General features: G+C 32.7%; 15 protein-coding genes across 16 annotated transcripts in view; 8 read left to right on the top strand and 7 right to left on the bottom strand.

Annotated features, from left to right (window-relative positions):
* Positions 1-19118: 19118 nt before the first annotated feature.
* LOC125872394 (probable polygalacturonase) lies at positions 19119-23377 on the top strand. Its single transcript, XM_049553110.1, has 6 exons — positions 19119-19259; positions 20625-20942; positions 21561-21681; positions 21772-21946; positions 22025-22095; positions 22561-23377. The coding sequence occupies exons 1-6, from the start codon at positions 19248-19250 to the stop codon at positions 23235-23237; spliced, it is 1374 nt and encodes a 457-aa protein (XP_049409067.1). The 5' UTR covers positions 19119-19247; the 3' UTR covers positions 23238-23377.
* Positions 23378-25417: 2040 nt separating this feature from the next.
* LOC125872392 (kinesin-like protein KIN-14I) lies at positions 25418-32539 on the bottom strand. Its single transcript, XM_049553109.1, has 19 exons — positions 31611-32539; positions 31081-31247; positions 30729-30872; positions 30257-30493; positions 30101-30169; positions 29761-29829; positions 29431-29511; positions 29198-29314; positions 29025-29106; positions 28823-28918; positions 28558-28731; positions 28321-28427; positions 28058-28236; positions 27696-27854; positions 27348-27601; positions 27088-27251; positions 26803-26985; positions 25994-26487; positions 25418-25872 (listed from the first exon to the last, which is right to left on the bottom strand). The coding sequence occupies exons 1-19, from the start codon at positions 31726-31728 to the stop codon at positions 25749-25751; spliced, it is 3018 nt and encodes a 1005-aa protein (XP_049409066.1). The 5' UTR covers positions 31729-32539; the 3' UTR covers positions 25418-25748.
* A 14087-nt stretch (positions 32540-46626) lies between these two features.
* Positions 46627-47386, bottom strand: LOC125874113 (uncharacterized). Its single transcript, XM_049554935.1, has one exon. It carries the CDS (start codon positions 47223-47225, stop codon positions 46764-46766), a length of 462 nt encoding a protein of 153 aa, XP_049410892.1. The 5' UTR covers positions 47226-47386; the 3' UTR covers positions 46627-46763.
* Positions 47387-56183: 8797 nt separating this feature from the next.
* Positions 56184-56657, top strand: LOC125873988 (leucine-rich repeat extensin-like protein 6). Its single transcript, XM_049554797.1, has 2 exons — positions 56184-56408; positions 56583-56657. Exons 1-2 carry the CDS (start codon positions 56184-56186, stop codon positions 56655-56657), a joined length of 300 nt encoding a protein of 99 aa, XP_049410754.1.
* Positions 56658-57425: 768 nt separating this feature from the next.
* On the bottom strand, positions 57426-63677 carry LOC125873004 (importin subunit alpha). The gene is made up of 11 exons (XM_049553842.1): positions 63313-63677; positions 60998-61094; positions 60781-60872; positions 60558-60689; positions 60080-60265; positions 59829-59992; positions 59654-59732; positions 58597-58725; positions 58334-58461; positions 57886-58253; positions 57426-57663 (listed from the first exon to the last, which is right to left on the bottom strand). Exons 1-10 carry the CDS (start codon positions 63523-63525, stop codon positions 57890-57892), a joined length of 1584 nt encoding a protein of 527 aa, XP_049409799.1. The 5' UTR covers positions 63526-63677; the 3' UTR covers positions 57426-57663; positions 57886-57889.
* A 3727-nt stretch (positions 63678-67404) lies between these two features.
* LOC125874229 (transcription repressor MYB6-like) lies at positions 67405-69461 on the top strand. Its single transcript, XM_049555072.1, has 3 exons — positions 67405-67543; positions 68123-68252; positions 68787-69461. Exons 1-3 carry the CDS (start codon positions 67411-67413, stop codon positions 69433-69435), a joined length of 912 nt encoding a protein of 303 aa, XP_049411029.1. The 5' UTR covers positions 67405-67410; the 3' UTR covers positions 69436-69461.
* Positions 69462-77641: 8180 nt separating this feature from the next.
* On the bottom strand, positions 77642-78700 carry LOC125873987 (uncharacterized). The gene has a single exon (XM_049554796.1). It carries the CDS (start codon positions 78698-78700, stop codon positions 77642-77644), a length of 1059 nt encoding a protein of 352 aa, XP_049410753.1.
* Positions 78701-88991: 10291 nt separating this feature from the next.
* Positions 88992-96213, top strand: LOC125874696 (uncharacterized protein At2g39910). Of its 2 annotated transcripts, none has more exons than XM_049555691.1 (10): positions 88992-89093; positions 91240-91317; positions 91401-91899; positions 92018-92104; positions 92817-93007; positions 93654-93849; positions 94118-94182; positions 94450-94551; positions 94679-94778; positions 95819-96213. In XM_049555691.1, the coding sequence occupies exons 2-10, from the start codon at positions 91286-91288 to the stop codon at positions 95867-95869; spliced, it is 1323 nt and encodes a 440-aa protein (XP_049411648.1). In that variant the 5' UTR covers positions 88992-89093; positions 91240-91285; the 3' UTR covers positions 95870-96213. The 2 variants fall into 2 exon arrangements, with proteins under 2 accessions (XP_049411648.1, XP_049411649.1); XM_049555692.1 differs by lacking the exon at positions 88992-89093 and adding an exon at positions 89878-89980.
* Positions 96214-96847: 634 nt separating this feature from the next.
* LOC125872699 (BRCT domain-containing protein At4g02110-like) lies at positions 96848-106715 on the top strand. Its single transcript, XM_049553459.1, has 10 exons — positions 96848-96975; positions 97482-97571; positions 97727-97831; positions 98371-98472; positions 98589-98673; positions 101937-102006; positions 102091-102135; positions 102801-104963; positions 105078-105294; positions 105909-106715. The coding sequence occupies exons 1-10, from the start codon at positions 96883-96885 to the stop codon at positions 106476-106478; spliced, it is 3540 nt and encodes a 1179-aa protein (XP_049409416.1). The 5' UTR covers positions 96848-96882; the 3' UTR covers positions 106479-106715.
* Positions 106716-113716: 7001 nt separating this feature from the next.
* LOC125872700 (uncharacterized) lies at positions 113717-116723 on the top strand. Its single transcript, XM_049553460.1, has 3 exons — positions 113717-113966; positions 114498-114886; positions 115088-116723. The coding sequence occupies exons 1-3, from the start codon at positions 113901-113903 to the stop codon at positions 116349-116351; spliced, it is 1719 nt and encodes a 572-aa protein (XP_049409417.1). The 5' UTR covers positions 113717-113900; the 3' UTR covers positions 116352-116723.
* A 401-nt stretch (positions 116724-117124) lies between these two features.
* On the bottom strand, positions 117125-121486 carry LOC125874646 (GTP-binding protein SAR1A-like). The gene is made up of 3 exons (XM_049555621.1): positions 121182-121486; positions 120193-120324; positions 117125-117671 (listed from the first exon to the last, which is right to left on the bottom strand). Exons 1-3 carry the CDS (start codon positions 121308-121310, stop codon positions 117351-117353), a joined length of 582 nt encoding a protein of 193 aa, XP_049411578.1. The 5' UTR covers positions 121311-121486; the 3' UTR covers positions 117125-117350.
* Positions 121487-125611: 4125 nt separating this feature from the next.
* On the bottom strand, positions 125612-138492 carry LOC125872614 (vacuolar protein sorting-associated protein 51 homolog). The gene is made up of 20 exons (XM_049553364.1): positions 138117-138492; positions 135434-135573; positions 135083-135137; positions 134803-134910; positions 133933-134031; positions 133755-133832; positions 133070-133147; positions 131655-131792; positions 130688-130788; positions 130512-130579; positions 130096-130169; positions 129951-130017; positions 129221-129336; positions 128242-128508; positions 128038-128154; positions 126935-127006; positions 126790-126840; positions 126416-126646; positions 126159-126335; positions 125612-125948 (listed from the first exon to the last, which is right to left on the bottom strand). Exons 1-20 carry the CDS (start codon positions 138297-138299, stop codon positions 125832-125834), a joined length of 2337 nt encoding a protein of 778 aa, XP_049409321.1. The 5' UTR covers positions 138300-138492; the 3' UTR covers positions 125612-125831.
* A 750-nt stretch (positions 138493-139242) lies between these two features.
* On the top strand, positions 139243-141329 carry LOC125874684 (bZIP transcription factor 53-like). The gene is made up of 2 exons (XM_049555680.1): positions 139243-139372; positions 140421-141329. The coding sequence occupies exon 2, from the start codon at positions 140780-140782 to the stop codon at positions 141212-141214; it is 435 nt and encodes a 144-aa protein (XP_049411637.1). The 5' UTR covers positions 139243-139372; positions 140421-140779; the 3' UTR covers positions 141215-141329.
* Positions 141330-141964: 635 nt separating this feature from the next.
* On the bottom strand, positions 141965-142453 carry LOC125874853 (calvin cycle protein CP12-1, chloroplastic-like). The gene has a single exon (XM_049555889.1). The coding sequence runs from the start codon at positions 142403-142405 to the stop codon at positions 142016-142018; it is 390 nt and encodes a 129-aa protein (XP_049411846.1). The 5' UTR covers positions 142406-142453; the 3' UTR covers positions 141965-142015.
* Positions 142454-143274: 821 nt separating this feature from the next.
* LOC125875179 (pentatricopeptide repeat-containing protein At1g09220, mitochondrial) overlaps positions 143275-144179 on the top strand; it is a 1662-nt gene continuing 757 nt past the window's right edge. The window contains exon 1 of the mRNA XM_049556274.1: positions 143275-144179. This exon is cut by the window's right edge and continues 757 nt beyond it. Within this exon, the coding sequence (XP_049412231.1) occupies positions 143433-144179 (747 nt within the window). The 5' untranslated portion in view covers positions 143275-143432.

Here is a 144179-nt window from a genome sequence, read left to right as displayed (position 1 = left end):
GTGATCCGGAATTCCGACGTCAGTTTTGCCAAAATTATACCTAGACGTCCGTTAAGACCTTACCTATGGGCGACTTTCCTCTCACGTCCAAAACGGCCCATTTTCAATATCAAATGAGCCTTAGAGCAAGTAAACTCCCCATTTTACCGATTTTTGTGTGCTATAGTCCACAGATTTTTGGGTGATCCAGATTTCCGATCTCATTATTGCAAAAATTAAACCTGGACGTCCGTTAAGACCTTTTCTATGGAGCCAGTTGACCCTCACGGCCAAAATGACCCATTTTCAAGGTCAAACGAGCACTAGAGTAGGTAAACCCCCAATTTTACTGATTTTTGTGTTCTATAGTCCACGGATTTTTTGGTGAGCTGAAATTTCGACCTCATTATTACCAAAATTATACATGTACGTCCGTTAAGACCTTATCTATGGAGCCAGTTGGACCTCACGGTCAAAATGGCCCATTTTCAAGGTCAAACGAGCCCTAGAGTAGGTAAACCCCCCATTTTACCAATTTTCTTGTGCTATAGTCCTCGAATTTTTTGATGATCTAGAATTCTGACCTCATTTTTGCAAAAATTATACCTGGACGTCCGTTAAGACCTTATCTATGGTGTCATTTGGCCTTCACGTCCAAAACGGCCCATTTTCAAGGTCAAATGAGCCCTAGAGCAGGTAAACCCCCCATTTTACCGATTTTTGTGTGCTATAGTCTACTGATTTTTTGGTGATCTGAAATTCCAACCTTATTATTACCAAAATTATACCTGGACGTCCGTTAAGACCTTATCTATGGAGCCAGTTGGCCCACACGGCTAAAATGGCCCATTTCCAAGGTCAAAGGAGCCCTACAGCAAGTAAACCCCCTATTTTACCGATTTTCGTGTGCTATTGTTAAAGGATTTTTTGGTGATCCGGAATTTCGACGTCATTTTTGCAAAAATTATACATAGACGTCGGTCAAAACCTTATCTATGGGGCCAGTTTGCCTTCACGTCCAAAACGGCCCATTTTCAAGGTCAAATGAGCCTTAGAGCAAGTAAACCCCCCATTTTACCTATTTTTGTGTGCTATATAGTCAACAGATTTTTTGGTGATCCGGAATTTCGATCTCATTTTTGCAAAAATTATACCTGCACGTCCGTTAAGACCTTATCTATGGAGCAAGTTGGACCTCACGGCCAAAATGGCCCATTTTCAAGGTCAAAAGAGCCCTAGAGCAGGTAAACACCTCATTTTACCGATTTTCGTGTGCTATAGTCCACGGATTTTTTGGTGATCCGGAATTCCGACATCATTATTTCCAAAATTAAACCTGGACGTCCGTTAAGACCTTATCTATGGAGCCAGTTGGCCCTCACGGCCAAATTGGCCCATTTTCAAGGTCAAACTAGCCCTAGGGTAGGTAAACCTCCTATTTTAATGATTTTTGTGTTCTATAGGTCACCATCTTTTTTGCTGATCCAAAATTCCGACCTCATTTTTTCCAAAACTTAATCTGGACGTCCGTTAGGACCTTACCTATGGATCCAGTTGGCCCTCACGGCCAGAATGACCCATTTTCAAGGTCAAACGAGCCCTAGAGTAGGTAAACCCCCATTTTACCAATTCTTGTGTGCTACAGTCTATGGATTTTTGGGTGTTTCAGAATTCCGACCTCATTTTTGTCAAAATTTTACCTGGACATCCGTTAGGACCTTATCTGTGGAGCCAGTTGGCCTTCACGGCCAAAATGGCCCATTTTCAAGGTCAAACAAGCCCTAGAGCAGGTAAACCATCCATTTTAGTAATTTTCGTGTGGTATAGTCCACAGATTTTTTGGTGATCCAAAATTTCGACCTCATGTTTGCCAAACTTTTACTTGGACGTCCGTTAAGACCTTATCTATGGGGCCAGTTTGCCCTCACGTCCAAAATGGCCCATTTTCAAGGCCAAATGAGCCCTAGAGCAGGTAAACCCCCCATTTTACCGATTTTTTGTGTGCTATAGTCCACGAATTTTTTGGTGATCCAGAATTTCGATCTTATTTTTGCCAAAATTATACCTGGACGTCCGATAAGACCTTACCTATGGAGCCAGAATGGCCCATTTTCAAGGTCAAACGAGACCTAGAGAAAGTAAACCCCCCATTTTACCAATTTTTATGTGCTATAGTCCAATGATTTTTGGTGATCCAGAATTCCGACCTCATTTTTACCAAAATTTTTACCTAGACATCCGTTAAGACCTTATCTATGGAGCCAATTGTCCCTCCCGGCAAAAATGGCCCATTTTCAAGGTCAAACGAGCCCTAGAACAGGTAAACCCCCCATTTTGCCGATTTTCGTGTGCTATAGGTCACCATCTTTTTTCGTGATAAAGAATTTCGACCTCATTTTTTCCAAAATGATACTTGGACGTCCGTTAAGACCTTAACTATAGAGACGGTTGGCCAGAATGGCCCATTTTCAAGGTCAAACAAGCCCTAGAGCAGGTAAACCCCTTATTTTATCGATTTTCGTTTGCTATAGTCCACGGATTTTTGGTGATCCAGAATTTCGAGCTCATTATAGCCAAAATTTTATCTGGACATTTGTTACGACCCTATCTATGGAGCCAGTTTGCCCTCACGGCTAAAATGGCCTATTTTCAAGGTCAAACGAGCTATAGAGCAGATAAACCCCCATTTGGCCGATTTTCGTGTGTTATAGTTCACCATCTTTTCTGGTGATCCAGAATTTCGACCTCATTTTTGCCAAAATTTTACCTGGACACCCGTAAATACTTTACCTATGGAGCCAGTTGACCCTCACGGCCAGAATGCCCCATTTTCAAGGTCAAACGAGCCCTAGAGTAGGTAAACCCCTATTTTACCGATTTTTGTGTGTTATAGTCCACGGATTTTTTTGGTGATCTTGAATTTTGACCTCATTTTTGCCAAAATTTAACCTGGACGTCCGTTAAGACCTTATCTATGGAGCCAGTTGGCTCTAACGGCCAAAATGGCCCATTTTCAAGGTCAAACGATCCCTAGAGCAGGTAAAACCTCCATTTTACCGATTTTCGTGCGCTATAGTCCAAAGATTTTTTGGTGACCCAGAATTTCGATGTTATTTTTGCCAAAAATTTACATGGAGCTCCGTTTAGACCTTAGCTATGGAGCCAGTTGGTCACCACGGCCAAAACATCCCATTTTCAAGGTCAAACGAGCCCTAGAGCAGGTAAACCTCCCATTTTGCCGATTTTCGTGTGCTATAGGTCACCATCTTTTTTGGTGATAAAGAATTCCGGCCTCATTTTTGCTAAAAATTTACATGGACCGTCATTAAGACCTTAGTTATGGAGCCAGTTGGTCACCACGGCAAAAATGGCCCATTTACAAGGTCAAACAATCCTCGGACCAGGTAAACCCCCCATTTTGCTGATTTTCGTGTGCTATAGTCCACGGTATTTCATGGTGACCTAGAATTCTGATGTCATTTTTGCCGAAAATTTACATGGACCTCTGTTAAGACCTTAGTTATGGATCCAGTTGAACACCACGGCCAAAACGACCCATTTACAAGGTCAAACGAGCCCCCGGGCCAGTAAAGCCCCTATTTTAGCAATTTTCGTGTGCTATAGTCCACAAGATTTTATGATGACCCAAAATTCCACCGTCATTTTTGCCAAAAATTTACATGGACCTCCATTAAGACCTTATCCATGGAGCCAGTTGGTCACCACGGCCAAAACAGCCCATTTACAAGGTTAAACGAGCCCGGAGCAGTAAACCCCCCTTCTCCAATGCAAACAAAAATGGGCTAAGAGCGGATCTCCATTCAAGGAAAGGTGCCATAATGCATGTTATTTGCAGATGGCATAATACTGATTGACGAGTTGTGAAGCGGAGTTAACGCGAGGTTGGAAGTTGGGAGACAGATTTTAGAGCCAAAAGGTTTCAAGTTGAGCAAGACCAAAAATAAATGTTTAGAATGCAAGTTCAATGACCTATCTCATGAAGCGTACATGGATGTGAGGCTTGACACACAGTTCATCCCCAATAGAGGAGGTTTCATGTACTTGGGTCAATAATCCAAGGTAATGGGAGATTGGCAAAGAAGTCACTCGTCGTATTGAGGCAGGGTGGATGAAATGGAGGCTCACATCTAGTATATTGTATGATAAAAATGTGTCACCTAGACTAAAAGGTAAGTTCTACAAAGTGGTGGTTAGATCACTTATATCGACTATGTTATATTGAGATGAGGATCACTTAGTTCTATAAAGTTAGTTCTCATGTCCAAAAGATGAAAGCACCAGCGACGAGGATGTTAAAGTGGATGTGTGGAGAAAAGTCATTCAGGACAAGGTTGGAGTGGTCCATGTGGAGGATAAGATGCGAGAAAAAAGATGAAATGGTTCGAGTATGTGAAAATGAGAGGTGCAAATGCTCTGATTAGGAGGTGTGGGAGGTTGTACGTAGTGGGCTTGAGGAGAAGTATTGAGATGAGGTGATTAGACACGATATGACATCATATCACCAACGAAGGTTTGGTGGTGGAGGATTAGGTAGAAAGGCTAGTTGGAAGTCGGCCATGTTTCTTTCCCGTTCTTAGAGTGTTAGTATTAGTTTTCTTCTCCTCCTTATATTTAGATTGCTATTACTACATGTTATTTCTTTATCCTCGATATCTTATGTTCTTGTTGTTTTTGCTTGTTACTGCTACCTCTTTTTCATAGTTTGTTCAATCTAATGTCTATCGAAAATAGTATTTCTACCTTCTCAAGACATGAATAAGGTTTGCTTACCCACTAATGTCCACAAATCCCACACATGAGATTACATCGTGTTTGCTATTGTTGTTTTACTATAAGATGGTTCCAAAAAGCGTAAACACACTAAGAACATGTTTGGCTTAACTTTACAAAAAATAGTTTTTTAAAAGTAGTTTTTAAATAGTCAAATTTTAGCAACTATTAAGTTAAAAAATAGGGGAGTACCTACTTTAAACTTGTAACTTTCATTTTGAATTTATTTTAAGTCTTTGTCAAACACTTGCAAAGACTTTAAAATAGGCTTTACCAACTTCAATCCAAACAGGCTCAACTCAACTATAAGGTGGATTTTGAAGAAATACATTCCAGCGAACTACTAAAAAGTTAAAAGGAGACAATCAACAAAGGAAAGGAAAACATTCAAATCAACAAAGAGAGAGAAAAAGTACGAACTTATCGTCGAGAACGAGAATGGGACTGAAAGTATCACTGGCCATGAAGAGTACTTACTCCCAGATTGACTAAATGGTTGGAAACCATCAGTACATAATCCCAATCTTATATTTCTTGGTTCAACAGCAAAAAAACGATGAGTTTCATTGAAGTGCTTCCAAGCCTCAGAATCTGATGGATGACGCATTACACCATCCTCTTTTGTATGCTCATGATGCCATCTCATGTCGGCAGCTGTAGCATGGGATGCATATAATCTTTGCAATCTAGGTATCAAAGGAAAATAATACATTTTCTTATAAGGGGCCAATTTCCTCTTGCGAGAGCAAACACAACGCTTGTATCTCTCATGGCCACAGAATGTAAAAGATGTAAGGCGTTCATCAGTGGCGTAGCTAGGATTTTTATGAAGGGTGTCCAAATAATACATAAGTAATTTTTTTTTTATGAATGGATGCATTGAAAAAATTAAAATTGAACTACATAACATTAATATTACCTTCATTTTTTACGAATAAATGTTCCAAAATTTTAAAAATCAAACTGCATGATATTTAACTTTAATGTTTGTGTTTAATTCAACATAAAGTGAACGAACAAAGCAAAAAAAAAAGGGGGGGGGAGGCATTCAACCTTTCACTAATCTATAGAGATGACAACAATAACAATACATAAATAATGGAAGCAGAATCAAATGAGGTGTTCTTTTGTTCGCTTTTAGCAGCTTTATAGAAAAAGTTTAGAATTTGTTTATTAACTTTAAATTAAATAAGTACATTTTAAATTTTAATGAAAAGTAATAAAAAGTCAAATTCATTGAAAATTCAATTAGCTACTAAACCTAGATTTCTAATTAATAATGTAATTTAATTAGCTTAGACAATTAAAGAAATAAGTTAATGAATAATAAAATAAGTGTTCTTTTTAAAATAGATTATAAAATGCACTTGTGGAGATTCGAACCCGTGCCTTCAAAGTAAGGAGGAGAGCCTCACACCGTTGGACCATAGCATCTTGATATGTTCAGGATGTCCAATCTATTAACTTTAACCATTACCAGTAGCATTTTACTTATATATATGGTATAATTTTCCAACGGAGGGTGTCCAATTGGACACCCTCGGGACACTGTAGCTCCGCCCCTGGCATTCATCATCACCCCAATATAACATACATCCTGATTCACAACAATCAATCTTTTCAACCGACAAACCCAAGCTACGCACTAGCTTCTTGGTCTGATAATAACTATTAAGAACTATGTTATCTTGAGGTAAAGCCTCTATCAACAATTGCATCATTTGGTTATAACCTCTCTGTGAAATGTTGTTCTCCATTTTAATATTTAACATCCGAGAGGCAATCGCAAGTTGAGAGAGAAAAGCACCGGGATATAATTTTTTATCAGCTGCTTGTAGCAAATCATATAATTTTTGAGACTTAGAATTAGGATCTTCCTCCATTGAAGGTTCACAAGGATGAGATGACTCAGGTTCACTATTGTTGAAAGATTGCCAACTTGATCTCTAGAGAAAAATGGGACCAGAAGCATCTAAAACCATTTGCCGGTATGAGTTATCATATCCCAATTCAGGTTGAGCACTACCATGAAAATCTTGACCCGAACAAATCTCATTGATCACTTCTTTTTCCCCTTGATGCTTCCAAACAAAATTGTTATCAACGAATCCAGACTTATAAAGGTTATGTTTAATAATTTCAACTTCCATGTATCTAAAGTTGTGACACTTTTTACATGGACATCTAACTTTGTCACCACTCATGCGATTCATTTGAGAACATGCATATTGGATAAATTTATCTATGACATCTATGAAACTAGAGTTTATAGCCCCTCGACCATCCAACCTCTCATACATCCAATTAGGCTCTAGATTATTCATGCTCGTATTCATGTTTAAATAAACGAAACAATTAGTAACAAGCACAAGTTGATTGAGGACTACTTCCAATAACAAACACATTTTTTGAGAACATGCATACTGGAAAGTCACTGATTCTCATTTATATTCAAAATTTGGTCAAAACATACAGATTGGCATAAAAAAATCAGTTGCTGAAATTGCTCACTAGGAAAGCTGGAAAAAAAGACTATTAGACAGTTGCAGAAACATCCCCACCAAAATTAGTTCTCCTTGGGATTTATAAAAAGTAATTCGAGAATCTAAGAAATGAAGAGAAGCACATCAAGGATAGGTATGAACACAATTAAATCTTCAATAAGATGAACTCATCAACCTCATGGTAGAATGAAATTTCAGTATTCACACTGAAGACCAAACACAAAATAAGCTCGAGAGAGAGCGAGAGACAACAGTGGGTAGAATCAATGACTCACACATCAGCCAAAGGAAAATATCAGCCCAGCTAGCAAAGATCAGACATTGGAATGACTGCAATGACTGCAAATACATACGGAACCCTTGGTATCATCTACCAAGTGTTTTGTTCACTATATTCAGATGTTTCAGAGTGTATTATTTTGATCCCAATTTGTTTCCTTTTACTATTGGGTTGGCCACTTCTGGGCCAGTACTTTTGATATTTTTATTATATCTTGTTGAACTTATCTTCATGATATAAAATGGCCTTTTTAGGCCACAAAAAAATATTTAAGAAAAACAAATGACAACAATCTTCTTCCTAATTACAATCAGTAAAGTAAATACCTTGAGAGTATATATTTAGCTAAATCAAGGGGAAAAATAAAGAGCAAGGCTTACTTCGAGTGAATGACAACCAGATACTAAGTATAATGTTATAGCAGTAGATACCTGCAATATTTAAACATCAGATGTCTTGGTTATTAACAAGAACAATAGAACAAATAACAACTAAACACTTAATATGAATTAGTTGTTGTCTTGAGTTGCATTTTCAAAGTGCTATTCTACAAGATCCTCTCTGCTTGTTCAATTGGTTGATTATATAAATATGTCTAATATTTTTCAAAATCACAGTCATGCTTGCTTAAAATTGCTTCTTTGTTTTCATGTCATATGCTTGTATCTTATCCGCCCAAATGCAAGAGACTGTTTTCATAGATTCTCAGCTAAACAACATCAGAATATCAATTACAAAATAAAAAAGAAATCATAAATCATACAAGTCAAAAGGTCCTTAAATTGTAAAACCAAAATCACCACAGAAGTAGCTTCTAAGCTAGATTCAATATTACAGTAACATTATTTATCATAAAAATAAACTCAACACAATTTTTATCAAGTTCCTAACTCTATTGATAGAACTCATTTGCAATCTAATGCAAATGAGCATAGTAGTATTGTTGTGTCGTAATTTTACTGTATTCAGAAAAATCACCTTTTGAAATGTTCTAAGTATAAAACAATTTTAGAAAAATACTTAGAAAAGAGTCGCCACTTAATTTTTTAAAGAAATTAAGAAAACTTATAATTTTCAAAGATTTAAACAGAAAAAATCATTTGAAAATACCAAAGAAGGTTCGGGGTTCAATTTACACTTCGAGAAGGGTTTAAGCATTCGAAGTGCCCGCTAACATGCGGTTGACCTGCGACTTGACTAAAATGTATTTGACGATTTTTAGAAAAAAATAATTCAACATAAACAATATATAATAATTTACACTATTTGGTTAACTTTGAGAGAAATAGTTAAACAAAATGACACATTTTATATTATTTCATTTTTAGAGAAATGGACCTAAAATGAAACATTTGAATTAAGGTGCAAGTAATTAGAAAATTAATAAAACTAGACTAATTAGAATTTATTTAGTTCATTTTAAAATAAATTAAACCAATTTAATAAATTAAAGTATGAAAAATCATTTTTTTGAATTAATTGACTAACCTTTTTGAGAAAATAACTAAGTAAGTATTTATTTATTTACACTATTAGATTAACTTTCAGAAAGTAGTTAAACAAAGAGCGATTTTTATTTTTTAAGAAAAATGGGACCTTAATTGAAATATTTGAATTAGAGACAAGTAATAAGAATTTTAACGAAACTTAAATTAGTTGGTTTTTTATTTGAGTCATTTTTTGGTTTATGAAAAAAACTATTTTAAACTAATAAATTTTTTTTTTTTTTACTAAAGATTATAAATGAAAATACAAGAATTGATAAAATAAGTTTTGTTAGAAACAAAACAACTCAGATGAATAGTTCGTCTTTTGGGGAATTCAACTAAGTTAATTAAAAATTCTAAAGTTAGAGTTAAACAACAAATAATAAGTAATCGCAATTAAATAATTAAAGCGTAAGGGAAAAATTGAATTTGGGCCTTTCTTGGGCCAAATTCGCTACTCTTTTTGGGGTTTAAACGAAACCCGTTTTTGGTATACAGCTCATGTATATCAGTGTATATGAGCATGTATATCAGCTCTTTTCGTGTATCTCTTGCTTCCGAAAACCTGTATTTCGTCTCAGCCATGTATTCCTGCGTTTTTGACCTGTATATCGATATTTTTTCCATTTTATACAGTGTATACACTTGTAGACATCATGTATACCGCCCTCTTTTGGGTTTGTTGAGATCTGAAAATTCAGTTTTCAGCCCCCTTTTATTGTATTCAACCTGTTCATCAGCTCCACAGCCTGCTACGGAGGCTAACTCGAAAGGAAAGAAAGATTTGGGGCCTTTATGGCCCATCCGAAATGCAAATAGAGAGGAAGAGTGTCCACAATGGACTCGGAAGGCATCCTTTCTCTGGGCAGCGAACAGAGGCGAACAAGCCGGGAGTCAGCGACTTCAACACCGACGTAAACTTCGGGAGCTCCTATGGGTCCTAGCAACACGAATGGACAAGGAAAACAGAGAAATGGATGATGGGTGCGGCTTAAGCTTTTGAGTTCTTTCCGCTGCCAAGTCTTACTAATTTTCTTTCAAATTTTTCTTTTTTTTAAGCAGTGATCAAAGAGATGATTATATAGCTGAAAAATCCGAGGAAATCGGGTGAATTTTTCAATTTTAAATTCGGACTCCTCTGCCTCTTTTCAATCCAACAGTGGTAAGCTTTGAAAAAATCCCTAAAAATGGGGGAAAAGGGACGTGAGGGTAATGGGGGGTCTGCAGGGTATGGGTTTTGCAGAGCAGTTGGACGAGATTTTTGAATTTGGCTGGATTTCTCTGGGTTGCGTCTGGAGGAAGAAGAAGAGTATGGGCGGTGGGGTACTGTATGGCGTATTTGGTCTTGTTGTATAGATAATGTTGTATATGTATTGTAGTTATGGGCTGGGTCATAGATGGGTTGCTGGAATTTTATATTGGCATACCTATTGGGTCTTGGGTTTGTTTATTGGAGTTAAAAAGAATGGGTTTGGGCTGGGAATGTGAGGAAATGGAAAATAATGGGCTGCTGAAACATATTTTATGAAGGCCCAAATTTTTATTCCTTTAATATAGCCAAATGAATTAAGAAAATAGCCAAATTGAGTTGATTTACCAAATTCGAATAGAATTGAAATACGATGAATCAATACAATTGATTTACGAGCTTCTTAGTCTCAATGACATAAAATAATTAATTCTATTGTAAAATAATTAATTTAATTACAAACTAATTAACTCGAAATTATGATTATAACTTAGACTAAACCAAATGAATAAGATATTTAACTAGGATGTAAAATCTTTTATGATGATTTTTGAATATTTATAAAATAACATGATTGCAAAAATATACATATTTATTATTAAAAAATGATAAAATTACTTTAAAAAATAACTTGAAAGTATTTTGAATTCATAAAACTCATTAATTCAAAATTACAACCATTCCTAATATTAAAAATATAAAATCTTTTTTGAGACGATTTTTGAATAATCATAAAATATACTAATTATATACGTATATATCATCTAAAAATTATGAAAAGTGACAAAACTATTTAAAAATCTTGCAAACTATATTATTATTTTTTGGAAATTTTATAAAACTAATTATTTTAAATCATTTGGAATTGAAGAAGCTTGAAATGATTAATTTATATTGTGGAGGGTCAAAATTGGGTGTCAACAACTGTCCCTCGTTTGATTTGGATTGATGAAAGAAATTCGAGGCAAACGAAATTGACAAATCCAGTTTTGACCGAACACATCTTCATTCTTTTGGAAAGGTATTTTGGTACGGAATTTAGGAATTATGACCTAACCTCGGAAGTGGGTTTCCTACATATATCAGGCTCTATGAGAATTCGAGCCACTTGTGGTTCGATATGCTTGATTTAGCGCACGATTTTGAAGAACTCAAAAGTTATTCCGATATCGAATTATGAAGGGACCAGAATGCTTGGGAATAAAATTTAAGGAAGGATGTTGGAATACAATCGAGTTTGCAACAAGTATTGTTGCAATTCATGTGAAGCAGAGCACACATCAAGAACCCAAAAGGAATAATGAGGAAATTATTCACAATAAACAACATGAAAGCAATTTCAACAATCCCCATGCACAATGACATAAATATGTATGCCACTCAATCTTATTTCCCGAAAGTTTAGAATGACTTTAAGAAATGCACCCCATCATCCAAAAAATAGAAATGTCCTGTAAAATCCCAACCCTCCCAATGACCACATTCAACCTCCCCAAACCATCAAAACAACTCCCAAAAAGGCCAAATACCAGCTCCTACACTTTACTGTTATTCAATCTTTTGCAGCAAAATTTTCTTATTGCAATTGGAAAACTACAAGCAACTATTAGGTCGCTGTGGGAGGGGGAGAAAGATAGATACCTTTAAGCGGAGAGAGTAAACTGATAGTTAGTAGTCACAAACAATGAAATCTAGCTGCAATAAGAAAACCAAATTAAGCAAATCAGTGTGCAATTTACTTTCACAAAAGCAAATAAAAGTAAATCACTGTAATGCTTGAACCCTAATCCCAATTTTTTAGAAAATCTTACTTCAAAAAAACCCTATTTTCAGAATACCCAAGCTACTAAAATCACTATTTTCATAACACCTCAAACTTACTTCGAGCCAAAGGAAATGGAAAGAGTTGAAAGTTATAAAACCCTATTTTCAGAATATAGACACTAATAAAACCTCTATTTTCAACACATCTCAATATTACTTCAAACTAAATGAAATGAAAAGAGTTGAGAGCTAAAAACTCTAATTTTCACAAACCCATCAGAGATAGAGAGATGATAGTTTGAGAGCTCACTTTTTAGACCGAAATGGAAGATTGAAGGAGATGATAAGAGTTACAGCGCTTACTTTGAGATGAAGATTGAAGGAGATGAGAGTTTCAGCCATCGGAGAGCTTACAACGTCATTACTTTGAGAGATGAGAGTTTCTGGTGAAAATGGAAAGTGTGGGGTGAAAATTGAGAGTGAAGTGATTTAGCTTAGACAAAAACATAATTTTGCAACAGCCTTAGTGACGGATTTTAATATCTGTTGCTAGTAAAAATTATATTTATTTAGATTTAATTCTAGCGACAGATTTTTCCATCACTATATAAATTAAATTTTATAAAATATATATTTTTAAGTTTAGTGATGTTTTTCCCTCACTATTTCCGTCGCGGAATATTAATTAAATTGGTCACACTTACTTGGTTGCCAAATTGGTAGCGAAAACTGGGGCGCCAAAATTCCGCGCTCATTTTTAGCGACCAAACAAATATTTCAGTTGCGAATCCGTCGTTATATAGTGACGGAATAAAATTCGTTGCTAATATCCGTCGCTAAACAGTATTTTTTTAGTAGTGTTCCTCCCTGAAAGACATTGAGAAAAACCTCCAGGAAGACGAATAATGTAAGGAATCTGATAGTACGGTAATCGTTGATAATTGACGGGATGCTAGGAGCATCGCCATAGCTCTTTACGCGATTAGATCAATGGAGATTTTGAAGTAAACTGATTAGATGAATGGAGATGCAAAGAATTAGTTTTTCAGCTTTTAAGCACAAATACCTAGTTTTATTACTCCTATTTAACTCCACTTGAAACTAATAATTATTGACTCTCTCTTTATTTCCAGATATATTGTATATCATTTTCTTAAGTATTAAATTAAATAAAACCTCCCATTATCTTAATATCTTTGCTTCCATTACAAATATTCAAGTGCAATTTGATTTATGTGCGGAATTGAATACAAGTTTTTTTTTTAAAATTTGGGAGTTCTTTTAATTTTTTTTTAAAAAAATGTAGCTTCATGACCCATAAAAGCTTTTTTAGAATTTTTCTTTAAATTTTTTATTTTCTTCATAATTTATTCAAGTCAAAATAATATCCTGAAATATGTTTTTGAAAAAGCTACAGCAAATACAAAAACTTACTTGATTTTTTAAAAAAAAATTAAGATTTTGAAGAGGTATTTATTTTCGCTCGAATAAATTATGAAAAGAAATTTAGTAAATTTAATCTAAATATCCATTATATATTAATCAAGGCACACATTTCAAATACTAACGTGTCAGAGACTTGTTTTCTTAAAAAAAAAATTGATAGATACAAAATTATATTAAACAAACACTTCTTGTAGTTTATCAACCATTTTGACTTTTTTTTTCTTTTTTCTTTTTTCTTTTTTCTTTTTTCTTTTTTATTTTTTATTTTTTCTTCTCTTTCTTAAAAAAAAGAGAGAGAGAGAGAACAAGTTAAATAAGGGGTACATTTTCTAGCTATATGAATCTAAATAAGGGGTAAAAAAGAGAAGGCGTAGTGGTAGCAAGGAATATGATGAGATGGATGAATTTTTTTATTTTATACTTGATCAAATTTATTTAATTCATTTTATGCGAATAAATAAATCATTACTTTATACATCATAAATATAAATTAATAGATCAATAAATATATTGAATACCATATAATTATAAAATAAAAAAGTAAACAATTGTCTAGTCATTGACTTTGAAGACTATTGGTGAGCATAAATAAATAAAATACTATGGAGTTAGAAATCATATGAGGATATACAAGTAAAAGAATAATCACAAAGTTACTTATCTTTTTACTTTCTTTTTAACTATGTGTTTTCAAAATTTACTAATCTAACTAATTTAAATAAGTTTTCTATCAAATTATTTTTCTATATTTTTACAACACAAAGTCAATATGTTTAATTATGGATAAAGTTTTTATCCACCCCAATTATAACGATAAGCACAAGTAGAAGTTTTTATGCTTGATGCTTGCATCATAATTGAATTCTTAAAAAAATGTATTATTTTTAATAAAACTGATACATGTTTAAATATATTTTTGAAAAGTTTAATTAACCAAAAAAAAAAAGGATCACATAAAAACTCTGATTGGTAGGGGAATTAAATCATGTACTTACCATAAAAATGTTAACTATTTTTGTAAGAAAAAGTTCACTCATTAAATAGTTTAATGTGTCTGTATGCATTTGGGAAAATTGTGGAATTAGCATAGAAATCGAATAACTTCAAATAGGCAAATAATCTTATAGTATAAAGACAAAATAGATTCATATGAATTGTGATAAATGATTAAAAAAAATCCATACTTAATAAGAGATATTGAATTTAATGAAAAAAAAATCTATTGGATGCGGGCGGCCTCTTAAGCCTTACTATATGCAAATTTAAATTTAGTCGAGCCTTAATATAATTATTGGACTCTGAATAATCTCTAATTAATCAAACCTCAATATAATTATCACTAATCATGAAATTGATTTTATCAAACTTTATATAAATATCGGACGCGAATAAAAGACCACGCTATTGGTGTGCAGCAACTAGCAAGGAAAGGCTGAATGATAATCACGATTAATTAGTGACTATTATGACTTTAAGACATGCTTATTAGTTCCTTATTATGATTTTAACTTAAATTTACTGTTAGCTTAATGACAATTTTATACTATCATAACAATTGAACTTGTTAAAGAAAAGTTACAATTGCTTTATTTTTCATGTTATGAAAAAATATTTTTTTACAAGTAATATTTGTAATTACCTTTTAAATAAAGTAAATTTTAATCTCAGTCCTCTGATATATATTAACCAATTCTAGCAATTTTATTGTTTTTAGTATATGTCATTAAATAAATTTATATTTTAATTAAAATATCAATTTATGTTATTCTATTTACGGATCTTCATAAAATTAAGGCATAATACATAAATGTGTCATTTAACTTGGTCTCATTCTACATTTATGTCCTCCAACTTTGGATATGCACGAGTAGACACTTAAACTTGTATAAAGTAGAACAAGTAAGCACACGAGTTCTACATGGCACAATACATGTAGGATGTCATGTAGGACATGTGTCTATATGTTCAACTTTATACAAGTTTAAGTGTCTACTTGAGCACACCCAAAGTTGAAGAGCATAAATGTGATTTGAAGCCAAATTAAAGGACATATTTATGTATTTTGCCGTAAAATTAAACATGTTAAATATCGTCTCATTATTTGACTATCATAAAATTAATTTATGTTTGATTAATTAGAATGTAAATTTACGCTATTCTACTTATAAATCATCATAAAATTAAACATGTTATATATCATTTCATTATTTGATGATGTTAAATTACTATTATTATTCCATATATGAAGACTATACAATTTTAAAGATGGTCTATGTCATATATATAGTTCTTCCTATATAAAAAAGAAAAAAACAAATATTTTCACAAATTTAAAGATTAAATTGTTGAGTCATATTTCACAAAGTCAAAATTAAAATTTCTCTAATAGCTAAGAGTTCAAAAAACAGTTTTTTCCCCTCTTTTTTCCTCTTTATAATTTCACTTTTCGAAATTTTTATATTTGAAAAATTCTAACAATTATTTTATGTAAAATTGTCTACACATTTTTTAAACACTTAATTATAAAATAAATATTTGTACTTTTTATATAGTAAGCTAATTTTAAATATTAAATTTAGTAGCTAAAGTATTTTAAAAGTATTTGGTATATAAAATTTTTAGAGTGTTTTTCTGTCCAATAACATATCAATACATCTAGTAGAATAATAATATATATACTCTGTATTTTCACAATGATAATACAAATTCAATTTACTTTACTTGAAACAAATTCATGATCAAATTATGGTAATTTACTATTATGAGATGATAACTTAGAAGTAAAATACATATTCACTTAATGATACTACATTTTTAATTCATATGAGCAACAAAAAACAAATTTTCTAATCCACAAAATAAAAAATAAAAGTAAGATTTTAATTTAATTTTTAGATTTTATTTATGAAATTACACCTAGTGTTATTGCACCATAATAGGTTTGGTACTTTGGTTCATATATTGAACCATATCCACTAAATAATGGAGTCCCAAGAATATTTCCTAAAATTCTGCCCTTCATATAGTTTTATTTATTTACTCTTAAATTTTTATTTTTATCACCAAAAAAAATTAAAAATGATTAGTGGCCATTAAAGAGTAAATAAAATATATTTTACTTATTATTATTTATTACTATATATTAGAAGAGTCTAGGATTACTACCATTGTACCAATAAAATCATTACAAATGTCCAATACTTACTATATAAAATATATAAGTGGGCCCCACCTCCTTCCACTTAAATAATATTTTTCAACCTTATCATGGTAAAAGTTGAATTTATTATCCTTTTCATTTAATTTTATATGATATTATTTTTTCTATAAAATCATTATATATGTTTTAATAATTTAAATTTCAAAAACATTATAATTTAACTTTAAAGATTTTATTTTATCAAAATCTTGTACATTGAAATATATAGTTATGAATTTAAAATATTTTTAAAATCATATAAAAATTTCAATAACTTCTCAAATTCCATAATATAACACTTAAATACTACATATTATATATTAATTACTATACTATAAATGACTTAAATACTCCATATTATCTATTACAATAATTAACAATTATTTGACACTTTAAATTCTATCAATGCCATATAAATTAGGATAAAAAACCTAACATATAATATTTAAATATATTTAAAAATAATATAAGTAATACTATACATTACAATAATTAACAGCTTAATTATTTAAAACTTATATAAAAAATTTAATTGACTCTCTAAATTCTATTGGTACCACATAAAATAGATTATATAATAAACATATATTGTTTGAAATTGACGAAAAAGAAACAATAAATTACAATAATTAATAAAAAAAAAAGTCCACTCCAAAAAATCTATCAATTAACAACATATATTGTTTGAAATTGACGAAAAAGAAACTATAAATTACAATAATTAACAAAATAAATCTCTCGACTCCAACAAATCTATCAATTAATGCCACATAAATTGGGACATGGCAAATAACATATATTATTAAAAAATTAGGTTCAAAATGTACTATAAAATACAATAATTAACAACTTAATATATTAAAGAGACATATAAAAAAGGGTTAATATTTGAAATTCTGCATCTGCCACATAAATTAGAACAAATAGAGTAATAAATATTATTTTCAAAATTATGTTAAAAAAAAGTACTACAAATCACAATAGCTAACAATTTAAAATATTTTTAAAATCATATAAAAATTTCAATAACTTCTCAAATTCCATAATATGACATAAATTTAAAAAAAAAGTGTTATAAATCATAATAAATAGTACAATATTTAAACTACTTTAAAAGCATTATAAATTGTAATAAATAATACAACAATTTAAATTACTTAAAATTTAACGACTTAAAAATATTTTTTTAAATGTATTAAAATTTTGGTTAATTGTCAAAACTTTACATGTGCCACATAAATTGGGACATGGACAGTCACACATATTTTTTTAAAAAAATTACATTAAAAGTATTCTATCAATTAACAACATATATTGTTTGAAATTGACGAAAAAGAAACTATAAATTACAATAATTAACAAAATAAATCTCTCGACTCCAACAAATCTATCAATTAATGCCACATAAATTGGGACATGGCAAATAACATATATTATTAAAAAATTAGGTTCAAAATGTACTATAAAATACAATAATTAACAACTTAATATATTAAAGAGACATATAAAAAAGGGTTAATATTTGAAATTCTGCATCTGCCACATAAATTAGAACAAATAGAGTAATAAATATTATTTTCAAAATTATGTTAAAAAAAAGTACTACAAATCACAATAGCTAACAATTTAAAATATTTTTAAAATCATATAAAAATTTCAATAACTTCTCAAATTCCATAATATGACATAAATTTTAAAAAAAAGTGTTATAAATCATAATAAATAGTACAATATTTAAACTACTTTAAAAGCATTATAAATTGTAATAAATAATACAACAATTTAAATTACTTAAAATTTAACGACTTAAAAATATTTTTTTAAATGTATTAAAATTTTGGTTAATTGTCAAAACTTTACATGTGCCACATAAATTGGGACATGGACAGTCACACATATTTTTTTAAAAAAATTACATTAAAAGTATTCTATCAATTAACAACATATATTGTTTGAAATTGACGAAAAAGAAACTATAAATTACAATAATTAACAAAATAAATCTCTCGACTCCAACAAATCTATCAATTAATGCCACATAAATTGGGACATGGCAAATAACATATATTATTAAAAAATTAGGTTCAAAATGTACTATAAAATACAATAATTAACAACTTAATATATTAAAGAGACATATAAAAAAGCTTAATATTTGAAATTCTGCGTGTGCCACATAAATTAGAACAAACAGAGCAATAAATATTTTTTTCAAAATTATGTTAAAAAAAAGTACTACAAATCACAATAACTAAAAATTTAAAATATTTTTAAAATCATATAAAAATTTCAATAACTTTTCAAATTTCATAATATGACATAAATTAAAATAATAAAAAATATATATATTGGGCCCCATGCTGGCACGGGGTCCTATATCTAGTAAGTATATAAAATGCATGTTTTTTCACTAATCATTAGCATTATTCAATTACACCTCCTCTCTCTCTCTCTCTCTCTCTTCTTTCTCTCTTCACTCTACAGTGTAAAATCTCATAAGAAGAAGAGGATTGATTGTCTACATTTCTGAATAAAAGAGAACAGATTCATGAAGGGTCTAGTAAGTACGTTTTTTTTAAAGGATTTTTACAAGTTTAATTTTTTCAATTTTAATTACGTGAGCAGCATCTGCTATTGCCAAGAAACAGAGTATTAATCTTTATTTGTTGTTGCTAATCGAGTTTTTGGTGTGATTTTAGTAATGGGTATTCAATTTTATTGCAAAATTTGTGCTAAAAATTGAGTCTTGGAGCTACTTTTTGTACTGTATGTACTTTCAATGGACTTCTCTTCATCTTTGTGGAATTTGCTTAAATTGATTGTTATGACTACTTCTTTAGAAATTTTCTCGATCTGGAAACTGGGATCTTATGATTTGATCTACATTGTCTTTTTTCAGGAGAATAAGTAGGACAGGTTTCTAGATTTTAGGATTTTTTTTTTGCAATTCCAAGATTTTGATTTTTTTTGTTTCCTAGAATGAACTTGTTTTGTAAGTGGGGATGCTTATATTTTTGTGTATTTTTTGCTCATAAATATTGAGACAAAAACACCAGTTGAAGGTAACAGGTATCCCGTAAATTAGTTGAGGTGTGCGGCAAGTCAACTGGTTATATAAAAAAGAAAAAAAAGAAGAGGGATCTGATATGAAGCTGCAGCTGATATACAATTGGTTAATCTCAGTGCTTTGAATTACTAAAAGCTTGTGAATTTATGTACATACACCTGATTTGTGCTCTTCTTTCTTTTTTCCTTTTTCTGTTCTCATTATTATCTTTATCATTTGTACTCCCTTTTTTTAACTTACATTCATGAGGACTTGCCATAGTTTTGTGTTTTTGCTTCAGTTAAAAGCTCAGTTACTTATTGCTACAAGGTTTCTTTTTTCTGAAAATGAAGAAAAAAAAAAAGTTATCTAGTTGAGCTCTTTCTACTGGTTTTGTCTAAATCCTTTTCTGAAATTTTCAATTATTGGAGCTCTTTTGTATCTCACTTGGTTTTTTTTCGAATCTACTCGTTATAGAATGTCGACAAAGTACTGTTTCAACTATAACTTTGGCCTAAGTATGCAATGCCGTGGTTTAACTTTTTTAGACTTTTGTCTTCCTTGAGCATCCGCATCCAACCAAAACAGTGTCATAGGTAAAAAAGCCAAAAAGACCCGGAGTCTCTTTTTTCTTATTCTTTAATAGTGGAGAAATGCTAGATTTGAAGAACTTTTATATAATGTTGGAGGACATGGGACCACTGATATTGTATTGGTAGCTTTTTAAATGACCACGCTATGCATCTCTCTTCATGTGAGTCTCTTGCTTGCATATGATTATTGATGGGATTGATATTACAAGATATGAATGGTTAAGCAGTAGTAAGTGCATGGTACTGAAAGACTTACCATTTCCTTTTTTGCATTTATCTTTTCCAGGCAGTGCTAATTTTGCTGTTGGCGTTAAGTCGTAGTATTGAACATACTGAAGCTCAATTTGACGGAGAATGCAAATTCCACAAGCCTCTGGAACCCAGACCTCACAGTGCATCAGTGTTGGACTTTGGGGCTGTGGGTGATGGGGAGACTCTAAATACTCTGGCCTTCCAGAATGCCATTTTCTATCTCAAATCCTTTGCTGACAAAGGTGGAGCACAGCTCTATGTTCCAGCTGGAAGGTGGCTGACCGGAAGCATAAAGCTTACCAGTCACCTCACACTCTTCCTTGAAAAAGAAGCCATTATTCTGGGATCAAAGGTTAGCCCCTGGACTGGTTCTGAAGTTCCAGCTTGTTTAGATATTTTTTGTGCTCATGGAAATATAAAGGCTGTTGCTGTATTTACAATAGCCGAATTAATTCTTGGAAAAGAAATGATTAGCTTGAGGCACTCAAGGGTGTGGCCTAGTGGTTAATGAGGTGAGTCGAAAACCATAAGGTCTCAAGTTCAAATCCTAGCGGAGGCAAAAATATTAAGTGATTTCTTTCCAAGCCTTGGTGCATGTGTTGGTTGGAGGTAGCCAGTACCCCGTGGAATAGTTGAGGCGCGTGCTAGCTGGCCCGGACACCACAATCATCAAAATAGGAAGAAGGAAGAAATGATTAGCATGAGAACTTGTAGCACTTAATGATGAGGTGTTATGGTTTAGTTGCTGTAAATTATACTGAAATCTACATTCAGGCAACTCCAACAGAGAAGATGATAGATGTTCTGCCGCGGAAGGGTAGATCACAAGTTGTCATAACCTCCTAATAATCAAATTTTAATGTTTGTATATGCATTATGATGGTGGGGAGTAACTTCAGGTCTCAATGTATTTACATATGCATTGGATATATACATTTGTTATTTATAAGTATACGTTTTTGCAATGTAGGATTATGCTCATTGGGATATAGTTGAAGCCTTACCCTCTTATGGTGGAGGTATTGAGGCACAAGGTGGAAGATATCGCAGCTTGATTTTTGGAGATAATTTAACTGATGTTGTGATAACAGGCAGGAATTCCTTCATTGCATTGATCTACTAATTTAATATTTCTGTTGTTATCCCTGAATGCAGCCACCTCATGCCTATTGCTTGTGCAGGTAATAATGGAACTGTTGATGGTCAGGGTTCTATATGGTGGGAGCAGTTCACTGCCCATTCTTTAAATTATACTCGACCGCACCTAGTAGAATTTGTTAGCTCCAAAGATGTTGTCGTCTCAAACTTGACCTTCCTGAATGCTCCTGCCTGGAATATTCACCCGGTGTATTGCAGGTAAGTTCATTATCTCTGTGAGAAAAGCTTTTCAATATAAGGTTCGGCGGTAAGATCTGAAATTTTTATATTTTGCAGTAATGTTGTGGTTCAGAACATATCGGTTCACTCTCCAGCTAACTCCCCATATACCTATGGTGTAGTACCAGGTTGATTTAAATATAATTATTTCTCTTACCTTTTTTACTTTGTATACAACATTTGTGCATCTGAAACCTGTTTTAAGTGGTACATAAAGTAGCCAACACTTTTGTTTGTCCAAGAACCTCAGATTGATTTTCTAAGACAATTTTCAGCCAAAAATTGGATAATTTTCTTTACACTCAAGGGGAAGAACCGGATAGTTTCCTGTTACTGCTTAGTTCATCAAACAATGCCAGTTTTGTGCAGCAAAACAGAAGCAAGTTTATAATAAATTAAATGTATATACACACACACACACCAACAACAACACCATTAGTATAAATTTGAAGGTACACATAGCCTTCACTCTGTTTTTACTTTGATGAGACTAAGTACTCCAGATTTTACTGAAACAATATGTAGTTGTTTGTTCTGTTTTAGAAATTTAGAGGTACTTTCCAAGTAATGTGAGACCTTATATGCAACTTCAGATTCTTCCGAGCATGTGTGCATTGAGAACAGCAACATTAGCATGGGCCATGATGCTGTTGTTCTCAAAAGCGGTTGGGACAAGTACGGGATTTCCTATGGCAAACCTACTTCGAATGTCCATGTTCGAGGGGTTAGGCTGCAGTCTTTTGCAGGTGCTGGAATGGCTTTTGGCAGTGAGATGTCTGGTGGTATCTCCAATGTGCTAGTAGAGCATGTTTACTTGCATGACTCCCTTTTGGGGATTGAGCTGAAGACAGCAAGAGGAAGAGGTGGTTATATCAAAGATATTCTAGTTACAGATGTGGTTATGGCAAATGTGCAAGTGGGAATTGAGGCCATCGGTCATTGTGATTCTCATCCGGACAAGAAATTTGATCCGTCTGCACTTCCAGTTGTTAGTGGTATCACCTTTGAGGACATTGTTGGCACAAATGTTTCTATAGCAGGCAATTTCACTGGATTATCTGAATCTCCCTTTACTTCAATATGTCTATCAAACATCACCTTTTCCATTTCTTCCAACCCTTTTACACCATGGCTATGCTCTGATATATCCGGTTCTTCTCAAAATGTGTCTCCTGAACCATGTCCTGAGCTCGAGAGCTCATTTTCTAGTACTACTTCAACTTGCTTTGCCCTCTTACACCACCCTTACAGTCAAGTTGCAGTTTTGTAAGTGAAACAATTCATTTCATTGAAACTATACAATGAGACACATTTCAACTTCCAATGCTGGTGTATATTCTCCAATAAGATGCAATGCAGAATCTACGGTGTCGTGCTTATGCAAGTATCAAGAATCCAATGATACAAACATTTTCATTCACATATAGGAAAAGTTTTGGTAGTGCAGCAAATTCAGATGAGTTGTTCCTTTCTTGTCCCTTTGTTCATTTGAGTTTTTTTGTCATTTGTCTTACATTTGTAAATTAGGCCGCAAAGAAGGGGTGTTATAGTTGATTGTCATTGTTGAAATAATCTTTTTTTGTCATTTGATTGAATTGAAAAGAGTTGTTAGTACAGAGTCTTGAGTTGAAGGCATCAAATTGCAAATTTTCTTTTAAGGTTACCTCTACTTGCACACCCTGCCTTTTGAGGTGACTTTAATGTTGTCATATCAACATTACTAGGTATTGTCTTGAGTTGAAGGCATCAAATTGCAAATTTTCTTTTAAGGTTACCTCTACTTGCACACCCTGTCTTTTGAGGTGACTTTAATGTTGTCTTATCAACATTACTAGGTATTGTCTTGAGTTGAAGGCATCAAATTGCAAATTTTCTTTTAAGGTTACCTCTACTTGCACACCCTGCCTTTTGAGGTGACTTTAATGTTGTCTTATCAACATTACTAGGTATTCATATGTAGATCAAGAATTATTATGGAGATAAGTTATTTTTCCATTTGATTGAATTGAAAAGAAATCATAGCCCACAAAGTCTTGTGTTCAAGGTATGCAATTTTCCGTAGGCAACATTATCAAAAGCAGCAGCAACAACATATCCAGTGGAATCCTACAAGTGGGGTCTGGGGAGGGTAGAATGTATGTAGACCTTACCACTATCTCGTGGAGGTAGAGGTTGTTTCCGAACGCTCAAAGGTCCGTTGGTATTTAATGAAAAAAGGCGCAAACAGATATATATATATATATATATAGTCCAGGAATAATAATTATAAGCATGAATAGAAAATAAATGAACAAAGAAATTGAAAAAAGTTAAAATAAAGTGATGTATCTATTGTTTAGTGTCTCTTCTAAAGAGGCTCATTATTGGCAAGAAAAAGTAAGTCATAGAACCTTAATGATGAGATTGAAGTGCTCATTAAGCAAGGTGAAATGTTCTACATGTTTTGAGCCTCGCTTTAGGGTTTAAGCGCTCCTTTGACAATATTGTGTATTAGTTATACACTATATTGAGTATTAAGATGTGTATCACTATTTACTAATATCATGGATTTCTAGGTATTAGCAATGTAATGGTTTTAATGCATGCATTAACACGATTAAAGACTCATTTACCCTTCAAAACCTTTTTTACATTTTTTCCACCATAAATCATAATAGTGGAGGTATCTTTGTAAATAATTTTTTTATGCAATCCATGCTATTTTAAATACATCAAACTAAACAATGCACAAAAAAAATCTATGTATAATTAATGTAAGCATAACTAATACATGCATTGTTAATGCAAACATTACAACTACACTCTAATTAATATTATTTTTATACACTCTACCGAACTTCCAAACTTCATGTTGTCATGTCAACATTAGAAAACATTATGGCAAGATTTGTAATGGAGACAGGTCTTTAACTGACAGTACCTTAGTTTGTTTTGTCATTTCATTTTTCTTTTGGCCCAGTTAACAATAAGCAATTGCTATCGATTTGTTAAGTAAAAGGTGTTCGGGCAGACACTATGGTATAAAATATGAAATATGCCATAAGGAGCACAATCTTGTAAACAATACTAAGATGAATTACGTAGAAATAGTTTTCTAGCCCTTTACAATTATTATTTTTAGTTTTATGGTCTTCTTAAAAATACGAAATGACCGTTATATAATATTCAAACTGGAAGAGATCTCATTTCGTGGATGAATTATGTGGAAGGACATCAACTGATGAAAGTTGTCCTGGTCCCTGCCTGTATTCCACTGAGTTCCATTATCCTTGCTATAATAGTATGTTGTATGAAGGCAGTAAAAGTCACTTTGTTGATCGGAGTCTTCAAAAATGTCAGATCCAAACGGGTGTTTTGGAAAGTCAACATAGGAACTAAAAGGAGAAAAAGATGCAGCAATTAAATCCAGGGAAGGGGACAAGTAAAACAAATAGATGTAGACTGAAGAAACATATTTTCAGTTCTCACTCTTTAAATTGTATATATATGTGCAAAATTTACAAAGTCGAATCCCACAGACTATCAAATCAAACAATAACGTTTGAGGATCGTCACACTCTGCTACCTACTACAACGCTATGCAACACGAACTTGAACTCTTACAACTCGAATGATACAAAAATTACAAGCAACTGGAATTATTGCCTCATTTGCACAAGTAATTTGATGGGAAAAATCAAAGAAAGAAACTGTGTAAAAAAAATAAAAAATGCAAAACCACTCTCATTCACTCGCCACAATAATAACCAAAAAATAATAAGAAGAATTGTAAACTCTTGTCCTACTTCCTGCTTCCAGATTTTCGCTTCATTTCAGCAGTCATTGCCTGTCTGCCATTCCGCTGATTGTGGCTAATTCCACTTGTCTGTCGTGATAATGGAGGCCCTACTTTATGAACCACATTCCTAAAATAGGCAGTGAACAAATTATTATTAAAAGATTGCTATTTGACTACTGTTCTGTTACAAGAAGCATGTTACTTTTGAGATACAAACAAACTACAAAGTGAATGGGCTTAAGACTAACCTTGATTCTGCGATCTTTCCCGGTTTTGTATTTGGTTTTTGTATCTTTGAGCCATTCCCACTACTAGGGAAAGTGTTAACTTTTGAATTATTGAATTGCCAAAGCAAATCTGGTTCCGACGAATCACTGGTAGTGGCATCAAACTCATCTAAATCTTCAGTAGCAGTGATGTCAAAGTGATTGCTCATTTGGAAAAGATTACTTGTTTTTTCTTGGTATACTTTAGATGAATCTGAAAGATATTTCTCATAAAGTACATCCGAGCCATTGCCTTTTTCGGATTCCCAACATCCAAACAGGTTTCCAACTCCACGGGCAGCTTCCTGTTTGTTCACCATGACCTTGTCTACCCACTCACCTGAGCTCATGTTATTATCATCTTCTACATAGTTTTCGGAAGGACTGCTAACAGGTGGCCAGGGAGAGGAATTTCCTAATAACTCATCAAGATCAAAGCTTTGCCTCCTTTGTCTGGATGCAGAATTACTAGAGACCTGCAAATTAAAGCAAATTATAATATGTCAAACACGATGATAACTGCATGTATCAAGATGGAAGCTTATAAGAATCATTAGAAGCTATTTTGTTGTATTTCCATATTTATTATTTAACTATATAGCAATAACTCCACAAAACATTTATAGATTCAGATACTTTTCACGAAGTAATTCAGATTCTTATTAATATGAAGAGCACGATGGAAATACCCTTAGTGTACTAGACCTCAGTAAATATTCTTCTGCTAAACAGGAAGGGGTCTGCAATTTATCCTTAAGCGATTGAACTCAATTCAGTCGTAGAAATTTTACCTCTCTGTTGCCTACATCTTCCACTGGTCTCCTCTGGATGTTTGAATTCCCCAACATCTCTCTCCCTTGTAGATTAGATTGAAAAGGTGATGACTGCAAGCCACATGGACTGCTAGTAACCTTATAACTCATGGAGACCGGTTCCGTCTCTTTTCTTGCCAAGGCAGCTTTCAGACTAGCAATCTGATGAAAATAATCATACGTGAGCATGTATACATGGACTACAAACTCGTGCTATAATAGAAAGAAGGAATGATTGATGGTGGGGGAAGAGATATGGTGTACCTGTTCTTTGAGCTCTTTGACATCTGTAGTGTCTTTATGTACTCGGGCAGCACCAAGTTCAACAGTAGAAACACGTTCTGCAAATTTAAGTGTGCTAATTGTTTCTCCTATGGCATCAGGTTCAGGACTTATGTGAACAAACATCAATGTTTTGGCTTGCCCACCTAAAACGAATGACATCCCAAATCATATTTTTACTTAAGAGAAAGAAGAGAACCTCATTAAGATACAAGCTTTGATCAGTTAATATATGCCCTTACCTAGTGAGTCTTGAAGTAGTTGTGTAAGTTTGCTGTTACGATATGGAACATGTGCGTTCTTTTGCGCCAGGGCAGAGATTACATCACCTAATGCTGAGAGAGACTTGTTAATGTGCTGTGCCTCTTTAAGTCTATCTCCTGTTACTTCAGATTTATCTACTCTCTCACTTCCAGCAAGATCAACCAAATGCATACAGCCTCGAAGAATGGCTCCAGAAGTCAAGTCTCTTCCTTGGACATGAACAGTTAGGCAACTGCAGGCCAAAAAACAAGACAGTTCTCATTTTCATTTGAAGTTCTTGCAAAGTACTAGAAAGTAATCAAAGAAAGACGGAATATCCATCACACCTGTGAGAGCGGCTACTGCGGTCATTGAGTGCTGTTGCACTCACTGCACGATTCCTTTGTCCAAGATTCATCAAATCAATGACGTCGGAAGTTGAAGCCACACGAACCAGACTTGCATCTGGTACTGTTAGTCCTTGAGAAGCACTACGAATTTCTAATGTAACAATAGGTTAAGGAAGACGGGAAGTAAAAAACTGAACAGTGGACTAATAATAATTCTATTGCTTACCATAAAGACATTGAGAAGTTAATATAATTGGGACTCAATATAAGAATGTCCTTGCATGTATATATTAGATAGTCAAGTTGAGCAAAGCTTCAAAGATCATAAAAATGTAATTGAAAAGAACTGAAAAGGATATCTTTTGTGTACACCATCAGAAACAAGGAGATCCCTGACTTGCTCGTTATATATCTCAATCATTTGCACAGACACATCATAGAGGAAGGTGTCCTTTCTTTGCTCTGCAAGAAGGAACAAATCGCCTAATGCCCTGTAGTTCACCCCTTGGCTTTGTTCTGTAAGATCCTTAGGCCCCGTCTGAATAGAAATTTACAACTTCTTAGCACGTAAAAGAGGGAAAATATGACAATAGTTGTACATATGAATTTTTTTTTATCTAACCATTGTGTAGGTTTTTCCTGATCCAGTTTGACCATAAGCAAAAATGCACACATTGTACCCATCCAGAACTGATCTAATCAGTTGCTGTGTGTCTGAAAACACCTCTCCTGCCACACAAAATAAGTAGAGAAATGTAAAAGGTGAACAACCAAAATAGAGAAGAAAATACGCCATGAAGAGAGCTACTTGATGCTAAAATTAAAGTATACATGACATTTTAAGATTGGTCTAACCAACCTTGAGTTACGGAGGGTCCAAATACTTTATTGAAATTGAAAGACTTGCGTCCTTTCCCATTCTTTGATGGAACACCTATTGTAATGCTACCATCGTCTATATGATCCACATTACTGATATAACTTGATTGCCCAGGCAAAAAGGGTCTTACTCGACAATAAACCCTTATGCTTCCTGAATTGGAGCACAAACAAACAACCTTTTCATTTCAAAACATGTATGAGAGAATGAAGATGAACAAAGTGGGATGTTACAATAACGATACCTTTAAGGTCTTGCACTTGATTGTAAAGCCTGCGATTTTCTTCAAGAACTCTATGATAACCAGAAGCTGCGTGTGCTAGGCCATGTACGTGCATGCCTATAATGCAGGGATATTACAAGATGGAAGCAAACTCAGCTCAAGGAATCAACAATAGAAAAGAAAGGAAAAAAAGGGGAACATTTGTCAAGTGCATTGACTCTACCAATATTTTGCATTTCCTCGTGAAACTTCATTTGCATGAACTGCATACCCGCTTTCGTAGTCAAAAGAGTTTGCTTCAGGTCCTGCAGTGGAACATCATTGTTCGTAAATATAGGTGGAAAATCCAAAACTTCCATGTTTGGGAGTCCGATCATGCCTGGTTTTGATTTTTACCTTGATGTCTCGTTGCTGTTGGTCAACAAATGTGTTCTGCATCATGTGCCTTCTTTGAAGTTCCTCATTGACGATGCGATTCTCTTCTTTCATCAGTGTTACGGTTCTTTGGTCAGTCTAATTGAGAAAGAGAAAAAAAGTAATGCGCAAGTATGAGTGATCCTCTATTCTACATTAAAAAAAATACCTTTATGATTGATTACCTAGTGATTTGCAAAAATGAGAGGCATTACCTTTGTGCTGGCCGAAGAATGTTTCTGAAGGAACTTGTTACCACAGGAAACTGCCGAGTCCTTTGGAGTTATTGCTTTGTTCTGATGGAAGGTTATCCAAATACAGTGTCAGAGAAGAAGACAAAGGGTGATAACAAATTCAAAAAGGTGGAGAAGCCATTATATGTTCTGTTTTGGTAGAACATGAGATATACTCAAAAGGCATCAAATGACATAATCCAACAAAAACACGTTTAGACAAGTGTGGCGCCCAAAGAGAGAGACTCGAAGAACCAATCAGTTGTGACTACCAAATATAACATTGCTGTATCTTAATAGAAGTAAACTTACCAATTGAATTTGGCTTGTAATCCGCTGCTCAAACTCCTCAACAACCTTATTCAGCACTGACTCCACAAGCTGCAGCAAGTACACCATTGCTGTATCTTAGAACAACGACACTAGATACCAACATCCAATGCAATATAGTGGCAAATTACTTGATAAAAGTCTACCCTGATTAACATTACTCTTTTTCTTAGTTCACCTTGTAATTTGGTCAGTAACTCTCTTGAAAATGATGCAGGAGCAAGAAAATTGAGGCTTGGACAAGAGTTTCTTTCGCAACTACAAGAATCTAGAAGGAAAATTTATCTGAAAACAGTAAGAAATTTACTGCATTCCAACTTACATTAGGAACTTCTTCAGGCTTCTTATCAATCAGAATTGCACGAACAAGGTTGCTTAAGGAAGAGCTGGACTGTAAAGAGAAGATTTAATTGATGAATCATGTCATTGATCCGTTATTGCTAAAGCATGTAATGTTCGTCTAGCAGATTCTACCTACCATTTTGTTACTTTCAGCCTCAGTGCATACACCATTCGTGGATTTTTCATTCATTGACATACTCCTTGAGAGAGAACTTGAGAATGGCTCAGAATTTTTGCGTACAAATTGTTTTGCTGATGTTGTGGATTTTACATTTCCACCAAATTTCCATACTCCAGTCCCACCTGTCTGTTTCCACTCGCTGTAGGCTTTAAGTCCCAAAACACAGCTGACAACCCTTGACGATTTTCCACCCTGATAATTATATTTTTTTAAAATGCAGCTTTATCAATGAAGGTGACTCCATATTAAGCAGCAAATCCAATTCACAGTCGTGAGAATGACAATACATCACCACTAAGACTCAAAAACTTTGTATTTAAATTTCTATAAGACGTACCAAAATTTCAGTAAACAGGTAACAAACCTTGCACTACTATTAGTAATAGGTTATTTGGCAATTTGGCTAACATTAAGGCACTATACTAACCTGTTCCAAATCAGATGCCTCAAAAGAAGGAATCCCCAACTCTTGTGCAGCAACCAAAAAATTACGGACGTTCTCAAAGTATTGGTATGCAGACAAGGCTGCTCCATCAGGAATAAGTGCAGAGTCAACCGGACTTTCAACAACCTGCAGTTGTTGATCAAGATCAGTTTTGAAGGTAGAAAGATAACAATTCAAGTCCAACAAACTATGAAGATTTTCTTGGTTGTAAATCGATCGAGCTGAATGATACAAAGGATTCATATAGACGACCGCAACTATTTTGGGGCTTAGACATTTGATTAATTGGTTGCACTGGTGTGGGGGGACGGAAATGTTTTGGATTGTATTTTACCTTGGACACAGCTCCAGGCTGCATTTTATTAAGTACATTGCAAAGAATTATTCCACTCCTTAAGCCAAGCCTGAAGTCTTCCTCAGAAGGCTCAGCTGGTAAATCTTTTGCTCCCACAAATCCCACCACCTTTCTCAGCCACGCTGCTGCTTCATACCTCCTTGTTGCTACAAATAAAGATTTATGTCGATATCATTCCGTATAAAGTAGAAAATAAGCAGTCAAAATAATGTCTGTTAAATATTCGACACTTCTAACTTATTTTTGGCCCGCAATATTTAACAACATTAAATCAGTTTCAAATCCATGCTCCTCTTAATCTATTAAAGAATGAGCTGACTGAGTACATAAACAGGTCAGTAACAATGAATCTCCAACCAAAACACAATTGGATCCCAATTACACTGTGCATATACGTAAAAAAAAGTCTAATGAATATTTATTGGCCCAAATGGACTCAATACTTGAATTAGCCACAAATGAAGAAATTGCAAACTGGTAATTAGCAAGAAGGAGCATTAGAAAGTTACCTGCTTCCTCTGCTCGTCGGGCATCCAAATCAAGATTTCTTGATCTACTTCCATGCTGCTGAAGAACATCTTCCACCACAGATGCCACAGAGAAAGACAATGCACCATCAGCTGCCATTCTTGTTTAAATATGTATCAAAACCGTTAAAGAAGGGATTTTTGTGTCAACTACTTTGAAACCAAGCCCTGTAACATCAAAATTCTCAATTCTCCAGCAAACAAGACAAACCCCAGATAATCCTTTTCAGAAAAAACCCAAATGTGATGATTCAAACTCAGCTTTTTATGGCAACAAACTTGACATCAAAATTCTCAAGCCTCCAACATATATCTTTTGAGAAAAAACCTCAAATGTGATGATTCAGACAGAGCTTTTTATTGGAACAAAATTTGAAACTACACCCTCTTACATCAAGATTGGATTTTTATGGCAAAAAAAAACTTGAAAGCAAGCTTCCAACATCATATTCCAATTCTCCAAGGAAACAAAACAAACCCCAGATAATTATTTTGAAAGAAAAAAAAAATGTCTCAAGGCAGAGCTTTTTATTGGAATAAATTTGAAACTACACCCTTTAACATCAAAATTCTCAAGATTGGATTTTTATGGAAACAAACTTGAAACCAAGCCCTCTAACATCAAAATTCTCAACTCTCCAAAGAAACAAAACAAACCCCACACAATTCTTTTGAGAATAAAAAAAAACACCCAAAATGTGATGATTCAAACTCTGCTTTCTACAACAAAGCAACAAATTTGAAAGTACACTTGTTCTCCAAATTGTTGGGTATACACTAGTTGTAAAATAGGCTTTATAAAATTTTCTTTAACTTTTTTAGGTTCCTATAGAGTTGTACACTACAAGCTGGTAGTATAAACTTTGGTGCTGGCCAAAATTCCCTTCTTTTTCCCCACCTCCCCTCTTTCCCTTCTCTCTCAAATTAAAATTAAAAGCAATAAGCTTTTTCTTTGCTTTGCTTTTTTATACAAAGGAATACTATCATTTTTGTGCACAAATTTCCGACCCTAGTTCCTAACCTCTCTCTATGCCTCTTTATAAATTAAGAACTTATACTTCATCTATCCATTTTTAATTCTCATGTTACATATTTTAGAAGTCAATTTAATTAATTTTTAAATTAAATTAAATTATATTAATTTGATATTTTAAACAAAATATTTAGAAATTCAAAAACTATAATATTATAAACTCCATTTTTTTTACATATCAATATGATGAAAAATGTTAGTTAAAATTATTTAGCAATACTAGGATGAAAAAATACATCGACTGTTTAGCTTAAAGATATATTATAGCCGAAAGGAACAGTATATAGCAATACTATTTTTTTTATTTGTCACCCACCCACTTAGATTGCTTAAAATGAGATGGACTTGTAATTGTGTGTTGTTATCGTTGTATTCGATCAATTCATTTTTATTTTGTATATTTTAATTCTATTTGTTTAAAAGATCTATTATTTCTTTAAGAGAGAGGGGAAATTCATTCCTAAAAACATGACAAGTTAATTACCTAATGCAGTAATTAAATTAACCTAATAGTGTAAACAATATTTATTATCAGTGTATAGGAATTAAACTTTTTTTTACAATTAGTACTCTATCATTTTTTATTTTTTATTTTATTGGAAAAAGAAAACATGGAAATAACACTATATAGACAAACCTTTTCCCTCCACTGATTTTTCAAATAAAAGGATATCAAAGTTTGATACTTTATTGACTACATATATTTATATCACTCTGCATGCAAAACAAGTGAGGCAATTTCTATTTCAAGTTGATGATTTGTTGGCTAAAGAAGAAATGCTAGCTTTATTTTATATATATCATCTTTGGAATTTGCCCTTTTCTTTTAAGGTACTTCTTCTTCTTCTTCTTTGATTCTTAATTTTCTCTTGACTTGTGTCTCTTTCATTTATTTTTTGGTCATGTCTTCTATTCATGTTAGTTCACTATCTTGTGGAGATTAAAAAAAACATAAATTAGCTATAGAATTCTTCATTGAGCTAATATTGCTAATTACTAGCTCACAACTAATAATATATTTTTTGTTATTTCGTCGTTAAATAAAATGAACGGCGAATTTATTTTTATTGTTTACAATGCATATAACATATTCAGTATAATTTCACAAGTAGGATCTGGAGAGGGTAGACTATATTTAGATATTACCCCTTGTTTAGTGACAAAAATATTTGTTTCATTGCTACTTATTTTTTTTAGTGACACGTGATTTCAAATTCCTTTAAACTCACGACTATAGATCCATACTCCATAAAATAGAGTTTTGAAAAAGTAGAATGTATGCATATTTTATCCCTATCTCAAAAGTCAAAAATAGAAATTATTTCCAATAAACTCTTGACTCGAAAATCTTTTAAACTCACTAGTGGATCATATTCCTGGTGGACAAAATGTAACAATCAATAAGTTAGTTGAAGACGGTTACCTAGAAATCTAGATTTCTAGTTATTAAAAACTATTAAAAATTATCCAAAAAACTAACACAACTAACTTTGGTTTAGTGTGCTTTACTACTTACTATAGCCTTTTTCAGACTTTGAATCAAAGAATTGGTATATATCAATGTATATCCCAAGGTTTTTAAAACATTGAATCAAAGATATGCATGCTATATATTTTTTATCGTTTGTCCTTTAATTTCATGACATATCTATGACTTCTCACCAATACAAATAACAAATAATTTTTCCTACCAAGATTTTAAACAAATAGAAAAAAATCACCTATATTTTTATATTCCGCTGAAAGTTAATCTTTGGTTTGTATTTTTTTATGGTTAAGTTATTTTATTTGAAGCAAACATTGGATTATGAGTAAGTAGTTCATGTTGGAAGTTAAGATTGGATTAAATAATGAAAAGTAATAAGTTAGAATTATTACAAAAGAAAAAACAAATCAAAGTTGGGCCAAATTCAATTTCTTTGAAAATGGCACCAAGAAGATAGTTAAGTTAGAATTATATTATGAAAAGAAAAAAAATCTTGGATATGCCAAAGTTTCTCTTCTTTGAAAATGGCATCAAAGTGAGAGAGAGGAAAAGACATTAAAGACTTTTTCTCCCTGTGAGTCAAAATTTATTTATTTTTGCTTATCGTTAAATATTATCAAACAAATTAATAATATGAATAGTTAAAAGTAAAAATATCTAGTTTAGCGTGAATAGAGGTTTTTTGGTCAAGCTTTAATGGAAAAAATAAGTATTTTTAGTAGTAGCAATATAAGCTATTTTTTTAACCAATTGAAAGAACATTCCTCGTTGAATCTTGGTCAAACATAAATTATTGTTTTAATATTATCATAGTAGCATTTTTCAAAGATAAGCAAAACTTTAATGTTCTCCTCAATTTTAGCTTATCGAGAACATGATTATCAATCGAAAGATTTGGAAGTCGAGGTTTATAATAGAAGGCTAGTAAGTAGCCAAATGTTGATGCACTTGCTTCTTGTGATTTTTAATTATATTTTCTTGCAATCTCGATTTGACAATTCAATTTTCTCATAAACAATTTTTCTACTCCATAAAAATAGAAATCTATATGGTTTATGTACATCTTATCCTTGTTATATCCCATTTGTGTACAAACATTTTTTTCTTCAAGTTAACACATTTTGAAAACTTGATCAAAAGAGCTAAAATAAGATGAATAAAATATCATTTTATATTAATTTAAATATTTTAATGATAAAAACCAAAAAAGAAAAAGTATTGATACAAATTAACGTTCGACAAATTCAAATAAGTGGTTCGGAACCGAAGCAAACAGGTCTGAACACCGGTCCTACAAGGAGCGTATAACGGGTCCCATTTGGCCGGTTTTTTTTCTGCCGGCTTTTTGAAAAATGTTAAAATAATACCTTGTGGAACCCACATGTTTGTAAAGGTGTATAAAATGCCCCTTGGGAAAAAGTATTAACATTTCACCTCCTTAAATTCTACAAAAGGCAAAATTAACCTCAGCTCATTTGTTTTTTCCCCTATCATATCGATACATATTGATCTGACTAATTTGTATTTGTGTTGTTAAAGATCTATTAAAAGAGGAAAGCATTCGACATCACGAATTCCTTTATTTTAGAAATCTCATCTATTTTATTGTATTCTTCAATAGTTAAATCATTTAATTTGTTGATACCACTATGTTTGATTTCTGTAATGAATAAAATATTTTTTGATAAAGTGATCCTGCATTTAATAAGGTTCAATCTCTTTAACAAAGGTGATCCTGCATTTAGTAGGGTTCAAATTCGAATTTTCTTATCAAAGATGAAAGAGTATTTAGTAGGATTCGATCAAATTCTGATTCGTGTGTTGTAGGGCCCATTTCTGAGCGGCGCTCCCAACATCATGAGTTGTTTCATTTCTTAAGACTTGAACTGAAAACCTTCGATTAAGGATGAAGGGTACTATCCTATCACAATTCATATTTACAATACTATTTCGCTTTCAAGCAATCATTTCTAAATTGGGCAAATATAAAAGAATCATGTTAAATTTTTAGAATTATCCATATTTTAGTTATTTAATTGTTTTTCCTTTTTAGCTTAATTGGTTTATGTATAGTAAAGAAGATGAGTTTATATTTTTTGTGCAAGTCATTATGAATTTCACATGGGAGATCAATGCTTGCTGAGTTAGCCCAATCATGGTACTTCTTTCTTCTTGTTCATATCATTACAAAATTAATCAAAATAATTAATGTTTATTTAAGAATCATACAACCCCATTACACACAGGAAAAAAAAAAAAGAAAAAAAACTGAAAATGTATTGGTGCACTGAAAAATGCAAAAAGGTAAAATCATTACAAATCATAATGAGAGCAAAGCACATTGCAGACAAAACCATGTTCTATGACATGGATAAAATCATATATTAAAAAAGTAAAAAAATTCATTCACCACTTTTGACTTATGAAGTTTATTGGTAAAATGACAAAATATATGGTTCTGTCAATTCTTGTTAGCTGAATTTAAAACATCATTGATCTCTTGCATATATATCATTTCACCTCATAAATGATTATATTAAAAATTAGTCTGTTTTTCTGTTCAATGATAAAAGTATATATATAACATGGGATTTTTTAAAGTTAAAAATAAAATTTTAATGGATGAAGGATAAAAATATGTATTTTAACAAGTGAGGGATAAATATAACTCTGAAATATATATTTGTTGAAAAAAACATATCAGATTTTTTATCTTAAAGAAGTAAATATGATCCTTTACTGAAAAATAATCATAAAATCAATTATTGAAATGGATTTAGTATTTAAATTTAAGGGTTTTGGATTTAAAATTCATATATATATATATATATATATATCGTTAGTGAATTTCTCAATAAATTAAATATATAGAGTTCAAATTAAAATTACTGAGTTCCAAAAGTGAATTTATAATTTGATAAATCTTTAAATATAAAAATTATCGTTTTATATATATTCATCTCATCATAACATTGCCTTATTTTTTACTTTTGAGTTGGCCATATATAAGATAAAGTTTTGAGTAATCCCAAGGCAAAATCAGAGAGAAAAGTGAACTGTGATTTATTCACAGCTAAACAGTATGCAATTTTATTTTATTTTTGTTCCAAATGATTTAACAATTCAATATTGGAAATTCACAGAATATAACAAATTTAGATTCATATCAAATTATTGAGTATACAAAAAAAATTTAATATTAGTAGCTGGAAAAATGAAAGACAACGAAATAATAGTGTCACAACTAGGTTTATTGTCTAAAGACTAAAGGTAAAGCCTTTTGGAAATATCGTGTAGACTGAGGTGGACAATATGACGGTATGTTAAAGAGTATTTTTGAAATAAACGGTGAAATAATAGTATCAAACCTTAAAGGCGTAAATACGCGGAAAAAAATAGCATGTCAATTTTAGTAGTCATAATTATTAGGACGATGTGGGTGCATGACACATTGTTAATTTCCACATAAGCCGGGAAAATGATTGATCATGTGAAACTTAGATGTACGTATAAGGAGAAAATTAATATGAAAGGTTGAAATTTTTTATTAAGAGTGAAGAGATTTTAATCGTTATCGGTATAATATTATTGGAAGCGGAGAGAATGGCAGCATGGGCTGTGTCTTTCACTTTTTATTATCTAAAAAAAAAAAAAAAACAGGTGGTCCTCATTTTATTCCTTATAACATGATCATTAAAACCATGGCACTCCATATATACTTTTCTTTAATTAATAATTATTCTAATTTCTTTTCATTTTCTAATGAATAAAGGGGCCACAGAACTTGAGTATAGTAGAAGGAATCCAACCAAATTACAAGGGTCAATTTGGGTACTATATAGCTTAATTTTAGCCCTTTATTTTATTATGTACATAAATAATCAATACACACTTGAAGGTTTAGGTTCGAAAATCCTCTTTTTCCTTGCACGTTTTGACTGAACATATAGAATATCGATCGATAATATTATTTCCTATTAAATTCACTTAATTACATATACTAATTTTTATTGTATATTTCACATATTCAAAATATGTATATATCTCGTTCGAAAACAGATTATTTGAACTAAATTTTAGTCTTGGTGATGAAGGTAAGTTTCAAATATTTGTTTGTTGTAAAACAATACCACAAGTAAATATAGGTATAAATCTTAGAAAATTTGTATTAACTGATTGACAATAAATATCGAAAGTCGTTATTTTAGATATACAGAGACATCATATTCTTGCTGGATTTCAAGGGAAGTATTTTAATTTGAGAAACATGAAATACGTTAACTAATATATTTTGTTGTTAATCATTTGAGAGTCAGTTTCCACAAAAATAGTTTATAAATGCAAATTAAGTTTCAAGCCTAGAAAGATGGCTCTAGGTTGTAGCTGAAATGACCATAAAAATCTGTACAAGCCCTCAAGATACCTGAGCTTCCCAAATATCCATTAACATTGAGTTTTAAGAAACTATTTAAAAGCTTATTCCAATAAATAACTTGGCTAGTATGCCAATATATTGTCAGATTAATTCCATTCCAAAAAGTAGGGAAGGGAAAATATTATACACATATATATTTACAAGTTTGGTGAATAATATAAAATACATGTTAGTCATCTTGATGTTGTCATATCTGATCTCCTGACTATGATTACTACAACAAGAACAAATGGATCACTTTAAGCTTTTGCACATTATCATCTCTGGAAAGTTTATTATGGAGAGTTCTAAGGAGACCTTGAAGGAAAGTTGTAATTTTTACCAGATCATCCTAACAATGAAGGAAGTATTTTTTGTCTATTTTACTAGAAAAAAAGTTGTAGTGCAATATCTATTTGAAGGATGATCTCAGTTGACAAGATACTTGGGTCAATACACAATATATCATTAGAAGAACATCACTATTCACACTCGAAATATATACTCTCTGTTTATTACTCTTTCTCTTTTAATTTATGACAGACTATCTTTTATTACTTGTTCAAAAAACAATGTTTAATTTTTATTCTTGATAAAATAATTTATAATCACACAAATATTCCATGTTTATTTTAGACCACATCTTTTTTTTTAAAAGTAGTTCATAATTAATTTATGTCAAATCAATGCACGATGCTTAAATAACTCAATTAATATGGAGTAATTGACTATTCCTTTAATTTGATTCTTTGAGGTTTCGTATTGAATGTATTTGTTCTATTGTTGATTTGTAAACAGGTGTCAGTTTGTACCACAAATGATCTTTCTCAACAACCTATTCAAATACATGCATATAGTAGGGATTAAAATAATTACAACGTCACGTAAAAGTTAATAATTGTAAATTATGACAACCATAAATACACAATAAAGAAAAATATACTTAAAAAAACACAATATATTAATATGGTACTGTTTTTACCATCTACTATTGATATATAATTGTCCCTTTTGTTTATGCGTCTTTTCCATTATTAGTATAAGGTATTTGATGGATGATGTACAATTGGTACGTAGAAAGATTGCAACTTGCAAGGATAACTAATATTGAATTCAAAATACAATCATTATACTTGATAAATTGTATTGATTTTCTGATATGAATTTGAGTTAATTTTTGAAGTGTGAGTTTTGTTTAAGATTAATTTAACATGATATCAAAGTCCAATGTTGGGCCCTATCATATATTATCCACAGTCCAAGATATCCAATCTTGGACATACGGGAGGGTGTTGAGTCCCACATAAGATAAGATGAGGTTAATTGGTTTCCTTTTATTAATTTGAGCACAACTCGATTCATTATGATGTGACAATTAGGTCCAAAATCTATTTAACAATACACAAAGATGAAACGACAAAAAAGAAACCATAACTAAAAAAATACTCCCCAAATAGAAATTAAACCTATGACTAATCAGCTAACTACTGACCACTCTAAGCTACTGAGGACAAGCAACTTAATGTTGGAAGTTGAATCTCGTTCTGTGGACCAAACAAACATAACCTATTTTAGTCAAAAAATATTTTTCAACATACCTCACACACCCTTAATATTATAACCTATTCATCTCACTTTTAGTCCAATTAATCAAATAACTATATAAAAATACACTCATTTCCTAAATATACATAACAACAACATATCCAGTTTAATTCCATAAGTGAGGTCTGGGAGGAACTGGGTTGTGTATCCTTACACATTACCCCAACCTTGCAAGGTTGACAGTCTGTTTCCATTGACGGAACAAGAATTTTCACAATAATTTTTAAAAAAGGTTAACACACGCAAAAAAAAACTAAGAGAATTCAACTTGTACTACGTAATTGTGTGTAATATTTCATGGAAGCCTCGACCCAAAAAGAAAAAGAGAAAACAGAAGGCATTGGAATGAGAAGAGTATAAAAGCATCACTAACTGAAATAACGGAACCCCACAAGGATGAGTTTTGAGAAAAGAAATGGCTGCGCAATGTCAATGGCAACCCACTAGTATTTCAACAACATTGAAGAAAGATGCTACATGCAAACAACTTTCAATTAACAGAGGCAGAATAACTTTTTGTAATTGGAGATCAAAGTACCTGTTCCCTTCTCCAATGACTGAACAATGTTGCACCAGCACAACTACTTCTTTTCCAGTTTCATCGAGGAAGATCAAGTCACAAAGAGGAGATCACCAATACGAATTAGTGAATGAGAATGGATGGAAAGTCACAAGAATGAATGAGACTACTGAACAAGAGATGATGAGGGAAGTTGCTGTCGTTCAAGCTAAAGCCTTCTCTCAACCTATTCCCTTCTCCAAGTACTTGCTCTTTCAGGTTCTTGATTTTTCATCTTCCCCATTCTTGATTTTCTTTTTCTCTCTGTTTCTAGCATCATTTTAGGAAAAACAGAATGATGATCATATATTGTTCTCTGTTATGTAGGATGAACAACTTTCAAGACTTGTATACAAACTGAAGAATTATAAACTAGACAGGTAAAAATCATTTATTTTCTCTTCTGTTAGACAGTTCTCTCCTTGTTGAAAAAATCTAAACTATGCTTCAGTCACAAACAAGAAAATCTAACTGCATTATGAACAATATTTTATCCAGAAAGGAATTTAGATATGATGGTCTAATGAAGCTCATATCATTATTATCAGTTTCTGAAATAATTGACTAAACAGGTATGCATGTTTAGTTGCGGAGGCCTCAACTGACACCCCTGAGGTAAAACAACAAGTTGTAGGAGTGGTTGATGCTACAGTATATAGCGATGATGATGTTCTTCAGTACCTTCCGGGAGGAACAGAGTATATCTATATTTCTGGGATTGCTGTATTGAACAAATTCAGGTTCACGATTCAATCGGATATTAATTCCTATGTTAAATGAATGTAGAGATGAGTTATGTGTGCCTTTTATGCTAACACAGACCTAAAATTGCAGGAGGCAGAAAGTTGCAACTGCGTTGCTCAAGGCTTGTGATGTTCTTGCAAGATTTTGGGGGTTTGAATATCTAGTCCTAAGGGTTAATGAGGATGATTTTGGTGCTCAACGTTTGTATACAAATGCGGGTTATAAAGTAGTTTCAGGTGATGCTACATGCAAGACAAAGTGGATTGGTCGAAGAAGAAGAGTACTTATGATTAAACAGGTCTCAGCCTGAAACAAAAATTCCAATTCAAATCAGTGTTTGATCTTCAGGAAGAGTTGTCTTTTATAGAAGGCGTTTGGCGATAGATTTCATCTAGAAGAGAATAATATTGTTCATGTTTGAATGTACTTTACATATAACTTCAAAAGTGAAAAGTAGTTGAAAAACAAGTTTTCCAAATTCTCGTGGACTGGCAATACGTCTCTGAGGGTTGACTTTCCAAATGACTTGTTTAAAACAACATTAGGACATTTTGGTACCTCCTAACTGATAGATGAAAATGGTGAAGAATGAACTGAGACTATTACAGCACAAGAAAGCTCTTCACAAATTCGATCCACCTGTTGTTGTGACATTTCCACTCCTTTCTTTTCTCCTTTTCGAGTGGCTTTTGGCCCCGTTTCTGCTAGATGGTGCTTGTTACATGTTGAGATTAAACTTAGTCTTAATAGTACACTAAACATTAGGCAGAAGTGTATAGTTTTGAGTAAGGAATGCAAATAGGTCCAAATCAAACAAAAAGGAGATTGAAAATTCATAGTATGGACTAACAAGTTTGGATTGAAGTGTAAATATTGAATAGGCCTAATGATGGACAAAGGCAGGGCAAACAAACCAAGTCCAGGCTCACTATCACCCTCTCCTGTGCAGTAACACTAGCCTCACCTGTTTGACTTCCTTCCAATGCTATATTTCTAGTTTCCCAAGTGTTTCTCCACACAGCCATTGTCTGACAACTCCCTAAACAGGACCATCTACCAGTCCTTCCAAATACATAACAACAAGATACAAGATTTACCAAACAGACAGAGATAGAGACAAAGAAACAACTTTTTTGAGCCAAGATTAGATTTTGATAAGGACAAAAGTAAATACTCCCTGTGTTAAGTGTTTTGTGGTGTTCCTTGTATGGCTAGTTGAGAATTTGTGTTAAATAACTCTCATTCAAAATGACAAGTCTATTATATTCCGGATACGTCTATAACACTTGTGAAAGCAATTTCCCTTTCACAAAATCGAATACTTAGGCTGATAGTTAACAGTCGCCTTGGGAATTATAGTGGACTTTGTGAGGTCAATATTTATGGATTCTATTATGAATAAATATTCTTTCGTCTTTTTTGTTGAAATCAACATTTAAAATTTACGAGTATTTACAATATTTTTAAATTAAAATACAATAATAACTCCATAGAATTTGTTCGACTACATAGAAAGTCTTACAAAACTTATTTGGTTACACTTGTAGATTTACTTACGTCTATTCTTAGTAGGCGTCGATATGGTATCGTGAGATGGAATTAGCATTTGGATATGCGATTTTACGCTGATTTCACCTCATGATTCCATATCATGAGATGTGATTCCATATTCTCCAAAAACCATGATATGGAATTATATGGGAATTCCATTTCATGATTTGAGATATTTTAATACAAAAATTAATCCATGAGTTCATATTTTGTTAAAACAACCCCACATTTATATCTACTAACCATTTATTTCATATGTAAATAAAATTTATAATCACATCATTACTTTTTAAAATTTATTATTCTCACCAACATATAATCACTTTAACTCACATCAACCGATTGTTGAGTAATAAATTTGTTCTATTCATTTACTCCAACACTTAATTTATTACTTCTACCGTTTTGTATTTATTACAACTATAGTTATACCTATCAACATTGTTTAAAGAGATAATATTTATTTTATGATTTTACATTGTCTTGGAAGCACTATTTTTATTACTCTTACAAACATTATTTTTATGAAGTGCATTCTATAATGCTTCCAATTTATTTTATGTTCACTAAACTAATATTAATGTATTTTTTATTTGGTAGGATTGTGTTGGTGCGATTGATGGAACATATATAGAAAAGAGGTTCCTAAAGCGGTGCAACAAGCATATCGTAATCGCAAAAGAAGAACAACACAAAATGTCTTATGTGCTTGTGATTTTGATATAGATTTACCTTTGTTGCTGCTGGTTGGGAAGGTACTATACATGATAGTAAAGTACTTGAGAATGCACTTGTTGAACCAATGTTACATTTTCCATTTTCGCCACATGGTAACTTTAAATTACATCCTTAGAATAAATATTATTTATTTACACAAAACTGTCTCATTTACGTCACATATGCTTTTAGTAATTCTTTATAAAATGTTTGTTGGTAGATAAATATTATGTTGTTGATGTTGGTTTCTGAAATGCAAAACGATTTTTAGCTCCATACAAAAGACTACGCTATCATTTGCAAGATTACTGAGAAAGTGAAAGAGAGCCTCAAAATGCCAAAGAACTATTTAATTAAAGGCATTTATCTCTGCGCAATGTCATTGAACGAACTGTTGGAGCTTGAAAAAATAGATTTAGAATACTGAAACAAAGCATGAACCATTATGATATTGATACACAAGTGAAAAATTGTCATAGCTTGTGTAGTGTTACATAATTATTTGCGAGAATACCAAAGTACTGATGAAATATTTATGGTCTATGAGCATGAAAATATAGTTGTGGATGATATTGACCAACAAATGGCTCAAAGTAACAATGTTGGTTCGTCTTCTCGGTCACATGATCGAAAAATACAAGTTCAACATGAGGAAATTGTATATACTATGTGGGAGGATTATATTAAAGACTAGTACACTACAATTTATGTTCAATTTTTTTTATTAAATTAAAGTTAGATGAAACAATTACTTAAGTGGAGAACAAATAGCTTTGTAATAATTTATTATGCAATTTTATAAATTTTTGTTTATTTGATAAGATTGAATAAACAATTGGGGCTATTTTAATAGTTTTACAACTTATGAGATTTTTATGTTTATGAGAAAATATACAACACAAAAAATTCATATGGCATGTTCAAACAAAACTTCAATTTCATCTCAAGATATCATATCATGATTCCATATCGCATGGCTAAACAGGTCCTTAATCAATGGTCTTGAATTTTGAGTCCTAACAATTAAAAACACCTTTTGTGAGAAATATTTATCTCCAAAATAGACTTTTCGACATAATTTGATTTAAAACACAAAGTTTATCATAAACTATTTATATATATTAAGCAAACTTTTAATTACAATATAAAGTTGAAACCAAAAAGAAAAGCATTTATTGATTTTTATGTTATGAGGTTAATTATCATTGGTTGATTTTGTTGAGCCAAGAAGCAAAGAAAAATAGCCCCTTCCTCACATAAAGTCGGGGATAAGACTTGACATACCCTACCCTTCCTTTATATTTTCTTGTGTAGAACTATACAAATATGTTATTATTGTTGTTTGTAAATTATGGACTTATCGTTGACACATAATTTGAGTGCCAAATTTTGTAGACCAGCACCAACGTAACACCATCTCGAGGAATCAATTTTCCACAAGCACCTTCTCATCATACACTTTCAATTAAGGAAGTTTTTAAATATAAATACATAATCCGTACCAAACTTATTTGAATTTTACAAAATCAGACCAGAGGCGAATCCAGGATTTTAAGAAAACGGGTGCACCATTGCTTTAAAGATAAGATCAAAAAATTTATAATAACAATAACTAAGCGAGCAATACATAAAAATTACATTACCACAAAAAATATCATCAGTTTACAATTGTACTCGACGACACTTCATATTTTGAAAACGATCTATAATAGCATCATTACTTACATTTTCAAATATCTTCCGCTCTATCTTACAAACTAAACATCCATTCAAAAATTCTTCACCAATGCTATTACGTAGATCATTTTTGATGAGCTTCATTGAGGAGAATGCTCTTTCCACACTTGCCGTAGCTATTCAACTTAGTCAACTATTCTTGCAAATAACTATTCAACTTAGTCACAAATTTAACTAGCAAATTTAAAATAAAATAAGAGAATCTCATATCTTTCACAATAAAAAATAAGGGAATCACACCCTTGCAAGTTCAAATAAAATAGAGGAATCACAATCCTTGCAAATCTAACTAAAATAGAGGAATCACACCCCTTTCACATTTAACAATAAGAAAATCACACATTCATAATAAAAAGAGGACTTATGCCTCTTTTGCATTCGAAATCACATATTCATAGAAAGAAGAGGAATCACACCCCTTTCACATTTAAAAAATAAGGGAATCACACCCCTTTCACATTAAAAAAAAAAAAAATCACACCCTTCAAAATTGATAATATAATATGAAACACATTCATTACAAGTTACATCCGCAAAATATGTAAGTTTGAGATAATCAATTCTTTAGCTATTGATGATTTCCTATTATAAGTAATGACAATATTTTTTTATATGAAAATCCTAAAATTAAAGTGATATATACATATATATATATATTTGTTTTTTATCTTGTTAGTTTGTTTATTAAAAAGAGAAATCACAAACTAAAATTACCTTAAACTTTGACAATGATGATTTCTCTAAATTCTTGATTTGAAGTTGGAGACTTGAAGCTTCTTCTTTGTGTGGAAAATAGAAAACAAATTTGAAGAGAGAAGAAAAATATAGTTGGAACTTGGAACTTGAAAAGTGTGTGGGAAGGAAACTTTTGAAGTTTTGACTTTTAGAACTTTTTTTTTTGAAGGAAAAATGTGTTTTTAGTTAATAAAAATACATTGGAGCGAATTGGGGCTGCCTGGGATCGAACCTGCGACCTGAGAGTTGAAATCTTGCAATGATACCAGTGAACCATCCAGCCATTTTGAGAACGGGTTCAACAAGCTTTAATTTAATATATTCTTTAATAATTATAGAAGTAATATATCGAGTTTAGTCGGATGACCACGGGTTCGGATGACCCAAAATTAATACATAAAATCGCCCCTGAATCAGACACCATATGAAAAATATATTTATTGATTTGTGGATAGTTTTTACCCCATTCTTTTCTTTTCTTGTTAGGACCTTGGGTAATCTTTTTAGTGTATACCCCACTCCACTATTGTTGCTCAAACTCCATTGTTTGTCAATTACCGTTGGCACAGAATTGGAGTGCCAAATTTTACAGCACCAGCACCAGCACTAACACCAACACCAACACCATCGCGAGCAACTAACTGTCCCTGCGCAATAATCATGGACTTGTAAATCTCGACGAGCATCTTCTCATCATACTCTTTCAATTGCCTCGTTCCGAATCCACCACCAATCCCACTACTCATACATCTCGAATTAGCAATCTTCATCATCATATTCACATACGCATCCCGCATATTCAATAACAATTTCTTCGGCGAAAATCGCCGGAGCTTCAGATTCGGCCTCGGCTTTAGATTTATCTTCCAGAACCTTCCTCTCCCCAACCCGACCCGATTCTTCCTCCTACAACCCGACCCGTTTAGCCTCTCATACCCTCCTCTTCTCCTCCTCTTCCAGTAACATTTTAATCCACTGTACAAGCTTGGTGTTGATACTGATAGTCCTCCTTCCATTTTTTTTAGTTTTGGAAAATAAAAAAGATAATATGGAATTGAGCAGAAAAAAAAGGCAATGAAATTTGGTTTTTATAAAAAAAATAGGAGAGGGAGTTGGAAGATAATGAGAAGAATATTTAATGGGGGCGCAGGTTTATGGTTAATTCGTTACCTGTATTTTTCACGGGACATTAATGGATTGTGTAAGTACTGTATAAAAAGACGGTGATCCTAATTTTATTTCTCCAGATTTGAAGCTAAATTAAATTAATATCTCCCACGCCCCTATTGTATAAATGGACCATTATTGTTAGACATCCCAAAATAATATAGTGAACACTATTGTTAAACGAAGAGAGTATCAATTATTTATTTCGTATTTGTCCACTATATTATTTTGGGATATTTAATAATATTTGTTTAGTTTATAAAATTGATGAATAATTTATTATGGGAAGTGCTAAATGGCTAGAAAATTTGGCCAAAAAATTTAAAAAACTATAATATTTTTTTTATTTTAAAACAAATCGATTTTTTTTTCCATTTTTTAGTTAAAATGTATTAAACTTAAAAGGGTAAAAATGTTAAAAAAAGATAAAATAACATTAGATAAAATATCATTCTGGCCAAAAAAAAAAATCATTTATTATTTTGTATCTATTTTACCCTTGCTATTAAATACTATTCATTTTTTAATGTTTAGATAACTTTTATTTAATAGAGATGAATTGATAAAAGTACTCATATCATTTACTAATTTTTAATTCATATGTCAAGTCAATCATAAACAATTATTATTGAATCGAGGAAATATTAAAATATAAGTCAAAATTCAAAGTAACTTCACTCTCGAAAAGTAAAAATATACTAACAAGTTAAAGTCAAGACATTTCAAAATAATGAGCATATTCAATTGATCATAAATTCTACCTCTATGAAGTCGTTTGGTTTGAATTCAAGTTATAATGGGATTAGTTATGATGGATAAGTTATGATGAGATTAGTTATGATATGATAAGTTATGCTAAGATTATTTTTTATTGAGTGTTTGGTTTATTGTATTCAAAATAATAAATCTTAAAAACACCATATAAGTTTATAAAAATACCCTTCATGGATGTGAAAAATAATATATAAAAAGTGTTTAAAGGGACATTTTTGTCATTTAGTCATTTTATCTACTATACCACCCATAGGAAGGGATAACTTATCCCAATACTAATTATTAATTTCGGGATAAGTTATCCCGAACTTGCCAACCAAACAACAAATTAAATTGCACTATAATTTAATCCTAGGACTATTTTAAGTTATCCTTCACACCAAACAACCCCATTATAGACAACATAAATTATTTCAAGTTAAAGTCATTTTTTAAATATTTTAATAACAAAAATTTTAAATTTTAAAATCAAACACTTGGAAGGACATAGGTATAATTTCCTGATATATCTCCCTATTTTATGCAACCACCAACTAATAGAGCATTTAATATTCTTCAAGTTTGTCATCATCATCGTATTATAAAACTATATCATAAGCACAAAATCCGCTTCCTCTTTTATGATTCTTCTTTGTCTTATCCCTACGTACGTCCACACATTTGCGCACCGCATAAACAATATTAGATCATATGAGAAATAATTCAATTTCACAAATAAATTTAATCATTTCCCATTAGTAAATGCACTTTCATATTTTTTATTTAATTTTTTCCTTTTAAGATTAATTTATTTAGGTTGTGCCTCTAACCCATAAATATTTCCTACTAATTTTGTTTCTCAATGTATATTCAATACTCCATTTCAAATTTTCAAAGATATTTTTCATTGTTCAAAATAATTGATTTGTTCAAAGTTTAAAATGGATGTTTGAAACTTTTTTCATATTTGCCTTTTTCTTTAGTAAAGTTTTATATTTTCTAGAAAATAAATTACATAATTTACAAAGTTATATTTATGGTTTTATAAAAGATAATAGTGAAAAATAAATTTAAATTATGTCCTGAAATATTTTTCTTAATAGATATACACTACCTCACAAATTCACTTAAAATGAAATAAAGGGAATAATTACTAAACCGACTTCTATAGCTTACAAAAAGGAATGAATATTTGATTGAAGATAAGTACTTCTTCCATTCCTATTTACTGGTCAAATATTTTCCTAATTTGATTTTTCTATTTACTTGTCACTTTTTGACAAATCATGGGAGAACAAATTTTTTTCATCCTATTATACTCTCAACTATTAACATTGATTAATATCTATGAAAAATATAGTGTAATCATATTTAAGACTCTATAAATTTATATAAATAAAGTTATAAACTCACTATATCAATCATTATTTTTTTTAATAGATGTTTCAAATCAAAATTTAATAAATAAAAAGGGATGTTTAAGAAATAATTAATACAATCATCACCTGTAATCAATGATGTCAAAGTTTGAAATAATTAATACACTAGCTTCAATCATTAAAAACTAAATTGTTCTCAGGAAGCGCATGAATTTGGCCACTACCCCATGCATTTGTATTTAATTAGTTCCATTATTCAAGCATGGCACTACTAATTGGTAAATTTAGAATTTTCACTAAAAGGGTTTTAAAATAGAAATATATTTTTTCCGTCTCATATTATTTGATCATCTTATTAAAAATAGTTATCTCTTATTATTTGTTGAACTTACTAAATCAAGAAAGCATTAATTAAATGTTTCCTATATTACCCTTGCAATTAACTCCTTTTTAAAGTGTTCACATGTGTTAGTAAAATTCTTAAGAAACTTTTTAAGAGGTGAATTAGTAAAATCATCTTCTTATTTATGATTTCTTAATATGCATGTAAAAAAGGAAAATGATCAAGTAATATAAAACAAAAGGAATAGTGTTTATTAGATGAAACCTCAACATGAATTTTGAATCCCCTCAACCACTAAGCAATAGCTAATCTTATGTTTAGGAAACTCAAAATCTATATATATATATACAAAACCATAAAAAATATCTTATATATTTTGCTTGAGGAATTCGAGTGAACCCCTCACTATCCTCTAAAGCCACCCATGTTTCCACTAGAGAAATAGGATCAATGAAAAGTCACATAATCAATCTCAATTTATTTGAGACTAAAGCAAAGTAGTTGTTATTTCATAGAAAGAGTAACCTTAAATTAGTAGGGTGTATTTATTGAGATTTCAATTTTCTTCCAAATAATTAGAACCATTTTATTAAGCTTTCTTCCTTCTTTCCAAAAAATAATGCTCAATTATAAGATCTCCTTCCACTTAGCTGTTTTGTTGGACATTTACAAGCTTTTATTGTGATATTTGGAAGCAAGATAAAAATATTGGTTGAGTTCTATATCATAAAGTTTGACCTTAAGGTTCACTTGATGACCCTTATTTAATTCAGAAATTAAGCAGTATACAAGTTAATACTCTTTTTTTCTTTTTACCATCGAATAAGATAGTGATCTTAAAATAGTTTCACAACCTCAAAATTAGTTGATGAGGCGAGAATCGAGATTGTCAAACAACATATACAGAGAGTCAGAGACCAAATCAAAAGTCTATATAACATTATAGCCATTCATTGTTTGGATCCATTGACTCAAGTTAATCTAGATTCGCGGTCACGTCACGTAGAACTTTGGAAAGAGAAAGTGCTCCCTTATAAGAAATTTATGCATTCGCAAAGCTCGAACCTAGAATCTCGTTTAACCATATTCATCCCACTATAACCCTTAGTGGCAGTAACCATAAGTATCACTCTAATAGGTATAAGGTTCAACAACAACATACCCAATGTAGTCCTACAAGTGAGATCGAAAGAGAGTAAACTCTACACGTACCTTATTCCTACATTGAGGTAGAAAGATTGTTTCCGATAGACTTTTGGCTCAAGGGAAAACATTCAAAATAGGTCGATAAAAGAAATAACGGACGTAAAGAAACTATAGCAAAATACTATAAGCTCTTAAGGAAATTTTTGAAAATAATAAGCTCCCAATACTTGAGACAAGAGAAGACAGAAGTTGCTGACCTCAGTTTCTTGGGTGTCAGAGCCTTTGTTTTCTTCAGCCTCTCTGGTGTTTTTACTGGGCTCAATCTCTTCATCTTGCCATCAGTTTTACCTGCAGCTGAAGTAGCAAAATCAACCTATTTATTCAGTAGTCCGTCCAAATATAGACGAGATGAGTTATATCTCATTTGTTGGCTTGATTGACCCAATAGATTGAACGCGAAATGACTTATCAAACTATTGAGTCAAATACTGTACATGTAACAAAAGACTCAAATATGAAAAATCAAATTTAGAGATTGAAAATTACTTGCATTGATAGACTTAAGTTAATACTATCAAACCTCTCTATAATAGCATTGTTTGTTCATATACTTTTTGGCTGCTATAACGGAATATTGTCATAGCTAACATATAAGATAACATAACAAGTTGGACAGATCTGTTATTTGACCCATCTCGACCAATTGATTTTGACTCAAACATTATCAGGACGGCTGAATTATGGCATGTATATTAGTCTTACTTGTTTTTACCAGCTCAAATTTGATCCAACTCTTGCATTTGTTACATTTTACGTGGAGTAGTTGATACATTCTTCTGGGGTCTTAACTTGGCTAAGCCTCTTCATTTTTTCCTTCTGGAGATTAGCTGAAATCTTATAAGAATTGTTGATTTTGAATAGCTTCTCCGACTCTACGAATTTCTTTAACTGAACAGAGAGGAGTTTCTTGAAATTCCTTGTACTTAGCTTCCATGAACTTTGCTATTGCTGGTTGGCTCGTACCATTTCGATCCTTCAGTGATGTTATTGCCTCTGTGATCATCTACAGAAACACAAAACATTAGCAGAAACTAAAGGAAAGTTCATAATTTTAAGCTAACGTTTGACCCTGAAATGACAATATGATCTTTAAATATTTCGAAGTTCCCCTCAAAAAACTTCATGTTTTTTCCAAGTAAACACAACTTCAAAACTCAAATTTTCAAGTTTCAACTTAAAAGTTTATGATCAAATGGGAGCTTGTTAGGTGCATGCAAAGGTGAATTCAGAATTTAAATTTGATCGATTTTGTCTTCATGTTCTTACCACTGAACCAATTACATTTGAAATTATGAGTTCATAATCTAATATCTATCGAAAATGCTGGTTCAATTGAACCCAGTAGCTATAGTCTACTGTTAATATATTGAATTTATGATCAGTCTCTAACAAAAATGGACTTTGAAGCTCTACAAATTTCAGATTTGGGGGAGAAGGGAAAGAACAAATTAAAGTACCTGAAAATAAGGTGGATTGAAATCCATAAATGAATTCGAAGCTCGAATTTCTATAGCACAATGAATGCCCGGAATTTAAATTTGATTCATCCAATCTCTATGTTCTTACCACCGAATTGATTACAATTTTGGAAATTAATTACGGTTTCATAATATATTATCTACCGCAATATCTGGATCAATTAAATTCACAGTTATTATAGTCTACATCGCTAACCTGGTATATGTGCATTTACCGGTTATATATCGAATCTATCTAACAAAAAATGAAGTATGAAGCTCTAAAAATTTTAAACTGTACCTGAAAATATGGTGGATGGTCGTTTAGATATGAATTCGAAACTCGAATTTCTAAGGCATGATGAATACATCATACAAAGGCGGATCCGAAATTCAAATATGATTCATCCAAATTCCATGTCATAAACACCAAACCGATTACACTTGTGAAATTAATTATAGGTTCATAATCTATTATGAATTGTCTAACGCAAAATTTGGATCAATTAAACCCAGTTATCATAGTCCACATCACTGACTGTGTATACAAGCATTTACTATCGAATCTATCTAACAAAAATGAAAGTGTGATGCTCTATAAATTAAGAATGTACCTGAAAATAAGGTGGATGAACATTTGGAGATGAATTTGAAGCCTTCATTGCGGTTGCCATGAATTTTGTTCTCTATTTTCTCTGAGATGAAATTTGAAGCCTTCATTGTGTTCCATTCTTTGGGATGAAATTTTGAATTTAAATTCAAATTTCATTTTGGCGGATTGAAAGTGGAGGGAATTGGGTATGGGCTTGGACTCTATTCATCTTATCATGGGCTGAAGATTGTCTTCCAACTCAATTGGGCTCTATGTTCATTTGAAGGCCCATTAACTTGTACTCCCTACGTTTCAATTTGTTTGATCTTCACTTGATATGGAGTTTAAGAAAATACATCGAATTAAAGATATGTCAAATATACATGTTCTTTATTCTTGTGGTCTTGCATATGCAATGTGGAAATTTGGAATTAAAAAATTGCTTTAATAAAAAAAGAGGATAGATACATTTTTATACAGAATAAAAAAGAAAGTACGACAAACAAACCAAACCAGAGGAAGTATTTAGCGAGAACACTTAATTTGACAAAGTATTATTCGGAAAATTTGCTTCAAATACCATTTATGGATGTGGAGATTTTGTGGGACAAATGAGATCTCTAATCAAATATTTCAAATTCGGATTTTAAAAATTATAATTTTTTTATAGCAAAACTTTTTCCCCTTGCGTAGTTAAATTCTGTTTAATCTGATCACTGATCAGTATATTACGAATATCATATGATTAAAGAACTATAGTCCCTTGATTTAGGTGAATAGCGTTGAAATTTTATTTTCTTCACAAGATTCTCGAAACTGAGGAGTATCTCTCTTATGTTTCCAATACCTTAACCACATTTTGCGAAGAGTTCAATATATTATATTATCTATTATATTAGGAGTATATAATATTATTTCCCCGTCTCAAAATATTTATCATATTTTATTTTTAGAAAGTTAAATTATATGTATCATAACCAACATATTAATATTTAAGAGTTTTTATGTATAATTTTTAAATATTAAATTAATTTAACTTCAAAAAAATAGTTAATTAAATTTTGAAAAACGAATGTGATAAGTATTTTAGGACGAAGGCTGTATTAATGTAATCAGGGGCAGAGTCAGCCTTCTGTTAGGGGGTTCATCTAAGTCCTTTCGACGGAAATTTTTACTATTTATATATAGTTAAAATTATTTTTTATGTATATAATAGATGTCGAACCTTCTTCGGTTAGTTCGTATGTTTAGTTTTATCCTCTTATTAAAAATTCTGACTCTGCCACTGAATGTAAGTGATAAGTGTTAAATGGAAGTATTGTCATTGTCGGTGAGGTTGTCAAGACAAAGACCACGTCATTGGTGCATTATTTTTACATCTTTCCAATTCTCACTAGCTACCATCCAAATACCTATTCTTTCTAATCTTCTTATTTTTACCTCCCCAACTACTTTTTATTTTCTGGATTACTTAAATTTATAATCTCAGAATTGAAGGTGAAAGGTAAGTATAATTCAAATGCATAAGTGATCTAAAGACAAGATTAAATAGATGTCATAAATTAGGGTGTGCATCAATCACTTCGATTTATGTATTATCGATTAGATTAATTGATATTTAGTTTTTAAATATGTTGAGACATTTTTTTATTGGTTATGATCTTTCATGATTCGGTTTTCGGTTTACCTAATAAGAAAATGCTCATAAAATAAATATATAACTTCTCCAATAATTTGACGCGACAAAATAATAATATAACTTTACAGAATGACAGAAAATAGAAACAATAATAACTAATTAATATGAAATGAACTACACAAGTGCAATACAAAGAGAAATGATGTGATGTATAATAATGAAGCTCAGACCGAACTAGGTGGAAGGAAGGGTTTAACGGATCGAACCTTATCAATAAGGTGAAAACGCATAGTTATCAGTAAGTTATTAAAAAATTTCAGAAAATACATTTATTATTTTTACGAACAAATGATAATGTTTTCATTTATTTTTTAGGAAAAAGTTTACTTTTAAAATTTATAATCAAATAGAAGCTCAATCTACCGCTAACTAAATTTCCATGGAATTTCATTATAGCAATCAAAAAAATATTTAGATAGTGACAAAAAGATATATGAAATATAAATTTCAGTGGTAGCAGCCCAGACAAAGTGCCAACCTTGCACTGTATTAAAAATTGTACAGTAATGTGCGTATGGTTATTTTTGGTCATTAAAATAAACAATTGAATAAAGGTGCGGTCATCAATACACATGCAATCTCCCATTGTATCGCTCAGATGAATTTTCACTAAAGGAAATTTAAAATATGAAGAATTAAACGCTCAATAAAGTCAATAAATTTATTAGCATGAATATACTTTTTAAGTAAAATTTATTGAATTCGATCAAATTAACATGCAGATTACTAGCTCCGCTTCTACAGATCAGTCTTTTTTATTAGTAAAAACACGTCCCAACATATATATTTATGGTTTTTTCTGCACACTTTCTCACATGAGAGTATATTGATATTGTATCATTTACTATCCGACCTTGAAACAAATTTATTTCCACTTAAACGATTAAACAAATATACTTATATTTCCTTAATTATATCTTCCAACATAATTTCTCAAAAAAAAAATCGAATTTTAGTTTTGAATGGAAAGTTTTCTTCAGCCTTACGTCAAATAGTCAGACGTCAATGAGAGTATATCAAATACTAAAAAAACAAAAAAAAAGTTATATACATGACTATTCAAGTTAGAATTCTCTTCTAATTTGTGTGTACACACTTGCTACATTTTAAATCATAAATTTGTTTCTACTCACTCATTCACCAAACTCTTGCATATTGTATAGTGACATAATATAAGCTACTCTTCTCCTTCTACTTTCTTTTCATAATATATCCCCAAACTTTTTTGCCCATCTTTGAGCAAAAAAAATCAACAAAGTTGATAACTTTCTTGAAAAAAAATAAAATGGGGACTCCCTCACCCCCACATTCTCAATTCATTTTCCATATTTTTACTCTCCTTTTCTTGATTTCACTCGACCACTATTATTCTCAAGCTATGGCCAAAGACCAACTTTCTTGCACAATGTGCTCTTCTTGTGACAACCCTTGTCAGCCAATTTCACCCCCACCTCCACCCTCTTCATCTGGCTATATTTGCCCACCCCCGCCACCAGTTTATGTGTCACCCCCGAACAATGGTGGTGGATATGGTGGCGGAAACTATCCGCCACCGAATAATAACCCTTATGGGTACCCAACTCCACCACCCCCAAATCCAATTGTACCATATTTTCCTTTCTATTTTCACAGCCCACCACCACCTACCTCCAAATCCATTCAGCTAAAAAAACACCCTCGTCTCATTTTTGGTGTTGCAATTTTCTTCTTGCTTTAATTTTGAACCCTCTAAACAAGACTAGTTTCTTTATATGAAATTGAAGTTTTTATTTTTCAGGTTTTGTACAATGTGCAGATATCAAGAAAGAAAGGCATAAGAGATGGAGCAGATGAACAAGAAGTAGTGGAGTAGTAATAATTTTTGGGGGTCCCAATTATTTCCATAAAAAAAGAATGGATCTTGATTGATGAAAAAGCTAGCTGTTATTATTACTACTACTTTTGTTTTCAACTTTTGGTGCTGTAAAAATAAAGTGGCTGTGAGAATTAGCACATTCTCATTGTTGTACACATGTACTTCTACAATGAATTAAGGATGGAGTCATAACTTCGATTAATTTCAAAAATATTGTATTTGTGCACTGTTATTTCTTTGAGATACTAACTTCTCTAGAATTCAAGTTTTTGTGTAAATATTTTTTTAGATTTTCCACTACATTAATTTAACGGCTTATAACATGTTAAGAATGCCATTTAATTTCTTTGTAAGTAGATTTTTACCATATTAGTACGTAAAACTTAAAACTCATTTCATTAATATTAATGTACACTTAGCATATTGTTACTTCTTTTTTATATAATGTGGAGTTTGGTTGGCTTGAGGACCACTTCTGAACTCAGCTGGAAATGTATAAATCAACCTAAGGGGTAAGAAGACCAAGAAACTCTAAAGCCATCGTTTTTGTACCTATCTCCTCAAAACCCTAAAATGAACATATAAATATAGCAGCTTAATTTAGCAAATGATCAAAAGAAGTAAACACATTCCATGATGGTAGTAATTTCACCACCTCATTCTTGTAAATGAAGTACCTCTTCTTAAGCCAGAAAGCAACTACTATGATAATACCAAATGAGGGGGCAGAAAGATGGAAACAAGTGTATGTTTACACCAAATAATATAATGTCATGGAGAGCCCAGGTATGACTTGTACATTAACATGTATACATATATATATCCACCACCACCAATATATCTAGGGGAAAAAAGTAACTTATACAACACCAACTCCATCAAGAAATAGAAGAAAATATATGTAAAATCCGAACCTCCCCAAATAGATGACAACTCTCTCTACACATTGTTTAAAGAGGATGTTTCTCCAATTTAAAACCACTCACTGACCTGCTAGCCAAACCTGGAAAGAATCAAACATTCAGAAACTACCACAAGTTTTAACTGCAATAAACCATTTTTGCTAAATCAAAGGCAAGGTTGACTAGTTTTACATCATTTAACACATCCTAATGCTAAATAATTTACACCATAAAACAGGTGCTCAAAAGAACAAAAGTCTTCAAAGGAAACAGTTGTCATCAGAGAGGAAATAATCATTAAAAAAAAGGGAACAATAACATACCCCATCAACTGAAGTTGAATCCTCCCGATGGAAGAGATATATCGGCCCCTCCAAATTCGAATTGATCTTCAATTAATGAAACCTGCACATCTTCCTCCTCCAACCAATAAGTTTCGAGGATCTTCACTGCTTTCTCATAGATTTCAGTGTTGTCATGGCTTTGGAGGTTTTCAATCTTTTCTAGACCTTCAGCCTCGTCAATTAACTGGGCATAAACATTCACACCTTCTGTGTTACCTAGATCCTTATCAGCTTCCCCAATCTTCAGAATATTCTCAAGCCCTTCCAAGCAGACTGTGACAATTCTTGGGTCAGGACATACCAGAAGATCACACAATGGTTTTATACAACCTTGGCTCACTAAGAACCTAGAAATCAATTTACATGTGAGCTTCAAACTAGATGTAAGGTTAACCAGATGAAACTGAATTTGCTAAAGGAACCATACTTGATTTGATCATGATTTCCACCGGAAGTAGCATTTGAAATTCCCCAAGCAGCCTCTTTCTTTATTTCAAATTCAGCATTTTGTAGCAGATATACAAGAGGGGCAATAATGCCAGCCTCGATCACGATCTATTTCAATTAAACTCCTTTCAGTATCATTATACATAACTGAATCACATTGAAAAGGTTCTCTTTCTTCACTTATTTTCAGTTGTCTGTCAATTGACAAAAGAAGCACAAAATGTCAATTACCATACAACGTACCTGAATTTGATTTCGATTACCAGCTGTAATGTTCGAGATTGTCCAGCAAGCTTCCTTTTTAATGCTTTTTTTGTAATTTTGCGTCAACAGGTTAACAAGGCAGGGAAGAGCATGATGGTCAATCATAACCTAAACAATATGGATTCATCAATGTCCACCAAAAAATAATCCAGCTGATAAATTAGGTAGGACATAATTTTCTTCAACAACCAAAAGATGTAGTTTTTGAGTCCATTGTGTTTCCACTACATCTGAGAGGTAGCAAAAATGGAAGGTTGCAAATAACTCCTCACTGACAGAGAGCATACCTCTGCCATAGTACAATATGCCCTATAGAGCTTCCCCACCTTGGTAGGAGAATAACAGGATAGCAAAGAAGTTAACTCAATTTCACTCATCTTACGTTTCAGGGACCAAAAATTTAAAACCTCTACCCTATTTTTTCCCCTACAGAACAAATAGAGATGGAACACCATTTGTTCCCGTAAATATGTTGCAACAGAATTATGTGGTGCAACACTATCCCAGTGGGCAGTTGAGCAATGGAAAGTTTATTCTAAAAATAATCATAACAGTCAAACACCACTAACCCCCTACTCAGGTAGGCAAATGTGAAAACTGAAGTGCACGGATGAATTAGTGAAGACTTTTTTTTTTATGACAATTAGCGAAGACTTTAGTTAGCAACCTCTCTTAAACATGGTAGAAAACTAATGAGAACTAATTGACTAGCCCAACCTTTACTTCGTCTTTTCTTTCATATTATGGTTATGATATAGTTGACTATCAGAATTATTACAAAAATTGAATTATCATTGACTAAAGCTAGATTCAAGTATATTTTTTATCTGATCTGCAATAATTTACCTAACGAAAAGAAGAAGAAGATACATCTGACGTACTGATGGATTAGATATTGAGAATTCATGTTTACACAGCAACTCATTTAAGAACGAGAAGAAGGAAAAACGAAAAAAAAATCAAACATGAAGAATTGGCTAAAGCAGAGAATCTTATATATATATATATATATTGTACATGGGAGGATGATAAATACCTGAGTTTGGATATCGTCTCCTGTTACAATGTTACCAACAGTGCGCAAGGCAGGAATGAGAACAGATGGTGAAGAATGACTACTCACAAAAAGAAGATGAAGGCAGTAAGAAACATATGATTTTAACATATCGAAAGCCTAAGACAAATCCCCCAAAGTAAGATCTATGACTCACAGTAGCAGCTCAACAAGGCGGGAACACACTCCAGCTTCAATAACAGCCTGGATTTTGTCATTAGTTCCATCAGAAAGATATGAAAGAGCCCAGCATGCATCTGTCAAGACTTCTTCATCATTTGAGTGGATAAGGCGACCAAGAGTGGGGAGTGCCGCTTTTGTCTGCGCGATGAATTTTAAAAGGCATAATCTTCAAAAGTAATATAAATATCTGAAAAGATTAAACAAACTTTATCTTTAAAGTCAAACCTGCTCAAACTGCGGCTGAGGTTTTCCCCTACAAAAGTTTGACAATGTCCAGGTAGCATTTCTCAACATAGATAGCTTTGCCTGCTCATTAAATTGTGCCAGCAATGCCACTAAAGCTCCATGGCCAAGCACAAGGTCACGATACTTGGGCGAGTCACCAGCAATATTTCCCAAAGCCCAAACTGCCTATAAAAGTAAAAAAATTAAGAACATCAAAATAAAAGAACTTTTAACTTTTCAGAAATAAATTGGCATATTTGGTGCCTCATAGACATAATATCAGGGGAATCTTAGTAGCTAAGTTGGTTGAATACTTGAACTTCCATCTTGTCGGTGAGGGTTGGATTTCCACTTTGTAATCCCCTCCCCCATTTCTCCTTCCCGTACCCCAATTTTTTTTTAGAAAAAATAGACATAATATTATGACAATTATAAGAAGAAACATGAAAGCCTAGCACTCTTATATTTAAAGTTTTACCTGTTCACGGACATCATCGCTTGGTGAACTTAGAAGTCTGATGAAAATTGGAACTGCGCCATAATCAATCACAACTTTAGTGTTTTCTGATGTACCAGATGCAATATTTGTAAGAGCCCACGCTGCCTCAAACTAGATTATAGGATGCCAAAGATGTAAACATTAGAAATAAAGATGAACTACAAAACAAAAAACAAAAAAGCAATAGATTTAGTAAAAAAACCTGCAGTTGAGGATAGTCATCTCGAGCAAGAAATTCAACAAAGCGAGGAACTACCCCAGACTGTATCACTTCCTCTATAGGAGGATTGCGTTCTACCAAAACAACCAGAAGTGAAAACGCATACTAATTAAGACACAAATATACAGAGAGGAAAAACATTCATTGTCAAGGTGATCAAACAGAAATACATTTAGGAAAAAAGCAAAGCAACACTGACCAATTGAAAGCAGTTTCCGGAACTGTGTTGTGCATTCAAGTTGCAAACTGCTGTCATCAGACCAAACCCCAGCAATCAATTCAGGAAGAGTCTCCAGCTGAAAGGTTATAAACCAATAAAATCAAATCAGATAAGTTTGTTGCTAGAGCAACATGATATTATTTTTGGCACAATGCTACTCCTCCATCGCTATAAGGATGATTGTATTTGAAGTAGACGTCAACTAATCTAATTTTTCAGTGTATAGATTTCTTCCTTTTTCTTAAATAGAATTTTTCAAATACTTGTTTGACTCTTCAAATGGTGGTTGTGTCATTTTTGTTTTGCGGACAAGGGAGAAACAAAGCAGACTGTATATTTAAACTCCTCAGCTTTCATACCTAATTATCGAAAATATTATGCTTCTCTAACAAGTAAAAAAGTTATCCTTAAGAACTGAGTGAAGCAAGTAATTAACGAAAAATAACATTACCCAATTATGCTCGAAAGGATGAACACCGAGTAACAATTGATTGCACTAGCAATTCAAATAAAAGATTGTATCCATCAAGGAAAAATGAGGCTAAGAACTGAATGAAGAAAGAATGAACACTGAGTAAACATTGATCGTGCTAGCCATTCAAATAGAAACTGAATGTACTAAGGATTGGATAAGTGAGCCTAAGAACTGAATGAAGCAAGTAATTAACGAAATTATATGCTAGAAAGGATAAATACCAACTAGTTTTGATCGCAGTTGCAATTCAAATAAACAATTGAATCCAATAAGGATTAGTGAGGCTGAGGCTAAGAACTGAATGGAGCAAGTAGTTAATACAAGTAGCAAAATTAAGCTGGAAATGGTGAACACTAAGTAAAAATTGATAGCACTTGCAATTCAAATAAAGCAACTGAAACCAATCACAATATCTGCATCATACGACTGAGAGTAGTTAACAAAAAATGCACGCTGCTGAGTAAGCTCAAAGAGACGAAAGATGAATTAGTCTTGATCGCACTTGCAATTCAAATAAACAATTGAATTCAATAAGGACAAGTAAGGCAAAGAACTGAATAGAGCAAGTAATTAATACAAGTAGCAAATTAAGCTGGAAATGATGAACACCATGTAAAAATTGATAGCACTTGCCATTCAAATAAAACAACTGATTCCTATGACACTATCTGTATCATCATACAGCTGAGACAATGTTGTGAAAGGTGATTGCCTCATCATCAATGGCAAGAGGTGAGGCAAGGCGACCCTTCAGCGCCTATTATCTTTGTGGCGAGGCGATCTACGAAAGGCAACGCCATGGCGACAAAGGTGTCACTTTTTGTATTTTCGTAAAAAAAAAAAAAGGCAACCAATTTAGGGTTTTGAATGAAAGTTACCTATTTCAAAAAATATATACATAGGGTTTTAAAAGTTAAGGTAATTTTAGGGTTTTCTTTCCAAATTTGCACAGTTGCACTCTTAAATTGCAACTGTGACTCCAACCCGTCAACTCGACTAGACTTCTCCAGTGAGGCAGTGACCGGTCAGACTTTTCCGGCGACTCCAAAGTTCAACCACTATGTATTTCTTCTTTTCTTCTTCCTCTGTTTCGTTTCCCTTCTTCTTCTTCTTCAGACTTCAAAGTTACTTCTATTGAGATTTTGATTATTTATATATGCAACTAAATATTTTAATTTTTTGGTATTAATTGGCCCTGCACTTTGGTGAGGCAGACCCTTGTTGCCTGTCTTTTGCAGTCCAAAACACTGGGCTGAGAGTAGTTAACAAAAAATGCATGTTGCTGAGTAAGCTCAAAGAGATTAAAGATGAATTAGTCTTGATCGCACTTGCAATTCAATGAAACAATTGAATCCAATAAGGATAAGTGAAGTTAAGAACTGAATGAAGCATTTAAATAACGAAAAATACAAGTAGCCGATTATGCTAGATAGGATGAACACCGAGAGTAAACATTGATGCACTTGCAATTCAAGCAAATAATTGAATTCAATAAGCATAACTGAATCTAAGAACTAAATAAAGCATTTAAATAACGAAAAATACAAAGTACCGAACTAATCTCGTAAGAAAGAACACCGAGTAAACACTGATCACGGTTGAACTTCAAATAAATAATTGAATCAATTAAGCATAATTGAGGTTTAGAACTGAATGAAGCAAGTAATTAAACGAAAAATTCAAAGTACCGAATTAAGCTCATAAGGACACACACCGAGTAAACATTGATCGCACTTGCAAATTCAAATCAAACAACCAAATTCGATCAAAATATATGTAGCTAAGCAACTAAAAGTTAATCAACGGGAAAAATCTATACCTTCTTATCGAGGTGAGAAACAGCAGCAGTGCTAGGAAACTGCTGAGCTTGTAGTAAACCTTCACGACGCTTCTTAAGCAAACTCTCTTCTCTTTTATTCTTCCGGATCTCCACCATGTTATCTTCCCTTCTTCTCCGTCCTTCCTCCGCATCGACGGCAACTTTGTACCTGCTCCGGCGAGCCTCCGTTCTCGAGTTCGGCCTCAGTGACATAGCTCTGGTGAATCAAAATTCTGAACTCAAATAAATTATCGATAATCTCTACGAACAAAATTCAGTTTGAGGAATTCGAAATGAGAATTTGAGTTTTGTTAAATAGGAAAATGAGGAAGAAGACAATCGAGAGAGGAATCAGGGTTTGGAAAAAATTGATTTGTTTCTACAAAAAAAAGGTTTTGTTTCAACCACCACTGTGCTTTTGGAAAGTAGCCTTTATTATGCCGTTATCTACTATATTGCCACTGCTTCGTTTTTCTAATTAGTGAGATATCACATGCCGGATAAAATTTGAAAATAAAATTAAATATTATCTTCTTTTTTTTCAAAAAAAAAATAATCTTTGTCTATTTAGTAAATTTTTAATCCCATATTCATAAATTATAATCTCTGATGAGGCGTCGGAAGAGTTAAATAAATTTTCTTCTTGGTTTTAACTTAGAATTCAAAAATGTTGTTTATATTTTAAATTTCGTATCCAATTATAAATTAAGATACATAAAATGAAATGAAGAGAATAAGATTTACTATATTAATCTTTGTATGGAAATTCAGTATTTATATCAAATCAGTAAATATACTGTAAATATCTTAATCCTTACTTCCAAACTCTAAATGTGTGAATCATTTGATTTCCGTGTTTCAATTTTCAATAAGTACAAAAAAAAAGTAAAAGAATTATTTTATGAGAAACTATTTTTGGAAATGGAAGGATGGAATAGTAACAAGAAAAAAACACACTTTAAATAGGCCTTTATTGATTGTTAAATATATGAATAACTATTGTTACATTTTAGTCGATGTTGTGATCATAATTATGAGCTGTCATACTTTATTTCTTAATTAATTAGACCTAACATAGCCATATTAGACGATAATACTAGTTTTAGTATGATGTCTGGAAATGTGATAAATGCATTAGGATGGTAATAAAACTTACTTTAATGTGTAATGATCAACAACAATAACGACACAAGTATATCATAATTGTACAAAAAAATAGTATTATGAGTGATTGTTTCTGATAAACCCTTGATTCAAATAGTAAAACATATCAAAATTACTATGTAAAAAAATACATCAAATCAAAAATAACAAAGATAACAATTAATGCATAATGATCATGACATGCAAATTAATGTACTAACTATTTATCATATAATAATAATAAGGGAGATAACAAAAAAGTATCAAATCTTAATTGCTCTATCTGATAAAGGTGTGTGAAGATAAACTAGTTAATTAAAAGTAAAGATTTAATTTGCTTCACCATAGCAGCCTATAATGCAGCTGATAATATGCCACCAAATATATCCATATACATTGGAAATGTATCGATCGGATATATCACTTTACGCGATATATCAGGAGGGGGATTGTTATTGGGCCATTCCACAATGCTTTGTGCAAATTCTGTATTGGGTTTTCCAGAGTTGCAATTCATGAAGCTCAAGCCCATTATGGTGAACAGTTTGAGCCTAAATTACACCCCCACATGACATCTATTTTTTTCCTTTAGATGGAGTCAAAGATCAATAAATTAAGATGTGGAATGAAGAAAGAAAAACTATGTGGCATAAAATATTACTCTAGACAGTGTTATATATATATATATATATATATATATATATATATATATATATACTATAAAAAAAAAATTTACCTCAAAATGTGATTTTTTATAAATAAAATTTGATTAATAAAAGACTAAGTCTAATAATATTATCCTTTGACAAACTTGAAATAATATCTAGTTCGTATAAATATAGAGGACCACAATTACAAGAACAACCAAGAAAAATAAATTCAATAAAGTTCAAGATGTACCCATTAGTAAATGGAAACATTAATGAGATATGTGATATAGGAAAAAGAAAGGCCATCAATTTGTGGTCACTTCTTGAGTTATGGAATATTCATATTCTATGTTATGTCAATTCAAAAATTCATATAAAGATTCAAAAAAATTACTAACGTATTAAATATATGATTGAATTTGTAATTTAGGGAAAAAATTACACCCACTTCATCACTATAGTCTATATACTAAGAGTATTTTCTAATATAAGAGAGATTCAATCGTTCGTGTACGCATAAAAACATAATAGTAATTTTTATTTTATTTATATATTATGATTTTTTTTATGGAGGAGATTTTATTGAAATACTCCACTAGTTTGTTTTATTATTAATCGTGGGATAGATAAGATTTTTTTGATATACGAAGTCTAAATTAGTTGAATTAATAAATTTCAGACAAATCATGATTAAAAAGAAGAAGGGGAGAGAGGGGGATGTGGTGCAAATTAACTTATTTATCTATATATTTTTGTCATAATACATAAATATGTCTTTTAATTTGGTTTTAGGCTTTTAGCTGACAATTACGCCTTCCAACTTTAGATATACACGGATAGACACTTAAACTTATATAAAATTGAATAAGTAGACACACACCCTACGTGACATTAATTCACATAGAACACCATACAACATGACATAAGATTGTCACGTAGAACAAATACATCTATTTATTTAATTTTTTAAAAATTTGAATGTCTACTCGTGTATATCCAAAATTGAGGTATATTTGTATATTTCATGTCAATATGTTTGAATCTTCTTTGTCGCTAGTCACTACACAAAAATATTCACTTATTTCGAGACAATTCAACAATTGAACTTATTTATCTAAATATTTTTTTATTCCTCGTTGTCACTAGTAACTACACCAAAATATTCACTTATTTCAAGACAATTCAATAATTTATATATAACTATTTTCATTATATAATTATTCAATGATGGGGATTCAATAATAATTTATATAAAACCCTTTTTTGACTTTCTTTACTCCGTCACTAACTATGCGATAAATGAAAATTCATTCACTTTAATTAAATAGGATCTTAATTTTTCATCGAAGAGATTCAAATTATAACAAGGTAAAATATAGAAAAAGTAAAAAAAAATCAACATCTACTTTTTTTTCTTTTTTCTAAATTAGTGATAGATGAAAGAGAAATTGGAGACGGAAATTACAAGGTAGGGAATTGAATCGTTTATTAATAAATAAAAATTAACAAAAATGAAAATTCAGATAATTAATTAATTGAGTTATTAAAATTTCTCGTATATATAATATACATTATAATTTTCAGTAATAGCAATAAATGAAGAAACAACGTGGTAGACAGAACACTTGACGGTGCACACGCCACGGCTTTCTATATTGTGTGGTCTCTTAGCTTCCATGTCCAAACAAGTACTCTACGAGTGACACATAATGCAAAATCTTCCATTTTTTAATTAATTGGTTCACACGTCTATCCTTAAAGTTGTCAACAATTATGTCATAGATTCCAATTTTGGCTCAACCTTTTATTATATTACAAGAAAAATAATGAATTTGAGACGTTAAAGATATTGAATTCTGTCAAATCTGTATCATAGACGGTAGATTTTAACTTATATATATGTCATTAGGAAGCCGCTTTTATAATTGTTAAAGTTGTATTTGACACTTGGATATTCAGTGTTAAGCCAAAACAAAAAAAAACTAAGTGATGCAACTTCTTCACAACAAGGTGTCTTGAATTTAGTTTTTTATACTAATCTTATTCCTATTTTTGTAAAATAAAAGACCATTTCGAATAGTTAAGAAAATCACATAAGTACGTACATACATCAAGATAAATGAAAGGTTGCATAATTAGCACCACCATAAAAATTGGAAGAGGTGAGTGGGTGACGTGGGGTTAATTAGTAGGAGTACTACGTAATTAAGTGCACCAAATTAAACTACTTGTTTCTTCTATCTATTTATTGACATTATTTTTGGGGGGTTCATTTGCACTTTCTTCACTTATCAAATATCTTAGAATGGGAAGAACACCTTGTTGTGAGAAAGTAGGTCTTAAGAGAGGGAGATGGACTTCAAAAGAAGATGAAATCCTCACCAACTATATTCAAGCTAATGGTGAAGGTTCTTGGAGGTCATTACCCAAAAATGCTGGTAATTAATATTCTTTGAATACATACTATTAGTGTGTAACTATCTCATCTAAAAGTTAACTTCTTTTTTATTTATAGTAAAAACGGCTAACAATCGACTGAGAGATTACATTTTTGTTTACTTAGTTATACTTTCAACACGTTCCTTTTATGCTAGATTCTTTAATTGAGTATGCGAACAAAATTTTATATATTAACTTCATAAATAGAAATATAAACTAATGTATCGGAAAACTCTTAATATGGTGTGAGACTTTTTGGGAAAACTGTTAACTCGGCTAATTAATATCACACACTATTTTAAGAGTATTTTTGAGTTATTTAGACCAACATCTTTGTCAGAAGCAGTGGTGGAGCTATATAGACTAAAAATTAGTAAGGTGGACATTGTTTGCCATGTGTTTTTGTTTATTATAGTTTGACACTTTAAGTGAAATTTTTGACTCCATCATTTGTTACGAGCCAAGTGATTGAGTCAGAAATATTTACTTTTATTTACTGAATTATGTGTTCATCGTTTCGTTGCAAAGTGAAAAATAAATAATTACTTTTTAATTTTATTTTTGTGGTTCTTTAATAGGGTTACTAAGATGTGGAAAAAGTTGTAGACTAAGATGGATTAATTATTTGAAGACTGATTTGAAGAGGGGTAACATAACCTCTGACGAAGAAGCTATTATCATCAAGTTGCGTGCGACTTTGGGTAACAGGTTTGTTGTTTTTTCAATAGACTTTCGATTTTTTTATATAATAAAAACGTTATATTTGATAGACCCTTCATATATCCTTAAAATATTATGCTATTAAAATATATTAGCTAATTTTTTTGGTATTGATGAATATCTTTTTAGTCCCTTGATTTATTACACTATTTAAAGAAAAAAAAAAGGAAATATGGTATAATTTAACTCTCTATATATATTAATTTTTATTTTATCTGTATAATTTTTAGAATAAATATATAATTCCACTTGATATGATTGGTAATTATCTCTTAAATAATTAAATAGAAGCCCTTTTTAAATACGAGTATGTAGAAGTTAAATACATTTCTTTTCTCATCAAATTTAAGCCATATTTATGATAGTGAAAATATTTTTTTACAGTGTGATAATAAATTAACTAGTACATTAGTTTTATCAAATAACATTTAGTATTTATTCTTAGAAATTAACTATAATGTTTTATAGATTATATAATTGTTTAAATATCTTTTAAATATGGATGTTTAATTTGCTTTGCAGGTGGTCTTTAATAGTTGAACATTTACCAGGTAGAACAGACAATGAAATAAAAAATTATTGGAATTCTCATTTGAGCAGAAAAGTAGATAGCTTAAGAATTCCAAGTGATGAAAAGTTACCACAAGCAGTTGTTGAATTAGCTAAAAAAGGAACACAGCAACGTATTAGCAAACGAGGACGCAGAAGAAAAATAAATACTAGCGTTTCAAATTCTACAATTGAAATTACAGTTAATAATGACATCGAGTTTGATCGTACTGATGACAAGATGTTATGGGATGACGATAATATGTTAATGGACGATAAATATGGAGAGCTAGATCAAGATTTTATTACAAATTGTTTATGGGACGGAGAAGGAGAAAATCTTGAAATAGCTAATGATGATAATAATAATAATAATAATGAAATCTTAAGTGAGGATAATTATGGTAAACTTGATTGTTGGGATTGGGAATATTTAGGTGAAGTATTGAATAATGAAATATGGACAAATAGTACTAAAGAAGCTGAGCAAGAGAATAATAATAATAATAATATGTCATTATGTGACAGTAATGACAATATGCACAACTGTATGAACAAAGAAGCAACACCAGAAAATATTGATCCCATGCAGAGTGATTTGGTAGCTTGGCTTTTGTCGTAGTTTTGGAAATATTACAATTAAGGAAATAGTTTATCGAAATTAATTTTTTATTCCACAAAAATAAAGATTAAATTATGTATATTATTGTTGTGGTAGAAATAGACTAGGCATGTAGAGTGGGTTTAAGTGCATTTTGGGGTTTTTTTTGTTTTACTTGAAACATGTATGATGTATATATATTTTATTTATAAATGAAAAAATAAAAAAGTTGTGTACATATTCTTTTCGTTACGGTTTTGTCCTGATTTTCTTATTATATTTGAGTTTTACTTTTTTTTTTTAAGGAAAGTTAAAGTATTACCATAAATGCTTTAAAGAAAAAATATAATTTTCTTCCATATTTGGTTATCTTTTCTTCGAGAAAATGTATGAAACCCTATAAATTGAAGAACATTTTCTTATACCAAGAACACAATAGCATCCACAATGTAGACGTTTTAGAATTTTGTTTATGGAGAGATTTTTCTCTCAACAGTTTTAATAAAAAAAAATATATATTAGTTTTCATTTGTAGGCCAATTGGCCAAATCATATAATTATATTATGTTTTAGTATAGTTTTTGTCATTTGACTTAGTGTCATAATAAGTTTCCGCATGATGCCCTAATTCTTTCGAACCCAACAAGTGGTATCAGAGCTTATGATTTAATGGTCCATCAATTCAATGATTGAACGAGATTGAAGACAAGTTCAAATGGTTTCAAATCAATTTGCAACAAATTTGATAATAATTAAAAGTTAAGAATGATTTATCAATAGGTAGACTTATTTGTTGAACAATTTGAATATTGAGTTGTTGAATCTTTGATTTCGGCTATGATTTCTAACCTATACAATAAATGTTAAAATAAATATCTATAATTTCTTTTGATTCTTCTTCAAATATAAACATAAAAGGATTTTAAGCTTGATTAAGTTTTGATCTTCAAATGACATTTAGAATGTTTGAATACTTGCCATTTATAGAGAAATATATGTAACTAGTGTTTGATCCATTAACTAACTGTCTTTAGCTTTTTTGTATTGAATTAATTAGTGTCTTTTCCGAAATATGAGTCTCTTCTTTATATAAATATTAGAAGGGAAGAGAACAAATACAAAACTAATAAATAATAATTATGTAATTGTTTTTATACTTTTATAAGCCCCTCATCTTTTTGCATGAATCAGATGAACATGTGTTTTTTATTATTACTTTATTTGTAATTGATTAGCTTTCAATCATGTATCGCCTTTTTCTTATATGTCTTTTCTTTCTAAAATTAGAGAAAATGCACTATAATAATAATAATAATAATAATAATAATAATAATAATCTTGTAAAACTTAAGGACAAAAGAACAATATAAAGAGGAAGAGAAGAAGACTATAAGACAAGAGGAATAATATAAACTAACATTCTTTCTTTCAAGTGTGTTCAACATTATTCTCAACACCACTATTTATAGGATTACATTGAGGAATACCAAAAGGTGTCATAAACATTACATTAAACCTTGAGAATTACTACCCATTAAGAAGGAAATAAACCTAGGAGTTATGGTCATCCAATTAACCATATTATCAACAACATTACTACCAATAAAGGATGAAATTAACCTAGGAGTTATGGTCATCCATTTGACCACATTATCAACAACATTACTACTCATAAAGGAGGGAAATTAACCAAGGAGTTATGGTCATCCATTTAACCACCAAAATGATTTACAACACTCCCCCTTGGATGACCATTGATAGATAATATGCCTCGTTAAAACCTTACTAAAAAAAAATCTTAGTGAAGGACAAAAGAGTACACATATCTTGTAATACGCTTTGTTTGCTGCCTCGTTAAAAACCTTGCCAGAAAAACCCATTGGGATAAAACCTAGGTCAAGGGGAAAAGAGTGCAGCGCGTAGTTTACTCCCCCTGTTGCGAACATCATTTAATTTCTTGGAGACGACGCATTCCAATCTTGAATACCAACTTTTCAAATGTTGAGGTTGGTAATGCTTTAGTGAAAAGATCCGCTACATTATCAACTGAGCGAATTTGTTGAACATTTATTTCACCTTTTTTCTCAAGATCATGAGTGAAAAAGAATTTTGGTGAAATGTGTTTTGTTCTATCTCCTTTAATATATCCTCCCTTCAGTTGAGCTATACATGCAGCATTGTCTTCGTATAATGTAGTTGGAATATCTTTTTCCATAGAAAAACCACACATTTCTTGAATATGTTGAGTCATTGATCTCAACCAAACACATTCCCGACTCGCTTCATGGATGGCTATTATTTCGGCATGATTTGAAGAAGTAGCAGCTAATGTTTGCTTCATTGAACGCCAAGATATAGCTGTGCCTCCATATGTAAATAAATAGCCTGTCTGAGATCGAGCTTTATGTGGATCAGACAAATATCCAGCATCTGCATAACCAATCATTTCTGACTTGGATTTATTAGAATAAAATAATCCCATATCAATGGTTCCCTGAAGATATCTTAATATATGTTTGACTCCATTCCAATGTCTCTTTGTTGGAGACGAGCTGAATCTTGCCAATAAACTTACTGCAAAACAGATATCTGGTCGAGTATTATTAGCAAGATACATAAGCGCCCCAATGACACTAAGATATTGAGTTTCATTGCCAAGAAACTCTTCATCATTTTCTTGAGGTCGAAATGGATCTTTATGTATGTCAAGCGATCTCACAACCATCGGGGTACTCAATGGATGTGATGTGATTTATCCATGTAAAATCGCTTTAAAACCTTTTCTGTGTATGTTGATTGATGAACAAATATTCCATTTTTCAAATGCTCAATCTGTAGGCCAAGACAAAATTTTGTCTTACCAAGATCTTTCATTTCAAATTCTTTCGTTAAACACTCAACGGCTTTTGAAAGCTCTTTAGGAGTGCCAATGATATTTAAATTATCAACATATACAGCTATTATAACAAGATCAGATCCAGACCTTTTTATAAAAACACAAGGACAAATAGGGTCATTTCTGTACCCTTCTTTTAGCAAAAATTGGCTAAGACGATTGTACCACATTCGCCCTGATTGTTTCAATCCATATAAGGATTTTTGAAGCCTTATCGAACAATTTTCTTGCGAATTTTTATATGCGTCAGGCACATTGTATGCTTCAAGAACTTTCATGAAAATATTATGGTCCAATGAGCCATATAAATAGGCTGTGACAACATCCATTAGACGCATTTCAAGCTTTTCATGAACTGCCAGATTTATTAGATACCTGAAGGTAATTGCATCCACCACTGGAGAATATGTCTCCACATAATCAATGCCAGGACTTTGCGAAAAATCTTGTGCCACAAGTCGTGCTTTATATCTGTCACACCCCAAAACCGAATGTGATGGCACGTGCCCAAACCCCACCGGACACGTAAGCCTAACACCCAAAAACCCGACGATGCGGAATTAATAAAACAAGAATAAGATAGAAAGATAAGCGGAAGTCTTTAAATAAACTCAACATAACCCCAGAATTAGTTGTCACATGTACAAACCTCTAATACGGAATCTGAATAAAATATACAAGTCTCATAGTAAAGTTCTAGAATAGAACAGAACAATAAATATAGATAACTTGAGGGCACGTCTGGATTGAACCACTACCTCTTAAGTAAGTCTGGAAGCTCTAATCTGAAGATGAGTAATAAGCCGGATCTGATAGAGCTGTCAACCTACACAACTGTGTAGAAGCAAGGGTGAGTACCAAAAGCAACAGGTACTCGCAAGTAACACTAAACTAAGCTAAACTAGCAGCTACAAACAACTCCTTTCAATCCCAACCGAACCACCGAAACTTCATTCTAACAGCGAACCAACAACCTATACTACACAATTCATAATCAACAGATATATCCAACAGTGTCTCAACATCAACCTCATATCCTCATGTAAGAGCAAATAGATCATATATCACATGAAGAGGGGCAAATAGGTAAAATCCACACACCACAGACAAAGATGAAGTCAAATGCGATGCAAATGCAATAATGATGTCATGTAGTCGTGATGCATGTCTGTCCTACGATACACATCTGTTGACGTAATCAGTCCGCGCTGAATACTCAAATCAGAACCCATGGGGGCCACACATGGACCATGTATCACCGCCGGAACCAGATCCCATCGGCATCCAAATCGCTAGCCGGAGCTAGTCCATCTCATATATCTCTAGCCGGAGCTAGTCTCAACTGTGTCTCATATCCATCCATCCTCATATCAGTGTCTCAGAACTCATGCAACAGATAGTTCACACATGGGATGAATAATGAATATGCACATGTCATCAATCACAATCATATCACGATCACATCATAGTATTACACATCATCTGTCTCAATCACAACCATATCACGATCACATCATAGTATTACACATCATCTGTCTCAATCACAACCATATCACGACCACATCATAGTATTACACATCATCTGTCTCAACATCAATGTCTGTATCAATCATAGCCTACTCATGCTCTTCTATCCCCTCAATATCAGTTATCACATGACTTATTCAACAAATTCAAGTCACATATAACACATTTAGCTCGTTTTATTCCCCATCTTTCAATTACAACAATTTCAATCAACAAATAAAACTCATCCTCAATCCCCATTACTCCCCAACACAATTAGGAAAGTAGTCATGTGTAGTCTAAGAGTTTAACAAAGTTTAGAAGTCACTTGCCTCAAAACACTTCAACTAGTAACTCAAATCTGAGTTTTACCCTTCCGAGCACGCTCCAAATCACCACAATCTATTCATAAATGGAATTTCACAATCAATACGAATCTAACAACACCAATATCGTGAAATTTGGAGAAAAGGGTAAAATGGTCAAAAAAATTTCGTTCCGAAAAATATTCTCAAAATCTGGAAATTTTTAGTGAAAAATGTTCCCCAAGAAATTTAGAATCCAATAGTGAAAACCGTTTCGAAAAAGGAGTTGAAATGAGTTCACAAACTCAAATTTTTTATTAAATTCGGGTTAGGCAAAACCTCCCAAATTTTACAGTTGAGATCTCAAATTTTGATGTTAAAATCCATAAATAATCGATGGAAATCAAAGATATAAGTTGGAAATAACTTACCCAATGAATTCCTTGCGAAAACCCACTTGAAATCACCTATTTTCGAGCTCTCAAAGTCTAAAAATGGAGAAATGGGTATTTTTCAAGTTGGGGGAATTTAGATACTGATTTTGGCTTTTAAAAAGGCAAGGAAACTGCTATTGCAGCTAAAATACACAGCAGCTGAAACACAATTATAACACCAAAGTTTAAGTCCCCGTTGGACCCTCGGGATTCGTTCGGAATCTCGTGTACACAAACTAAATATGTACCCCCACTAAATTCGACGTTCCGGACTCAATGGAACCGTCAGAATTTGAATTCGAGGACTCCTTGACCCGAAAATCAATAAGATGCCAAGAAACTAGTTTAACGCCAAAAAAATTTGAAACTCAAACGGAGCGTCTAAAAATTCAACCAAGACTCATTCTAGACTTAGAATCGCCTCCCAAAACCAACAGTACTCTCGGAATTTCAATATGAGCCTCGGAACCTCATATGTTGACCAAAGTCAACTCTTTATCACAATTTCACAACTTTAGCAACTTAGGACCTCAATTCTTCGTTTCAACTCCAAATTCAACTTCGTAACTTCACACAGACCCGTTTCGACATTCTAAAACTGTCGGAATTGACGAAAATCCGATCCGAGTCCCGAAACTCCAAATAACTCGAAAAAGCACTTTTTAACCAACTTTAACTCATAAAAACTCAACTTTTTACCAACTTTTCCTCAAACTAACTTTACAACCACAAAACATGGGACTCGGGGCAACTACCGAAAGGGCAAAATAGTCATTTTCATGAAAAATTACCAAAATGACCTTTCGGGTCATTACAATAACTGACGACTTCACCTTTTTCATTTCGTTTTCGCACAAAAACCCATTTGTTCCCCACTGGCTTGACACCTTCAGGTGTTTGGACTATTGGTCCAAAAACTTCACGTTTTTCAAGTGAAGTCAATTCTGCTTGAATTGCTTCCTTCCATTTTGGCCAATCATTTCTCTGTCTACATTCATTGACAGATTTTGGTTCAAAATCCTCACCATGTTGCATTATTTCAACAGCAACATTATAAGCAAAAATATTATCCACCACAATACTATTTCGATTCCACATTTTTCTCGTCGAGACATAACTTATTGAGATTTCTTCATTCTCATTATTTTCAGTTATTTGGACTTTCTTTGTGGTCTTATCATTTGTTATGTCTCGGGGCTCTTCTTGAGTAATTTCCTCTATGGTATGATCTTCATGATCATTTGTTCCTTTTCTTTTTCGAGGATTTTTATCATTTGAACCAATTGGCCTACCACGTTTTAAACGTGATTTAGACTCATTTGCTTTAACAATTTGTCCTATCGGGACATCAACTCGAACTGGAGCATTTGCAGCTGGAATATAAGATTTAGTAACCATTGGAAGGTTAGTAAATGCATCTGGCAATTGATTTGCAACATTTTGCAAATGAATGATCTTTTAACCTCTTGCTCACATTGATTTGTTCGAGGATCCAAATGAGATAGAGATAATGAATTCCAATCTATCTCTTTTTCCAACTGTTTATGTTTTCCCCCTAATGTTGGGTATACTGATTCATCAAAATGACAATCAGCAAACCTTGCCGTAAATATATCTCATGTCATAGGTTCCAAATATTTGATAATAGAAGGAAATTCATACCCAACATACACTCCCAACCTTCTTTGGGGACCCATCTTTGTGCGTAGCGGTGGGGCAATTGGAACATATACCGCGCACCCAAAAATTCTAAGATGGGAAATATTTGGCTCATGACCAAAAACCAACTGTAATGGAGAGAATTCATGATAACTAGTTGGTCTTATGCGCACCAATGCTGCTGCATGCAAAATAGCATGTCCCTATATTGAAACAGGCAACTTTGTCCTCATTAACAATGGTCTAGCTATCAATTAGAGACGCTTAATCAAAGATTCCGCTAGACCATTTTGAGTGTGAACATGAGCAACTGGATGTTCAATTGTTATTCCAGTGGATAAATAATAATCATTAAAGGCCTGCGATGTAAACTCACCAGCATTATCAAGACGAATTGTCTTTATTGCATAATCTGGAAATTGTGCTCTTAATCTTATTATTTGAGCCAACAACCTCGCAAAAGCCATATTGCGAGTTGATAATAAGCACACATGTGACCATCTTGTAGATGCATCTATCAAGACCATATAATATTTAAATGGCCCACATGGAGGGTGAATTGGCCCACATATATCACCATGTATACGTTCCAAAAATGCAGGGGATTCAATCCCAACCTTAGCTGCTGATGGTTTAATAACCAATTTTCCTTGAGAACAAGCAGCACAAGAGAATTTCTTTGAATGAAGAATTTTCTGATTCTTCAAAGTATGCCCATGTGAATTCTCAATAATTTTGCGCATCATATTATAACCGGGATGGCCCAACCGGTCATGCCAAATGATAAAATCATTAGAATTAGAAAGCCCTTTGTTTACTATGGCATGTGATTCAACCATACTAATACTTGTATGGTACAATCCAGAAGAAAATGCGGGTAATTTTTCATGCACATATTTTTGCCCCAATTTTATTGTAGTAATATAAAGGTATTCAACCTTTCCTTCATTGGCAGTCTCAACATGATAGCCATTTTGGCGAATAACCTTGAAACTTAATAAGTTTCTTTGAGACTTACTACAGTACAATGCATTTTCAATAGTTAATATCGTTCCCCCAGGTAGTAGTAAGGCCGCTCTTCCAGAGCCCTCAATTAATTTTGCACTACCAGATATTGTATTAACATAAGCCTTTTTCACAATCAAAGTAGAGAAATATTTCTTTTCTCTTAAAATAGTGTGAGTTGTAGCACTATCAAGAAGACACATATCTCCATTACTCATCTTGAACCAATTGAAGATTGGGGAATTTTATTTATCTTCATAAAATAAAAGTACATCATAAGAAATATGAAAAATCAACAACTTTGCAAGAAAATAAAAGTACTTTTTTTTTCTGAATATAAAAACAACATAAGGAAAAACACAACAATAAAAAACACATAAATAAAACAACATAATTATTTTCCCCAATCAAATGATCAAACATTAATTTTGATCTCCAAAGAAGTCTTCAACTTCCAAATGAGTAATATCATCAAGGTCACCAAAATCATCATCTTTTAAAGCCAAATTTGCTTCAATATTGTCATCATATTTTTGTGAAGGCCCTGCCTCGGCATCATTTTTATAAGTCAAGTGTGACTCCACCCTAGCATTAGAAGAAGATGCACCATTTTTATTTCCTTTTCTTTTCAAGGAATCTTGATAAAGCCTAACAAAATGCTCAGCTGCTCGGCATTCATTCTTCCAATGCCCTTTCAAGCCACAACGATGACAATTGCCTCTTGAAGGATTGCTTTGAGAACCCATATTGTTCTCCCTTTTGTGGCGACCACCACCACGACGATTATTATATCGTCCTCTGCCATTGCCACGTCCACGCACATTATTTTGGCCTTGATTTTTATTTTGTCTTCTTTCAGACTGGCCATGTGCTTCAACCTCATTTGCTTCCGGTAACGGAGCAGTTCCCGTGGGACGGGCCTCATGATTTTTCAATAAAAGAGTATTATGTTGCTCAGCCACAAGAAGGCATGAGATCAACTCAGAATACTTTTTGAATCCCCTTTCACGGTATTGCTGCTGTAATACCAAATTTGAGGCATGAAAAGTTGTGAGAGTCTTTTCCAACATGTCCTCATCTTTTATATCTTCCCCACATAATTTTAATTGGGAAGTAATTTTGTATACAGCAGAATTATATTCACATATAGTTTTAAAATCTTGTAACCGCAAGTGAATCCATTCATAACGAGCCCTTGGCAATACCGTTGCCTTAAGGTGGTCATACCTTTCCTTCAAACCAGTCCACAATTCAAGTGGATCTTTCACCGTAAGGTATTCAACCTTCAATCCTTCATCCAGATGATGACGAAGGAAAATCATTGCCTTTGCTTTGTCCTGACTCGACGTTGTATTACCGTTGGTAATAGTGGCACCAAGACCTTTAGCGTCAAGGTGAATTTCAGCGTCGAGTACCCATGACAAGTAATTATTTCCAGAAATGTCAAGTGCCACGAACTCAAGCTTTGATAAGTTCGACATGATAAAACTATCATAGAAAATAATTAAATTAGACTAAAATAAATAGTGAGTACACAAGTAATTAACAAAACTTTTTTTTTTAAATGATAATAACATGACACATGTTATTGTATAAAGTAACATCAATTATTAACTTAATTTGTTAGTATCAAACTTCCGAGCAATGAACATTCTGCCTAACATATAACTTAAATAATTTCTAGAAAAATTGCTAGACAAAGTTAAAATTTAACTAATTTAAAATAGCATAATTCACTTGATGATTAGGCGAGAACATAAACTTTTTGGATTTATATATTTCCATTGTTTAACTACCAAAAATATACACACACTGTTTAACACCTAACCGTTTCATAATATGTAGTATATTATATTAGAGTGATTAATAATGAGAATTAAGTATATGAATACATACCAGAAGCTTAACTTGGAAAAATCGAAATGCTATTAGAGTTTCGTGCTGATAACGTCTTGTAAAACTTAAGGACAAAAGAACAATATAAAGAGGAAGAGAAGAAGACTATAAGACAAGAGGAATAATATAAACTAACATTCTTTCTTTCAAGTGTGTTCAACATTATTCTCAACACCACTATTTATAGGATTACATTGAGGAATACCAAAAGGTGTCATAAACATTACATTAAACCTTGAGAATTACTACCCATTAAGAAGGAAATAAACCTAGGAGTTATGGTCATCCAATTAACCATATTATCAACAACATTACTACCAATAAAGGATGAAATTAACCTAGGAGTTATGGTCATCCATTTGACCACATTATCAACAACATTACTACTCATAAAGGAGGGAAATTAACCAAGGAGTTATGGTCATCCATTTAACCACCAAAATGATTTACAACAAATAATAAATATATATTTAAAAATGCACAAAATAAAAACCTTTTAAGCATAATTATTATGCGTATCTACCTACCAACTAGCTTTAAAGTTATACGAAAATTAATATACGAATAACTTGTTTTTATCCAGCTACCAAACCATCCCAAATTATTTTATCCTACCTTATATTATGTATAACTTTAAAAGTTAATATTATTATCAAGTTTTTTACAGAAAGTCCTCTGCCCTAAATTTTACTTAGTTTTTTCCCCTTCTAAATGCTTAAAAGAGAAAAAAAAGGAGCATTCATTAAAAACAATTTAATGCTTAAAAGAGAAAAAAAGGAACATTCATTAAAAACAATTAAATGCTTAAAAGAGAAAAAAATGAACATTCATTAAAAACAATTTAATGCTTAAAAGAGAAAAAAAGGAACATTCATTAAAAACAATAAATATTCATGACCCTAACATTTAGATCAAGGTCTAAAAATTTTCACCAAGCTATTTTATATCTCTCTCTACCTGAAAGAAAATAATTCTTCATTATTCTAACTAAAAGCTTTCTTGCAATTTGAGACCACAATTGTATTTGCTTATAATTTATTTATTTGTTATGGGTTTTGTTTAGTTTAGTGGGTTGGGTTTTGGTTCGGGTTAAAAAAGAAATTGAATAATTTCAATTGATTTGGGGGTTTTCGTCCAAGGAGGGGTATATTTGTTAAGTTTATTGACGGCAAGGATAAAAATAACTAGCTTTTAACGGTAAGGATAAAATCAACTAATAAAACAAAGTTGAGGGGTAATTTTAACCCTTTTCCCAAATATATATGCATAATTTTTTAACGATGATATATATATGCTCTACATAAACAAAATTAAAAGGTGTAGTTACCCATTTGCCCTACAAAATATATGCAAAAGCATGTGGTGTGTCCCAGAATATATAAAAAATGACATGTACCTAATATTAATCAGTTATTTTTCATATTTTTTTTTGGCTTAACCCATCAGTGACCAATTAAAGTTGACACTAATTTTCACTTAGACACCTAAAATAGATTTTATTCATTTTAGACACCTCATGTCATGTCCACTATGTCATTTTGACATTTTTTTGACAATCAGTCAAATATGTAAGGTGTGTGTAACAAACTCGTTGATGACATGCCAAAGTGGCAAATTAAATGAAGACATGTGGCATTCATTTTAGAGATTTTCTTCTCTAGTACCCCACCCCAGATTCCCAATCCCTCCCCCCACCCGAATCATCTTCCCCACCACCCCAACCACCCGATCTCCAACCCCTCCTCCACCCAAATCATTCTCCCCACTAGCCCCACCACCCTCACCCCCACCCTCCCCCATCCAAATCGTCTTCTCACTTAAATTCTTCTTTTCAAGTTTATGATCAGTTCTTGACTCAAGCAGGATCATTTTCTTCAATCTTCCTTCTTTGTTTTCTCTGTCGGTTCTATGTTTTTTCATAATCAAATTAATTATAGTTTGATCTATTATAATTTTAGTTATTTTTGTTTTAACTAATTAGCACTATCGAATATACTTCTCCACAAAAGGAGTTGAAGTTTTGGGAGATGGTAGTTAAAAATTGGGGAAGAAGAAGAAAAAAATAAAATAAAATTTAATTGAACAAGTTTTTCACGTGTCAGAAGCGAGTGTGATACACTCACTATGACACATCAACAAAAAGTGTCAAATAGATGCAGCGAGGGAATGTCATGAGTTGGCTGAAAAATGAACAAGACCTAATTAAGGTGTCTAAGTGAAAATTGATGCCAACTTTAGGTGGCTATCGATGGATTAGACTTTTTTTTTTTGGTCTTTTAACTCGCTTTTAAGAGAGTGAGCATATTCTTTGTTAAACCTTAATACCAAAGAATGTATTTATTACCAGCTAGGCAACTTCTTGAACATCAGCATCAACTTTCAGTAGTTGGGAGGTTATATTTAAAGTTCATTTAATAATTTGTTTTGCTCTTAATTTGTAGACTTGATATTTAGTTAGAGTTATATAAGTATTAGTAATGTACATATTAGTTATATATGTATTAGTACTTATTTCATCTTGTATCTTATTTAAAATAATACATATATTAGTTACACAAATTTCTATATTACAAGACATCATATTAGTTTTATATAGAAATAACGAAATACTTTTTAACTAAGTATCATACATGATATTATTTATAAAGTATTCAATATTTTTGCATACCTCATTTCCAAGTCAGCTACCTAAATTTGCCCTTTAGAAGTTGTTATAATTAGCCCATAAAGGATAAATAGTTAGAAAAGATACATCTTTTAAATGGAATATAAAATTATCTATTTCACATAATTAGCTAAGTGCATTTTTAACCTTCTTAGTTCTTACATTTAAAAAAAACTTAAAAAGTTTTACCTTTTTTTTTTCGCTGAAAAAGAATTTCACCCTATTCTTGAAACAAGTGAGACCATTTGTAGGGGAAAAAGGGTAAATATATCCCTCCATTTTGCGATTTAAAATAGCTATATTGTTTGGTAAAAAAAAAATAGTAGTAAATATACATTATATCGTCTAATAAATGTGCATATTTATCTTTTTAATTAATAAATTTATATATTTTACTTAATTGACCAAAATAATATTACTGGTTTTTAATTTCAAAAATATTACATTGGTTCAACAATTATCTCACCACTTTTTTACACCTCTAGACTCGATCAAAATGAAAAAAATCATTTTCTTTTTTACTCAATCATAAATTTTGGTTTGGATTGAGTCTAATAGATGAAGAATATTTTTTTTCTCAATTGGGTTGGGTCTGAGTGAGTAAAAATATGGAAGAGGCAATTTTATTAAGCCACGTGACATTCTTGAAATTTAAAAACCAATTTCAAGTTATTAGTTTGTTAACGAAAAGTCGAAAAAGATAAATCTACACCATTTGTTAAATGACGAGGATATATATGCACTATTTGTTAAACGATAAGGATATATATGCACCATTTTTTAACAAGGGGTATATGTGCTCTAAATAGCAAAATTAAGAGATATATTTTCCCATTTGCCCAACAAAATATATGCAAAAGCATGTGGTGTGTCCCAAAATATTATTGATCAGTCTTTTCTTATATTTTTAACGAGAGGTATTTGTATCTAATATTGATCAGTCTTTTCTCATATTTTTACGATGCGTATATGTACGTACTATTGATCAGTCTTTTCTCATATTTTTAACGAGGGGTATATGTACGTAATATTGATCAGTTTTTTATCATATTTTTAACGAAGGGTATATGTACCCAATATTGATCAGTCTTTTTTCATATTTTTAACGAAGGGTATATGCACCTAATATTGATAAGTCTTTTTCTCATATTACTAGCTGGACAACTTCTTGAATATCAATATCAACTTTCAATGGTTGGAGGTTATATCTGTTGGGTTTTAAAGCTGTGAACAAGAAATGAAGGGTTGTGACTCTCCTGAAGAGTTGCGACCTTTATGAAAGGTTGTGTCCTTTCTAAAGGGTTGTGACCATTTGAAAGGGTATGCCTTTTTCAAAGTGTTGTGACATTTCTGAAAGGTTGTCTTCTTTCCAAAGGGTTGTGACCTTTACCCTTTGTTGGCTATAAATAGAGAGGTTTTCTCTCATTTTTCTGCATCGAATTCTTCCCTTCTTTTGCATACATTTTTTACAAAACAAAATCGATCGATCGTGTCTGTGTGTGTGATTCGTTGCTGTCATTTTGAGTTCGTTGAAATTATCAAAGTTTGAGGTACCGCTACTTCTTTAATGGTTAATCCGTTTTATCTTGAGAGGAATTAATCTGCAACCTCGGGTACTTGAGGGAATTAAATTTCTTAAGGACACACGATGGGTTCTGTGGACTCGGATAGTTCTTTGTATTTTTCTTTTTATCTTTTATTATTTCTGGTTTGCTAATCTGAATACAGGAGACAACAATATCTTGAAATTTATTTAATACTCTCTCTATTCAATAATAATTGTCCACTATTGACTTGATACATAAATTGAAAAATAGTAAATGATAGGGGCAATCATTTTACCAAATCACTCTTATTAAATGCAAGACATCTAAACATTGAAATATGAATAATATTTAATATTAAAAGTAAAACAAACACAACATGATAAATTATTTATTAAATTTATAAATTGAACAAGTCTTATTAAACATTTCAAAATAGTACAGTAAACAAGAAAAGATGGATAGCCGGAGTAATTTGTTTGGCTCTTTGTAAACTTGTCCTAGCCTCCTAGGAAGGGGCAACTTAGTAGTGGGAGTTTGTACCCTACAATCATCAATTATGAATGAGCAATTATGGGTCATTTGATACCTTAGTGAGTTTATAATTTTGAAACTGTTCAAATTAAATTCTCTTGTAGCATTAAATCATCACATGTTGATAGCTTTATGAATAGTGTAGCCCGAGAGCACTTTTTTTTCCTCTCCCTTTTACTCCCTTGATGACTCAAACTCGCAACCTTCGGGTTGAAAGTGAGAGGTGCTTATCATCCGAGCAACTCCCTCTCGTCAGCCCGAGAGCACTAAACATCGTTATTATAGAATTTTATTTCTTACATTGATAGAAACGGAGATCAATATCATTTTATCTATATTCAACTTTATATATATATATATATATTTAAGTTAGATATTTATATATTTTTTTAGTTAAAAGAAAGAAAAACCAAGAAAAGAACTAAAAATATATTATTATGTATTATTTTTGCAGATGATAAGGGCAGGCTGTTTGTGATGATATAAATGGAGATTTTATAAAGGAATTTATGAGGTTATATAATTTTCATATTATTAACTTAATAATTTGATGACTAAATATATTTATTCACCTGTGTAATTTCACTTTTCATCTTTTTAAGATATAAAATATATGCAATGTACATGTTGATAAGCTATTATTTTTTGGTTTCCCATCCGGTGTTTGGAGTCCACATTAGAGCTTCAATTAAATTTGGATCGCACTCTGTAGGCCCATTCGAGGGTGGCGCTCCCAATAGGATTTTCTCCATACTCGGGGCTCAAACCCGAGACCTCTGATTAATTAAGGGTGAAACAGTCTCACCAGTCACCACTGTACAACAATTCATGTTTGTTTGATGAGCTATTATTATTATTATAGGAGTGAATATATTTTGTTTAAGGTAAGATTATTTCTCATGTATATACAACCTTTTCTATAGAATGAATATTAAATTGATTCCCTTTTGTTTTAACTTTTCTGCTAGCAGTAAATTTCAGGAAGAAATAGCGTGATGAATTAACAACAAAATGATCCGTCTAGTAAGCCTCGAGATCTTACATATATGTTGTTGAGAATCGTCATTAACCAATCATGTATCGGACACATCATTCCTTGAAGTAATTAAGTAAAGGGCGCAAAAATGCGAATTTGACCCGCACCCCCTTTCTTTTTTTGAAATAGTATTTATTTCTGAATTGAAGTCGAACTTATTAATAATTTAGGCTTATATTAATTTAAAATAACATAATCATATGAAAATATATTATCTTATTGAAATGAGTGATTTTTTCCATTGTCCCAAGTTAGAACTGGATGAAAAATATTATCTTACAGAGATTATTAATTTAGTGAAATTTACTATATGTGATTTTAAGATGTCAAATAAATGTCTAAATAAATTACTCAATTAAAGGTTAAACTTGAGATATTTAAGAAAATAAAAGATGAAGCGACTTTATTTTTTTAAGACTTTTCATTGTTCTGAAAATCTTATTTAACTTAGGAAGAATTTACGCAGTTAATGTAAAATTGATGGTTCTTTATTAGTTTATTTAGCTTGGAATGTTACTCATATATTCTTTTTACAAAGAACTTCATATATAGAAACTAAAAGAATTATAATCAACATACATTCATAAGCAAAATCCTATGATTATTAGGATAGTCAAAGAATATGTTTGTCTAGGGTTATAACCTCGTTTTAACAAGCTTGTAAGATATTTTGGTGTCTATCTATGCATTTGGTAAACATTAAGGGCCTGTTTGAAAGGCCACAATGGAATTGGGAATTGATGTAATTGGTGTAATTACTCTCTTTGTCCCGTTTGGTAGACCAAGTAATTACTTGGTAAGAGGGAAATTGGGTGTAATTGAAGGGAAGTAATTACACTCCTCAATTCCCAAGGAATGGTAAGGAATTGAGTGTAATTACACCATGTAATTACATGAATTTTTTAATATTTTTTTGTTTGGAATACCAAGACACTTTTTCCTTTTTTGTCTGGACATTTCCATTCTAAGAACGCTAGCACAGTAACAAGCCATGTACTTCTTCTTTCAAGTAAGATTTATTTCTTGATTCATTTTACTTTCATATTTTGATGTCTAGGTAAATTATGTATGAATTTTATTTTTGTATTTTCTCCTGTTAGTTTTGAGATTAAAATAAATATGAGAATTAATTTTTTTTCTTTAATTTCTGATAATAATAATAATAATAATAATAATTAAAAAAAAAAATTAAAAAATCGATTCTAACAATCAGTTATACATTGTAATTTTATTTATTCAAAATCTGATCTATTTTAAAATTTAGCTGTGTAATTACATTCGTCCAACCAAACAGGACAAAGGGAATTACACTGTAATTACACTGTGGCAATCAAACAGGTCAATGTAATTACTAGATTGTGTAATTACTAGGCTAGTAATTACTACCCTAGTAATTACACCAATTCCAATTACCAGGTGGCTTTCCAAACAGACCCTAAAAGTATTTATAGTCAAAATCGACAAAAATAAATAAATTATAATCATCATTATCTTATGATTTTACACCTCGTCATAAGCATTTTTTATTTGACTAGACCTTTACTATTTTGTCCTTAATATTTTTTGTAATCTTCGAAATATGTACCCTCCTAATGTGTTCTAACATATTTTATATGTAAAAAGAACACACTTTATTATCTTCCATTGGATTTAAATGCTTCTTTGTAAAATATCTTGGGCAAATGACCTGCTTAAGTTATTCAATTTCCATAACTCCATCACTTATACTTGATGTAGATCTGCCCATAGGTGGGGTGTGGTGTGGGGGAGGTAGCAAACACCCAGGGTCTAGTTGTAGTACAATTATAATTTAGTCCCATGCTATTGACTAGTGGTGTGTATCGGTCCATTCGATTCAGTTTTATGTATTATCGTTTTAGTTTATCGATTTTTGATTTTTACATATGCTAAACGAATAACAAACCAATAAGATATAAGATATTCGATTTATCGGTTTTTGGTCATTAACGGTTCAACTTTTGATTTACCCAATAAGAAAATGCTCATAAAATAAATATATGACTTTTCGCTTCTTTAACAATTTGGTGCGAAACAGTGAAACAAGCAAATCAACTGTAAATGCTTTGATATAGTGAAACAAGAAATCTAATGAGAAATTGCATCAATAAAATTAGTCGATGTAGTACGAAGGCAACAATTACATGTTACAACCAAAGCATAATATGGAATTTTTGATGCGAAGTAGAAGTACTATGAAGTGTGAAGTGTAGAGTACTGATATAGTGTCTAGTTATGTCAAATTATTAAGTACTTTAATATTTATGGAGGCTAGTTAGTTATTGATTTATCTAATAACCCAATACTAAAAATCGATACCAAACTAATAACTCAATAAATACTGTTTATAAAATCATTAAAAACTCGTTAACCCAATAACCCAATAATGATAACCAAATAACATTTTTTCAATCTGATTTATTTGTCGGTTCTATTTTTGCACACCCCTAATATTGATACATATTGAAATTAGTAAAAAATACATATCAATATGAATTATGGTGCAGTGGTTGAATTATTTTGCCTTATATTTATATTGTCATATGTCAAATTGGAACCAGGCATTCGCACGTGAATTATTTGTGCATGCCAGCGGACCTTTTTGTTCCTTATTAATTATTTTCACTAATATTTTTGGTGAGATTAATCACATCTTAATTATATTAAGAACAAGTGTAATTATGTGGTCGCTAGCTAGTCATGTTAATCGTTAGGTACACACTAATTAAAATCCTTGTATATAATCTAAAGTCAAGAAAAAACATAAGTTGCTATCACTAACGAACTACTAAGATTTTACACCTTATAATCACATTTCATTTGACTAAATATATACTACTCTATTTATTCTTAGTACTTTTAGTAATCTCCAAAATAAATACCCTTCCTAAAATAACTTACCAAACACACTAAAGTACATTTTCGATACTTCCTAATTAATACATAACTATTTATTTTTTATTGTACTACATCTTTTTCATTATTAATTCATCATCAATAAAGTTCATTTTCCAATTTAATACCTTCATTTGAACCGATCAATGTCTATACCTTTTTGCATATTACAACCTATACAACGACGTTGTGTTAGTTATTAAGGAAAATATATTTTGTGAAAAAAATATATTTTCCAAAAAATAAATGATTCACTTATTAATTTTTTGGTGTGTTGCAAGCAAGCAAATAAAATTTTTTATTGTAAAAAAATATATAATTTAGATAATTAATATCATAGAACTGTGCGACGGTACTTGGAGAGTGTGAGGGTGGTGGAGTCAGCAGGGTGACATAGAGTGTACGCGTGAACAAACAGAAATGAAATATCACGTATAAAGCTTGTTTTTCCTACTTTCATACAAAAAAAAGAAAACAATTTCCTAGAGAAGACATTTCCAAAATATAAAAGGGTGCTGAATAGTTTTGTTAGATTTGTTATTGTTATGATAGATTGATGGTTGAAGTTTGTTCATATGTGATATGGATTTTATGAATTAAATTTGAGCTTATTTGAAATAAATTTGGGTGTTAAATTATTGAAATTTGAAAAATAAAAATCTTTTTTGACAAAAGAAATTCAAACATTGCATGAGAGATTTAAGACAATTTTACATGCTCCTCCGACGCGAAATTTCAACCTCAGTCGTGTATACCTGAATTATTTTCAGAAGCGAATAAATTCATTAAGAAATTAATACAGTGAGTATTAGTTAAATGGCGACCCCGGAAAACGAGTATTTGTGCACTTCGTTGGTCTTTAATTTTTATCCCTCGAGATAAATAACTTTTTTCGTGGGACATAAATTTATATCTTCACATCGTAATAATCACAAATAGTCGTTTATGACTCGTTTGGTATAAATTCGATTGCTAAGGACAAAAAATAAAGACCAACTCATTTGAAAGATGGTGCGTGTAATTAAATGTTAATACACTGCTCGAGTCCAACTGTGGTAAAGAATGGACTTGGGCTTTGGCCCATATGAGAACTGTATCATCAAGGCCCAACAGTATGTTTCATTTTGAGGCCCAACAATTTCTCTCTGGAATCTAATTTTATTTCTTTATTTTTTTCTCGTCGGAGTTCTCCGGCGGCCAAAACGGAATATTCCATTCATCGGTGAAGCTCTAGTAGATTGTCAACTCAATTCGGTCCGGCGCCAGTCAACGTTGCTCAACAAGAGGTAAAATTCCTCATTATTTCCAATATTTTTTGCTCTGTTGTTAAATTCAATAAGCTAGGAAATCTGTTTCTTTCAATACTTTCTTATGAATTACATGATGATGATGGGTACTAAATTAGGTGTTTTACATTCTGTAATCCTTTTATGTGACTGTGTGTGCAAGAATTTGAGGCATGAGAAAAACACCTAGTGGTGGCCCAGTGGTCCATGAGGTCGGTGAGAACCATGAGGTCTCAGGATCAAATTTCAGTTGTAATAGAAACACTTGGTTTTTTTTCCCATATGTAGTAATGTACTAGCCTTGATGAATAAAGTTATCAGGTACCTGTTCTGTTTAGAGGTGGTAGCTATCCTATGGAAATAGTCTGAGCTTAAAAATTAGTTTCCTTCAAACAGTGGCTTAGGCACATGTATGCCAGGGTGTCCAATTGGACATCCTTCGTCGGAAAAAAATACCACATATACAAGTAAAATGGCACATGAAGTGATTAAATAACATATTTTGGACATCCTTGACATAATAGGTTGTTATAGCCTAGTGGTTTAGGATGTCTTGAATGTGTGTTTAGACATCTTTAATGAGTCAGTGCTCGCATGTTTAAATCTCACTTGAAACAATTTTTTTCCCTTTTTAAAAAGAGCTTTTGTTGTTTAATTTTTGGACCCTCTTAGTGAAATTCCTGGCTCTGCCACTGCCTTCAAATAGCTATGTTAAGCAAGATAGTTCATTTCTTGGATAAGGACTTTATATAGCCTTCAAATGCCGTCTTCTGGTCCTCATGTGGATGATTGCCCATATGAGAAGTGAAAGGTTGGTTTATCAGTTTGAAGATTGCTGCTGTGGGATCTAGTGGCTCCAGCCACATTGACAATAGTCCATCATTCCCGTAAGCTGACCTGCACAATGTTGATTGAACTTTTGACTCTTCATTAAAAAGCTTTACAAAAGATAAAATTGTCATTTACTATTTTCCTCAAATAATTGTCATTTAGTTATTATCCTACTTAATATTTAGGACTTTGAAATTAATTAAAGTTATAATAATTAAATTTTTATTCACGTGTAAGATGTATCAAAACCCAAACACAGTCCCCTACCCTTTTCTCTTGCATTTTGCGAACTTCGAGTGACGGCGATCCCTTCTAGCACTGTAAGTCTTTCTTTCTAAACTTTGTTTTGTTCTAATTTATTGATTTATTCTTCATCATTTGCTTAATTTAAGTTGGTGATTCATTCTTATGCTACTGTGGATGAATTTTGATATAGGCTAAATCAGTGAATTGGTTGAATTTAATCTTGAGGAAACATGAGTTGAATGCAGAACTTTGCCATAAAAAATTTCAGTTACGTAATGGAAAGCTAAATTAGTCATTTGGGCCTGAGAGTTTTTTCCGGAAAATGAGAGTGTTTATAATCAGTGTTGTCAAACGCACACTTAAACCCTGGAGTGGGGTTCAGAACGTGTTGGGCACTTCGAGTTGCTTAATGTGCACTTCTGTGTTGTCATCAAGATTGTAAGACGTAGTTTTCCTTGCCAATGAGGACACTGTACAATTGATATTTCCCTTTATAGGAATTTTTTTTCAATTTCTTTGTTCATATATATTATATTCATGCTTATAATTATTACTAATCTTGGACTAAACATATATATATTTGTATTTTTTTCTCCCTTTGTGCCTTTTTCATTAAATCCCACGGTTTATTTGCGCTTAAAGCCTCAAAGAAGCTTAGAGCTTTTCTGGTTTTGATAACACTGTATAATTCTATTTACATTCAATTACTCATGTCCCCTTTCCTTTACTGCATTTCTCCATTTTAATTCAGATATATATTAGCGTGTTTGCTTCGTTTGAATCCAAATGATTTGAGTTCTTGACTGAGTTATATGATTTTTAGCTTTTCGTCCCCTTCATGTGATCCTTTCTGCGTGTCAGGATGATTTGTGATTTGCTTAAGGTTAATTGGCTTTTAAGATGAGTCATGTAAAGAAGCGACAACTCATATTAAAGTTTGACGAAGGATTGAACATCAATGATGTTTCAATCCCTTGTCTCTTGTTCTGTCTTAAGATCTTGATTCAAGGTAGTAAGAAAGTTGGTTGGACAAACAGCTCGTAAATTTATGTAAGTAAAAAATTGACAGGTTGTCTGGTTTGGAAACCGTAGCAATTAGCAGAGAGAAGGGAAGGATGTTGAAGTCTCTCAATGAGGAGCTGCTTCTGTAAGACCCTTCTTTCTGCTTGTTTTAATACGTACTACGTACTGGGTGTGAGTAATAATTTGTATAAAAACTGTATGTAATAGATTATCAAGGCCAATAAGGGAATCACTCTCCAAGGCACCTTATACTCCTCCAGAGGGTTCCAGTGTCTCTATCAAATCCATGCTACTGTCTCTTCTTTCCGACTCCCAACTCGAAATAAGGGATTTTAGCTTATGCTGTGCTGCATTGGCGTCTGCCTCTGAATCCACCTACAATCAACTCTTTTGGGTTCCCAATTCGCTATCTCTTGCTGCTGCCTCTGCCTTCAAAGAGCTATCTAAAGCTTATGCTACCATGGCTTATGGGAATCATGACTTGATCAAATTTGGCGAGCTGGATCTTGATTTTAAGTCTCTCCCAAATGATAAAATCTTGGCCATACACTTAATCCCTCAACTCTTGCCTTTGCTAAAAGACACGATAAAAGAGAGTGCCATTGATAAATCAATTGATGGTCATGAGATATCAGCTGCAAGCGCTAGTGTTCCTGTAGCATACGCCATTATTGCTGCTTATCAGTTTAGATGGTTCATTTCTCAGGTATGTATATCCTTAATTGGTACTTGATGATTTATTTGTATGATTGTTTTCTTCAGTTGGTGGTTTTAATTCTATTGAGATGAAATGAAGCATAACCTTCAATATTTATCATTTGTAGGTGGATTATCCTCACCTTGGAAAAGTGTGCTCTTTGGTGATTCCATGTGCCCTAACAGCTCTTGATCACTGGTCATCTGAAGTAAAGGTGCATTTGTCTTTGTATGATTGCTGGTCTTAGAAATTTGTTGCTGTTTCAATCAGATATTTCACGTACTTGTTGATAGGTGCTTCAAACTGTGCTGATAGCCCTATATAACTTCAAAATAGTTAAAACTCTCTAAATAGTGTAAAACTGTTGATTCTTGCAGTGATCCGTTAATACTGTGGAAGAGTTAGATGACTAGATATTCTAATTGGAGATTTCTCTTTTCCTAAATCACTGTGTTTCCCTTGAGATATATTGTGGTCAAAATACATTGTAAATTGTTAGAAGGGACAGACTCTTTAAATCAAGTATTAGCTAGCTAGTGCTTAAACTTGTATGTGCTTCTACTATTTGGCTCATTTCTGAGCTCTTAGCAACTGCTGACAACAAAAAGAACATCAAAGATCACGTTTCAGTTCTTTTCTAAAGCTTGTCCGTGGATACTCTGTTAGAGACTTCTGATTGCAATAATGTTGATAGCACCTCTCTCAGTTTGTCTTTCCTTTTTAGTCATTTTTCTCTTCTATTTTTTGGTAAGTACCTTTGTGGCTTAGTCATTTGGAGCACGATGTAATCCATCTTCAAGCTTAAAATGGTATTTCAAATTGTTACAAGCAAGTGGTGCTCGTCTGCTATACATTTGCATCTCATAATTAAGATTAATATTTTTGCTTTCATTAGGTTGTTGACTAAATGTTGTCTCTTACTTCAGGGACAGGGCATGATTAGCTTAATATATCTGGCGAAAAATGTCAATGCGGCTGAGATTGGTTGGTATGAAGATGTAATCCTTGATGCTTGCTGCCAAAATATTGCTTCCGATGATGAGATATGGGAGCGTGTGGTTCAAATGTCTGTACTTATGGTGACCTTCACCCAGAAAAGTAATCCTCGAAGCATATGGTAGAGTGTCTTCTATATCACTATATGTTAGTTATTGAATCTTGGATAAATTTTCCCAACATGTACGCATGATTTAAAATGGTATTCAACTCATAAATTTACTGGGGAAATGGCATAATTCTTAACAGTAATCCTTCAAAAGAATGATGTCTGGATGGTAATGCAGAAAGAGCTGTCCTATAAAATTTTTGTGCACCCAATAAACAGTTGGATACTCTCAATGTTTTGGCTTGCATTAAGTGAAAGTTCGACTTTTTTGTTTTTTGGGGTGGGTGGGGGAGGGGATAGGGTTACCTCTGTGTTACTCATTGAAGTTAACTCTAGGGAACAGTCTATCATTGTCAAATTTACAACTTTTTTTTTAATAAATATTTTGGAAGCCAGATTTTCAAGTTGTTGTTTTGGCATCATAATTGCTGTTCTTTTTAGACAACTGATATCTGAATAAAATTTCTTCTTTTTTTAGAGGCTTGTGATGCAGCAAATCCCTATTTAGTTGTCTTTTGAAGTTTATGGCGATGTCATATACATTAAAATAGGTATCTGTACCTTAGTGTACTAACATGTCACATGTCCTCCAACATTAGCATTTCCAATATGTTATGCTTTATGTATGTATTTACCTATCAAAAATATTGTGACACAGGTATGAAAAATTGTTGAATGAGATGTTGAGTCACCTGGAAAGGCAACCAAGAAACAAGGAGCGACGTGTTGCATGGCTACAGCATATTGAGCCACTGTTCAATGGTCTTGGTCTTATACTGCTATCTCATTTCAGGCGACTTTTCCCTCTCTTCTTCCGGTGGATGCATGCAGATGATGACAGAACTGTTCTACTGGTAAGAGGTGATGGAATTCTTTTGAGCTGGTCAGGCTTGCTACCTTTTTATGAACTATTACAGTAAACCACAATTTTGCTGAATTCCTTTCTCCTCTAGTTTCAGTTTCTGCTGACTGATTAAGTACTATAATTTAGTTGCATCAACAGACTTTTTGTTAAAATATATAAGAGTTGAGCTTCTTTTGCATTTAAAATTTTTCTTATACAAGATGTTGTGCTTGAAGATCACCGCTAGCAGCACATTTGATACTTCATTTTTATTTCAGGTTCTTGAACGGATCAAGACAATTGTAAAGTTGACATGGATAAGGAATTCTCCATACATTGAAAGGTAATTTACGAAGGAATATTAGGAGTCACCCTGAATTTTACTTATATCTGCAGTTAATATGAAGAATGGAGTACGCTAAAAGTTATAAATAAATCCAATAGTGTATTTTTTCGTTCCCGAATTCCAGTTTTGCATCTAACTGAGGACCCCTTTTTTCAACAGTTAAACCATCTTAACTGATGATGGATTAACATCCCTAGCGTTAAACTAGAACCTTCCTACATGCTCGTCTCGCTTCTTTAAATTGTATCTGTCGATGTGATGCAGGTTGGTGGATGAACTTGTTAGTCTATTCAAGGAAGCAGCGCTGAAAATTGCACGTGAAGAAATCAGAAAACTTGTTCTTCAGACTATAATTTTGATCCAACAGTAAATATCATGCTCTGTTACCTCTGTTTTCTCTTCCTTCATGTGATAGGTTTTTTTTTCGTTCTGTTGTAGTTCTCTCTAATTATTGAGTTCTTCAATTTCTTAATATTTTCCCCTCATTGTCAAGATCCAAGGGCTCGCAGTTCAAAGACGCTTGGGACAAGCACAAGGATGATCCTGACTTGACAATTTTTCATCATTCCCTTATTGAACAACAGCCTGCAATGGTAAAGCTATATCCCTCTGAACTATCATGAGAAAAACGAGTAAAATGTCGGTCAAACATTCAAGATGATATTTGTTGCACTTACGCTAGGTGGTAGCATCAGCTGTCTTAGCCAATTTTTTGCTGCAAAATGATCCCGTGCTTTATAATAATTTGCCAATGATGCCCTGATCTGTTAAATCAAAATTCAGGTTCTATCTGATGGCTGGTTTTTTAGCTGCTCCCTCAATCCCAATTTATGAAAACTCATTAGGATAGCATAGAGTTTAAAATGTTGTCTTGATCACACATTGATTAGTATTGATAATTAAAAAGGTTAGTTCGACAGAGAAGAGGTGAAACTTAAATAATTTGAATTTTGAAACCTATGAAAGATGTTTTAAAATGATGTTATTAGTGAGATAGTGCCAAATATTTTGGAACATTCAAAATAAAAAGTAAACCGTCATATTAATTGGGGAAAGCGTGTAATATTTGTGGCTTCTCGATGCCATCGTGTGCTAAAAGTTCCTGGAGTTAATGATATAAAAAACGGGACTTTGTATATTCTGTTTGTTAATGTTGTTTGCTGGGAGCTGTTAATGGTTAGTGGTTTACTGGATTTGAATACTTGCTTTTGCCTTTTGAGTTGCCGAGGAGACTCAAATTTGGCGTTAGCTGGCAAATAAACACTCCAACTTTGAGAGTGCACATCTAGATACTTCAACTTGGTTTGAGCTAGCAACTAAACACTCCAACTCGTTCCCACTGTGTCTTGTGGAGACCCAAGGCTGATGTGACACATAAATTTTGGAGGTGTCTAGATGATCATTTTGTAAGCTGGAGTGTTATTTGAGTGTATGTTTATGTATTATGCCTTTTGGAAAAGTATACAGGTAGGTCTTGCATTAGTTTGATACTCTAAATAACGTGTCACTACTCCCTGTTTTAGCACTTCATTCGTACAAAGTGGAGAGAAATGGGAGATCTATTTTCACTTGCACAAATGGGCAGAAACATTTGTCTCTTTGGGGTACTAATTGCCAGTCTATGCATTTACAGGTTGTTCAATTGGGCAACCTTGGTGTAACTGATAAAGTTGTCGCCATGTGATCAGGAGTTTATAGGTTCGAGCCGTGGGAAACATCCTCTTGGCGAAAATGCAGGGTAAGACTGCGTACAAATAAATCCTTGTAGTCTGGCCCTTTACCGGACTCCTCGCATAGTGAGAGCTCAGTGCACCGGGTTGCCATTCTTTTCAATTGCTGGGACTTGTTATGCTTTTCAACAATTCATCAAACGAAGGGATTGAGAGTGATTGGGCTCAGCATCAATGTAAATAGTTAGTCGCCCATAGGAATACTTTCAAGTTTAAGATATAATACTGTTACAATTCAGTATTTCGTATGGAGATGTATTTATTTTAGTATGATTTTTCATATAATACTTAAGGTCATCGTATGATTCCCTCCATTTCGGGATGCTTTAGTTTTTGTCCTCAAATATGATGATCTTTAATTTGGTCCTTGTTGCTCATTGAATAAATATATTGTGGACCAAAGCACCATTATTTATGACTAGATTTGTTAGACATAAGTTTAACCTAATTTTTATCCTTGCTTGATATAAGTTATGCCTCTTACAATATAACTTGTGAGTTTTTAAACCAAAACTTTTGTCTCGCTTGGCATATATTCTATGAGAACTAAATTATATCTTTTACATTATGCCTCTTACTTAACTTGTGAAATTTCCAATTTGAACTTATGCCATTATTGTATAAGTTCTATAGGAATTGAGCGACATAACTTTTTATGCCTTTCAAGGGCATAACTTGAGGGCAAAAATTAAAATCACCTAAAAATAATAAGGGCATTTGTGCGAAAGACAAACGTGCCATTTTACTGTCTAAAAAAAATGGACATGGGCCAAAGCTCAACTATAGTTTCATTTGAGGCCCAGCAATAAGTGCGCCAAAATAAAAAATTAAAAAACACAAAATCCCTCCAATAATTTGTCTACTCCTTGCTCGAGAAGCTTTGTAAAATTCAACAAATTTCTAGGGTTCTTATAAAAAATTTTCGTGTTAATTTGCTTGCTTCTTCCATGAAAAAATTGTACAAGAAATGACTCAAGATATGTTGTACGAAGACAGCTCCAAGATTTTCGTTGGTGTTCGTTTTGTGCTAATTGGATTCGTCTCCCTTAGGAAGGAACAGGTAATCCATGTTTAATTTTCCTCAAAAAAATTGCATTTTTTCAAGTCAGAATTTTGTCATATGCGAGTTTTGCTAAGCATTGTCGGTAGAGATGATCAATAGCAAAATGGATACAAAGTATTTGTACTGTCAAACTCTAACTATATTGAGTTTGAGGCAGAGTTGATTGATTTAATTGTATTTTTTCAAGTTAATTATGTTCATGTGAGCTGAGGAAAGTAGAGTTGGTCTCAAGCCGAGATAAAAGATGAGGATACAATGTTTTGAATTGTGAAATGGATATTTAGATTTCATGTTGTTGATGCAAAGGCAGCTGATTGATTTATTTGTTTCAAGTTCAAGAGTTATGTTCTTTAAATGGAGTAGTTATGATTTTTTTTTTTCATTTCCATGTTCAATTGTTATGGAGTAGTTGTAATTGTTTTTATGTGTGTGGGAATTTTTCTCTTTTTGATGGTTGTTGCCATTGTTCTACTTTAAAATTTTGTCCTTTTTTCCTTTTCTAGATTCGGTCCAAGCTCGTGGAGGGTGGTGGAGTTGATGCAGGCAAATATGGACCAGATTGCACCCATCTTATTATTGATAGTGTTATCTATGTGAGTGGTGAACATAATTGTCCTTATTTGGTTTTCAGGGCGATTTTCTTTTGCATTTCTTGCTGCTTGATTTCTTATCCCATTTTTTGTACGCAACCCAAACGTCATTCCTCACTATTATGACTAGGATGTAACATAGTGTTTTCTGGAAACAGGATGACCCCATATGTGTTTCTGCTCGACGAGTTGGAAAAATAGTTGTTACCAGCTTGTGGGTTGCACACAGTTTTGATTTGGGAATGCCTGTCGATCACCATTCTGTGAGTTCCTCTGAAAAATTCTGTCTTTTATCTGTTGGAAAATACAGTCTGCTAGCTCACAATGATGCTTAGTTGATTGATCCTTTTTCCTGCTGTGGTTGCTTAAGCAGTAATGGCTACAAAGAATGTCTTTATTGACATGTAATTTTATGAATAGTGGATAGAACATATCTCTTCGGAAGTATTTGCTTTTAAATTATAATACCACTTTGGTGCATGAAAGGATCTTTAATATTATGTGTTTATGAGTTCATTTTACCAGTGGCGATTCAGTTTTAAAGGCTTTTGCTCTGCAATATTGCTATTAGACAGTCAATTGTGCTGTAAGTTCAGGAGCCAGTATTTCTTTTATATCTCATTGAGCTTAGGGAATTCTATAGAAACTTTGAAGGGCCATGATTTTGGGTTTTTGGTGTTCATGTGAATCTATCTGTTCCCTTGCTCCCTTAAGAATTCTATGTCAACTTGTCATAGGCCTGTAAGCATAATTGATTTTCCCCTTAAATCAAAACTCAATAGATTCACCACTTCTCTTACAGGTCATGTACAGACCTCCAAGAAATTTGAATGGAATTCCAGGTGCTAAATCACTGATAGTCTGCTTAACTGGGTATCAACGGCAAGATCGAGATGATATTATGGTTTGTAAAATGCAGTTTGTTGTTCATCAATTGTTTTACTTTTAAGATAAGGTAAATATTTTCTGATGATGAGAATCTAACAGTTGCTTGTCATGTGTTTGGTTCTTTCTTTCTAGACAATGGTGGGACTGATGGGTGCAAACTTTTCAAAGCCGTTGGTAGCAAACAAAGTCACTCATCTCGTATGCTACAAATTTGAGGGTAACTATCCCCTTTTCACCAGTTGCTATTGTTGGTTGTACTACATCTCTCCTTATTTCTTGTTTTGCTTTATTAAATGCTTAATCCTAGAGGGTGAATGGGAGTTTCAGGTGTTTTTGCACAAATGTCCTTTATGTTGATGATTCCTTATGATGTGTTGCTGCTGGCTAATTTTTTCCCTCCCATATTCTTTCTTGCCTTAATTTATAATTGAATATACCTTTAAATTATATCACGTAGAAGGCTTGGCGTGGGGAGAAATGTCGAGTATGTGTATCTGACATGGGTAGTTCAAAGCAAACTGAAGGTCAGGGTACCATAGCATGTAATCTAGGAATATTGTCTGCAGTTGCGAAAGTGAGTATTGCTGTTACCTTACCAGCATTTAAAGAAGAAAAAAAGGAAGTCATTAAAGTAGTACTAATATACAACTTTGAAACAATATGCTGTGATTTTAGAACAATAGTGATTCATTATAAACGTGAAACTATTACTTCAACAACAACATACCAGTGTAAACTGGAATTGTTTCATGTCTTGTCTAATCACCTCCCTTAATTTCTTCTCCGGCCTACCTTTACCTCTCCTAACTCCTTCTATAGCCAACCCCTCACAGTTCCTTGCTAGCGCATCCACACACCTCTTCACATGCCCAAACCTTCCCTGCCTCCTTCCTTCATCTTGTCTACCACATAAGTCACTCCCATCTTATTAGGTATTACTTCATTCCTAATCATATCTGTCCTAATATGCCCACACGTCCATGTGAGCATCCTCATCTGAACTACATTCGTAAATTACTACCTATTCAACAATTTGAGAGGAGAATGACAAGGAAATTAAAATATTACGTCTGTGTCAATTTATGTTACACTTTCCCTTTTCGTGACCTCCCAAAATCATTGATACCTTTCCATTTATACAACTTTCAAAATTTATAATCATTGATATTTCTCTATCATATAACTTTTCTACCACTACTTTTGTTTTCCTTAATTGCTAATTGTCACGACCCAGACCGTCGTGAGTGGCACCCACACTAATCCTCCGGTGGGAGAACCATTACTACAACCCAAACTAACAACTCAACCAAAATACTAAGACATTTAAAGATATGGTAGTAGGTTTAAATGCTAAGGAAAAGAAATAGAGAGTTCCCATAAACTCCAAACAAAAGTCTAACAACCAAAACAATGCGGAATAACACCTAGAACCTGAAAGCCAATGTACCAAAACATCTAAGGTTCAACCATAAGTCTAAACAAGAAGGGGTACAACCCCATACTAAACATAAGAAATCTAAGGAACTAGTCTAAGTTTGAAAATGTGGACATAAACAGAAAGAGAACTCATGGTAGCCGGAAGAACTGGCTCACCCTTGAATTCGAACGATCACTGATCTTCTAAACGAGGTCTGTCAATAGCTGCTTGAAGATGCGCTGTACTCAACAAAGAAAGAACAAGTGCAATATCAGTACACAACCATAGTGTACTGGTAGGATCACGCGTCTATCCCACTAAGTGCAACATACATAAGCCATTTCAACATAACAATAACATGCATACACCGAACATATACAATATCAATATCATGTACGAATAACGATCAAGTTCACAATTCTCAAATTACACAGTTATGTCAAGTCAATGGTCCTCCCATGGAACCCACACCCAAACTGTTAGTGCACCGGTACGTGGTACCCATTTCAAGTTAGTGTGTCGGATCGTGACACCCGTTCCAATATTTATGCCGGTACGTGGCAACCGATCCCAGTTAGTGTTTCGGAACGCAACACCCGATCCATTCAACAAGCCACAATCACAATATTGTGATTGGTCCAAAGGGCGGGTCACAGGCGGATTTCTCGTTTATCAAAAAAAAAAGTCATGATTCATGGCATTCATCATTCATCTATCCTTATTTACAATTAGTGTGATCAATAATGCAATATTTGCATACATACATGTATTATAATGAAGCAAGAATAAACATACATCACACAACATGAAATCACAACCATCACCTACCTCAAACAAAGCTTGAATCCCCTAAGAAGCTTGATTCTTCCCTTTCTGAATTCTTTCCGCTTGTTCTACAAACAATCATAATAACACGGGAATCAATAAACGATGTCTAATTACCCGGATTAAAGTAAACACTATCAACCCCATGATTCCCATTGCCCAAATTAGGGCTTTTCTCACCTTCCAAACAGTTCCAAAACCCTTCCCCAATCGATAATTACCCATTAGTTTACGTTCTACGGATCGATAAACGGATTCGGGGATTTAAAATCTTACCTTTAACCTTAAGAATGGTGAAAAAGGGTCAAGAACTCGCCTAGAGTCGTCTTCTAGCTCTCAAAGTCGAAAAGTGCAGAATAAATATTTTTGGGGTTTATTTTTGACTTAAATCGCGACTGTCTCGCTATAGCGGCCCCCAGCCCGCCCTGGCGGCACAAAATCCCGTCATAGCGGCTTGCACGGAACAGAGAGCTAAATAAAGAATTTCCAAACCCCCATTTCACAACACACTTTCATCCCATGACACTCAGAAACTACCCTCTCACGCTAAGATTTTCGGGAGTTCTACTTGCCCGAATTCAATTCCGTAAAGTCGTACGGGTTCCTTGACGTCTTAGCTATCTATTCATATGATCAAATTCATAATTAGATCTCCCAATTATTACCAGATTTCTCTAGACCTACCTCACTGACTCCGATTTTGTCCAAATCTGGACTAGGTTGGGAAATTCCAAGTTACTACGAAAAAGTTTTCCGGCCCAAAATTTTTCCCCGATGGCTTTTCTATAACGACGGAAGCCGGTCGTTACACTAATATAATAAATAAGTTAAATTACACATTAGATTTACTATCAAGTTAAACACCATCTCATGATATATGATGAAGCGAGTATTATGAAAAAGAGGACTGTGCTACAGTAGTGTGAGCTAAATTTTCATTAGATTCTCTTTCCTTTCTTCGATGATTTACTATGTGATATGTCATATGTTCAGTGCATTGAGGCTTAATGAATCAGCCTCGCTCACATATTTTTCCGTTAAGCAGCCTGTCAATTTCCATGACCTTTGATAAATCAGTCTGTCATACTACTTATGTCTTAAATTCTCTTTTCTCATCGAACAAAGATAAGGAAGAAAGCTACCCCAATTTCCATTTGATTTTCACTCTTTATCATGTTTGTTGTGGTATGTATTTACAACTGTGTATCAATGCTAACTGAGCTCATTACATTCGATAGGGGAGAAATATGAACTTGCCAAGAAAATGAAGACGATTAAGCTTGTTAATCACCAGTGGTTGGAGGATTGGTAGAGCTTTGTTTTCTCAGTTACATATATTTCTATTCTTAACCTGCTAAAATGCAAAGTTTCATTTCATGATTTCTTATGCAGTTTGAAGTCTTGGGAAATCCTTTCAGAAGCAGAGTATGATAAAAGGTGCGTCATTGCCATTTCCTGCCTTTTAATGTGAAGTAGCTTCATTGTTTCTGCTGTATTTTGATTAGCTTGGTAATGAATAGTTATAATACCCCTACTAGGTTGCCTTTATATTGCAGAATCTGAAACATATGAAGTTTAACATTGAGATATTATGAAGGCCTGTTTAATTAGAAGCTGAAAGTGTTAAAGGGTGTCTTGAAATTGTCAAATGAGAAACATTTTCAAATGATCCAGTTGAGAAACAAAAGATGTGCATAACTTTACACTTCATGTTGTCTTATCTGTGAATTTTGCAAATGCATACTTCTATGTGCTTAAGTTATAGGAAATTAGAGCTCACTAGAGGTTTCTAAGCACCTGCTCAGCCTTTTTGGATCTGTCAATTTAATGCCTAATTCACATAATTTATTTTATTTAGAGTTGTGGTAGCATCTGACTTCTGTGCTAAACAAAAGTTCAACCTCAAAACCAAAGCATGCTGTAGACAACAATTTTTAAAGTAAAAAGCAATAAAGTGATTGTACTCACTTGCTAATAAGTAAGAGCTAATTTCGTTTAGTACAGGCATAATATGTTTATACTTTACCCCTCAATGGGGCTTTCTTGTCAAATAAATTAACAGCAAATAATAGTGTGGTCATGTATTCTTTTTCTGGCCTTAGTGGGTATGAGATGGAGATGATGGAAGCTGAAGCCAAAGATTCTGAAGATGAAAATGAGGGCATTACTGCTAACAGGTCTGCAGAGACAATAGCTATCATGGGTCCTGAAAATCCAAAAAGTCCTAATCAATTCCTTGTGAAGCAGGAAGCCTCTACAAACATTTCAGAATTAAAAAACACATTTAGAGGCTTGCCTGGTCTTGGGAACACAAAAGAGCTGTCATTATCTGCTTCAAAGCAGTCAAAATCTGACCAGGTTCCAGCCTTTGAAGAATCTCCCAATAGGCATGATGAAATGCTTAATTCCAACTTCTGTAGAACAAAAGAAGAGCCACCATCTAGCATGCAACAAAATGGAAGTGATTTGGTTTCTGTTTCAAATAGTGCCAGGAAGTCTCCCCATTCTTGTTCGTCCAGAGAATTCCCAAGGAAATTCAGTTCTCCAATGACCTCTGAACTTATGAAGAGTTATGCAGGAAGTCCTGCCGCTACTGAAGCAGGTATAGGGTTTGATTGCTTTAACCTGTCCTCTCAGAGAGGACTAGAAAAAAGTGAGTTAGGTGTAAAAACTCCAAAGAATTTGTCGTTTTCTGGGAAGGGTCAAAGCAGTAGACTGCCTGAGAAAAGGAATATGGGCATTTCAGACAGTAGCTTCAAGTCACCAAGGACTGGTAATAATCCAGAAAGCATACCAGATGGTTATTTGACGGCAAATCGGTCTGAAGAGTTAATAAACTCGTCAAAGTTAAATAGTCTAAGCCATGGAGGCAGTCATCTATTGTCTAGGAACCCTACCCCTCACTTGGACAAGGGTGTAACTTTGGAAACCATGCAGCATCATGATTCAACCATTTCCAATCCTGCGACACTAAGCACTGGGCAAGGGCATGATGAGGATGCACCTCAAAGCAGCACTTGTATGATTATGGGGTTGAAAGGGACTAGTCATGCTACTGTTGATGTTAGTGGGCCACTGGATGAACGGCATGATGTCCCATCTCCAGTTAATGAAAGAAGAGATACCCCGAAGTCTAATGTGCTGGCTGAGTTCAATAAAGCTGGAGATGATTCCATGTTAGAGTCTAAGACATTGAAGAAAAGATCACTTTCCAAGAAGACACTCGGATCTAGACAAAGTCTCGGTAAAGGGGATGGCAGAAATCAGAAAGGTTCTTTACTCATTAACAAGACTGTTCTGACGAATGATTCAGCTGCTTCCAGTAGCGGAGGTAGAGAGGAGACGGAGCACCAAAATATCTTAAGCTCTACAAAGGGTGAGGTTCTGCCTGCAGATAATGCTGACTCGAGCAAGGAGATCGAGAGAAATAATTTTTTGAATTCTGAAAAAGAATCAGCCAAAACAAATGAATCCCTAAATGATGATACTGAGGCTCCAGAGGACCAAGAAGATGAAGAATTAAATGTTCTAAGAGAGAAGTCTACTGAAACTGAAGCACAACATTCAGGACTTCAATCAGTGGAGAAGAAAATAAATGCAAACAAGGTGGTAAATAAGAATGACAGGAAGCATATTGCAAAGAGTCTTAGTACTGAAAGCAATGAATTTGAAACTCAAAGGACTTCTTCTGGCAAGGAGACCAAGTTAAGTAAGTCAACTTCTGTGGGGAAAGCTTCAGAGGAGAAAGTACCTGAAGGTCCAAAATGTCTGAAGAAGAACAGCAAGAAAACTAATCTAGCTACTAAAAGAGCTGCTGCTTCTGTTGAAGGCGCAGAAAGGAAGAAGTGCAGAACTGATGGAATCAAGGTAGAAGCAAAGAAAGGAAAACGGTCTCCATCTGAAACTGGAAAAGCCACAGTAATTTCGACTGAGAATCAATTGAAGAACTCCATGGATGTGGAGAAGGAGAATGTGCCTGTTATTGGACTCCAGAATGCAAGTTATAACGAACATGAAGCTGACAGAAGTTCTCCTTATGATAAAAAGTCTCGCTCGTTGCAGGTTACAAAAGTACAAAGTGAGCCTAGGTGGTTTATAGTTAGTGGACATCGGCTACAAAGGAAGGAGTTTCAGCAGGTTATCAAGCGATTGAAAGGAAAAGTGTGCAGAGATTCTCACCAGTGGTCATATCCGGCAACCCATTTCATTGTTCCTGCTCCAGTACGACGAACAGAGAAGTTTTTTGCTGCTGCATCCTCTGGAAGGTTTGGCTAATTACACATCCCTAAAGAAGTTATCATTTTTTTTAAAAAAAATTACACACTCCTAAAGTTATGTCCATTCTCACAAGTAAACATATCGTCTATTGATTTTTACAGGTGGATCTTGAAGACAGATTATTTAACTGCTTGTGTTGAGGCTGGAAAATTGTTGGATGAGGAGCCGTATGAATGGCACAAAAAGGGATTGACTGAAGACTTAGCAATCAACTTAGAGGCCCCAAGAAAGTGGCGACTTCTGAGGGAGAGGACAGGACATGGCGCATTATATGGAATGAGGATAATCATTTATGGAGACTGCATTGTACCACCATTGGTATGGTAATTTGTTGTTTGCTATATATGGTTCTTGAAGATTGAGTTCCTATGCTGCTTATTTGCAAGAATTTCTCTCTCTTCCATTAACTCTTTTTATGGTGTGTTTTGTATGACGAAGAATTATTTTCTGGAACTTCTTCGATGAAATCATTTTCTAGTTGTTGGTTTCCTTGTATTATGGAAAATAATTTCTCTTAACATAGCATATTCCACCAAAGGGGAAAATGACTTACTTTTGGGTGCAAGTAAATTTTCTTTACAAAACGTAATTTCTTCATTATTCTTACAAAGCATAACTCTTACTCTTTATTACTTAGCATGTACATTGTCTTTCTTTAGTACTGAAAAATTATCACTAGAACACTATTTTAATATTAAATCCAACATCTTGTGTGATCATCATATGTCATGTACTTTTATCCCCAACCACCATTGGAAAATGATCTAGAAAGTGATTTCCTAAGATGAAACATTTCCGGTGGAAATATTTTCTGTGGGAAGTTATTTTTTCCACACCACATGCAAGCAATTTGTAGACTGATAAATTTATCCAGATTGCTTTTTGTCCGTATCTCTTAACAGGTTTTAATATGCTCTCTTTTGTTGAATCAGGATACATTGAAGCGTGCAGTCAAGGCAGGGGATGGCATTATATTAGCAACTTCTCCTCCTTATAGTCGATTCCTTGAGTCAGGTGTTGACTTTGCCATTGTTAGTGAGGTCATGCCACGCTGTGACAGGTGGGTTCAAGAATTCTTAAGGTATGAGATACCTTGTGTGTTACCTGATTACTTGGTGACTTATGTGTGCAAACCTGGTTATACCCTCAACAATTATGTGCAATACAACACTCATTCCTGGGCAGAAAGATCACTGAAAAAACATGTCAATCGTTTGGAAGAGATTGTTGAGGAGATGGAGCCATCAGATGACAGTAGTAATGATATAGCATGCCAGGTGTGTGGGTCGCCTGACAGGGGGGAAGTAATGCTGATCTGTGGTGACGAAAGTGGCTCTCTTGGATGTGGCATTGGCATGCATGTAGATTGCTGTGATCCTCTCCTTGAATGTGTACCCGAGGAAGACTGGTTTTGCCCAGAGTGTAGCAAGAACATAAGTAATACAAGTACCAAAAGGAAGTCCAAAAAAGGGACCTCTACTTCAAAGAAGAAGAAGAAGTGATAAATCTGTCTGTTGGCTAAGGTCTGTATAATAGCTTAACTCAAGTTAAGTATATTTAGATTAGTAAAATGTACAAAAATAATTATTCACATTGCAGCATCTTTCTGCTTTTCTTGAAGAAGTTGATTTTCAATGTTGTGTAAAATCATCTCTTGAAGTTTTCCTTAGACATCCAATGCAGGCTGAGCCCTGGATCACATTTGCCTAGTGTAGATGAAACTTTTATTTCACCCCTTCATGCCTTTTGTCTGTAACTGTTGTATTTGAGCAAACACTATATGACACCTGTGAATTTTCACATTGTGAAAACTTCCATTACTTTGAATAGTATGCACCCCAAACATGATTTCTTGAACTCTAACTCTAGAAAAATGTAAAAAATATTCATGGCTAAACAGCTACTAACACCCTTATCTTTCTTCAAAACGTCTCACTAAATTAATACTAAGACTTTGAATGTGTGATTTTTGAATCCCCTATGCCTCTACACACTACAATATTTCTTATATTATGGGACTCCATTCAAACAATTGAACCCCTATTCCTATCTAGCTACTAATTGAAGCAATAAATGTGAATTCAAGGAAAAAAGAGGTACCAAATGTTTCTTATATTCTTGAAACGATTTGAAATCGGAAGGAATATAAGTCAACCAATAAGGATTCATTTACTCTTTTAACTCATCAACTTGTGAGTTCCAAAATCATTATTACTACTATGTACCTTTTTCTTATTGGGATCGAAAAGGATAATATTAATACTTTTACTTACTAGTTTTTCTTTCTAAAATAAATAAATATATCCTCAAGAGTATGATATTACTTACATTAAATGTGATCCCATATGACCACCCCATTTAATGATCTATTAATCAATATTATCATACTTTAAATTAACCCGTTATAGATAGTTGTATTATGTTATCTTCTTGACAGAATAAGTATTAAGAGTTGCATTAAAAAATGCCTAGAGATTGCTGAGTTAATTTACTATATTTTTAGGGATAGTTAATAAGGTGCATAAGAATAGTATTGAATAAAATATAATACTTATAATGCTCAGATTGTTATTTATTCACCGTTTAATTTGGTGTTTTGATGTATTTAAAGACAATTTTGTGTATAACTAATAATACCAACTCATAGTATTAGCAATACAAAAGTTATTAATACATGAAAATTCATGGATGAACATCTCAAAAAATGCAAATTTTTAATGCGCCATTATAAATATGAAAATTTTCCTTTAAGCCATTTATCGACGAATTAGACTACTGAAAATCAACATTTTCAATAATAATCTAATAATATAATTAATTTATGAATCCATCTCACTCAATGTGCACTACTTTTATTTTTCCTCTTTAATATTTTGGCCATCATAAAGATTCGTTAATCCTTTCCTTAGTGGTCATTCACTATTATTCCAGATAGATACCATATAATCAGTATTCTTTTATTGGTTTCACGTGACCTTTTTTTCTTGATGTACCGTAGAATTATGAAATTTTGACAACTCATGAGAAAATAATATATATATATATATGAATCATAATATTAGCAATATAGGGTATTATTCCTATTCGGGTATATCCTATTCATTTAATATAATAAACTAAATAGTCGATAAGAAATAATTCAATATTACTAATCACAATATATATTACTAATACACCCTATGATAAATGATATTCTTATATACACTTTATTAATCGACTCCTTAAGATAATATAATTCATAGCTATCGAAGTATCTCATTGAGGTGAGGAATAAAATTTCCTTTCGAAACTATTTCTTTTCTTTTCGTTTCTCTCTCTACTATCTCATTCAATAAAATGTTAGTCTCAACATAAGTTTGGAATATTGATTAAACATAAATATATTTCTTTTGTTTATATAATATATTCACTTATTCTTTTTTATTTTTTTTTTCAAAAATATTTTCGATATGAATATGCCCTTAATTGTTTCCTATTGATGGAATATATTGTCACATGCATGAAGATATTTGACTAGTGCTACCGTTTCTTGTGGTCAAAGTTATTGGATCCTCTTTACCTAATTACGGCTTGCATGTGAAAAAACATTGACCATTTTTTTAAAAAAAATTTCTTAATGAATAGTCCATTGGATCACGATCAATAAAATATAAATTTATTTTCTTCTAGGTATTTACTATTCGAACTTAACTATTTCAATTAATTCAAATTCATGATGAACAAATTGAATAAACAAATAAACAAGAAAATTTGTGATTCCAAATCCAAAAACGTCAATATCTTTTTAAATATATCATACATTCATATGACGATAAGATATTTAAAACTTATAATCTAATTACATATATTTATACTAAAATTTGCGTTGTTATAAAAAAAATTAATCAAGGAAAAAAGGAAAATGATCAATTAGGTGTATTTAAATAATAGAAATTCATTATTTTTTTTTAAAACGAATTTATAAGCTAAGAAAATAATGTTACATAAATTAAAAAGTCAGATATAATAATAGACTTGCCTCATTAAACCAAACAACATCATGTGTCATTTTAATTCTATATAATTCAATGCAAGTCTTGGATTCCCTTGGCTTATTATTATTTTCTCTCTCTTTAGCAATGATACTGATTAAGAATTTAATACAACAAACTATATACTAAAAAGGATATATAATTGTTACAGCTGTCTGGATGAGTGCATATACAATAATTATAGCTTATATATATAAATGAATTATTTAAAATGTTTTATTTGTATTTTAGTTATTTTGACTTTTATGATAATTCAAAAATTTGAGCTCAATTATAAGTGTAATAATCGAATATTGAGGTTGATATACTTTTCATGTTTGATAGGTCTATTTTGATATGTATAAATTATAATGCATCTTTATTTACCCAAAAGAGAGTCATTAAATTAAAAGGGAAATAAAGAAACTATTATTAATAAAAGAGGTAAACAACACCAATTAACATGGGATGTTGTTTAATATCCTTTTTAACATTTAGTTCAATATATCTACCCAATTTCACAATTGGTGTCATCAATCATTTATTAGCAATACTTATCTTCCTAATTTCTGTTTGAATTGAAATGACTTTAGAGGTACGTACGTTATTGAGAATTGTATTGAGATAAATAAGATATATTGATTTAAGTCAGCGGTACAAATATTTTAATTAGTAATGAATTTGATGGAATGTTATCACTTTTGTTCAAATCGTACGATAAATTTCGAAATAACTAAAAATTTACAAAGTTCTATTGTGAATCCGCTTTTATCCTCCTCCAACACCTATACTAGAAACTTCAAGTTCGAGCTTTGTATCAAAAAATAAGAAGTATTTCTCATACACAACAATTTAGGGGTGTACATGAACGGATTGGTTCGGATTTTTCAAATATCAAATCAAACCATTTGTGTAAAAAAATTTAATTTATAAACCAAACCAAACTATTGTGTCGAATTTTTAAATTTATAAATCAAACCAAACTAATGAACCTCGGATTTTTTTTTCAATTTTTGGATTTTTCGGTAAAGTTTGCATACAAACAAATAATTAACTTGTGCTCCAAATATTTCTTTAGTCTAACCAAAATACAACTATCTAAGGTGTTTCTTAAGAAAATAACACAAAATATGAGATGAGTACTGATGACACTAAAATATTCAATAAAAAATAATAATGAAATCATCATATAAAATAAATATTGCAAAGTCATAATGAAAATGATCATAATTTAAAAGTACTAAATCATGCTAAAATAAGTTTAATAAGTATTACTTACATTACTAAATATTTAAGGAAAATTAAAATTAGATTACGTATTTAATTGTCTAAACCAATGTATTTTAATTGTCTAAACCAATGTTGAATTGATTTTCTTTTTGCATTAGTATTAATTTGATTTTGATTTAAGTTTTATTATAATTATCAACATCTATGAACTATAATCTTTATTGGACCATTCCGAATTCTAAGTTTTAAACTTGAAATAATATATTAAAAGATAAAAACTATGAAATAGTATAAGAAATATTTTAAAATTATATCAAAGTAAATATTTTTATGTATAAAATAAAATTTTAAAATTACATATATAATGTCGGGTTGGTTTGGTCTCGGGTTGGTTTTTTTAGTTAAAACCAAACCAACCCAAATATAGTCGGGTTTTTTTTTCCAATACCAAACCAAGTCAAACCAAACCACTAGTTGGGTTTTTTTTCCGGTTTGACTCGATTTGTGAATTGGTTCGATTTTCGGTTCGGTTTTGTACACTCCTATACAACATAAACTATTATTAATCGAAATTTCAATACGTATAAGGATATATATTGGATGAAAACACATGATTTTGGACGGATCCAATAGGGTTAGGTTTAAAACACATTATTAGCTTACTCCAAATTCTTCCTAATTTATGTTTGAATTGACATTACTTTGGATATCATTGAACATCGTAATATTATGATGAGATGAATATGCAATATCTCAAATCGTGCATTAAAAATTTACTAAATAAATAAAAACACTAATTTTAGAATACAAACATTTGAAGCTACTATTCTACAATTCAGAAACCATAAATATCAAATCATAAATTTGCAATGACCCCCTTCTCTTTTCACCAAAAACTTCTAGTTCAAACTAAATACGATAAAAATAGAAAATATTTATTTCTTTAACAAATCTTACGCAACATAAATTAGAATTAATTGAAATTTTTATGCGAATACAAACATTGGGTGAAAAACATGCACATGATTTTGGAAAAATCCATTAATGGTGATGTTGATGAGCATATGTATTACTAATAATTAATTAATTAATAATGGAACTAATCATATAGGGTAGGTCCAAATTACCCTAACAATTCTATTTATGATCCTATATCCTAACTGTTAGGCTGAGCTGGAGTTCCAGCACCTTAAAGTTAGACACATGGATGCAAGGTCACAATTATTTAGGTATGATGATGTGGTAATTGAGGCATTAAATATTTCCAATGAGGTTTATAGAGCAATTTAACATCAAGAATACATTATTTGACCACTATAATCTTGTGTTTTAAATCAATTCGACTAAATTTGAATTCACACGAAAAAGTCTTATATTGAAAGTAAAACGCTCTCTAACAAAGGTGACTCAAATCCATACCTAAGAACTCAAATTTAAAATCTCTAATTAGAAGTGAGTAAGTACTCAATATTACTCCATCACAATCCTTATAAAGTTTAGAATTTAAATTCTCTACATCAATGATATAAAAATTATTTACATAATCAGATTACTTTTATATAAAAAGTAGAGTGATAAATATTATTTTGGAGAAACTTTAAGACAAACCAATATGGTTGTGGATCAATATATCATGTGCATTCATTAAATTATTTCAAAAGCAAAAGAGGAAAAAAGCATGATTCTATTGCCTTACGCAATTGCACTTGTCACTTTCTCAACACTAATTTTTGATTATATATTTTACTATAAGTTATCTTTTTTGTTTTTTTTTTACATTTATTAATGGTGACCACCATCATCTTCCTTACAATATTCTTAAATGTATTTTTTTTTTTTTAGATCTAGCCTACCTAGTATCTGTGTTTTCCTACTTTTCTTCATTGTTTGGTAGCAAAGAGGATGGAGTAGTAATTAAGTAGGCTAGCACTATAGTAGTTATTTTGATATTTTTCTCGTTTCAAATAATTTGTCATGTTTCCTTTTACACGTTTATTAAAAATATTACTTCAAGCAAATTTTGACTATTTTACTCAAATTTATGTCTTGAAATATAATCCATCTACATTAAATATTAATGACATATTATCAAAATAAATTGTAAGTTACGTCAAACTAGCAACGAAGTTCATAGCTGATTTATATGAGCAATTCATAAATAAATTACACTATCATAGAATTCAATATACGTATAATATTATCTTTCATTATAGTAAAAAATAATGTTTACGACTTCAATCCATAACCTTTTAATCAAGAAGTCAAAAATTATTATCCATTGAGATCTAAGGTGGGTGGGGGTGGAGGTGGAAATTAAACAAACAAAAGATAGGATAGATAAGTAAATTAATTATGTTGCAGCAGAAATAAATAAATTCACGCACAATATTAATTTTGTTTGGAGGCAACTTGTTGGAGTCTCATATATATATGTTTTTTTAAAGGACTCGTGATTTAGATGAGGGATATTGCTTTGGATCTTGTAGTTTAAATTGTGCTAATAAATGTAAAATTTAATATAGAAATAATTTATATAATTAAAAACAAGTTATACTTTCTCAACTTAATATTAGATTAAAAAAAGAGCTTAAACTACTCCCTCTGTCCACTTTTATTTGTCATGTTGCGTTTTTCGAAAGTCAATTTGACTAATTTTTAAAGTTAAATTAGATTACGTTAATTCGATATTTTTTTAAAAAAAATTAGATATTCAAAAACTATACGAAAAGTACTATAAGTTGCAATTTTTTGCATATCAATATGATGTAAATATACATCGTAAAATGTTGGTCAAAGTTCTTATTGTTTGACTCTAAAAAAGGAAACCATGACAATTAATTGTGGACGGAGGGAGTAATATATATTTCCTCAATCTAGCAATAGTTGTCCACTATTAACTTTGCACAATTTTTAAGAAACTATAAATAGAAAAGTAATTTTATTATATTACCCTTTGAATATAATAAATACAAATGTCTTAAAAAAAATATAATAGAGAAATCACTATAATTGATGATAAGCGTAAATTATTAGTGTAAATTATTCATTGATTTCATAAAATGGACAAGTATTGTTGAATATCCCAAAATAGTATAATGAACAACTATTATTGAATGGAGAGAGTATATTCGTATACGCTACATTCTTTTAAAATTGTGTTACTCTTTCAGTTTCAAATTTATTTGTCTAACTCTTATAACTTTTCACGTGACATGTTTAATACTACAAGATTGAAACACATTTCGTTATACATGGCATCAAAAATGATATTTAACTACAATTAATTAAACTTAGTTATCGCTAAATATATATAATTTTAGCAACAATTAACACTATCTGTAAATGTTTTAAAGTCTATAGCATCATCGAATCTAATGACAATTAATTGATTTAACACTAGAAAATTACTTAAATTTTGTATCAAGTCAAATTCGGATAAAACTAATTAATTAGATGTACGTAGGTGAGTCTATAATTGTAGAGTGTAGAGGGGGAGATAAGTCTTTACAGAGAGAGAGAGAGAGAGAGATTCTGGCGTGGTTTGCCAGCAATGAAACAGAAGGATCAAAAGCTCTCTGTCTCTCTCTCTCTAAAGCTGGCACTGTATATTCATGCATTTCCTCAATATTAATGTAAACAGAGATACCCAAAAAAAATCAAGAAATTTTGATTCTTGATCTATCAATGGCTGCATCTCCTCCATTTCTTGCCTGTGGAGAAAAAAATCCCTGGTGGGTTAGCAACAAAACGGTATGATAAAAATACAATCTTGATTTGACCCTTTTCACTTTCTTTGATGATTGCATGTGCATACATAGTTAGCTATGTAGGGAGGAGCTACTGCTTTATCTGCGAGTTCAATAGACTTTAGTTCAAACCTTTTGTATTTTGTGCTTGAAAAACACATTCTTGATTTTATCCATTTTGATGGATACATAGTTAGTTATGCAAAGGGTAGCTAGAGCTTTGCTTATGGATTCGGCAGAATTCAGTAGCTTTGACTCAAACCTTTGTATTTTGTGTTTGAAAAATACATTCTTGAGCTAGAGCTAGAGCTGTGCCCTTGGGTTCGGTTGAATTCAGTAACTTTAGCTCATAATTTGTGTTTGAAAAACACATTCTTGATTTTATCCATTTTCATGGATAATTGCATACATAGTAATGCAAGGGGGGAGCAGAATCCGGTAGCTAACTGTGTAGAGTATTTTTTAAGATGGAATTTGGAACTCATAAACTCAAAATCCTAAACTCGTACTTATGCTCTGTATTTGTTTTTGTCAGATTGTGGAAAGATATATCAGAGATGCCAAAATTCTCATTGCCACTCAAGAACCAAATGAGATTTCTTCAGCTCTTGCCCTTGTTGAAGCTGCGCTTGCAATTTCTCCGCGTTTTGAATTAGCTCTAGAGTTAAAGGCTCGATCTTTGCTTTATTTAAGGTGTTTTAAGGATGTAGCTTATATGCTAAAAGATTATATTCCTAGTCTGAAAATGCCTAGTGATGACACATCATCTACCTCTTCTTCTGGTTCATTTGATAGCTCAAAGGAGCAAATCAGGCTTATTTCTTATGGTGATGAACCTAACTTCAAGTGCTTCTCTATATCTTATTTGAAGAAGAAGGTCATGGCTAGTCTTTACAAGAATTGCAATAAAGAAGGTCAATGGAGGTAAGCTGTTAGAGAAAGTGTACTTGATTATATTATGTTTTAACACGCCCTGTCACCTGTGAGTTTGATTCTCGAACACTTGAAAATATTTATTGCTTTTTTTTGGGTGGTGATGAGTTTTATACCATGAATTCTTGTTGTGTGATTTGAAAGTTGAAGCTTTTGGAGGGAACATTTCTTAATTACATCATGTCTTAACAGGTACTTGGTCTTAGGACAAGCTTGTTGCCATTTGGGCCTAATGGAAGATGCAATGGTTCTGTTACAAACTGGCAAACGCCTTGCTACGGATGCATTTCGACGTGAGAGCATTTGTTGGTCTGAGGATAGCTTCTCGTTTGCCAAATTTCCAATCTCAAGCAAAAATCGTTGCACAGCTTTGCCAATAACCGAGTCAGAAACAATATCTCAACTTCTCAGTCATATCAAGCTGCTACTACGACGAAAAACTGCTGCAATTGCAGCTCTTGATGCTGGTCTTTACTCAGAAGCTATTAGGCATTTTTCAAAAATTGTGGATGGTCGTCGTGGTGCCCCTCAGGGGTTTATGGCTGAATGCTATATGCATCGAGCATCAGCGTATCATTCTTCTGGTCGAATTGCAGAGGCAATAGCTGATTGCAATCGAACGCTAGCATTGGACCCGTCTTGTATTGATGCTCTTAGAACTAGAGCTGCACTATTTGAAACCATAAGATGCTTGCCTGATAGTCTTCATGATTTGGAGCACTTAAAACTCTTGTACAATTCAATGCTACGGGATAGGAAACTACCAGGACCAATATGGAAGCGTCAAAATGTGGAATACAGGGAGATTCCAGGGAGACTTTGTTCCTTGGCTACAAAAATTCAAGAATTGAAGAAGAGGGTTGCAAATGGCGAAACAGGGAATGTGGATTACTATGCATTGATTGGTTTAAACTGGGGTTGTTCAAGATCAGAACTGGAAAGAGCTCATTTGTTGCTAACTTTAAGACACAAGCCTGAAAAATCGACGAGTTTCATAGAAAGGTGTGAGTTTGCAGATGAACAAGATGCAGATTCTGTAAGGGATAGAGCAAAGATGTCTGCTTTACTGCTCTATAGACTGATACAGAGGGGTTACGCTAGTTTGATGGCGACAATCAAGGACGAAGAAGCAGCTGAGAAGCAGAGAAAGAAAGCTGCTGCTGCATTGCAACTGATGCAGCAACAAGTTCAGCTAAATCAAGAACAACAACAATCAAGGACTGAAACTTTTGGCACAGTTGTAATGCAGCAACAAGTTCAGAAAATTCAAGAACTTCAACGATCTGTACCTGAAACTCTTGATTCAGATGTGTGCAATACTGCATTATGTAGTAACACAAATGCGACAGTGTTCAAAGGGGCATTCTGCAGAGAGCTTGCGATAGTTGGGAATATGTTGTCTCAAGCTGGATTTAATCAACCAATTCCAGTGAAATATGAAGCATTGAGTTGTTGAATTTTAGGGGATTTGTAGTAAGAGTTCTATAAAGAAAAGAGAACAGTTTAAAATGTTATGCCACTGGCTCAGCAGAATCTGAATCTCCCCCTATACCGACAAAGATTGTGGTGCGAAAACTAGAGTCTCGGGTTCAATCCTTGGTATGGAAAAAAAAATCCTGTTGGGAGCACTGCCTCCTTAAATGGGCCTTACGCAGCGCGAATTCAGATTAGCCCCAATGCAGGTACTGGACACTGGGTCGGATACCAAAAAAAGAAAAGAACTTGCTCCAATATGATTGTACACATGAGGAAGAAAAGTATTTACCTCTGATAGCTGGGAAAATTTTGTAGTTTTATCCATTTGTCATTTTATTCTCTCCTTGCACTACATGCACAGTATTAAATTCAGTATTTAGTTTATCTACTAGAAGTCTAGCACCTTTTGAGCTGAGGGTCTATCGAAAATAACCTCTACCTTCACATCCACCCCTCCCCAGACCCTAGTTGTTGAATTACACTAAGTCTAGCACCTTTTTTTTTTTAATTTGGGTTTAATTTAATGTAAAGACTTTTTTAAACCTTTGAAAGTATCAAACTTCAGTTTTTCTCACTTGGTAATTAATCAAGTGTTTCGATTGCCAGAAAAAAGAAAAATTGTGTCCCTCTTCTCAGCATTGTTTTCAAAATAACAAAGTATTGTATGATTGTTTCGTTTGTCATATATTCATAGGAAAAAAAAATAGGACACACTTGAACAATATATGGAAAAAAGAAAAATAGGTACGATTCTAAATCATGAATATGTAGATAGAAATTTCCAGCTACATGTAAATGTTACAGAAACAAAAGTATCTTCTCATCAAACTACAAAGATACCAAAGGATACAAAATAGTTATAGAAGACTGATCAATTCGAAAACAAATGAATAAATATCTGGTGAAACCAATCTTTTTCCAAAAATGCTGATCTACAGCATAACCAGGATGTCACGTCTTTCAACTTCTATGGCATAACCTACTTTATATATTGAGATACCCACTTAAATCCATCGCCATACCCCATTTTCCGTACAATACTGCACATAAATACCTCCAAAGGACGAACAGTAGAATCAGCAAGATTCACCTTACCTTTGCCAGTTGTGACACCGGTCAAGCCAAGGTGATAACGCAGTTCATCTTCTGAGGCTGCATATGGTATGTCTATCTTGTTTCCCAAAATGAGGAAGGGGACAGTAGCAAGGGCTTCATCAGAAAGAAGCGCGTCAAGTTCCTTTTTTGACTCTGCAAAGCGCTCTTTGTCATATGCATCAACCAGGTACACAACTGCATCAACCTGTGGCACAGCAATTCAAGCTACTTGACACAAAACTATGGAAACTCATTTGCCAGATCAATAGTCACTGGAAAAGAAGGAAATAAGGAAAACAGAAGGCGCAAAGTTTTTGCACTAATAAGAAATTATTTAGTACCTTACACTGCACAGCTTAAAAAAGAAAAGATTGCAACCTTGAAACAAACTAATGGGAGGAACTCTAGGAAAGGGGTGGAAAGAGAAACTTTGCGGAGTAGGTCATGTTTCCATAAGACGAGCAATTTAGTCCCTGAACAGAGATTTGCGACTCTTTTAGTGCTAAGCTTCCATCTGGTCTTCAGCATATGCTCCTTACTTCCCCGGAATAAAAAATCTAACCATCACAACAACCTATGTCCTACTGACACTTAAGGGGCATTTTTATCCACTACCATAAAATAAATGAATATAGAAAAAGGTAATTTTCTAACTGTTAAGGCACCAAAACATTATAATTTATCAAAAGAGGGGAAAAAACATTATGCATGAGGAACTTTTGTCCTTGCTGTGCTATCTAATCACCCAACTCCCAAGAAAAAAAGACGAAAAAAGTGTTAGCACAGTTAGGCTGTTAGGCGGACAGTAGATTATAAAGCAATCAAGACCAAAATCAAAGATGGAAGAATATCGTGAAGCCAAACTTGGAACCTTGAGGGAAAAGGGACAACAGATACCTTAAATCAGGGAATAACAATTTCAACCTTGGGGAAACCAACTAATCATTGCTCTCATGCTATGATTTTCCTTTTAAAAATTGGCAAGTGTACAAAGCAATTTATGAAGAAAACCTGGAGTCTTCTATGGTAAAAATAAATTTAGGACAAACTAAAATGAAATACTTTTTAACTTATCATTTCCTTTCCAACATCATCTACTCCCTCCATATCACTTTATGTGACAGTGTTTAACTGGATACGAAATTTTAAAATTAACGATGACTTTTAACATGTAAGCCAAATATATTTAAAGTACCAAAATTATCCTTTTAATTGAGCGGTGGTGAGGGTTCCATATGTATTTTGTTAATGAGTGGTGGTAGTGTCCCAACAAACCCTTGGAGACTAAAATGAGGATACTAAAATCAAATAGTTTCCAAAAAGAGAAAGGTGCCATGCTTTGCACGACAAACTAAAAAGGAAGGGTCACAAAAGTTGGGACAAATGAAGTAATAGGTATAAAAACCAAATGTGTGGCCTAATGATCAATGACTCAATGAAGTGGGTGAAAACCTTGGAGACCAGGGTTCAAATCTCCATAAAGACAGAAAACATTAAGTGATTCTTCCCATTTGCCCAACTCTTGGTGGGTAGAGTTACCCAGTACTTGTGTAGTTGATAGGTAGCAAGGTACTCGTTGAAATAATTAAGGTGCAACACCATTATACCGTAAACAGAAGTGTATAAATGTTTCAAGGATCTCTAACTAGCATTGACTTTTAAAAAGTCAATTTGAGTTTTTGCCTACGTCCATTGTAATAAATGTCAGAGCTACGCTGGACAATCATTAGAAAAAGGGCGAGTATGGGACTAAAATAGCAATATGGGGATTTCAGTGGATCAAATACTTCAATGGGTAAATCAGTGGAAGATGATGTTGAACCCCCCTGCTACAGATGATCAAAACTTTTGTAAGCTTAGTTTCTTCCCTGGGGTTCTTTTCTTAATTCTCTTATATTCTCACCCTTCCCTCCTTTTACGGATGTTATCTCAGCACTTCTTAGTGTTGTTTTGTCTTTTATTGAAATCAACAATACTTACCATTTCAAAAAAAATTGAATCCTTTTTCATAAAAAACTGCTGCATTCAAACATACGACTTCAACAAATTTGACAAAGGAATAGCCCACTACACCTTCAGTATATTTAATTCTCCATACAAATACTTTCTAAGCACATATCTCACAGAGATAAGTGCCACCAATGAAGCACATTAATGTTTTCATGTTGCTGCAAGGGACAGCCAATCTAGAGGCTGTACTAAGCCATTATGGTCATCGAAGAGAAAGACAAGTCATCTAAACTAAGGAAAAAGATAGGGAAGTGTCTAGGAATCTGACCCAGTAGGGCAGAGCAATGGCAAAAGTATTATGAAAAAGGCTCACATTTACCCCTCTACTTACAAAATATTGTTAATATATACCCTTCGTTATACTATTCAATTATAGAACACATGGATCTGATGCAACTACATGGCAACTGACTTAAACATCCAGTACAGTTGATATAAACGGCAATTTTGAGTTTTCTTTACTTTTGGATTAGAAAAAAAAAGATTATTTCTTTTGATTAAAGCATAAAAGATGATCAGGTTACAAAATTTAGGTATTGATATATATCTAATCTGACAGAAAGATTCAACACAATCCCCGAAACTTTTCAGTGACCAAGGCCAGACAAAGCGGAGAATACAGTGATGCAACAAAATGAGCAAGACAAGTTCTGCCTGTGTGCAGAATAAAAACTACAGGAAAAAATGGTTATCAACATTTAATACACAAAGCATACCTTGGCATAGTAGTCTTTCCAGACCCGACGAGCAATCTGATGACCTCCCAAGTCAAAAGCTTTGAACTTTATCTTCCCAATACTCAACTCTTCAGATGTAGGATACTGTGTTGGCTGATGCTGAACTAGCCTCTGTAAATAACGAAAAGCAATCAAAGACAATGCTATTATTATAAATCAATTCAGTTAGACACCAACCAACCAATCAAGCAAGCAAGCAACTACACACAATATGAATCCTAATCACCCATTTGCTCATTTCCACTTGATTCATGTTTTCTCAACGATTCATTACAGTTACTCATGAATCCATCTCAAATTTCTTTTTCAGTCTGTCCCCAAAAAAATGCCACCTTTCTACATTTAAAGACAACTTAGGCATTAATAAGATGATTCACATGTTTCAAAAGTTTTTTCTTAAACTCCATGCGCATCAAGCAACATAACATAATTCCTCCGTCTCTCTCAAATTGATGTGATGCACTTTCTTTTTAAGTTAATCGGGCGAAAATAAATTGCTAACTTTCTACATTTAGAAATAATTCAACCCACCATGCTTTACATATTTCAAAAGTACATTTTTTCTTTGTTAAACTCTGTGTCCAGTCAAACAACATAACATAATTCCTCCGTCCCTCTCAAATTGATGTGATGCACTACTTTCTCTTTTAGTCTGTCAAAATAAATTGCTAACTTTCTATATTTAGAAACAATTTAACCTATGATTTACCCTTTTTCTTAAACTTCGTGCCCGATCAAAATACATAACATAATTCTTACATCCCTCTTAAATTGATGTGATGCACTTCCTATTTTAGTCTGTCCCTAAAACAAATTGGTACCTTTCTACATTTAGAAACAATTTAAACCATATAACAACAACAACATACCCAATATAATCAAAAACAATTTAACCAACATATTTCAAAATTACATATTTTTCCTTCTTAAACTCCGTGTCAAATCGAATAAAAGGGGATTAATAGTACCTCATCTTTGAGCATATGAAGAAGAGTGGTTTTGCCAGCATTGTCAAGACCTAAGAATAAGATCTTAGCTTCCTTTTGCCACAAACCCAGAGATGACAAAACTCCATAAAACCAATCCCACAAAAACATTTTTTTTTCCAAATTCAAGAAAGATCTGGAATTTAATGTACTCTTTTTCAAAAAAAAAAATAAAAATCAGATCTTGGGGGTTGTTTATAGGGGTAATTAATTGTTAAACTTAGAAATCAAAGATGATTAAAGAATTGATTAGGGTTTAGGTGAAGCAAAATGGTAAAATGAAATTGAAACTAATTTTTTTTTATGGAAAAAAAACAAATATATATGGATGGATCTGAACTGACATTAATTGCTGTCTTTTTATTTTTTTCCTTTTTTTTAATGGTGGTAAAAACTCGACAGGTAATTGACAATAAAATATTTATTTTAATATATTAAATCTCCAAATATAATCAATTTTCTTTTTGATTTTCCAATTAAAACAAGAATTAAGAAGAAAAAAAAGAGAGTATAAAACAAATTAAAGGATCATATATTTAGTTATTTACACGTTAATTTTATATTTATAATAAAATAAAACCATATTCAACAATTTTTAAAATTTTTCTTATAATAATTTTGAGAAAGTGTGAAATGTTTTAACGTTTGTGATTTATTTATTTATTTTATATATTTGTTTTTTGTTAATGTATCCATTATAGAATCATCTAATATTATTTTCTTTCTTAAACTTAAACAATTGAAAAAGTTCAAATATATCCTTAAACTATTAAGAAGATCTAAATTTTCCTAAATAAATGTAGTACATAATAATATAGCATATTTATTTATATTAAGTCACAAAATAATTTAGCAACAAAATATATTCCGTACAACAATAATTTATTGTTAAAATTAGTTTCCTAATCTGAGTTGGTCAAAGACTAATTTTTAGTGTCCTAATTTGAGTTGGTCTATGATTACTTTTTATTGTCCTAATTTGAGTTGGCTTAGGATTAATTTGCTTCTCAACTAGTATATATATATATATATATATATATATATATAAATATTTGAATCTTTTAATATTGACATATTATGGCTGTTAATTTCGAATACCACCATTCTTCATTAGATGCATCCCTCACAATTAATTAGACACATAATATTACCACGTGATATCAATAATAATAATAATAACACTAATACTAATTATATTGCTTTTCCTTTAGTCATTCAATTTCGTGTTCAAACTATTGAGCAATATTGGTCTAGAGACTCTAGACCACACCATGAAGAAATTCATACTAAATCGCTATGTCTCAATCTCCCCCCTTCTATTTACATGTCATCCTATGACGACACCTTTTATGAAGTCATGCGAAAACGTCTTGTGAATTTTAATAAAGAATTTGATCAGAATAATCGTTACATTATTATTCGTGATATAATAAATAGGATACGTGAAATTATCGACGTCACTCATGATTTCCAGAATTTGAAGATATTTGTTAGTGTGACTTTAATTGTTGACTTTATGATAGAGGATGAATCATTTATATTGCAATCGATAAATAGAATGGAAGTTGATGAAGATATTGTGAAGGATGATTGTGTGATTTGTTTAGAGGAGCTAGGAATGAAAAGGGAGTTTTTGTTCACATATTTTTCATGGAGATTGCATCACAACATGGTTAGAAACTGGTCATTCTTGCCCTATTTGCCGTCATGATCTCCTAGCAAGCTAACAAAATCCATAGCGATTTGATTATCAATAATTATGTTAGCTATGAATATTTAGTGATAGATTAGCTATTTATTTTGTAGTTAATTCCATTTATTATTTTTTGTTGTGAAAAGAAGAAATAAACATTTTCTTGATTGATTTTTTTTTTCAACTTCCGAAAGATCATTTAGATTTTAATGCACACTTTTTCCAGAAATCAAATCTTGGAATGGTTTATATTAGGGTAATTAATGGGAGGATTCCATTGTTAAACATAGAAATTAAATATGATTAAAGAATTGATTAGGATTTAGGTGAAACTAAATGGAAAACAAAATATAAACATTTTTATTTTTTTTTATTAGGATGGTAAAGACTCGACAAGTAAATGAAATTAAAATATTTACTTTAACATTAAATCTCTAATCTAATATATACATTATGAATTATAACAAAGTTAAAAAAAACAACAACAAAACACGTTTAAATATTATTGTCGACATCGAACATTTGTAGAAATCAAAATTTTATGGCACTCTACAAGATGTGTTCAATTTGAGTTGAGATTCTAAAAGGTGTGTTTAATTTCAATTAGGGATATCCCATAAACTCTTGGTATTTATAAAGATTAAGATCTTGAATATCCCATAAATTGATATTCATAAAGAGTCTCCTTGATAATCAAATACTTTAAGAAGATCCACAAATCTTTTCATGAAGACGAAGTCCAAATCATCATAAGTTCGAGAAATACGCCGCTAACGACCCTTGAATTATGAAAATCAAGTCTAAATCATCCTAGTTCGAAAAATACGCCACTAAATTATCCATGTTTGAAAATTACGCCACAACGGCCCTCGAATAACGAAGGAATAACGAAGAAATCTTAAGAGAGAAGAATCAGGGAATAAATAGATTCATACTCATATTGTTTCATTAATAAAATATTCTTGTTTCTTCATATTTTATTTATGATTAATTTATTTTTCATATATTTAAAATTTGTTGTAAGCAATTATATTCAACTTTTTTTAATAAAGAATATATCTTATAATAATTTTGAGAAAGTGTGAACCAAATAGGGCAAAATATGTTAGTTTGTTAATATATCCGCTTATTTAACCTTTAATATTATTTACTATTTCAAAGTATACTTGTATAAAAGATTAAAAATACTCAAATATGCACTTCACACTGTCTGTGTATATTTGGATCTTTTTAATCATTTAGAGGAATATTTAGACTTTTTTAATTGCACACTGACATTCTTCAAACCATACATATTTAGTAGCAAGTGCAACAATTAATTTGAAGCATATCCTTAAAAAAGTCTAAATATATCTTTAAGCTATTAAAAACAATAAAAAAAATCCTAAACAAATACCACTAAAAACTCAATAATAATACTATAGGATATTTATTTATATTAGTCACATGGTAATTTAGCAACAAAATATATTCCATACGATAATAATTGTAATAATTTTAATTTAGTTTCCTAAGTTGTGTTGGTCTAGGATTAATTTAGTTTCCTAATTTGAATTGTAGGACTAGTTTTTATTGTCCTAATTTGTGTTGGTCTAGGATTAATTTGCTTCTTAACTAGTATATACATAAGATTAGTTTGACATTACTTTACTTAATTCCTATATTTGAATCTATTAACATTAACATATTATGGCTGCTAATTTTCAATACCACAATTCTTCATCAGATGCATCGCTTATAGTTCAACAAATTGATGATATTGATATTACTACTAATAATAATTTTTCTGATCCTTTAGTCGTTCAATTTTGTCTTCAAACTATTGAACAATTTAGATCTAAAGATTCTAAACCACATCATGAGGAAACTCATATCAAATTCCTTTGTTTCAACCTTCACCCTTTTTTATACACATCGTGTGATGACATGTTGTTCTATTGTGCTATGCGTGAAAAGCTTGTAGATTTGGGTGAAGAATTCAATCAGAATTATCATCACGTTGTCATCCGTGATATGCTAGGTAAGATGCGTGAAATTATGATTGATGTTGATAGTATAATTTGAAGGTTTATGTTGGTGTGACTATAGTCGTTGACCGGACGATAAAGGATGAATCGTCTATATTGCCACCGATAAATAAAATGGAAGTTGATGAAGATATTGTGAAGAATGATTGTGTGATTTGTTTAGAAGAGCTCGGAATGGAAAGAGAGTTGTTGTGCACACCTTGCTCGTATATGTTCCATGGAGATTGCATTATGGTTAGAGAACGATCATTCTTGCCCTGTTTGCCGTCATGATCTCCTTTAGTATCGATTATCCATTTATTTTGTAGTTAATTCCATTTATTATAATTTTTGTAGTGACAGGAAGAAAGAAGCATTAATTGATGAATAAAACACTTTGATCATTGTTGGCTCAATTATTCACGTTTTTCTTTTACATTGATTGATATTTTATGGGTAAAGTAAATTTATAGAATAATTCCATCTATAATTATGTTTCTCTATGCCATCGTCGTTTGTCTGGATCTTTCATGGGTATTCCACTCCCCCATTTCAATTTATTTATGTTAATTTTCTTTTTTAATTTCAATTTTTCACGTGGCATGTTTAAAATCACAAGTCTTCTTTACGCAAGTATAAGAAAATGTCATCATATATGTTACACAAAAGGGGAAGAAGGATGCTAAGCCCTTTGTGGACATTCTAGTACACTCAAATGTTTAGTTTCAATACAAGAGTTTTTCGATTCCCCTTTAGTTTCCAGCAAAAACAATACCTTCAGGAGTTGGGAAAACTGAAAGTCGTTTAGGAAATGGTAGCCGGAGACAGATAATGCTTATATACACACCTCACAAAAGGTTTTCATGGCTAGCCAGCATCTCATGAACCTTTTCAGATCATGGCAAGCTCGATGGTCACATGCCTCCATAATTATTATGAGGTAGGACTCTGCTCCCGAGCCTTTGCCAGCTTTGCTTGGGTAAGCCTGTCCAGGATAGAAGGTTCCAGAGGGATTGGATCAAGACATCGCTCAGCAGCAGCAACAATTACCTGTTCGTTCAGGAAGATAAGTTCTTGTCAGACAAAAGAACAGTTGAAGCAACAACTCTATCGACATGTACAGTTGCAAGCAAATAAACAGCAGCCTTCGAGAGAGAACTTTCATACTGCACAAAAGGAAGTCATTGAAGAGGAGACACTAGCCAAAGGTTCCTTCGACATAGTAGCTGTAAAGATGATGTGTAGGCATTATCTCTTTACCTCATCAAGCAAAAAATCAACAGCAGCTTCATCATCGGCAGTGTCCTTCAGAGTAGTTTTAAGAAAATGGATGTCCAGCTGAATTTGTTGAAATCCACTACGGTTAAAAGTTTGAAGTCGGACAAATTCTTGTAAACTCTTCAAGCAAAGTTTCACAATAGTAGTTATTACTGATTCCTGCAAAATCAAGGGGCATTCTTATCCATTGTTCTTCAAGACAAATGAGGTTTACCAAGTGACAAACACTAGCACCCAACCTGTGTATGTTCAACTTTTGTAAAAATTTCCATCTTCTGCTTAAACAATTTCGCCAAATGGGACTCAAGAAGTTGACTTCTGGCCTGCTGGGTATTTGACCGTACTATTCTGTCATCTCTTAATGGATTACTACGGGAGGAAATGGTGCTCCCACTGCTGTCAGAACGGCGATGCTTACGCTGGATCCCTTCAGGCAATATACTCTTTAATTCTTTAATGATACTACCTAGCTGGCAATAAGATCAAAAAGAAAATGTTAATTCTTGTCATGTATAACCAATTACATAATTACAATGAGGGGACAGTTTTCGCCCACGCCGCACGTTAACTTCCCGTTCTTATAACAGGAAAAGAAGATAAAGCCAAAAATTACCTCTTGAAGAAGCAGATCAACAAACATATGAACTTCTCTGGGCTCTTTATGCTATACAAACAGGAAAAGGTAAGGCAAGTTAGCACAAACCATCACATTGCTCCTCTTGGGTAAATACTCCTACCTCACCATATGTTCAGCTTACCTTGACCCAATTTGGTGTTGTAAACCTTTTATTCAAGACAACTGATATCTTCTGAGTTCTCATGTTAATATACTGAGAATAAATGGAGATGAAGAGAATCAGAATTTTGATTTCATACTCTACTAATGAAGGTAACAAAAGAATCAACAAACTTCATGTTTCATTTATAAAACTATAATCAAGCTAAGAAGATAATTTGAAAATTGAAACAGTGAAAGATGCTACATAGATAAGTGAGCAATCCATCTAGGACATCATCAAGAACCTTCAAAAGCAAGCATTGGGAAAACATATGAAATCATTTAGATACAAGAAAAACATCTTTATGGCCTACCCACCAACAAAAATTACATTCAGCAGTTCTACTAGATTGAACTGTAGAAAGGTGTTACTTCTTCCAAAGTGTGCTATAATTCATTCACCAGATGAAAAAGTATTTCACAAAAAAAAAAAAAACATATAGCTTATTTTTTAGACATGTAAGGATTTAACAAATAACAACAACCAAGCACTAAGACAGTGCGTGTGCTTACATGATCTGGGATCCCCTTATACAAGTGTTACCTATACCTTTTGCATACTGCATAACCACTTTTCTCCCAATAGAAGATTTTTACACAGTAAACTTCTGTAGTTCTAGAAGTCTACCATTAAATTTCTGTATGTTTCTTAAAGAAACTACATACAAACTTGTTAGCAATAGAAGACTAACCATGGTGGAGACATTAGACTCTCAGTAGTTAAGCAAAATAATTCAGATTCTGTAGTTAAGCCAGTCACTGAAACAGAATAATGGTGTTGGGCTTGGGACCCCTCCAGGGTGGCCCAATGGTTTGGGCTTGGGACTTCCATGTTGGAGGTCTCAAGTTCAAAACCCCTTGCCAGTGAAAGCAAGGGGTTTGCTTCTGGGTCGAGCTCGTCGCACCGGGCTTGCCTAGTGCGGGTTACCTCTCCTATGTGATTTGCGAGCTATTGCATAGGAGCGGGGGTTTTACCCTGTGCGCACCCAAAGGGTAACGGCTGCGGGTTTCCCTTGTCATCAAACAATAATGGTGTTGGGCATCTGTAAGAGAAAGAAGATGCTCAGAATATTAATAACATACATGCTGCAAGAAGTTTTCACCAGCTGCTCTGAAGGTGCGACAAATTTCTGCAGGAACAAAAGCTGGACCATTTTCATAGCCCCGAGACCCACCACCAGAGAAAGACGAGGCAATTTCCTGAAATATTTGAAAAGTTAAGAAGTGTCAATTAAATGGGGCGGAACATATAATTATACTGGCTATAACTATTAGACCACCCCTAACCTCGGTAATTCTGGGAACTGCATTTTGCTCAACAAAAACAGAGAGTTGAGCCAGCACAAGAACAAGCCCAGGAAGTATTTTGTCTCTCTGTATTCCCTCATGAAAGCTTAGATCTTGACCGGCTGGATATTTCTTTCCAGAAAGTAAGAGAAAATGATCATTAAGTTTCCTGAAGAAGTTCTGAAATCCTTCTTGTACCCAGTCAATGACTAAGTCTCTCAACTTAGAAAGCAGTTCCAAGTTTTCATCAAGAAGTTGACGGAAATCCTGTCATACAAGAAATCAAAGCAAAGGTGCAACTCAGAACAGAATTCACTAGGAATTAAGTGCCTGTAATCGTGATTTTATAGCTTTATCTTTTCTTTTAGAAGGTAGGGTTCCTTGTGATACAGGAAGCAAGTTTATTTATCTTTGATACAGGGAGCTAGTTTATGTCTAGTTGAGTTATAATTCAGGTAGTTGTTTTGGCCTAATTAATAGTTAAAACTATCTGTCAATTACTTGAGATCAATTTTATTGACGTCTCGAGCAAAGACCACAGAGAGTAAAGAAGCATTTCAATAATTTAATAGCAGTGCAAATTTGTAAAAAGCACCCTCATATTGTTAATGCATTCCAGAGAACTATTCACAAGAAAATTATCTCACATGGAAATGGATTTTACTTGCTGGAAGTTCTCCACCTATACTCATAAGAACTCTTCAATCTTTTACTTCTATATCATGTAGATTTCGTAATTGATGTCCAAGTAGGCTCTAACATTGAAGCTAAACACCGTAAGGGCAGAAGTAGAATTGATCAACATATACCATCAACTTTAAAAATCACTCCCGTCCCAACCTCCGATGAAGTTGAAAACTTGAGGGGGACAATACATAACTAGTGAAGTAATAACTTTAATAGTGCTGAACAAATACAAGAATTATTTGACATAAGGATAAATAAGAACTTCGAATAATTCCGCCACAGCTTATTTTACCTGTAAGACATCCATACTGCCTTGCACTACTGCCTTCTTACTGGCCTCAAGGGTGGCCTGCAAAGAATTTTCTTCTTCAATACCCTCCATTTGATTACCTACTTTGATGACAGCACCTGACAATTCAAAAGAACAAAGAATAGCCAAAATCAAGATGCATTAGAACTCATGCAACATATGTGGTTTCAATATTAAGGTCATTGTATTGATATAAAGAGTTTATTTTTCTCAAGGTTACTCATTTGTAATAAGCAAAATTCTCTGGTTAAGAAAGTCTACTATGGACTATACATTGAGCTTTCGATCTTACATAGAGCAAAATGTACACATTTTTCAGTTTTATATCCTTTTAAAAGACAAAAGATAAGTTGAATCCATTTTGAGCTGTTCTTTGAAGAATCTTACCCAATCAACTCATGATACATAATATTCAACTTTAGGCAGGTAGAGTAGGTTCTTTGTGAAGAAGGGACAGAAAGCTGGTTCTGCATTTCAATTTCGGGAAATCAGTAAATTCTTATTTTTATTTTATTTTTGAGAAAGAATAGGTTTTTGTTTTATTTTTGAGTTGATGAAAATCACAGGTTCGTTGGTTTGCACATCCTTCTTAGAGATATCTTTATATCTCTTAACTAATCTGCTACATATCTATTTGTATTGTTACTGTATCTTCTTCTTTTTTTCATTTTTAATTTACATGTTATCTATTATTCGGTTTAACAGTACAAACCTGAAATATCAAGTAGGAGATGGCTAAATCTGCTAGCAACGTATTGTTTAACGGCAACATGAGCAGCCTGTAACGACAGAGTCAGTACATCAATGACAATCGAGCATTACAGACTAATAAGAGGTAGTTGTCTTTTATATGCAACCTCCATAGTAATATCACGCAGACCAGCCTCAGGCAACACTCCATCCATGAGAAGCACATCGGTCCAAATAATCCCTGATGAAATATGAGTGCCATAAGATACAATCAGTCATCATTACAGTGTCCCAACACGGTGTTGTCCATGAAAAGCTTGGTTATAGAAACAGTGGACTTGAGATTTTGGAAAGCAGAAGAAAGCTTAATGAACAAGCAAGACTGAAACTAAACAAAACAAACATCTATAGCAGGGAGCAACGCTGTAAGGTAAATAAGAAAACGAAGTCCAAATAAAGGAGTTGAAGAGAAGCAATTGAAAATGCAAAATTAAAATTGAATAAGCAAAATTAAATTGAATAAGCAAAATAAAATAGAAGCCCATTTTACAATGTCCATGAGGTGAATGCTAGTTAAACTTACTTAACATGGCAACAAGATCAGAAGAAGCAAGTTGTTTCTTGATGTGCTGCTGGGTGGCTTCAAAGTGCCTAAATTTGATAGTAATCACAGATGCAAAAATATTAAGCACAAATGATAATGAGAGAACAAAATCAGCTTCACCAAAGAAAGGGATGTGGTGAATAAGAAGTGCGTACATTTTAGGTATGTTTTGTGCAAGTCTGGAAAGTTGCTGTTCTGAATCATGGAAAATAACTCGATAAGCACGGACAGCCTCGGAAAATTCACGAATAGAAGCCTAAGTCATGAATAGGAAATGCATTAGTGTAAATACAATTAGTGCTCAGAAGGAGAAAAAATGAATAATACAACCATACAATTCAAATCCAGAAGAAAGGAACTCCAGAAGCATACTTAAGATCCCAAATATGTGTCCTTTTGGTTTCACCATCTTGTATTAAGCTAAGTGCGGGGAACTAGAATGTTGCATAACAAATATCTCAGCAAAGTGGTATTATCTTTCACATAAATGGGCAAGTCATGTCATAATGCAATTCAATTGAAGTTTAATTATGGTTAGTTTCTTTTCTCAAGTATCATTCACACCCTTTTTGTAGTGATAATTTCCACCTCTTTGCAAGGTTAGGAGGGGTACTCATCTTAAAAAGAAGTAAAGGAAATAGTGTTAGTAATGTAACTAACCAAAAACATCATTGTCATTATTCATATCCCTATCCTTAATTTTAGTTATCCTTATCCCATTTTTTATAACCAAAAGCCTCGCTTACCCCACATGTGGGATGACACAGGGTATGTTGTTGTTGTAAAAGTCTCCCTTAATTAAAAGCCCCATGCTACACTAGGATCTTCACATACTTTATTTTGAAAAACATTTGACAAATCAAATTGTATATCAAAACTTCTTTCACTCCTGACTCCGTCCATTCTCCCTTCTTTCTCCCTCTTCTTCTGTCTTAGTCATTCTATCTATTCGCAATCGTCTCCCCCTTTCTCCTCTCCCTGTCTTCAATCTCTCCCTCATATTTTTCTCTCTTTCTCCTTCTTGTTTCTTCCCCTTGCTTCTTTCTCGTCTCTCTTTGGTATTTACATTGTAGCCTAAGACTCCAACTTCAAAGCATGAGTAATGACCTTGTTTTAACGCACCTCATGAGCAGCAGAAGTAGCTGATTCAGGAAGGTTTCCTTGATCTGCTGAAGCAGGGGGTAGTTCCTTAGATTCTAGATGGAGATCCACAAGGAACTGTTCTAACTTTTCAAATAGTTGCACCTTCAAATTATCAACCTGCATAAAACATATACATTCAAAGATCAACATGTTAGTGTTTGCTCACACTCTTTATAGTTATGGCTTCACAGCCTTTTTTATTTTAATACAAGATGCTACCATTTAAAAAAAAGAGATCAGCATACAAGAAGAAGACAATAGAAGTTTCAGTAATCTTCATTGCACCAATAAACACATGAATTTTTGTTTCAGTCATTTTTAGTATTTACAAACTAAACTCGAACATAGACAGTTATTCCCACATTGATATCCAAAGACTATGAGGTCACGGGTTTCCTCTTTACATCATATATTTTTCTTTTCATCTTGAGGGAAATTATTTTAACAAGCATGCAATGTATAATCCATACCATGAGACTAGCATACAAATAATTTTAGTTACCAACAATCTAGCATATCCTTTTGGCTCTATAAACATACAAAAATGACCACATTTACCATTGCGCTACGTAAAAACACATCCTTAACATTTTCAATTCTCTACTTGAGAAAAGAAAAGGATAAAATTGAAGAGGCAATTAGACAGAAGAAGCTGATTCTAATTCAGAGGTACTGGCAACCGTAGGGTTTTGATGATAATTCAGGGGACATAGGTACCTATGTCTTATGTTCCTCAGACTCTTCAAAATTGTCGTCAGGTGCATGTCGGATCCTCCAAAAGTAGTTTATTTTGGAGGATCTGACATGGGTGCAGCGACATTTTTGAAGAGTCCTAGTAACATAGCTTATGTCTATTTTCCTATTTTAATAGGAAATTTATCATAATCCTTTTAAAAGACCAAAAATATTTTAAGTAATTAAAGGCATATATTTTTAAGACAAACAGTAAAAGAATCTTAGTATATGGCTATCCGAAATATACGAAAGTCATCTTAATATGTATTTCACGCGTTGCTTACCCACATCCCTTCCTAGCCATTCTTACATCAATGATGTAATTCATCAAGTTAACCCATTGTGCAATTAATTCACTAGCTACTGCCGAGCAAGGCATGGATAAAATTGAGACCATCGACATACTCATCTTCACTCTTCACAGAATGGAGAGCTGAGAAAACAACTAGAAGCTAAGCTTCTTGCTGAGAGAGGGACAGTGATATGTCAAATGGGAGTGCAGAGTGCATTTCTTTACTACACATTTATTTGAACTAAAGCAGACTAAAATTCTTATGAAATTAAAACTCCGTTCTAACATTCAAGGATAAATTGAACCATGCAAAACAAGTGATAGAAATGCTCATATATAGAAGCAGAAAAAAAGGTGTGATACAAACCGGAAAATTTAACTGCTTAAGGAGCATAACAGCTTCAGCCCTGGCTTGTATTGATTCAGAATCTGAAAATACTTTTCCCTGTAACCAAAGAAAAAGTAATATGAAAGCTCAACTCTGATCATTTTTGCCAAGTTCTTGATAGAAACCCAAAATGGCTTGAACCAGTGCTCTGCAAAATTTGTATTCAGATTCATCTTTTTCCCTACTCCTTCAAAATTAGCCCTTAGAGAGAGGGCAGATCAAAACACTCCCCAGCATGGCAGAGATCTAAATGGTTCATAGGGATAATGAAACTTTGCTCTGTTTGTTTAGAATGGAGATGAAAGGAAAGGAGAAGTAGCGCTGGACAACTCAAACACAAAATCAACAACCACCGCCCCCGTCTATCCCATTTTTATGTGACACACTTTCCTTTTTAGTTTGTCGCAAAAAGAATGGCACCTTTCTATTTTAAAAAACAATTTAACTTTAAACCTCTCATTTACCCTTAATTAGATGATTTATAGTTGCACAAATGTCTATCTATGGCTTGTTGAAGACCACAAGTTTCAAAAGTCTTTCTTTATTCTTCGTTTTCTCTCCTCCCTTTCCCTCCATCTTAACAAAATATCTAATTCAGTTTAAGTACCCAACCAACTATGGCCTCTCTTGACAAAGTAATTGCTAACTAGAAAAAAGGAGAAACCTGCAAGTGTGTTGTAATAACAGCAATTGCTTCCTCTGAGGCTCTTTTGCAATCCTGGAATGAAGAGTCTCCATATGCCTGGTGATGAAAAAGTGCTGACATTAAAGATGAGACTTTGATGTGCATTTACATCATACAAACAGGAAAAACAGTGGAACAAAGATCACTATGCACAAACCTTGAAAATGGGCATGGCTCCAGTGTAGTATTTCACAGCATCAGCATAGGCATCTGATTTGATACACTTTGCTAACCTAGCGGGTAGATCATATATGAACTGCTCTTTTCCACAGAAAATGAAATCCATGTAACTCACACATAACCAGAAACCAACTCTTATACAATTGATAGCAACATACAACATAAAGTTGCATTTTATCTATTTCGGAAAATAAAGTTACATGATGAACCTGAACAACAAGTCTATAAGACTGCGAAGGTAAAAATACATTTTATTTTTTTCAATTGACATTAGCATTTATTTACAACTTCACCAATCCTTTTTTGACCATTTAATCATGTGAACTATTAAGAGCTCCAAAGATCCAGTGGCTAAACTATGGAATGGATAATTCCTTCCTCCCCAGACCCCACTTGTGGGATTTCACTGGGTATGTTGTTGTTGTATAATTCCTTCTTCTTCCTAAAAACAATTTTCACTTGGTAAGTAAATTGCTCTACATATACCCCATGAATAATGAGTTCAGGTAGCTTGTACTGGAAGTAACAGATGATGCCCTTCTTCAATTAACATCTGGATCAATCTATTTCATTGCTGAATGAGCATTTTAATTTCCCTTGCTTAATTATTTTTTTTATAAGTATTTCCCTGGGTTAAATCATAAACAGTCAAAAGTCAACCACCTCAAAATATCGGGCGTATAAAGGAAATGCTTATTCCTCTATCCTCATCACTAACAGCAAACACCAACTTAGTTGTAAAGGTTGTTATAAGAACCCACAGTTGGTAACTTCAATACTCAATAAGAAAAGACACATTTCACAATTGCGTAAAACATTGCAAGAGCTTAACACCTGACTTTAGTACCTGAACTTTGCGTAGAAGATTACGGGTCCGATGCAATTTCTCTATGTGTTCCCTCTTCTCAAAAAGAGAAGTATTGACCCCATCACTTTTAGATTGCACGGACATTATCTGCAAATAATTATTTTAAGAATGGTAACAGATTATCTGCAAATAATTGAAGAAAATCTAATTCTTGATACACATCTTTCAGTGTTTTGCTGCTTAGGTCATGATTATAACCCAAAAAAAGTTCAAAAATTCCTTAAACAAGTAAAAAGGGAAAAAAGAAAAAAACAAAAACCTTTTCAAGAAGCTGCTCCATATTTGTCTCCATGCCAACAATATTGTTTTTCATCCTGGAAAGGTAATCATATAGGTGAGTTCTTTATTAATGCCAAATGAGAACATGACAAGATAAAACCCAGTTAGTCCTGATTCAACATATAAGCTGAAGCCTAGCATAATAAGTTTAAGAAAGCTCCAACAGTTGCCTGATCCCCCTAATTGAACAGCAGAAATTGAGGACCCATGAAACATGCTATAAGTACTAACAAACTCAACCTACGTAGAGTTAAGTTGCAACTATACCCCCTAATGTTTGTCTCTCAAGGGATGGAATGGGTTCGGAACAACTTTCTAGAACATGGTTTACCTTTTAATTGTGTCTGTGGCACTTACGAACTTGTTGTAATTTTCATATACCAGCATTTGCAGGTCAGTATCAAGATTCTTTATTTCAGCAGCCATTTCAACATGCCTCTGAAGCATACCTTCCAAATTGGACTTCTGCACCTGTATGTTTGATGAAATATATGACATTCGTCCCAGACAAATGAAATCAAAAGTCATATTTATTTTTTCCACGACTAGAAAAGATGGCATGATTAAAGATCAGCTTACTCCTTTTGCAAGCAACGGATTAAGTAAAGACCTCTCTGATAAGTACAAAAGTTCGCAATACAAAAGTTTTACGGAAGACGCCTTAGTCAAAGCCAAACCAACACGGCCACTGTGTCAAAGTTTGCTCCTCCGACTTGGGTAGGCTGAGGTAAATGGGGAAGCATATTCTACTAGGAATACTGATTGATTCTATTGCAATAGACTGCTGACTGAAAGTATGACAATTCATTTTCCTTTTCTTTTCTTCCAGTTGCAAGGATTAAACTGCTATGGGAATTTCATGCCTCTTCTTGAATTTTTTTAGGCTTCTGGTGAAGTTACAAAATAGACATGTCATCAGAAATTGTGTGCCGCATATCAATAGGAGCCATTACCCCATTAAACAGGGTGGAGTTCACTATTTATACCGTAGTTACTATGTATTTACATCCAAAATCCCAACTACCAATGTAGTATCTCAGGTATTGCTATTTGGTGGTAAAAGAACCCTAAGTTGTAGTATATCTTCATGATTGTTGACAATTTCTCTTTCTTTTAAAAGGTAATAATTTTATTCATACAAATGCACAATAGGTGACTGTTCTAATCAAAAGCTTTACAGTTTCTATTTACCAAGAAAATAAATTACAGTTTCTGCTCCAAATAGCTCAAAAAGTTAAGTAGATCTTAAAAACTAGAAACATAGTGCTGCCTGCTCTGAAGAAAAGGAAAAAAAAAGAATATCCAAACATTTTCTCGTAAGGCTGTAAGAATTAATTACTACAGTCAGGCCTCTCTATATACTGGTCATCCTCCACAACAACATTTCACTATAGCAGCCAAGTTAGTTTTTGGAACCGATTTTTAATCTTATGTTATATTATATGTTCTCAATAACAACATTTCACTATATCAGCCAAAAAATATGTTATAGAGCTTTGTCTGTATATGTTCAAAACAGTTTATTTTCTCTTTCCAAAGACGTCGATCCAAACAAAGAAGAGTGAGTAATCCAGATTTATCCTAGTTTTTACGTATTGCCTTGCCATGTTTATTGATGATGCTATAAGCGTCAATTTAAATAGATTGGGAAAAAGGAAAACAGGGATGTCAAGATTAACTTGGTAGGAATTTGTAAATTAAACTGAAGGAGCAACCACATTCACATTTTTAGCATTCTTTCTTTTTCAATGGTACCTAAAACATGTAAATGGTACAAGGATTTGCCTGTGTTAGGTTGGGGTAAGACCAAAGAGTAACTACTGAAGCCTTTCTTTGTTTAGCTCGCATAAATGAGCTTGGCCGAATTTGGCGTAGTTAAGTACTATGACTTCTCTCATTTCCTGCTAGTGGATCAGTCTCGTACTCACAGTACTATACATTCCGTCATCCACTGCAGTTAAGGGGTAAGGATAGGCTCCAGTTACTTTAGTGGAGAATGATATTAGATGTGCACATAGATGAAGAAGCTGCAAGAACCTCCTAGGCCTTGAAGCTAATAACTCTAACAGGTGTATTACCAAAGAAGAATCTTTTCTTCACCTCCATAAGTTGGGAAGCTAAGAAATTAAGCCATTATTGCAAGCTTGTAGATGGGGGATGCAATTTCTGGTTTTTGAAGAAGAACAAAGAAAAAGCTGATATCTTTGAGACTTTGATGCAACAGAAATTTGCATAAGCAATAATCCCGTTATGTAACTTGCTTAGTTGAACATGGAATTTCCTGAAGACCAACAGGTAAAGCTTGGACGGAAAAGATAAATATGGTTCATTATGTTACTCCATTGTTCATTAAACAATCAAAGAGTTATGTTCCATGTCCAAAACCACATTATCATCTACTTACTCCTCCATCCTTACAAAAGCATTACTTCACAAAGTAAGATAGATGATCAAACGCCTGACCCTTTCTAAACTCACATATCCTCTTAATACCATTTTCTTACTCCTCCTTCTACCATTATTTAAGTGCGAACACCATCAAATCGAAACAACATCTTTCTATGACATTTTTCGTCTAAACAAGTCCTAAAATCTTTTAATTTTGTAGTGTACACAGACATACTTCCTTGGAACTACAGAATTCAATAAAATTATTGTTTTATTAATTAAAATAAAAAATTGTTCTTTTTCCAGGATAGCCATATTCTAAGCTAGCATTTAGCCATAGATTTTGGATCAGATTTTGAATATCTGTTTGGTCAAAGATTTTGGATCAAATCCTGAATATCTATCTTCAAAAAAAAAAATCAGCAAGTTCTTTCCAAGTAAAATGGATGTCCAATCACAACTTCGAAAACTCAAATTTTCAAGTTTCAACTTCAAAATCGATCAAATAAGAGCTTAAATTGTTAAAAAGAAGTTATAAATCAAACTAAAACTAATTCAACCCAAAAAAAATTTAAATTTAATCCACAGCAAAATGAAGAAGCAAGCAAGTAAATGAGAGAACATACAAGTAAATTCATGTACTGATCGGCATCAAAGGCAGTAGTGTTAATGGTATCCAAAGTTGCGAATCTGGAAGAAGTATTAGGCGGAACTGAAGTAGAATTAGGATCCGGAGAGTAAAAGCTCGATAATAGATCTCTCATTCTCTTCGCTTTATCGTCAATCGGTACTTCATCATCTACACCCATTTTTTTTTGGTTTTCACGAATTCAGTATCAGTTACTTAAGCTCCACAAATACTTCAATGGCAGAACTGAAGAATTTGAGATCTATCGGTCGTTTAGCTATGGCAGTGAAAAAAATTTGACTTGGAGAAGATGACTCCACATAATTTGTTGAAACTTCATAATAGTCCCTTAAGTTTGAAGTTCTATTCAATTACTCCTCAATTTTTTTATTATCTCACGATCAAATATACTTCTTAACTTTACGATTTTTTTTAAAAAAAGACAGTTTACCTTTACTATCTAGCAAATTAAGAATATTTATTTTGATTTTTCTTTAAAAAAAAATAAAATTATTTTTAAAAATTTATAAAATGTGACACAACGATAAAAAATTACTTCATCGATTATTTAGTTGTGAAATCTTTTTAAAGACGTGCAATATTTTTTAAATGATAGTTAAATAAATATAAGATAATCTATGAAAAGGATATTAAACAAGGGGATATTTAAAAAAAAAACTTGAGATGGACTAAAAATGTTACACAGATGAAATTTATGTTACATGTTGTGATGAAAAGCATATAATGCATAATTCAATTTTAAAGGATAATGGATATGCATCACCTGAATCTTTTTTTCAATTAATATAGTAGCTTTTATTGTAATAACATTATGTAACATATTTAAAATAATAAAATTTTAAAAAATTAATTTTGTTTTTTGTTTTTTACAAGATCAAATTAAGACACATAAATTTAAATAGATTGTTTTCTGTTAAGATACTGGAGACTTGAATAATAACAATATTTTTGAAGGCATAATAAAAACATGGGATCATGTACTATTAAATAAAAAAATATTTTGAAATTAAGAGAAAATATATAAGGAAAGATAGAAGAAACTTACCTAATACTAGTAGGTTTATTAGCTGTCATCCTACAGCCAACCATGTTACACCTATGACACAACTTTCCTTAAAATAATAATAAAAAAAACTCAAAAAGCTTCTTCTCCTCCCCTATATAAACCCCATTCTCTCCTCCTTTGTAACATTCTTTCAACCTTTTGGTTCTACAACTTCCCTCTTTGCAAAGGTAAGCTTTCATTCTCCTTTACCCTTTTTCCTTTTTTGCTTTCTTTATTTTGTGTGTTTTGATTTAGCTTTTTTGTTTGTTCTTTATGCGTTTTTTTAGTTCTTTTGTTTGTTTTGTTTGATGATTGTTCAATTTGTGTTGATGGTAAAGAGAAATTGGATCTTATGCCTATAAAGATTTGAACTTTTTTAAACTGAGAAAAGACAAAAGATTTGAAGTTAAGTACGTTTACCCCTTTATATAGGTATTAGAAAGCTCTTCTGTTTGTTTTGTTTGATGATTTTCGAATTTGTGTTGATGGTAAAGAGTAGATGGATCTTATGCCTATAAAGTTTTGAACTTTTTTATCTGAGAAAGAGAAAAAAGATTTGAACTTTAGTACTTTTACCCCTTTATATAGGGATTAGAAAGTTCTTCTGTTTGTTTTGTTTGATGATTTTCCAATTTGTGTTGATGGTAAAGAGTAGATGGATCTCATGCCTAAAAAGATTTGAACTTTTTTAATTGAGTAAATAAAAAAGATCTGAACTTTAGTAATTTTACCCCTTTTTATGAGATTAGAATCAAAACAACCAACTTTATTGTGCAGGTTAATCATCTGATATCAATTGATTTGGTGACCCTTAATTTAGTGACATTTGTTTTAGGGTTTGCAAAAACAGTAATTTGGTTTAGTTCTTTCAGCAAAAAAAAAAAAGAACTCTTTATCGAAGATCTTCAAACTCACATTTCCAAATCTTTCAAAAATCCAAAAGGATTTGAAGACTAGTTTTTAATTTTGTTGAAAGATTTGAAGGATTTTGTGTATGGTCTGTGTACACAGTACACACTACCCTCCCTAGATCCCATTTGTATGTTGTTGATGTTGTTGTTATATTTGTTGTATTTGAAGAATTAAGTTGAGAAATCTTTAAAAGATTAGAATTTTGTTGAGGTAGCAGAACATATGTTGTTGTTGTTATGTTCTTTTTGTGGTTGAATTTTGTTTTTGCCTTTTGATTGTGTTTCTGAAAAGTTTTCTAATATAGTCTGTTGTGTTTGATTGCAGATCTTTTTTGTGAATACTTTCACTTGCTGTCTGGATTTGGATATTCTACAAAAGAAATTTTTGGTTTCTGGAAGATTGATTGGGGTTTCTTACAAAGTTCCAATGTTTGATTCTTAGTTTCAAAATTTCTTCATGTCATTCTCTACTCGCGTGCGTCGAGTTCGGATTCTGCATTCTTTCTCAGTAGTTTTTCTTTACTGGTTCTACGTGTTTTCATGAACTAGCCCTCATCATTGTCTTTTTCCAATTTGATTTAGAAATTCCATAGCCACACTATCAAAAGTTTGGTGCTTGAACAAATTATACATAGTTACCTATTATTCCATTTTTTTATCATTCATCCAATCTGCCTGAGAGACATGGCTTCGACTCCACAATTGGTGAGTTCTGGTTCAGATGCAGACCAGAGGTATGCAAAGTTTGACGAAAGGAAAAGGAAGAGAATGGAATCCAACCGTGAGTCTGCCAAGAGGTCACGGATGAAGAAGCAGCAGCGTTTGGAGGAGTTATGTAGCGAAACAACACAGCTGCAGAACCAGAACAGTATCTGCCACAATAAGATTGATTCTGTTGAAAGGAACTATCGTGCCATTGATGCAGAGAACAATGTGCTGAGGGCTCAGCTGGCAGAATTGACTGAACGGTTGAATTCACTGAACTCACTCACCCAATTTTGGGCTGATACTACTGGATTTCCTGTGGACATTCCTGAAATTCCGGACACTTTGCTGGAGCCATGGCAACTGCCTTGCCCAATTCAACCTATCACTGCTTCTGATATGTTCCAGTTTTGAGCTGCTGGTCTGATGATTTACGAGAATGGAATAGAGAAAAGCGTATTAAATATCTAGTTTGATATTAGCATTGTAGCTTTTGTTTCTGACTAGTCATGGTTGGTTTTGGCTATTATTGGTATCTGACTATCTAGTTTGTTATTTTTAGTATTTTGTCGATTTTATTAGTCTGTTGGATGTTATATGGAGTACTATGAATGAGATGGCCATTCTTATATCTATGAAATTGCTGTGTGTATTCTGTGTTATTGTGGATTTGTTTATCCTATTTTTTCCATGCTTTTCATGTGTTCACTATTTTGATTATTGGATGTCAATGCTCTTATAGGGCAAAGAGTTTCCACAAGGAACTCTTTTTTCGATTTGTAAGAGTTGAACTAGTGATATGTCTTCCCATCTGCCGTCTTCGTGGACAGGTATTTGGCATCTGTGTTTGTGGGAGATAGCATATACTCCGTAAAATTAGATCGGTGGTTGAATCAAATTGATATAATTATGAATGAATTTTTATAAATATATAATCCAATATGCTAGAGTAGTGCTGTGCATACACAACTTCATCCTAAACTTTTAAAGGTGGAAAAACTATTTTCAATTTCATGTATATTCAAACTATATCACATAAATTAAAATTCGTTCGAGTAGGTATAATTAAACACCATACATAAGATAAGATTAACTTTTGCAATATTCATCATGGAGATAAAACAGAGGAGTGAGTATCAAATTACCATTTGAAAACAGAAAAAAAAAAAAAACACAACACATGAGTAGCTACTATCATCATAATCATAATCATAATCAATTATCATAAGTGCGGCATTCATCCGTTTCTGGATTATCCTTACAATAATTCTCCAGCACATCTGATTCCTTCTTCCTATCCCTCGCATGGCTCGCCGCCGCACTCGTCTCTTCCACCACATCCCACGCCGCCTTACACTCACCGCTCACCGGATCCTCCGCACAAGCTTCTTCAGCTTCTTTTACACTTTCCGCAACTAAATCAGATAGCTTCTTATCCGGAACTACTCTGGGTACTACTACATACATCCTCCCGTAACCGAATTGACCTGATTTCTTCCATGGACTGTTTAGGGTTGGGAATTTCAACGGTTGAATTTTGGGGGAATCGGATGATTTGGCTGAAATTCTTGGCGTTGTGATACTAACACCAGCTATGGACGCCATTTTTTTTTGCTCTGTGTTAAGGTGAAGAAGATGTTTTTTCTTATTGTGTTGGGAATGAAATTATCATTTTTGGATAGGAGATTGGTATATATTATCAAAGATGAAATGAGTAATGAACACACATTTCTTATCATTTTGTTGGCCAATGGTTAACATCCACGTCATGAAGATGACATCCAAAGATATTTTGTGTTAAAAATATATTTATTGTTATATTTAAATTTTATTAAAAAGTTACATTAGATCCCCGTGAAGTCACCAAATAAATTGTCAAGTAAATAAATTAGATTTAGACACGATTGTTGGTTGTGACAATACGGATTTGACCCACTCCTATCCACTTTGAGCTACCGTCATATGTTAAAAATATCGAGGGATATACTAAACTTAACTACTCCCTTAATTGAGAATTGTATCGCTATCTTTCTATCGATACAAAAAAAGTCTCGTTTAGGATTGATTTGGTGTAAGCCATGTTATCTTTTAATTATTTTATCTTTGACTATTGTATCTAATAATAGTATATTTTCGTTTATTATCTTTTTATAGTAAATTCATATTTTTTTATATCAATTTTACATTTTTAAAAAAAAACATATAATATTCAAACATTATATTAATTAATAAAATTACATATAATACACTTTGTGCTTCTGAGTCATGAGCTATCAGGTTGAAGTTCCAACAAAGGTCTCACCCTTGATAAACAAGATTATGTAATACGTGTTGTTATTGATGATGAGAGGTGATAGATATTTGTGAAATGAATCGAGTGAAAAAAAAACTGATCCGAAGTAAATGGGAAAAAAAAATACAACTATTTAAACATAGTGTTAAGATGAAGTTTATTATTCCATTTACAAGCTTGCACAGCCATTTGCTTGCTAGTATTTTCTTGAATTGCGTTTCGCCATAGACAGTGAAGCTCGAATTCTGAAATGGGTATTTTCCAACAAAGTTGAGAGCTTTTCTCCGCTCTCAAATTGAGTCCATTAATGTTTCAAAGAATGAAACTTTGCTGCTTTTAATGGGCAGAGATGTTCATCATCTTCTTAGTCTTGTTAAAAAGCACCAAAACTATCGCAAAGCAATTCAGCAAATTCATACTCAGTTAATATTCACCACAGCAGAAAACACCTTCAACTCAACTTCTTCAATACCCATTTTATTAACTCTCTGGAACTCTTTAATTCGACATTACTCTCTTGGTATTTTCCCACAAGAATCTTGTTTTCTGTTCAAACAATTGCGGTTACAGTATCACCCCATTATCTTTTTTGATAGTTTTACATATTCATTCTTGATTAAAGGGTCAGCTAATTTAGGAAAGTTTTGTATTGGGAAGCAGATTCATTGTTTGAGTTTGAAGGATGGATTTGAATCTCATGTGTATGTGCAAACTGCATTGGTTAATATGTATGGGGAATGTGGGTTGGTTGGTGAAGCCAAGAAGGTGTTTGATGAAATGCCTGTGAGAAATTCTGTGACTTGGAATGCTTTGATCAGTGGTTGTATTAAATGGGGTGATGTTAAGGTTGCTCGGGCGGTGTTTGATGTAATGCCGGAGAAGAATGTTATTTCATGGACGGGTCTTATCGATGGGTATACAAGGATGGGCCGGTTTAATGAGGCGTTGTCATTGTTTCGGGAAATGGTTGTGGTTGAGGGGATTAAACCTAGTGAAGTGACTCTTTTGGCAATTTTCCCTGCTATTTGGAATGTTCGGTGTCTAGAGTGTTGTGGAATGATTCATGCTTACGGGGAGAAAAGTGGT

This window comes from Solanum stenotomum, chromosome 8, assembly GCF_019186545.1.
Source record: "Solanum stenotomum isolate F172 chromosome 8, ASM1918654v1, whole genome shotgun sequence".
NCBI lineage: Eukaryota > Viridiplantae > Streptophyta > Magnoliopsida > Solanales > Solanaceae > Solanum > Solanum stenotomum.
The sequence above is the reverse complement of the archived record's forward strand: the minus strand, read 5'-3'. Positions and strand labels throughout refer to the sequence as shown.

Bases quoted from the DNA above. Each gene is read 5' to 3' on its own strand.
- LOC125872394 (XM_049553110.1), top strand. The intron at 20,943-21,560 runs GTTAGCCCCTGG...TTTGCAATGTAG, and splicing joins CCATTATTCTGGGATCAAAG to GATTATGCTCATTGGGATAT. The intron at 21,947-22,024 runs GTAAGTTCATTA...TATATTTTGCAG, and splicing joins ATTCACCCGGTGTATTGCAG to TAATGTTGTGGTTCAGAACA.
- LOC125872392 (XM_049553109.1), bottom strand. From the start codon at position 31,728: ATGGCAGCTGATGGTGCATTGTCTTTCTCTGTGGCATCTGTGGTGGAA. The intron at 27,252-27,347 runs GTAAGGGCATAT...CATTCGTTTTAG, and splicing joins ACTACTTCAAGACTCACTAG to GTGGGCAAGCCAAAACATTG. The intron at 25,873-25,993 runs GTTAGTCTTAAG...TGCCTATTTTAG, and splicing joins GGAAAGATCGCAGAATCAAG to GAATGTGGTTCATAAAGTAG.
- LOC125874113 (XM_049554935.1), bottom strand. From the start codon at position 47,225: ATGGAAGGAGGACTATCAGTATCAACACCAAGCTTGTACAGTGGATTA.
- LOC125873988 (XM_049554797.1), top strand. From the start codon at position 56,184: ATGGCCAAAGACCAACTTTCTTGCACAATGTGCTCTTCTTGTGACAAC. The intron at 56,409-56,582 runs GTACCATATTTT...TTTATTTTTCAG, and splicing joins CACCACCCCCAAATCCAATT to GTTTTGTACAATGTGCAGAT.
- LOC125873004 (XM_049553842.1), bottom strand. From the start codon at position 63,525: ATGTCACTGAGGCCGAACTCGAGAACGGAGGCTCGCCGGAGCAGGTAC. The intron at 59,733-59,828 runs GTGAGTCATAGA...TTTTGTGAGTAG, and splicing joins CGCCTTGTTGAGCTGCTACT to TCATTCTTCACCATCTGTTC. The intron at 58,726-59,653 runs GTATTTATCATC...CATATTGTTTAG, and splicing joins GAGACGATATCCAAACTCAG to GTTATGATTGACCATCATGC.
- LOC125874229 (XM_049555072.1), top strand. From the start codon at position 67,411: ATGGGAAGAACACCTTGTTGTGAGAAAGTAGGTCTTAAGAGAGGGAGA. The intron at 67,544-68,122 runs GTAATTAATATT...GTTCTTTAATAG, and splicing joins GTCATTACCCAAAAATGCTG to GGTTACTAAGATGTGGAAAA. The intron at 68,253-68,786 runs GTTTGTTGTTTT...TTTGCTTTGCAG, and splicing joins CGTGCGACTTTGGGTAACAG to GTGGTCTTTAATAGTTGAAC.
- LOC125873987 (XM_049554796.1), bottom strand. From the start codon at position 78,700: ATGTCGAACTTATCAAAGCTTGAGTTCGTGGCACTTGACATTTCTGGA.
- LOC125874696 (XM_049555691.1), top strand. From the start codon at position 91,286: ATGTTGAAGTCTCTCAATGAGGAGCTGCTTCT. The intron at 92,105-92,816 runs GTGCATTTGTCT...CTCTTACTTCAG, and splicing joins ACTGGTCATCTGAAGTAAAG to GGACAGGGCATGATTAGCTT. The intron at 93,850-94,117 runs GTAAGAGGTGAT...TTTTTATTTCAG, and splicing joins ATGACAGAACTGTTCTACTG to GTTCTTGAACGGATCAAGAC.
- LOC125872699 (XM_049553459.1), top strand. From the start codon at position 96,883: ATGACTCAAGATATGTTGTACGAAGACAGCTCCAAGATTTTCGTTGGT. The intron at 102,007-102,090 runs GTAGAGCTTTGT...TTTCTTATGCAG, and splicing joins CACCAGTGGTTGGAGGATTG to TTTGAAGTCTTGGGAAATCC. The intron at 104,964-105,077 runs GTTTGGCTAATT...TGATTTTTACAG, and splicing joins GCTGCTGCATCCTCTGGAAG to GTGGATCTTGAAGACAGATT.
- LOC125872700 (XM_049553460.1), top strand. From the start codon at position 113,901: ATGGCTGCATCTCCTCCATTTCTTGCCTGTGGAGAAAAAAATCCCTGG. The intron at 113,967-114,497 runs GTATGATAAAAA...TGTTTTTGTCAG, and splicing joins GGTGGGTTAGCAACAAAACG to ATTGTGGAAAGATATATCAG. The intron at 114,887-115,087 runs GTAAGCTGTTAG...ATGTCTTAACAG, and splicing joins AATAAAGAAGGTCAATGGAG to GTACTTGGTCTTAGGACAAG.
- LOC125874646 (XM_049555621.1), bottom strand. From the start codon at position 121,310: ATGTTTTTGTGGGATTGGTTTTATGGAGTTTTGTCATCTCTGGGTTTG. The intron at 120,325-121,181 runs GTACTATTAATC...CGTTATTTACAG, and splicing joins TTCATATGCTCAAAGATGAG to AGGCTAGTTCAGCATCAGCC. The intron at 117,672-120,192 runs GTATGCTTTGTG...GCTGTGCCACAG, and splicing joins GGAAAGACTACTATGCCAAG to GTTGATGCAGTTGTGTACCT.
- LOC125872614 (XM_049553364.1), bottom strand. From the start codon at position 138,299: ATGGGTGTAGATGATGAAGTACCGATTGACGATAAAGCGAAGAGAATG. The intron at 129,337-129,950 runs GTTTGTACTGTT...TTGAATTGTCAG, and splicing joins TCTCCTACTTGATATTTCAG to GTGCTGTCATCAAAGTAGGT. The intron at 127,007-128,037 runs GTATGTTATTAA...ATTTATTCTCAG, and splicing joins GTGAAAACTTCTTGCAGCAT to TATATTAACATGAGAACTCA.
- LOC125874684 (XM_049555680.1), top strand. From the start codon at position 140,780: ATGGCTTCGACTCCACAATTGGTGAGTTCTGGTTCAGATGCAGACCAG.
- LOC125874853 (XM_049555889.1), bottom strand. From the start codon at position 142,405: ATGGCGTCCATAGCTGGTGTTAGTATCACAACGCCAAGAATTTCAGCC.